Genomic DNA, 144179 nt, shown 5'->3' with positions numbered 1-144179 from the left:
TTATGACCTTTAATGTGACTCTTCACTCAGGAAACTCACTCAGGCTTCAATGCTACCTTTATGTATTTGCACAAAGAGAATTTTCTTGACCACCACTTTTTTTTTTCATAGCAATTGTTTATTTGAATAGTTATTTTTCAGATCTGTGTGGTCTTACTAAAGTGCAAGCTCCACAAAGCCAGTGATCTTGTATGTTCTGTTCATCTCTGTACCAGTAGCCCCTGACAATGCTGAGTACAAATAGTATATTTAATGCATGTCAGTCAAAGAAATCAAGATGCAGACACATGCAGTGACATTGGAGAAATTACATTTGACTCCATTGACACTTTGAGGAAATAAACTATTGGAGGAAAAATTTGAAGTCATTTGACTGGGGAAAGCCCAGTAAAGAGTGTGAGTTTACACATTTTTCTTTTTTTGGCAATCATTTGAACTCTAAGATTAGAGTTTTAGTTAAATGTATTTGGCAGTTCTGTGTTAATTGATAAAAGATTAGAGGTATAGAAGTCAGGTACCAGCTTAGCGGCCACGTGAACCAGCTAGAGACCATGTTGGTCCCCTCAGACCACAAACAGAAGAGGTTGAAAGACGACAAAAGAAGAAATGAGTGATTATGGTGACTGATTGGATGTGGGTAAAGAAATAAAGGGAAAAATCAAACATGTTTTTCCATTTTTAAGCCTATCAGGAAAAAGGCAACCATGTTAATCTATAAATTCAGAGGTGGAGCTGATTTGGAGTAAAAGAGACTGAATTTTGTTATAGATATATTTAAGGGATGTCATGGTGAAGTAAGTATATCAGCAGGCTGTAATCAGGGAAATTCCAACATGTCTGTAGCCTTAGAGGAGACTGACCATCTCAGAACAGAGAGAAGAGGTAATTGAAGAAACAGCAAATCAGAAAATGGTTATTTATTTTCCACAGGAATCAGGACATATGGGATCAAGAATTCAAATAGAAGAGTTCAGTAAAATGCAGTCTTCTGTTTTTACTCCTAGGACTTCCCTGGTGACTCAGATGGTAAAGAATCCACCAGCAGTGAAGGAGACCTGAGTTCAATCACTGGGTCGGGAAGATCCCCAGGAGAAGGAAATGGCTACCCACTCTAGTATTCCTGCCTGGAGAATTTCATGGACAGAGGAGCCTGGTGGGCTAGATTCCATAGGGTTGCAAAGAGTTGGACACAACTGATCGATTAACACTTTCATTCATTTTTTACTGTTACTCCTGGATATATGAAACACTTATCCGCTGTGTGAATACAAATAAGTGACTTTGTATTTTAATCTGTAACATTTTAAATAGGTATAGTAACTATCTGATCATTTATTTAAAATTAGTAATCAATGTGTTAATGCTGAAGACAGTAGAAGACTCAGTACGTAATACATATTCAGTAAAGATTTTATGATTAAGCCTTCAATAATAGTAGCATTCCTTTGCAACAAACCCGATTTACTTCAGGCAGTTTAAGTATGTCACTGATCTATATAATAAATATTTTTAAGGCACTGACATAAGTATTACCAAATTCCCATTAAGAATGATTACAGAGTAAAATTAAAATTCTCTCCAGAGGCGAATGAGTGTACTCATTCCTCAGTACATGGTCAGCCTCCTGTATAACTTTTATGCTAAAAGTTTTATCGCTTCAGTTTTACATGTAAGGATATTATTCAGTTCATTTCAGTCACTCAGTCATGTCTGACTCTTTGCAACCCCATGGACTTCAGCACACCAGACCTCCCTGTCTATCACTAACTCCTAGAGTTTACTCAAACTCATGTCCATCGCGTCAGTGATGCCATCCAACCATCTCATCCTCTGTCTCCCCCTTCTCCTCCCACCTTCAATCTTTCCCAGCATCAGGATCTTTCCAAATGAGTCAGTTCTTCACATCAGGTGACCAAAGTATTGGAGTTTCAACTTCAACATCAGTCTTTCCAGTGACTATTCAGTACTGGTTTTCTTTAGGATGGACTGGTTGGATCTCCTTACAGTCCAAGGGACTCTCAAGAGTCTTCTCCAACACAGTGGTTCAAAACCATCAATTCTTCTGCCCTCAGCTTTCTTAAAATCCAACTCTCACATCCATACATGACTACTGGAAAAACCATAGCTTTGACTAGATGGACCTTTGTGGGCAAAGTAATGTCTCTGCTTTTTAATATGCTGTCTAGGTTGGTCATAAATTTCCTTCCAAGGAGCAAATGTTTTTTAATTCCATGGCTGCAGTCACCATCTGCAGTGATTTTAGAGCCCCAAAGAATAATGTCTGCCGCTGTTTCCACTGTTTCCCCATCTATTTGCCATGAAGTGATGGGACCAGATGCCATGATCTTAGTTTTTTGAATGGTAAGTTTTAAGCCAACTTTTTCACTCTCCTCTTTCACTTTCATCAAGAGGCTCTTTAGTTCTTCTTCACTTTCTGCCATAAGGGTGGTGTCACCCTGCATATCTGAGGTTATTGATATTTCTCCCAGTAATCTTGATTCCAGCTTGTGCTTCATCCAGCCCAGCATTTCTTATGATGTACTCTGCATAGAAGTTAAATAAGCAGGGTGACAATATACAGCCTTGACATACTACTTCCCCTATACTTTCCCTATTTGGAACCAGTCTGTTGTTCCATGTCCAGTTCTAACTGTTGCTTCTTGACCTGTATACGGGTTTCTCAACAGGCAGGTCAGGTGGTCTGGTATTCCCACCTCTTTAAGAATTTTCCACAGTTTGTTGTGATCCACACAGTCAAAGGCTTTGTCATAGTCAATAAAGCAGAAGTAGATGTTTTTCTGGAACTCTCTTGCTTTTTTGATGATCCAGCAGATGTTGGCAATTTGATCTCTGGTTCCTCTGCCTTTTCTAAATCCAACTTGACATCTGGAAGTTCATGGTTCATGTACTGTTGAAGCCTGGTTTGGAGAATTTTGAGCATTACTTTGCTAACATGTGAGATGAGTGCAATTGTGTGGTAGTTTGAACATTCTTTGGCATTGCCTTTCTTTGGAATTGGAATGAAAACTGACCTTTTCCAGTCCTGTGGCCACTGCTGAGTTTTCCAAATTTGCTGGCATATTGAGTGCAGCACTTTCACAGCATCATCTTTTAGGAATTCAAACAGCTCACTTTGAGTTAATTGTTGCATTAGGTGCAAAAGTTTGGTTGAGGTTTTTTTGTTGCCTCTGAATGTCTGGCTGTTGTAACATTGTTTGTTACCAGGCCATCTCGCCTTTGTTGAGTTGCTTATGCAGCTTTGTCAGACATTAGTTGGGCATATTGTTAGCTTCTATTTCTTTGTTCTCTATTACATGCAGTTGATATTTGTGTCTATTTCTTTGTGAATACACACAATCTTGATTTTGTGATTAAATAAGTCTTGAAATTGGGTATATAAACTCTCTCATCCTATTCTTTTCTGCCAAAATTATTTCAGCTTTTCTAGTTCTCTGCCTTTCCATGTAAATTTTAGAATAATCTTGTCTATATCTACAAAATTTCTTGCCAGAATTTTGGTAAGAATTCTATTAAACTTGTGTTTCAATTTGGAAATTACTGATATATTTATTATGTTGTGTCTTCCAAACTATGAACATAGTATGTTTCTCCATTTGTTTATGTGTTTTTAGTTTTGAGCACACAAATCATGCATATGTTTTAACTGGATTTATGCCTAAGTATTTTTTCATTTTTGACTGATGTGAATGTTATTTTAGTTTTAATTTGGTATACATATGGTCATTGCTATATATGCAATTGATTTTTGTATGTTTATCTTGTATCTTGCAACCTTGCAAAACTCACTTATTACTTTTAAGTTATTTTAAATCTTTGGAATTTTCTAAATAGACAATTATAGCATCAACAAATAGAAGAAGTTACCTTGACTTCTTTCTGATCAGAATGACTTCTATTACCTCCTTGCAATGGATAGAACTTCTAGCACCATGTGGAATAGCAGTTGGGAGAATGAGCATTCCTGACTTGTTCTCAGTTGTAGGGCAAAGTAGTAAATCTCTTACCATAAGTATAACATTAGCTGTAGATGTTCTATAGATGTTCTCTACCAAATTGGTGAAATTCTTCCTCTATTCCTATTTTTCTGAGAGTTGTTTTTTACCACAAATGGATGTTGAATTTTGTCAAAAGCTTTTAGTGCATCAATTAACATGATCAGATGATTTTACTTGTAAATTTGAGTTATACACTCTTAGGTAATAGGAAAAACATGTACACACACAGACAAAAAAACCCCATCATAGTATTTCTTTTAAAATACTGATAAATATTATTTACAATTGTTTTAAGACATGCAATATATTGGGTTCATTTTCACACGCCAATCAAAAGTCCCTTACAAATGATTTTCAATGGCTACATAATTGTTCATCATAACTATAGTAAAAAAAATTTAATTAGACTTTTAGATGATTCAGAGTTTTATTTGTTTTAAATAATGCTTGGATGTGTGTATATGTATATATGTTAGCATATATTATATATATATTTAATATCTCTGATTATGTACCTAAGATGAATTTCCGGAAGTGGAATTCTTCTGTAAAAACTTTCATATTTTTAAAATTTATGGTGCTCATTAACATATTTGCATATCTTAAGTCAACAAGTCACAATTCTGTTAATGAAACAATCACTACATTATTTTTGTGCATGAAATATCAAATTGTTTTATGCTCAGTGATCATAGAAATAAGAGAGTTACTATACCCACTTTGTATGTCTATTTATAAGTTTGTAAATCCCATGTATCTCCTTATTTTACATCTGTGTTTTCTCTACTAGACAGTGAAGTCATGAAGCAGCTATTATGGTACATCAGTCTTTGTATCTTTAGCAGATAATATGGTACTTAAAACAAATAGTTTTTTGTTTAAACTATGTCTGTTAAGTGAACCAATACTTTTCAATAATTATAAAACTAATAAGTATTAAAAATATGAAACAGTTCATTAAAAATTAATCTTTACCTGAAAGAACACTGAAGGTACTTGAGACTCACAACTAAGTAGTAGACACTAAAAACTGCATAATATATTTTCTTTCATGATACCTTTTTGATATGTGTGTTGAATAATGATCAATAAAGACAGAGAAGTTTTTAAAAAGAGACCAAAACATTCATGTATACTTTGGGAGTACACCTGTCAAATAAACCAGATTCTAAAAGAGCCCTGGTCAGGATCCTTTCTTATCAGAACACTTTGGGAAACAAACTCAAAAACAGTCCTTTGATAATCTCCATTCTAGAAATAGTTCCTTCATGTGGTTTATGTACATATTTAGCTTTTTATATATTTTCAGGGTACATATTAGTGAATAAACATGGAAACATTTACAAGTATTTCTCAAGAGCTGATAGGAGAGAACCCCATCCAAGAAGGCTAACAATATGGTGAATGTACTAATTGGTGAAGCCAATAGATTATCTTGCAGTGATATGGAAAGTAGACAGAAAGGCTTAAGGTGACTGGGTCTCTGAGGAGATTGACCTTAAATTCAAGGGTCAAGTGGTAAGGCTTGAGTTAGGACAATAGAGAATTAAAAACTATATACATGTAAAGTTTAATGAAGAATGGTTTGTATTGCACTTTCTTGCAAGGAAATAGGTATATAAGGAAACATGTTGGCAAAATGACTCAGGCATGGGAAGAAAATAAGCACATCTCAGACTCTTGCCCTCGGAAGTTCTCAAGAATGATTTAAATCCATGTCACCAATTCTGAATGTTTATAGCAAATTCTTAGGATTAGCTTCTGTCCATCAGAAGGCATCATCACTGGCTGTTTTTCCTTTTCTTCTTGGAGCTTCCTAGGAAAGAAGGAACAGACAGCCCAACGGTCTATATGGTGTGTGTCAGGCTGTCCCCGTGACTTCTGCCCTGCTTCCAATAGATAAACAGTCTATAAATCTCTAGCTACTTAGTCCTTACATTAATCCATTCTCAAGAGAAAACGATGGATCTTTTCCCATTAGAACATATTTCAAAAACTAGTGCAGCAATGTCCACGATCCATACGTGCCCATTCCCTCGGGTTCACTGTGTGAAAGGGGAATTGATTTTTACTTTTTAGGGTGGATTTGCTCTTTAAATTAGCCTTTTCGGGAGTTGCATTTGATTCTATGAAGTTGAAGGAATGAGGAATAGGGAAAATCAACAACAATATTAACGAGATGAAACAAACTTGCCTCACCCACCATGACTCTCATCCCAGGCTCACAAGGGAACAGGATGAAAGTTACTCTTCCTGGACCTGGCAGGAAGTGGAAAACCATTCCAAAAGCTCAACAGCATTAAAATACCTGCTTCCTGCTCCCAACTGTAGGGGTCTCCTATCTCACTCTACTGTTTGCTTTTTTCCCGTGACACTTCACATTCCTGGAACTGTATCATCTTATTTAGTATGTTGCTTGCTCTGCCCTCCTTTGCACATGGTAGGTACTCAATAATTACTGCATGAATAAATGAATGAATAAAGAATCCTGGGCTGATTGCAATATTTGCTATTTTTTCCCACTTTCCCAGTGAAAATCTTTCAATCCCCCATAAGGAAAAATCATTAACCCCTACGGATGCCCAGGGGAGAGTGTGCAGCATGGGACAGAGCCACGGGCCATGCTGAGGGCAAGAAAGGCACATCTCTGCACAGGGAGTGAGCTTCCATTAGCAGCTGGCCAGGCTCCAAGAAAAGCAACTCCTGCTCCGGCTTAAGGCACAAGAGAACTATTATTCATATGTGTTTACAGAAACAGCTGTAAAGGAAGACAAGAGTTTACAGCGGGTGTCAAGCACACGTGTTGGCTGTCACGCTTGGCTGCTACTGTGCTGTCACTGACAGGAACAGGAACTCAAGGGCTCAGTCATTATGCACTTAGTTTTGTTGTTTTTTCATCCTGAGTGTGTGTGTGTGTGTGCACGCATGTGTGTGTTTTAATTTATCCCAAGCAACCCCAAAGTGAGCGTGAATGATGGGCCGCCTGAGAGAAGGCACAACCGTATAAAACCGGGAGCCCAGGTTTTCTTTCTTTTTATTTATTTTTTTCGTTTAAATAGATGAACAAAAGGTTTGGGGTTTTAATTAAAACCACAGGAAGCGGTGGAAAAACAATAAGCTTCTTTCTGGATGACATTTGAGAGGCTCCTCTCCCCCCCACCCACACACCGAGGACGTGAGGAAATGAGCAGCCCCTGCTCCTCTCACAGTTTGGGGTCCCTGCATCCCTAGCTCCATCACTCGGGGCTGACAGGCGGCCACCAGCGGCTCAAAAGGACCTTCAGACCCATTGAACCCTTTCACGTCTTAAATCTTTCAATTAAAATGTAAATACCAAACCTGATATCAAGAGACCCTACAGATAATATGCAAAGACACAAATCATTGCCATTAGTAACATTTCAGTACTTCTGTAACAGCTGATGTCTTTTACCCTTCAACATGTGTGTGCTCAGTCACTCCGTTGTGCAATCTCTTTGCGACTACGTGGACTGTAGCCCACCAGGCTCCTCAGTCCATGGGATTCTCCAGGCAGGAATACTGGCTTGGGTTGCCATTTCCTCCTCCAGAGGATCTTCCTGACCCAGGGATCGAACCTGTATCTCCTTCATCTCCTGCTTTGGCAGGCAGGTTTTTACTACTGTGCCGCCTCGGAAGCCCCCCTTCTAAATTGCAGTGGAGGCTCATGGAATCATAGTCTAAGGCTTATGGACGGGCCCCCAGCAGCTTCATCCTTTACTCTAATTCCACTCATGAGAGGGGGCAGGGTGCTGATCAGATCTCACCTGCTGGAAATCCAAGAATCACAGGTGTGCATCTGTCTGGATGGGGAGTGAGGGGTCAGACCTGGTGTCAGACACAGTGGAGCCACCATCCTGCCCAGGGATGAAGAGATGAGAAAAACAATGAGAGGATGTCTGGGTGGGGTGCAGAACCCCATGCCCATGGCATCTCATTTCACCCCATACTTCTTTGGTCACACAGTTCAGTTCAGTCGCTCAGTCGTGTCCGACTCCTTGCAACCCCATGGATTGCAGGATGCCAGGCCTCCCTGTCCATCACCAACTCCCGGAGCTTACTCAAACTCATGTCTATTGAGTCGGTGATGCCATCCAGTCATCTCATCCTCTGTCACCCCCTTCTCCTCCCACCTTCAATCTTTCCCAGCATCAGGGTCTTTTACAGTGAGTCAGTTCTTCGCATCAGGTGGCCAAAGTATTGGAGTTTCAGCTTCAGCATCCATCCTTCAAACGAATATTCAGGACTGATTTCCTTTAGGATGAACTGGTTTGATTTCTTTGCAGTCCAAGGGACTCTCTGTTGGTGTCGATCTCCAACACCACAGTTCAAAAGCATTGATTCTTCAGCACTCAGCTTTCTTTATAGTCCAACTCTCACGTCCATACATGACTGCACAAGCCTTAGACTAAGAGGTGATAAGGCATGTGTAATGGTATCCAACATGCAGGAGTTGTTCTTTACTTGTATAACTCAAAACAACTTTGATTCTGAGTCTACTCAGCAAGACCTAGGAGAAGCACAGCTGTCTCCCAGGGATCCAAAGCCAGGGGCTCAGCCACTGCAGCGAATGATGAAAGGCCTTCAGGTTGTCTAGGATGCATCACTGAATCCCATGTCCAAGCCCTCTTCATGCTAAATGGAAGGCAGAAATCTCTGCCAATGATGCCAACATCCTCTGTGCAGAATTCAGCATCTTCCCTTGGGTACCAAAGTGGAAGGTTCAGGGCTCACTATTCGGAAAGCAACTCCCTCTCTCTTCTCAGGGTCTTGTGGGGTTGATCCCCTGCCACTACAACAACCCTCCTATCCGCCTGGTTCTTTAAAAGAGGAAGTCTGTGAGGAGTAGGGGTGTCTTCAGGATGGGCCACTCCACCTGAACAGAAACCCCCAGTTACCAAGGAGGGCACCGAGGACTCAGCAGAACAGGGATCCAGCTGAGTCCCCATGAGGAGCAATGAGGTCATCGCTTCTTCACTATCTTTCTGATGAGGTCAGCATCATAAGTCCAAATAATGTATCGATGATCCTAGACACATATAATCAAGATGTTTTTGTATTTTAGTTGTTGAAATGCCAAATCCCATCAAAAGTCCAGGAGTATCTGAAATCCTACTAGTTCATAGGCAAAGTGCAGGCATAGGCTTTCATTTCTGAGCCATGAATTGATAGAGAGGATTCTGTCCTTTGCCAGATGCCACCTCCAAGAGATTCTGATTTAATTGTCTGGGAGGGAGTGGGCTCGGCATCACTCAGTTGGCCTCGCAGGTGCCTCTCCCGTGTGACTGTGCAGGAACCGCAGATCAAGAAAACACCACGAGATAAAGGAACATAAAGAGGACATTTCTCCAGGGCCCCTGCCCCTCTCCTTCAACTTTTAACCAAAATTGTCAGGGGAGCACACTTTACGAACCCACTATGTTATGCACACCTACAAAATGAATTTAATAGGGAATGACAGGCAAAGCTGGAAGATTTGCTTCATTTGATAGAGTAAAAAGAAATTTCCACTGGAGCTCCTTTAATAGTAGGCACCTGGGTAATTAGCACCCTGTCTCAGCAGAGGTAAGAACACCCCACGCTGGGAGTGAAAGTGGCTCAAAGCCAGGGCGAGTGGAGTTAAAGCTGTGAGGAGCCAGGGGCAGGCAGATGAAGAGATGTGGGCTGAGCCTCCTTAAAAGGGGCGAGGCAGACACAGTCCAACGCCAGTACCCTGAATCAGACAGGAGGGAAATACTCAGTACCTGCCCAAAACCCACAGAAAAGAACAAGGTAAGCAACTTGGCTTCCTAAGGGGTAATTGTAGCTGGGAGCAGGGGAGGGAGGTGGCAGGATAAAACACAGCAGGTTTCTGACATCATCAAGCTTGCAGAGAAGCAGGTGGGATCACTTTCATATCTTCCAAGTTCTTGATGCTGCAAGTATTTCCATCACGTGTAGCTATAGCTGGATACTTTTGGTCCCTGTTGTAAATGAGACTGAGTTTGCTATTAAAGAGAGGTTCATCCTGAAAGGCTGGGTTGGAAGAAACACAGGTAGGAACAGACCTGGGCAATGGTTAAACCATAATGCAAACATATTCTATTCCCTGTGTCCCAGGCTGGTTGGTGCAGAAGCTGTCACCTGGAAAGTCCAAAAAGTGCAAAAAAATTTTTAAATGAGTAAATAAATAAATCTATGGCCAAAGGACCAGGGAAGAGGGAACACAGCCAGACAGAAGCCATTTAGATAATAATGGTTCCATGGCAACCAATGCCACAGGAAAACTGAAACCTGAGCTGCCAGGCTGAGGGGCAACCCAGACGTCCACCTCCTGGGCAGTAACAGGGTACCCGGCTCCTTTTGCAGTGTTGTCAGGGAAGGCCAAGGGCTGAGTTGCAACCTACACCCCTGCCAGGCTACGACAACTTGGGTGACATGGACCAATGTCTCTCACGATACAAGCAACCCCAACTCACCCAATGTGAAATAGATCATTTGTTTCTTGTTGTTCAGTCACTCAGTCATGCCTGACTCTTTGCCACCCCGTGGACTGCAGCACACCAGGCTTCCCCTGTCCTTCACTATCTCCTGGAGCTTGTTCAATCTCATGTCCATCGAGTCAGTGATGCCATTCAACCATTTCATCCTCTGTCATCCCCTTCTACTCCTGCCTTCAATCTTGCCCAGCATCAGGGTCTTTTCAAATGAGTCAGTTCTTTGCATCAGGTGGCCAAGTATTGGAGTTTTAGCTTCAGCATCAGTCTTTCCAATGAATATTCAGGACTGATTTCCTTTAGGATGAACTGGTTGGATCTCCTGTAGTCCAAGGGACTCAGGAGTCTTCCCCAACACCATAGTGCAAAAACATCAATTCTTTGGTGTTGAGCCTTCTTTATGGTCCAACTCTCACATCCATTCATAGCTACAAAAAACCATAGGTTTGACTATATGGACCTTTGTTGGCAAAGTAAAGTCTCTGCTTTTTAATGCACAGTCTAGGTTTTTTATAGCTTTTCTTTCAAGGAGCAAGTGTCTTTTAATTTCATGGCTGCAGTCACCATCTGCAGTGATTTTGGAACCCAAAAAAATAAAGTCTGTCACTGTTTCCATTGCTTCCCCATCTATTTGCCATGAAGTAATGGGACCAGATGTCATGATCTTAGTTTTCTGAATGCTGAGCTTTAAGCCAGCTTTTTCACTCTCCTCTTTCACTTTCATCAAGAGGCTCTTTAGTTCTTTATCGTTTTCTGCCATAGGGGTGGTGTCATCTGCATATCTGAGGTTATTGATATTTCTCCCGGCAATCTTGATTCCAGCTTGTGCTTCATCCAGCCCAGCATTTCACATGATGTACTCTGTATATAAGTTAAATAAATGGGAGTAACAATATACAGCCTTGACATACACCTTTCCTGATTTGGAATCAGTCTGTTGTTCCATGTCCAGTTCTAACTATTGCTTCTTGACCTACATAAAGATTTCTCAGGAGGCAGGTCAGGTGGTCTGGTATTCCCATCTCTTTTAGAATTTTCCACAGTTTGTTGTGATCCACACAGTCAAAGACCTAGTGTAGTCAGTGAAGATCATCTAAGTAGGCTTATATTTATTAAGAGAAAGGAATTCAAAATTTACAAGTTCCCAAGAAAGAAATCTTCTGACCAAGAAGACACCACAAGAGAATTTTAACACCAGTTCTACACAATCTCTTCCAAGAACCGGAAGAGGTCATGAAAGTTGTTCAGTCATGTTTGACTCTTTGCAACCCCATGGACTATACAGTCCATGGAATTCTCCAAGCCAGAATACTGGAGCGGGTAGCCATTTTCTTCTCCAGGGGATCTTCCCAACCCAGGGAAGAAACCCAGGTCTCCTGCATTGCAGGCAGATTCTTTACCAGCTGAGCCACATGGGAAGCCCAAGCTCCTCACCAGGGAAGAGGTAGGGGAGATCCAAATTCATTTCATGATGCTGCTGTTACCCTGATACCAAAAGACAGTGAAGCAAAGGAAGGGAGGAACAGAGAGAAGGAAGAAGAAAGGAGACAGAGGAAGAGACAGAGTGAGATAAACAAAAGAAAATTGCAATTATCATAGATTAAAAAAAACCATTGAAAAACACTATCAAAAAGAATTCAGCAATACATTAAAAAGAATTACATACCCTGAATGTGTGTGTCAAGAAATGCAAGGTAGATCCAGTGTTTGGAAATATATAATCAATATAATCCACCATATTAAAAGAAAGAAAAATCAGGTTAAACAAGAAAAATCAAATATTGAAGAAAAAAAAAGAATGTGACAAAATGAAACACCTATTCACAATAGAAACTATTTGAAAAAATGGAATAGATGCATAGGAGGTGATGGGGCAAGATCTAAGCCTCCTTTTTTCACTGCTTCTGCTTATATATGGAGTTTGGTTTTGATTTTTGGACATTTATGACCATTTGATTGAGCTGCCTTTCTGATTTTTTCCTATTTTCTGCATGTTTTTTCAAAGAAACCCTTCTTTTCAAGCTTTATTTGTAGCTACCTTGGAACCAATTTTCATCTCCTACAACCCACAGTAACTCACTCAATCTCCCTTTCGGTGTGCTGGATAGATTCAGGACTACATTTACGACAGATGAAATTGCCCAATGCACGTGTGTTCTTTTCAGTTTGGCTCTGGTCTTGGCGTGGTTAGCTGGCATAATCTTACAGCTGGTAACACTTTAACTTGTCAAGTTCCACCCAAATTAATTTATAGGCAGGGGAAATAGAGAGTCCCAATTAGGTTGGAGCGCAGGAGCAATTCAGCGGCAGACACCTATTCAATTATCTAGGTGTGCTGAAGAACACTGGCTTACCAAGTGCAATGCAAATTTTGAGGCTGTTTTCTTTTTTCAGTTTTAATAGTCCTTGTAGTTTTGCAGAGAAAATCATGTGCTGTGTGAAGTCCAAAATTTCAAAACCATAGTTTTCTCAAAGCCACAGTCTCTGAAGAGGAGTTTGAGGTGTTGATCTGTACTGAACTGAAAGGCTCATGTGAACTTCATCACATAACTCTAAAGACCCAATGAATTGGGGGCAAACTATTATTTTCATAATCTAAGATAAAAGATGAATATCAGTTTGTTTGCCAAATTTGAGGATACAAAAATTTTAATAAGTATTGGATGACTCCCAAAACTTTGGGAAACTGAACTCAGACTAAAAGGGGGAAAAGTCAGAATATGAAATGTACCTAAATGTTTCCTTTTAGTTCAATAAAATTCATAAGAGAGATAATTCTTGGAGAAACTCTCACCCACATGCTTATCACTTAGTTTTTACTCTTTATTTTTATTTAGAGGTGACTTAAGTTCCTTCTCCCTGTCTCTCTGCTGGCCATATATTCATCTGCTTGGAATAGCCCATGAAATCCGGCAGCCTGAATAGTTAGTAGGTTCTGCAATCACATGTCAACATGAAAAAGAAACTTTTTTCATTCAGGTTTGGGACTCAAAGAGATCAGCTAGTCTTTTTGAATATCCAGTATTCTTGAAATTTTCCATAGTCTCAAATCTGCCAAACCGACATTTAATCTTGCATCAATATTAGCTGCTAATAAACATAGCTTCAGGGGCTCTAACCTTGGACTTTATTTTTCTCCCCTTTAGCTCTTCAGGTCAATGGAGCCTGGATGTCCTCTGTTTCTACCTTCAAGAATAACTTTTTCATTTTAAAACAAAGTCAGTACACTTCGACAAGTTCTTGTAGATTTCAGGCTAAAACCAACAGTTTTCCAGCAACAAGGCCATCACACTGACCCCTAAACATGCATGGTGCCATGCCATGACGTCCAGAGAAGCTAATGGGGAATTTGAACCTGTTGAACCTGTTGCCCCAGGTACCACTTGTCCCATCCATCAGGTTAGACTTACTAGCCCACAAGTCTTGGGGCAAGTTGTATGGTTATCAAAATAAGATAAAAATAGCATTTTTATTGTTCAGTCCCTCAGTCGTGTCTGACCATTTGTGACCCCATTGACTGCAGCATGCCAGACTTCCCTGTTTTTCACTGTCTCCTGGAGTTTGCTCAAATTCATGTCCATTGAGTCTCTGATGTCATCCAACCATTTCATCCTCTGTTGCTCCCTTTTGCTCTCAATCTTTCCCAGTATCAGGGTCTTTTCCGGTGAGTCAGCTCTTCACATCAGGTGGTCAAAGTACTGGAGCTTCAGATTCAGCATAAGTCCTTCCAGTGAATATTCAGGACTGATTTCCTTTAGGATTAACTGGCTTGATCTTGCAGTCCAAGGGACTCTCAAGAGTCTTCTCCAACACCACAGTTTGAAAGCATCAAAAAATAATGTGGTGAAGCTTAACTTGCCTTGAAAATGGAAAATGAAATCTCTGGAAAATGAAATGGCAGTTGTGAGAGCTGTCAGACTACTCAAAGCAAGTGCTAAATGATCCCGTCCCCTAAATATTGTTTATCAGCATCATGACCAGTTAGGCTCACTGCAGAAGTATTGGCTTTGTTTTGATCCCAATAACTCTGCCGCTGATTAACTTTTACTTAGTGGTACATGTTGATTTTTGACATCCAGCCGTGAAAATTTCATGGTGGTTTCAGCTTTATTGCTTCATATCATTATTTTTTGATCAGTTGCCCTTGAGACTCTAAAAGGCAGTTACTTTTAACTAGCATAATATGAAAAGATTAAGTTTCCTACAAAAGAGAACCGCACCCCTGTGTCAGAGGTGAGTGTGCAAGCTCTGGTGGACATTCGGCTCCCCAGAGCCCCAGCCTCCGCTCCAGGGTCTCCACGCTGCAATTCTGGCTTCTCTAGTTGGCTTGGACGGACCAGCCAGCGGAGCTGGGCTGCTGTCCTTGCCTTGGGTTCACTCCCTTGCACACTACAGCAGAGAACAGAGAGCTTCAGCATTCTGAGCTCACCCTCCTCTCTGAAGCTGGGCCCTTTACAAGGTGTTAAAGGCTTGTTAACTTCTGATACAAAACACGAAACAGAACAGAATCTCAGGATGAAGGAAGAGCATCCCAAATTTTAAGGCGAGAAGCGTCTAAGTTCTGAGACAAGAGGGCACAGATTCATCCTTCTCTAAATACTATGAGTACCTTTGGAATAAATCATCAGAAAATCCTGCAAGGAGGGAGAAGATAGACTGGCAGAGGCCTCAAGACTTGAGGACGGACAGGGAAGGAACATTCCTGGATGTTGTCTTCTGGAGTGTGTGTTGGAGAGGACTCCAACAGAGAATCACGAACTGATACAGAAAACCATCACACAGCAAAACCAGGGAAGACCTGCTCTCTCTAGCCAAGGGTCGGGGAAGGGTCAGCCCAACAGAAGTCTGATGCCCACCCGGGCAGCGGTGACACAGCAAGCCTCCTTCCCCCCGCCCTCCATCACAGGGGATCACCAGGAGAGTTAGTGGAGCCCAGCCTGGGACCCAGAGCTGCCCAAACGCCCAGGCCCAGCGTTGGCAGAGTCCAGGGGAGACCCAGCCCCCACCCCCGGGCTACAGGGGCTTCATCTGCTGGGACTGACCCAGGAGATCCTGGTCCTCCACCCAGTGACTGAGAGCCACCCAGGCCTGTTATGCCGTCAGACCCATTGGCACCAGCATCCAGGCTGCACTGGCAGGGTTTCCGGAGCTTCAGAGTCACCAGGACAATGAAGCTGACCTGAACAACACTGAAAGGGCTCTAAAAATAATCCTAAACTCTCATTGGAACTGCAGATCACAGAAATAATCCAAGGCCCAAATAGAGTACTGTAAAACAGAAGACTTAAATAGAATCAGACATCTCCTAATATATCTAAAATATTTAACATATTGAAGAATGACTAGTGATACAAACAAACAAGAAAAATACAACTCAAATGGGACAAGAAAATTAAATGAGCCCAACATTGAGGTGAGTCACATGCTGGCATCATCCAACAATAATTTAAACAGTCATCATAAAATTGTTACACACATAATTACAACTATCTTCAATCATATTAAAACATAAAAATTAATATGCCAAATATTAATAAATATAATTTGAAAGAGGACCCATAAGGAAATTATGGAATTGAAAAATATATTGATCAAAATTGAAGCTCAGTAAATGGTCTAAATAGTGTAGTAGAGTTGGAAAAGTGAGGAATCACAGAGCATCACAGAATATGATAAAGATAAAAATAAATATTAATAAAATTAAAAACAGAAAGAATAGAGAATCAATTTAAACAAAAAGCTGGTTCCTTTATAAAAATAAAATATCAGTGAAACCAATCTTTAGGAAGGCTGACCAAAATAAAAAGAGATAAGACACAAATTATTGATATCAGGAATGAAGTAAAAGATAATTGCTAGGATTACTATGAACAACCTTATGCTCATAAGTTCAACAACACAGAAGAAAATGATCAATTCTTCCTCAACCATAGATCACCAAAGCTTACCCAGAAAGAAATATTAACCAGAATAGACCTATAACCAAGCAAGCAGGCAAGCGTCAATCGCTCAGTCATGTCCAACTCTTTGCGAGCCCATGGACTGTAGCCCACCAGGCTCCTCTGTCCATGGGATTCTTCAGGCAAGAATACTGGAGAGGGTTGCCATTTCCTACTCCAGGGGATTCCTGACCCAGGGGTTGAACTCAGGTCTCTTTCATTGCAGACAGATTCTTTACCATCTGAGCCACCAGCGAAACCCTTCTAAATGTAACTAAAAGCCTTTTGAAAAGAAAACTCCACGTCCATTCAGTTATACTGGAGATCTTTACTAAATAAAGAATTAACAGCAATTTTATCCAATCTACCAAAAACAGAATGGAAGGGGATTTTCCAACTCACGTTGTAAGGCAGTATCTTCTTGATAGAAAAACTGTACATATATAGTGCAAACATGCCCAACTGATTCTTGACAAAGATCAAAAAGTGATTTGAAGGCGAGAGGATAGCCTCTAAATAAATGGTGTTGGAGCAATTTGATGGCCACAGGCAAAAATATGAACCTTGACCTAAATCTGTACTAATACAGAAGTAACTCAAACCAGACTATAACATCCAGAAAATATACTGAATATTTATTTTCTCTCTACTCCACCAGTATCACCTAGACAGTGCGAAAAGAATGATGCTGATCCCTCTGTTTGCTATACTCTTTCAGTTTCTGGAATGTACATCATTTCCCTTTTATCTACAACATTCCTCCTCAGCGCTCTCTCCCCCTGCCCCTTGCTGGTCCCAGGGGCCTGAGGAAAGAAAGACAGCTCCCATCTCACCAGGACGGGGCGGCCGTTGCGTCCCTCTAGCCCTCAGCTCCCTGGAATCCTGCCATGATGACCCCTTCCCGGAAGTGGCCTCCTCCCCTCTGACCTCAGGACTGGGCACCTTGCCTCACCACTCCTTCCCTTCTGCACCTAGGAGAGTACCTGATATACAGTAAGTGTTCAATCCCTTTGGCTGCATTGATTTCTACAATCAATTTGCACACAGATTTAAATGAACTCTCTGTGGTTTGCTTTGATTTGAACTATTTGATTGTGTGTTGAATTAAGATAAAGTCAGAGACTAAGACTGAGTGGAAACAGAGATTTCCCAAACCTAATAACTTATAAACACTAGTTGTTAACAGTAGACTTTTGAACTAGAAACACATGAATTTCAACTTTATCTCCACTACCTACTGCCTGTGTGATCTTAAATTACTGAAGTTCTCTTATCCTCAGGGGCTTCCATCTTTAAAATCGGGGTAGTAACAGTGACTACTTTATAGTGTAAAATTCAGTAAAATTGTCCATTGATTTAATTGTGATTATTACCATATTATTCCATCATTTGAAAGATTGGATCTCTTTATACTGTGGCAATATAAAATGATACAATTGGATTTGTATTGAACATCTGTATTTGTACAAATGATAAGTTTTACCATAAAGTTTATCTCATTTTGTCTCAACATTGTCCAGTATATTTTTTAGAAATGTATATTGTGTGTGGGGTTTTGTGGTCTTAAAAAGAGATAAACCAACATCCATTTATTTATGAAGCTGACTATCGACTCTTTAACAAAGATATCTCTGGAAAAAAAGCTAATATGAAAATCATGGTATTCTCTTCAATGACTCATGTGAAACACATCCTTTAGTTAGTACCTTACAGCATGTCAGATTTCCTTGCTACTTGTTACAATGATGGCACCTAGCTCATGGTCATCATCAGCATAACAGTAACACCCATGACAGGAGTGCAAACTCTCAGGATGCTCTGGATTCAAGTACTCAATTTTGGCAAAAATCTCTTTTCCATGTTCCTTTCACTAGACAACAGCTACAAAGTTTTCCTCTCCTTTCTCTTCATTGCCTAAAATGAATCCACTTGCCAGAGCTAATAGACTGCCTTCAGGTAGAATTTTCTATTAGTAATCATGTCTTATCACTTATTCTCTAGTACATTAGACTCTAGAAGGAAGATGAGGTCCCTGGATTATCCCACTTCTCTCCTTATATTATACCAGAAGATTAGAAACTATGATTGTCTATTTTTTATAGACTTCAAGAAATACCTTGGGACTTGATTGCAAGATTTTCCTCTAGGAAGGACAAAGGCTCTTTCTCATCCTCCTAAGACAAGCAACATTCTATGCATTTCATTCACCAATGTGTCTCTCAGGCTGATGTTCATAGGGTTATGTTTATTGGAATTCCTGATTATTTTAATAACATATATAATGATAACGTGATTCTTATTGTTATTGATACTAGAGATGACTCATTGTTGCTCAATATAAATTAAAACTAAAACATCCCATTCCATCCATGACATAATTTGATACCTGTGTGAAGATAGTCAAAGTTGCTCAGTCATGTCCAATTCTTTGCAACCCCATGGACTATACAGTCCATGGAATTCTTCAGGCCAGAATAGTGGAGTGGGTAGCCTTTCCCTTCTCCAGGGGATCTTTCCAACCCAGGGATCGAAGCCAGGCGGATTCTTTACCAACTGAGCTATCAGGGAAGAAAAGTTAATGCTCTCTGATCCTAAAGCCTACTTGATGAACAGAATTAGTGTTCATTTCTCCCTTTTTATGAACTTTACAGAACAAGACTAAGAAATTTCTTATCTCTGAAGACAGCTATGAAATCACATATGATTTCTCTCTCTCTCTCTCTCTCTTTTTTTTTTTCAGTTACTGACACCATGTTGTTACATTTGGATAGGACCAAGTAGGACCATATTCTATAGTCACATAAGCACTGATAGGAACCAAATGAATTACCATTCTCTTAGGAAGCCTGAGCCAGTGCCAAGACTGACTTGGTACCACGCGGGAGCATCTGGTTTGTAGACTCAGTCTTCAGCACCTGAGCTCTTCCTCCTGGAGCTGGGGCAGGGCTTCCCCACACAGACAGTACTGAGTCATGACCTCCTTCCCGTGGGTCTGGAGGTTGTGGCTGAGCAAACTGGCAGAGCTGGAGGAGAACAAGGCTCTTCTGTGAGACATCTTCACAAGTGAGGCCACCCTGGAGTCCATGGGAAAGGGACATAGCTCTAGGCTGGAGATGGGCTTTCTGGAACACCACCATGGAGGCCTCTGGCTTCCGTAGAGTCTGAGTGTCATTGGGCTCCTTTGAGCCTCTCATTTCCATTTGCTGAGACATTCAAAGGCCATCCATTACACAGTCCTTGATCCAGGAATTAACAGTGATCCATCCCATGCAAGAACCACAGCTACCACATGACCAAGCACCTCACCTTCTGGTGTTTTATCCTGACTTGCCGTGGGAGCACCCTTAGAACTGGTTCTACAACACTGTTATGGAAGGTGCCACCACCTGCTTACCACCACCAACAGGTTCTTCATCCCTGCTGGATGAGGGTCAGAGCTGTGTGCTCTGGGTTCTGCTTTCCAATGTCACACACTGTTTTTGTCAGGGTTCCCCAGAAACCACATCAAAGGCCTCCTCTGAAACTTCTTCAGGGCTGCAATCCTGGGGGACAGGAGGAAGGGATGGCAATAAGACCGGGAAAGAGGAAAGGTGATGGAAGAGCTCTTCACCCAGCTGCTCCCTGCTGGGTGCTGTCACTACTTCCGCTGATTTGCTTGGCCATCTCCTGGAGATATGGAGAAGGTGTGTCCTCTTCAGAAGGAGTAAGAAGAGAGAAGAATCTGACCCACTGCCGTCAGAGCTTTGCCACCTGTGCCGTAAATTCCCTGGCTCTTCTGGGCTTCGTGTGCCTTGGTGGCCCACCTCACGCCTCTATGTCAGCCAAGCTTCCTGGAGGCAAGCGGTGTGAGCACCGGCAGATCTGAGCTCAGGGGAAGGGTCGTGGGCCCGGTGGGGCCGTCTGCTGCTGGCCATCTGCGGGCCAGGGACGGCCTGGAGCCGGCGGGCGGGCGGGGCCCGGGGTGTGTGTGGAGGCGTCCATGGAGCCGGTGTGGACACCCTTGGCGTCCCTCTTCCACGTGAACCGCCCAGCACAGGGGTTGGGCCTCGAGCCCCTGCCCATCTTATCTTCAAGTCGACTGACACATAGGTGATTATAAGAAGGGAGCCAAGTGTTCACAAATGCCTCGTTTCAAGGCCACCCATCCCACTGTAATTTTTCTATACAGACAGTCACGGGGCTCAGACCCCAGACTTTATTCAGATTCATCGAGATGACGAGCAGTGCCAGGGGTGCCATGGGATTCTTCTCGCCGATCCCATTTTCCCATCAATAAAGTGTATAAGTCGTCTGTGTGTTTGGCATGAGGGAGAAAGGCCACCTTTGTATTGCAGGGGCTGGGAATCTAATTTGTGAGGCCAAAGAATGGTCTCTGTGATCTAATTCTCAATCTACTACAGGACTGAGATGAAGACCAAATCATCTTAGAGGATCTAATAATCTCGTTTCGATCGATCGGTTTCTGAGGCGGTATCCTTTGGTTGAGACTTTTCAGATAAGTAAAGAAAATTAGGTTGAAAGCAAAATGCATCTCTCTGAAATGCGGCTTGCATGTGGAGGCTCTGCCCCGGGGGGCAGCAGGGCAGCCTCTCCTGGGGGGCGTTTGGGGCGCACAGAGGGGCAGTTACTGCACTCGGCCAAGACCACCGCTCCACCGCTCGGTGGAGAGAACGCTGCGGTTCCTGCCATTGACTGCCTGAAATAAAATAATCTATGATGCATGAACAAGTCTAAATGAAATAATAATATCCTTAGCAGTGAAAAACGGATTGGTAATACAGTAATTGAGCAGATTTATTGCCATCTCCTTGAGCTAGTCTGCTGAAACAGCCGGCTATTTTATTTAATCTCATATCAAAGGAATTACTGGCTGGTAATCCATTGTTAAACATCATTTAGAATGATGGATGAAAATGTCAGCTTTTCCAACATAATCAATTCATATCTCATTAGCACATATTATTTATGATTCTCATAATGGGACCTGCAGGGGTCTCCAGGGGGAGATGGAGACCTCAGCTGTTGTCGAAATGAGATGAGATATACTGTAGCTTATGAGTTAATAACTGCATATAAAAAAATACTTCTCCACGGTATTGATTGTTCTTCCCATTTTACGAATGAATTGAGTGACTGGGTTGCCTGGTGCTGTGTGTGGCTGTAGATGGCGTGTCCCGCTGCACTCCCACCGACGCTTCGGAGGGCTAATCATTGAGCTTCAATATTTTCAAAAGAAGGATCTGCTCAAACACTTTTTAAAATGATAAAATGGTTTAGAAGAAGTTTCCCCTCTGCTAGGAAAGCCAACCAGCCCTTGAATGTCAAGTACGAGAAAACCTCGGGGGCTGCTGCTAAGGATGGGGCGCTGGCTTCCCCCCGAACCACCTATGAAGATAAATCGACATATTTCTGCAGCTCCAGCCCAGTTGCTTTTTAAGGATATTTTCGCCCCTGCGCTGCCTCCAAGACCAATGAAAAGCAAACCTTGATTCATGGACTTCATGCCTCCGACGGCGCATCGGTAATCACGGTTACCGTGTCAACTGCCGCCTCAATTAAACTACATTTGAGAATCATTTTATGCTTCAGCTCATAAACATCAATAAAGGAAAATGAGTAATAAATGACTGTCTAGAGTACAAAGGACCAGCTCATATTTCAGATGAAAATGAAGACAAAATGTAGCTTTTATTTGCCTGTGGAATTCCCATTAACTGCATCACTGACAAGAAAGAGCTGGATCAATAGCTGGCCGGCCGCAGAAAACCGTTTCTGGCTGTTCAGCAGGCAATGCAAAAGGAAACCTGTCATATTGTGATCTTTATCAGGTAATCTTCATTACCCCAGACCAATGATATATGTATATACTGGCCAGCTAGGGGCACTTCTAATTCCTGGTCTTATTTGTGGTTCGAGTGCAGAGCGATCACAAATTATTTGTTTACGGTGATGAAAAATCTTCCATGTTCGTCCCTTTTATTCTTTTTATAGGTAATCCATATCTGGGAACTTTCTCTCAAGACTCCTTTCTTCACTCAGGATTTTTAAGAAAGTATTATATCAAACGTTACTTTCTTGTCTCCTCCAAAGGGAGGAGCACTGCCAGGGCAGTGCTGAGCTGTAGAGAGCGATGAGCAAGGTCCTTCTCCACGCTCCTGAAAAGAATCCTGCTTCCTTTGTGAGCTGCGGTTCTCTGTTTAATGGCACCAAAAGTGCTGTGGGCCATCCAGGAGGAAGAGGAACAAATGCCTCCAGCACCATCCAGGAGGAAGAGGAACAAATGCCTCCAGCGGCAGGCAAATAGAGCAGAACTTGTTCCCTTTGGCATTCTGGGTGCCCACAAGAAAAACAGAAGAAGCAAATGCATTCTATTCAGTGAGAAACAGGGTCAGCCATTTCAGGAAGAACTCTTTTGCAAGATAATCCTTGCCAGTGTGAAGGAATTCAATGTTGTTTACCAACATCAGTTCAGTTAAATGGCATCCCAGGAAGCACGGCATGGAAAGATGAGTTAAAGAGGGAAACAGGTTGGGGGGAAAGGCAAGACGGTCAGTAGGAAAGTGAAGATGGAAGGCGGGAGCAGTGTTGCTAACAGATACATGGAGAGCAAGTCTAACGTTTCCCATTGACGAAAACCTTTGATCCTGATGGCTCCTGATGTGCTTTTCAAATGTTGTTACACCCTTAAGAATGTTTCCAGGGCAAATTGAACTGGATGACCACCGTTTAGGTTTCTTGCCAGTATGGATTTCATGAATCCAATGGAGCAACCTATCAGGTCCTATAGACCCATCTCAAGGATGTTTGCATGTCTGCCTCTTTTATTCCTTGAGATGACTTCTTCTCAGTAAAAAAAAAAAAAAAAAAAAGCCTTTATTATACACATTTTTTTTTTAACAATCAATGGCTAAATTTCATCCCTCTGAACCAATATAAATTTGACACCACTGTCAAATTTCTCCTGCAGTGTAAAATGTATTCACTTCCTCTTGAACCTGAAACTCTGAAAGTTAAGAATATAGGGGGGAGATTACCTTAAAATGTGATTTATAGCTGATGGTCTTTTAAATCATATTTATACTAAGATATCTGCCAACAAGGGGTTCTATTGTGGAATCCCTGGGAGGTTTTCTTTTCATACCCTGCAGTTTGGTCCCACTGTCCTTTTTTTATTTTTCTGATGCCAGTGATGTAATGATGGTGGCAGGTGTGAGGTCTAGGTGCAGTGTCACTTCCTCTGTGTTCTTAGGGAAGTAATTCTGTAATTAACAAGGGCAGTTTAATCAGGTTTCAAATGTAGTATCTAGAACCTTAAAAGACCCACAAGAATGACTCTCACTCTTGGATTTTTTTTTTTTTTTTTCAGGAAAAGAAACCACTAAATAAATCTTCTTGCAATCAGACTCCCATATGCCACCTGCCATATGAATTACTTCACAAGCCTAAGATAACTGCATTCAGAATTAGAACAGAACAGCCAGGTGGACAGGTGGATTTTGAAGGTTCTCTTACTGTTGTTCATGCATTTACCCCACAGTCTTAAGATAAATGAACAAATCCAATCATTTATCAGCTGAATACTCAACAATTAAAACATTTGATTGCCAAAAGAAGTCAGCAAAACTGAAGAAAAAAGTGACTGAAGACCCTTATACGTTGCTGACGGGAATGTAGAACTGTAGAAAAGTGCAGCTGCTTTGAAAAGTGGTTTGGCAGTTTCTCAAAATATTAAACAGAGTTAACATGTGACCCAGCAATCCCACTCCTATGTATCTACCCAAGAGAAATGAAGACATACATTTACACAAATCTTGTACACAGATATTCACAGTAGCATTATTTATAGTGGCCTCAAAGTAGAAACCCAAGTGTCCACCCACTAATGGACAGATAAAGAGAATGTGGCTTCAGCATACAATTGGATGTGTTTTCAGTAATAAAGAGGAATGAAATACTGACACATGTTACAATGTGATGAACTTTGAAAACATTATACTGAATGAGAAAAACTGGACAAAAGTCACATGTAGTACGGTTCCGCTTGCATGTAGTGTCCAGAATAGGCAAATCCTGAAGACAGAGAGTAGGATTATGGTTGCCTGGGACAACAGGAGGTGAGAACAGAGACTAAGAATTCACAGATAAAGTGGCTTCTTATGGGGGGAGTAGTGGTGACAATGTCTTGGAATTAGATAGTCAAGGCTGTGGTTTTTCCAGTGGTCATGTATGGATGTGAGAGTTGGACTGTGAAGAAAGCTGAGTGCCGAAAAACTGATGCTTTTGAACTGTGGTGTTGGAGAAGACTCTTGAGAGTCCCTTGGACTGCAAGGAGATCCAATCAGTGCATCCTAAAGGAGCTCAGTCCTGGGTGTTCATTGGAAAGACTGATGTTGAAGCTGAAACTCCAATACTTTGGCCACCTGATGCAAAGAGTTGACTCATTGGAAAAGACCCTGATGCTGGGAGGGATTGGGGGCAGGAGGAGAAGGGGACAACAGAGGATGAGACGGCTGGATGGTATCACCGACTCGATGGACATGAGTTTGAGTAAACTCCGGGAGTTGGTGACGGACAGGGAGGCCTGGCTTGCTGCGATTCATGGGGTCACAAAGAGTCAGACCTGACTGAGCGACTGAACTGAACTGAATGATTGAAAAACTCTGAATATACTATTACTGAACTGTACACTTCAAATGGGTGAATTTTACAGTATATGTACTATATTTTAATGAAGTAATAAATTAAAAAAAACTAAGGACAAAATAAAACACTTCAGTGGCATGAATAGGCACATCAGTGAGCATGTGTGCTCATTGAGCTCCAGCATTTAGTGCTGGCATAGGCATCTCTCAGTTTCTTTTCTATCATCACAGGGAAAAGGTCCTCGTGGCCCTGGAACTCAGGAGACAGTCAGTCAGCCAGCTGGTCAGTCTATCAGCCAATAGGTTAATAGTTACTGAGTGACCACGGAGCATGTGTCATTCAGAGGAATCCACGAGACTGCACTGATTAGAATGAATCTATGTAGTTCATAGAGTGTGGAAGCAGGTAGAAGGAAGTCACCAAACCTTGGGCCCTTCACTACTGGGAATAGAACAACTTCGTGAAAATCCAAAGCAAACCTTTTCTGGGGGAAGTTTGGGAGCAGTTCCATCAGGAAGGAGAGAATCAAGGTCCAGTCTGCACAGGCAGGGGTCGGGCAACCCAGTCCTAGACTCACATTGGGTAGAGTTGATAAAAATCCTCTGTGGAGCTATTTGCATCTAATTAAATTCACTTTCTTTCATGTTATTTCAGTAAATGAACACCTAATCAACATCTGTTCTGGGCAGAGCCCCATACTGAACATGAGGAGAAATGAGCTTGTTTAGACCAAGCCTTTCAGGAGTTCAAGATTTGGCTCAGACTCCAAAATGTGTGCAAGAGCGCAGAACGAAGGCTCCGGTTCTGGACTGAACTCTCTCTGTGCCCCTCGTTGGTTGCACCAATAAGATTTAGTGACAACTTCTGTGAGCGCTAATTTTCTCATTATTTACAAAGTGGAGCTAATGTTATCTATCCGCTTATCCACGTAGAATCAGTCTCATGGTCAAATGAGATAATGCATAAGGATTAATTTTATTGGAGAAACAACATATGCAGTCAAAGGTATTTTCTCTGGCTTCTGGTGATAAAACGCCTTTCAGGAGGGTGATAAGAGGTGTGATCTGTACATGAAGGATGGTAAGATTTTTTTAGCTGAAAAGTCTCCTGCGCACAGAAGAGGTGTCTGTACGTCGGGGCTGCTAAAAAAAATGCTGTAACCTGGATTGCTCATCGACAGCCTCACGGTTGTGGAGGCTGGGAACTCTAAGATCAAGGTGCTCTCATTGGTTAGAGCCTGCTTCCTGGCTCATGGGTGACCCCCATTTGCTCCAAGGCTCCTTTATAAGAGCACTAATTCCATTCACAGGGGCTTCTCCCTTGTGACCTGAGCACCTGCCAGGGGCACAAGCTCCAGTACCGTTCCGCTGGGGTTGGGATTTCAGCATGTGAGTTTGGGGGCACAAACATTCAGACCACACGGGAGGGTGAGGATGTCACAAGCAAGAAAAAACATGAAGGAAGGTACTTAAAGTGTTTTCAGTGGATTAGACAGTTTTGCTAGGAAGCAAGCAAATTTCAGCAGCATGCACTTCTAAGAATTATTCCTTGTTCACCCTGGGGTGGCTCTCTTCACAAGTCTGACCCTGGACCCTGTGTTTAGAGGGGTTGGCTGTGGCAGCTCAAGGATTTCCTTCTCATTGCAAATGCAGAAGTTCGAGAAGGCAGCCAACCATGGAGACACATTCCAAGCTTCCACTTGTGCAGTTAAATCCACCAGTGTGTGTGTATGTGTGTGTATGAGTCACGTCTGACTCTGTGACTGTAATCTGCCAGGCTCCTCTGTCCATGGGATTTTCCAGACAAGAATACTGGAGTGGTTGCCACTCCCTCTCCAGAAACCCACCAATCCCAAGGGTCAATCGAGTCACATGGCCAAGGCTGAAATGCATTCTGCCATCACAGGACCAAGGCAATCATGTCAACCCACAGTGCAATAGAGAGGAGTAAAGAATCAGAAACAAGTTCTATCTACCACATCTGCCTCGGCCAGGGGAAGGTCAACACAGGAAATGGTAAATATACTGTCCCTGAGATAGTTTAAAAGCAGGTATTGAAAAATCTCCAGTATTTGAATAAATAATAAAAACAGGATTTGGTGAAGTGGAGTCAGTGAAGATTTTCAGGTGTCAGTTGGCTTTAGGAGAGTGAGCTAATTAAATCAGAAAGATGACCTGAATTCCACTAAAACGGGTGCCAGCCATCCTGGGATGTCCAGGTCCTTCACCTTCCCAGATGACCTTACCCTTCTTTGCTACACAATCCAGGCCACAGGCTGGGCATCCTTACCTCACTCAGCTGCTCTTTCAGATGATCTGAACCTGCTTATTTGCTGGGAAAAGAAAGTGAAAGTCTCTTGGTCGTGTCTGAGTCTTTGCGATCCCATGGACTCTACAGTCCATGGAATTCTCCAGGCCAGGCTACCTACTGGAGTAGGTAGCCTTTCCCTTCTCCAGGGGACCTTCCCAACCCAGGGATCAAACCCAGGACTCCCACATTCCAGGTAGATTCTTTACCAGCTGAGCCACAAGGGAAGCCCAATATGGGAAAGCAAAATTCATTCAGTCATGTCAGACTCTTTGAGACCCCTGGACTCTACTGAACCTGCCCCTTAAAACTCCACCATAAGATTAACATAATAGTCACAAATCTCCACAAAAGGCAGGTATTAGTTGTCTGTTGCTGCTATAACAAGTCAGCACAAGCAGAGTCATGCAGAACCACATCTCTTCTTGATAATCCTATAGTTTCTCTATGTCCACAGTCCAGGGTGAAGAGGCAGAGTCTCTGCTCAGGGTCTCATGGACACAGAGTTGCAGTGATGGCCAGGAGCCTGGGGTCTCTAGAGAAGAATCTGTTCCCAGGCTCAGGCTGTGGGCAGTGTTTGTGTCTATATGGTTGTGGACTCAGGTCCACTGGGCTCAACTATAGCTTCTAGAGATTCCTGCATTCTTTGGTCTGTGGTCTCTACCATCTTGAAATCAGTGTCAAATCTGCCTCCTACTTCAAATTGCTCTGACTTTATTTTCTATCTTGACTTTATGGGTTTGTGTGGCTCCATTCAGCCCATCCACATAATCCAGGAAAATCTCCTATTTTCAGGTTAACTAGTAACCACCTCGATGGTGTCTTCAGAATCCCTTTTGTCTCAGAAGATGACATATTCACAGGCGTAGTTTCTCTTCACATGGGGAAATAGGGCGTGACCTCCTCTAGAGGGACACAAATCTGTCCCCACAATGGAATAGCCTTCTGCTGGATGTTGTCTGGAGCCACAGGCAATTTGCACCAACTGTGACTGGCTCACCCACGTCCATGAGCTTTCAATTTTAGGCTAGTTCTTTCAGGATTACTTGCTTGGCAAGCTTGCTCAGTTTCTCTCAGGACTAATCCAAAATTCTCCAGAAACCCATACGCTACCCACCCATCACTCATTTTTAGAAAATTATTTGCCACTTATTGAATTGAGGGAAGTGAAGGCGTTAGGCAACCATGCATTCAGACTCCCACCCACAAAGGCACCCACATCTAGAATGTCCCCTCTTTGTATCACTCTCACAGCAAGGCTGACCCTTTTCCTGTGTCCTTTATCCCATCTCTTCCAAACCTGGGTCCTAAAAGAGAACTCTCTAGAACCCCCATGGTGCCTTCCCCTGGGTCCTTAATTTCAGCCTGTATGTTCAGATCTCTCTCCAAGGAAAACCACCCCATGCCTGGTACTCTGCCTGCCAACCTCTCTCCTCCTTTGCCATCCGACCTTCACCAGCTCTCCAGGCTGCTCATTCACTTCTCAGCATCCTGTAACTGACTTTCAGTTCCACCATGTGACTAAGGTAATTAGTCCTTAATTGACCACATGGTGGTCAATTATCCTCAACCCCAACACTTGCTCTGAAATATCATTTCCCACGACATCTGTGGTCTGATGATATTGGTCACCTTTCATTGCAGTTCCACTTTCTTGACCTTGATTGGGTCTGCCATGGTCCCCTGGTTGTCCACTCATCAGCTCTCCTGTCCCTTGACCCACTCCTACTGGATGTTCTTCTTTGGGGTCTGTCTCTCAGGGTCTGTTGTCTCCAATTCAGTGACTGCCCACAGAGTCAGCTGGGACCCTCCTCCAAGCATCAGGCTCCTCCTCCTGTTTCTTGGGTTGTCACTGTCATCTGGATTTTTCAACTACTTCAAGCTCAAGGAATTCAATTTCAACCTGCTTTTCCTTGCATGAGTTGGTTTTCCCCTCCACTGGTCTTCTCTGCTCCACTCTTCTTGGTTGAAATCTGCAACCAACCTGTTCTCTCATACTTGAAAACTGACGTTAATCATTGAGCTTCCATTACTTGGAGACAATTAATAAGTCAATCCTTTAGGTGTTACTTCCTGAATTTTTAACCTGTCTGCCTTGTTCTTTCTTTCCCTGGCACCATCCCAACTTAAACCATGATTAACTTGGGGATTCCTGAAACAGCCCACAAATAGCCAGGAGAATCCATGCAGGCGAGAACACACCAACTGTCCAAATGTCCTACATGAGTCAAGCACACACTCATGATCAAAACCATACATGACCAGTCCAGCTACTCTCCACCCTCAAATCTTTGACTGTTGGCTCATCACATTTACAGCCTCCATAACTTCTTTGCAATTTTTTTGATACATCAGGCTTTTACTCACTTCCTTGTGTATAATTTGGATACTCTGAGGTTACCTGTCTGCTTCAACTATCTTCCCCTCCATCTCCCATCTTCGAGTAATTCATTCACAGTTTTCCTTGAGGACCTTGCACCATCTCCACCTCCTTCATTCAGGTTTCAAGCTGGAAGCATTGTCATCCATTGGATTCTCATGGACTAGGTGGTGTCCCTGGATTCACCATGTTCCAACTTGTGTGTCTGTTTTTATACTTCATTCAGTCTTCCACCCCCCAAAGAGGCAGTGAGTTCTTTGAAAACAGTACTTGCATCATTGGTGAGGTCATTAGTGAGGTAAGTGATGTGAATTAAAATGCAGGCTGCAGGGCAACGTGGAAGCCTTGTGGCATCGGGCAGCAGTGTGGATAGAACTGTGGATGTGCAGGCAGAGGGCATCTAACGGGCCATGAGCTGCGGGTCAGTGAGGGGAGGGGGGATGCACCCTGACGCCAGCAAGCTGCCTGGCTGAGCAAGTGCAGCTTGTTTCCTGCCTTCCTGTTGCTGGAGTTCACAAGCCATCCAGATTCTCCCTTCCTGAAACAGGAGCCTTTTCTTCGGTCAGTTTTTGGGATCACATTGTGGTTAACCAGGAATGGGGAATGCAGACAGACACGTTGGTGATCATTGAAATTGAAAGCAAAAAAACAAGCAAACAAAAACCTAACTCAAAGATGAAGATTTAAGCCATTATCTAGGACAGAAATAATTTCATGAGAATATATAATAAAATGATATTGAATCTCATGAAATAATAAAACAGTAAAAATGAATAATAGAAAAATGTCTGCATACATGGGAATTTAATTAAAAAGTTCACAAAATTTATCAAGTGCTCTGTATTAACTTCTCTGGTGGCTCAGAGGGTAAAGCGTCTGCCTGCAATGCAGGTGACCCGGGTTCAATCCCTGGGTCAGGAAGATCTCCTGGAGAAGGAAATGGCAACCCATTCCAGTATTCCTGCCTGGAAAATCCCATGGACGGAGGAGCCTAGTAGGCTATAGTCCATGGGGTCGCAAAGAGTTAGACATGACTAAGCGACTTCATTTTCACTTTCACTGTGTCAACGTTAACTTCACTATTAAAACAAGGATATATTTATGAATACAGATAGAGATCTGGATGGCCTTCCCTGATGGCTCAGATGGTAAAGAATCTGCCTGCAATGTGGGAGACCTCAGTTTGCTCCCTGGGTTGGGAAGATCTCCTGGAGAAGGGAAAGACTACCCACTCCAGTATCCTCGCCTGGAGAATCCCATGGACAGAGGAGTCTGGTGGGCTACATACAGTCCATGGGGTCACAAAGAGTCGGACATGACTGAGCAACGAAGCACAGAGATCTAGACATATAGATACACTGAGTATGGATACAGATAGAGATGTTGATGCAGATCTGTAATGTCTAGGAGTTGTCTTGGGGTCTAGGTCTTGGATTAAATCTGTATGGAATTAATCTGTACAGAAGTTTTCTTATCTAATTTTCTTTTTTGTTGTTGATCTATATATTTTTAATGCTTTTTATTGTGGTAAAAGTCACATAATATAAAACATACTATTTCAATCACACTTAACTGTACAGTTTGGTGACACCAAGTGCATTCCCATTATTGTGCAAGTCCTATCTCATTTTCATTGATCAAAGCAGTAGGAAATGACAAGGGAAAGAAAAGAGATAAATAAACTGACATAAAACAAGGACTCACCAAAGGTACAACTCATAAGAATTTGAAATGGAAATATACCTTGTGAAGCAGAAAGCAGGTGTAGCTAGGGTCTAATATCCTATATTATTATTAACAGACCCTGTCATTTGCTCTGAAGTTTACATGACAAAATGGAGAGTTGTGGTCCTGGTATTTTTAAATTCAGACCTCTATGCAGAAGAAAGAAAACGCTCACTTTCGCTGTGAAAGGGGCCTTTTGTGGGAAGAGCCAGCCAAAGCAGGAAGCTGGCCAGCAAGCCCAGCGCCAGCTCCACTGGTGCGGGAGAGGGAGCCACCGCGCAGTCCCGCTCTGGGAAGGCCACGCACCAGGGAAGGCCACGTGCCGGTGCCATCTATTCTGCAGAGGACTTGACTCAGAGCAGTCAGTGAGACGCTCACTTTTCCTTTAGGAAGGAGACCTGGGTCTTTAATGCTCACTCCCAGTTCCTGCAGTCCCATGTGAACACCGAAATGGATACAGCCTGGGCTGTGTTCCCTGCCGTTGACTACAAGACAGTCATCAACGCGGAATCTCAGGGGCTCATTCAGAGCGAATGATGCTGCATTTAAGTAGCTAATTATAAGCGGAATGAGCAAAGCTTGTCCAACTAGTTCTAGTAAGTCCAATGGGAAGGAAGAATGAACATTTCAGAAGCTTTGGCATTTGGATCTCAAGGGTAGACATATTAGTGACCAATGACGGTGTGAAGTCCAAGATTTCCAGGGGTAGGAAGACCTGATCCAATCAGAGATCAATAGCAGTCCTGAAGATGGTAACCAGCCAAACCACACATTTCAGCTACTTAGAGATTAACATACCCTCATTCTCCTCCCTGTCCAGTTAGAGTAGCTGTCTATCCCTTTGTTTTTTAAGAGATCAGAATAGTTTCCACAGCCAAAACTAGCAAGGAAACCTCAGTTCAGTTCAGTTGCTCAGTCGTGTCGGACTCTGTGACCCCATGCACTGCAGTACCCCAGGCATCCCTGTCCATCATCAGCTCCCTGTCCATTGTTCAGACTCATGTCCATTGAGTCAGTGATGCCATCCAGCTATCTCATCCTCTGTTGTCACCTACTCCTTTCCCAGTACCAGGGTCTTTCCAAATGAGTCAGTTCTTCACATCAGGTGGCCAAGGTATTGGAGTTTTAGCTTCAGCATCAGTCCTTTCAATGAATATTCAGGACTGATTTCCTTTAGGATGGACTGGTTGGATCTCCTTGCAGCTGAAGGGATTCTCAAGAGTCTTCTCCAAAACCACAGTTCAAAAGCATCAATTCTTTGATGCTCAGCCTTCTTTATGGTACAACTCTCATATCCATACATGACTACTGGAAAAACCATAGCTTTGACTAGATGGACCTTTGCTGGCAGAATAATGTCTCTGCTTTTTAATATGCTGTCTAGGGTGGTCATAACTTTTCTTCCAAGGAGTAAGCGTCGTTTAATTTCATGGCTGCAGTCACCATCTGCAGTGATTTTGGAGCCCAGAAAAATAAAGTCTCTCACTGTTTCCATTGCTTCCCCATCTATGTGCCGTGAAGTGATGGGACCAGATGCCATGATCTTAGTTTTCTGAATGTTGAGTTTTAAGCCAAATTTTCCACTCTCCTCTTTCACTTTAATCAAGAGGCTCTTTAGTTCTTTTTCACTTTCTCCCATAAGGGTGGTGTCATCTGCATATCTGAGGTTATTGATATTTTTCCCAGCAATCTTGATTCCAGCTTGTGCTTCATCCAGCCCAGCATTTCACATGATGTACTCTGTTAAATAAGCAGGATGACAATACACAGCCTTGACATACTCCTTTCCCAACTTGGAACCAGTCTATTGTTTCATGTCCAGTTCTAACTGTTACTTCCTGATCTGCATACAGATTTCTTAGGAGGCAGGTCATGTGGTCAGGTATACCCATCTCTTTAAGGATTTTCCAAGTTTATTGTGATCCACACAGTCAAAGGCTTTGGCATAGTCAATAAAGCAGAAGTAGATGTTTTTCTGGAACTCCTTTGCTTTCTCAAGGATCCAGAAGATGTTGGCAATTTGATCTCTGTTCCTCTGCGTTTTCTAAATGCAGCTTGAACATCTGGAAGTTCAGGATTCATGTACTGTTGAAGCCTGGCTTGGAGAATTTTGAGCATTACTTTCCTAGCTTGTGAGATGAGTGCAATTGTGCAGTAGTTTGAGCATTCTTTGGCATTGCCTTTCCTTGGATTGGAATGAAAACTGACCTTTTCCAGTCCTGTGGCCATTGCTGAGTGTTCCAGATTTGCTGGCATATTGAGTGCAACACTTTAACAGCATCATCTTTTAGGATTTGAAATAGCTCAACTGGAATTCTATCACCTCCACTAGCTTTGTTCATAGTGATACTTCCTAAGGCCCACTTGACTTCACATTCCAGGATGTCTGGCTCTAGGTGAGTGATCACACAATTGTGATTATCTGGGTTGTGAAGACCTTTTTTGTACAGTTCTTCTGTGTATTCTTGCCACCTCTTCTTAATATCTTCTGCTTCTGTTAGGTCCATACCATTTCTGTCCTTTATTGTGCCCATCTTTGCATGAAATATTCCCTTGGTATCTCTAATTTTCTTTAAGAAATCTCTAGTCTTTCCCATTCTGTTGTTTTCCTCTATTTCTTTGCATTGATCACTGAGGAAGGCTCTCTTATCTCTCCTTGCTATTCTTTGGAACCTGCATTCAAGTGGGTATATCTTTCCTTTTCTCCTTTGCCTTTTGCTTCTCTTCTTTTCTCAGCTATTTGTAAGGCCTCCTCAGACAAGCATTTTGCCTTTTTGCATTTCTTTTTCTTGGGGTTGATCTTGATCCCTGCCTCCTGTACAGTCGTGAACCACCATCCATAGTTCTTCAGGCATTCTATCATATCTAATCCCTTGAATCTGTTTGTCACTTCCACTGTAAAATCATAAGGATTTGATTTAGGTCATACCTGAATGGCTTAGTGGTTCTCCCTACTTTCTTCAATTTAAGTCTGAATTTGGCAATAAGGAAACCTCACTAATGAGGTGTGTGTGTGTGTGTGTGTGTGTGTGTGTGTGTATACACACACACTTCCATCTGTTTCTAGCTTTCAAAATCAAAAATAAATTATAAATTTATAAGGAATTCCTTCCCTTTTCTTTCTTTCTTTCTTTTTTTTTTTTTTTTTTGGCCACACCATGTGGCTTGTGGGATCTTAGTTCCCTGACCAGGAATGGAACTTGTGTTCCTCGCAGTGGAAGCACAGAGTCCTAACCATGGATTGCCAGGGAATTCCTGAGTGTTTTCTTTATATAGACATATAAGATATAATCTAGTTCTAGAAACAAAAGAAGTACCCAATAGCATAGCTCTTGAATGAATGTCTGAAAAAATAAGAAAATAGGTACTTCTTAAGAAAATACATTCAAAAAATATATATTCTAACATTCAAATAGAAATGGAGAGTCAACCTGCTAGTCATGGCTTTCAGGAATCAAACCCACATTTCCTGCATTTGGCAGGTGGATTCTTTACCACTGTGCCACTGAGAAGTCCTATACATATTTACACCCACAACGATTTCAATCTCTTGATATTACTGGAATCAATGGAATAAGAGGTAAAATTCTAGAAAAAACTATTCAGTTGGAGGCTGGCAGTCAGCAGCAGGGGGTATCATTAAGTTCATAATGTAAACACTCACCCTGAGAAATGCCACTGCGTTCTGAAGGTCCTTGTCCATTACAAAAGTGTGTGACATCCCTTCAACGATGAATTGTATCAGTTATTCTACAGAGGTCCTAAGGAAAACTGAGGGAGAGCACTGTCAGTATTGACCGATGCTCTGAAATCCCCTGTCCATTGTTTACTGAGCTCGTCAATTATCATCGAAGTTTTCATCTTGAGTTGAAATGGAAAATTAACCCAAATCAAGAAATTTTGTAGAACATCTTACTTATGAAGTAAAGAGGACATGTTTTAATATTACAAACACTGCACATTCATTGCTTATTTTATATGAACATATCTTTTAAAGAATCAATGTTATCATTACCATTTCAATTAATCAAAATTAATTGCCCCTTTTTATCAAGAAATAGAATAGGAACAACACAAATTTGTCTGTCTTAAAATCCTAATTGCCTCTTCCATAGTTAGAATGCTGATTACTATTAAATGTTAATATTCTAACTCTGAATTCATAAGCCAGATTTTAAAGTACCTATTGAAAAAAGTACATGCAATCATTTCAAATTTTCAAAACTGAAGTAACCTTTTTAAAAACAAAATACATATATTGGTCTCAAAATAAAAAATTCACAAAATGGATTGTTTTTCTGATAGGTAACAATGTGAAGTAAAATCTCCTATTGGATATATACTAGTGATGGAAATAACAAACTTTACAACATACATAGCCTAGAAATCCAAGATATAATAGAAAAAATGTAGGCAATCCAGAAAGAGCAGGTGTCACCTGACTGTCAAGGTGAAGAGAGGCTGCGTTTTAGGATGTGGGAGCAACCAAACTGTGTTCGCCACGCACGCGGGAAATCCTTCTGGTGTTTTCCAGTCTAGCAGAGTGCCCTGTAACAACATAGATCAGAGGGGTGTTAGATAATTTGTCATGATCTGCAAAGTTACGAGCCCACGTGTGAGCAGTTGTCAGTTTCAGGTCCTGAATTTGTGTCTATCACAACAGGTCTGTGTAAGGCGCTCGTGGAAGACAGTGCAACACGGGAATAGAAACAATAAATGCGCCCAGGGTTTTCCAGTGGCCATAAAATTTGCTTTTGAGACCTAATGTTTGAAGAAACAAACCAAGGCTCTATGATGGATAGATAGTGGTCTGTGTGGGAGGTGAATGCCAGGCAGTGACAGGACAGTGTCCACCCCATCCAGGCTGTCGGGAAGGCAGAGGTCTCTAAGCCCTTTAGGAAACATAAGCACAGGTGTAGTAAGGGCTTCACTTCTGCTCCATCCTCTTTATAAAAGGCAAGAAGTCAGGAGTACAATAGTTGAAATCTCAGTTGAGAATATTACTTATTTCCTATGTCAAGTCACCAAAATCCAAGATGTGTGCATCTCTGAATCTTGGAACTTCTTTTATTTCACCATTGCTTGTTTTTTGTCAACACATTTTTTTCCTCATTGCCTACTGCGACCAAAAGGATTCAACAAAAAGAGCAATTTTATTCACTTTAGAGGACTCCAGTGGAGTTGTAATTTGCCTTATAAACCACATCACTGAGCCCCAGATTTACAACAACGCGTGATCTTTAAATATACCGTATATCACTCTCCTGATGGTCATGCAATTAAGGATCTGGACACAAGGAACAACACACCACCGAAAAAATAGTTCTCAAAAGGGAATTTGGTGTGTCAGGAAAGATAACAGTAATTTAGAATTCGGGTCAACATGATTTTAACACTAAGAACCTGTGAAAATTAAGCCCTTAAATGTCCTACCTCTGCATAAGATCTTGCCTCTGGTCAACACAGGTAAGAAGGAAGTAAAGAAGAAAATAGGAAAAGATCTTAGTAAGTGAGAAAAAAGGGACATTGTAGGTTTACCAAAATATTATTTTTAAAATTGTTTTCTAAATAATCAATTTTAATAATATAATGTCAAACACCCACAAAACAGAACATTCCAATCATGACACTACTTCTTAAGCTCTAGTCCACCCAATATTATTGAAATATGTCTGAAATTTTAGAAGTTTATCTGGATGCTGTATAATATAAACAGAAAAATTAAAATTTAATTAAAAATTAAAATCATGTAGTTTTATTGCAAATTTTTTTTAACTGAGCTAATCTAAGTACTTCTTCTTAAAAGTGTAGTGCAAAGTATTTAATAAAGAAAGCAAATTGCATATAAGTGTTTGTGTTTCCAATATGATACTGATCAGAAAGGATTCTTATCTATACATTGTATATATTGCTGTTGTTTAGTCGCTCAGTTGTGTCCAACTCTTTTGGGACCCCATGGACTGTAGCCTACCAGGCTCCTATGTCCGTGGGATTTCCCAAGCAAGAATACTGGAGTGGTTGCCATTTTCTTCTCTAGGGGATCTTCCCAAACCAGGGATCAAACCTGTGTCTCTTGTATTGCAGGTGGATTCTTTATCACTGAGCTACCAGGGAAGCCCACAGATATATTGTGCTAATTATCAAAAATATAAATTATATTTAAATATTCTTTGTGAACTTATTTGATAATTGTTTCTCTAAGGTTTCAAGTCCATGAGTTCAGGGACCATTTTGTTTATTACTTTATCTCTAGTTTCTAACACAAGGACCAGAAATATATATATGCATATATGGGTACATAATCTATAATATATTGTACATGCCTGTATACATAGCATATTCTCTTTATGTAAACATGACTGATTTTTATTTATCTATAGCTTTACTTACTTTTTACACAAGCTAACAAATGTGCATTTGCAAAACTGACAGGTAAGGAGTTTTTATGCAGCCAAAAGAATATGAAAAATTATCAAGCATGATAATACATAGCCAGTAATTTTTTTCTTCAGACCACTCAAGAGAGAAGTAATTCGTAGCTGCAAAAAAAAATGAAGTAATGCCATTTGAAGCAATACACATGGACCTATAGATGATTATACCAAGTGAAGTAAGTCAAAGACAAATACCATATGATGTCATGCATATGTTGAATCTAAAATACAACACAAGTGAATTTATCTATAAAACAAACAAGCTCATAGACTAGAGAACAGACTTGGTTGCCAGGGCAGGGGTGAGAGTGGGGGAGGAAGGAGAGAGAGTTTGGGGTTAGCAAATGCAAACTGGTATATATAGAAGAGATAAACGACAAGGCCGTGCTGCATAACACAGATACTGTATTCAGTGTCTTATAAACCATCAGGGAAAGAATACGAAAATGTGTGTGTGTGTGTGTGTGTGTGTGTGTGTGTAACTGAGTCACTTTGCTCTTCAGCAGAAATTAACACAACACTATAAATCAACTGTACTTCAATAACATTAAAAAAAAGATGGAAATCATTTACACACAAACATACAAACAATCTAAATATATCAGGGGGCTATTTAGACCATTGAGGGCCTCCACAGCCAAAAGAAAAATGCAAAGTTCACATGAAATTTAGAAAATGTCAAAGGCTTCTGTGTTTCCTGAAAAATAATGCTGCACTAGTTAACTCTGCAGTTACTGTGAGAGCCTGACTGACTTCTTAGCTCATCTAATTCTACCGAACAAACAGCCAGCTGGAGTCAAAAGTCCCCTGAGCAAGGATGCCATGGTGTGAGGACCCCGATGAGGCGATGGGGCAGGGTCACAGGGGGGCGGGGTCACGTGCATGGCCCAGGTGAGGCCCTGACCTCGGGCAGCACCCCAAATCCCACCCCTCCTCCATGGGCATCGCCCCTGCCTGTCTGCCAGCTACCCTGTAGAACAACAGAGACTAAAACAACAAGAACAAAAATGTTTCTGCACTTGCTCTGATTTTCTGCACTCTTAACCAGCACTTTGTCCCTATGGCTAAAAGGGCTTGCATTTTTATACAGATCAATCCCACAAAAATTCACTGTAAGTTACTATTAAAATTATTTGACTTAGTTATAAACCACAGTAAGTGGATCAAGGACTTGGAATTTGTAAAAGTATTTTTTATATCAGATGCTAATTCAAAATGCTTCTTTTTTCCTTCCAATTATGTTTATACTTTATATCATTTTAATATTCAAAACATGACAATATTCCCTTGAAACAAAAATCTGTTACTTTTCAAAGGAACCAAACTTTCTCCCTTTTGACTGGAATTATATCTGGTTAAAATATGGTAACCAGTATGTGTTTTTGAAAGAAATAGTGAGTCAATCTGTGAATAAATGTCCCTTTCAGATGAAATCACTGAGACAGAGTGAAAATGCAAGATATTCTAGAGACCGAAAGACGGAAAGATTTTGAAAGTCTGGATCACTTTTCTCCTGTACAATGCTTCTCACTGTCATCAGGCTTATTCAAGACAAGGCATTGTTTGAAGAATTTTGCTTTGAAGCATTTTCTGTTTCTCTATTCTCCTTTTACCGAGAAACTGGAAAAGCTGGTGAACGTGTAGAGAGAGAAGGAGACTGCAGCTGAGGGGAACGTCAGACCTGCTGCAGGTAGGTGCTGTGATTCTGGCCCCACCAGCATCTCGATCCCTGTCTCTCAGGTGGCAGAGGTGTGCTCCGAAGCAGAACTGAAATAGCCTCAGAGGCTCCACCCTTAGTGTTAACCCGGGCTGCTTGCGTGTCCTGTGCGGATCTCATCACTGGACTAGTCAGTTTGCCTTAGGTGAAAAATAGTTTCCATCAGGGTTTAACTATTTATAAGGGGCAATTATAACTGACACTGAGAAAATGTTTTTATGACAATAGATTATGTACAGTCAAGATAACTTCATAATATTGTACTTACTATTTTAGTAATAACTATTTTTCCTTCAATTCTGCCTAAGGAACAGAAATCATACCCTGAGGAAAACTCTTAAGAGACACTTTTTGTCAAGTTATATCATGAAGCGTTTGTGCTCACTCAGTCATGTCTGACTCTGGAGCCCCATGGACTGTAGCTCACCAGGCTCCTCTGTCCACAGAATTCTCCAAGCAAGAACACTGGAGTGGGTTCCCATCTCCCTTTCCAGGGGGTCTTCCCAACCCGAGCATCCTTAACCAAAAGTCTCTATTTCAAGAGGGAATTTAGCATTGCAATTTAGGTAACAAAACTTCACTTTTACTTGTAAGATGTGCACGTTTAAGTTGTTATAAATAGTCTTTATTCTTTAATATAAATCTAATTCCCAGTCAATATATATTATTCCTGATAAGCAGCAAAACTGAGGTCGAGGATTTCTAAAATGCAAATTTGATATTATTGAATCTCTATGTTGGTTATACGACTTTAGTCCTTAGAATAAACAAAATGATAAGGATGGGAGAACTGTTATATTTTTATCCTGTTTGTGCATCAGTAAGATATTCAAATTATAAAAAATAATTTATGAGTAAGAAGAGATGAATATGAATAAAATTGTGATCTTTTTGTTAATAGTATAGCTCATGCTAAATTTTTTTTTTTTTTTAGTGATTAGGAATAGACTCCTAAGTTAATCATGTTTTGATGACTAAATTTATGTTGTAAAAACACTATGGATTTAGCTCTGCACATGTTTTATGGCATTGTCCTGTGTGTACCAGTGATGCTTTCTGAGAAATCCTAGCTGACTTCCATCTCTGCCATTTCAAAAGCAAGTCATAGCCCAGCCTTCTGCACCAGTGCAATGCTGCCACCACATGGGAGAGATCAGAGATCACTACACAGAGCAGTTAGTAACGTGTGTTCAAAGAGATTAATTTCTTATATGAAAGGGATATTTCAGGTCCAAAGATATAGATGCATACACCCACAAGCACATGTTTTGTCTTCTGCAGGAAGAAGACCATCATGTTAGTGAGAGCACTTCCCCTGTGTGTATGAGCTGCCAGGAAAGGCAGTATCTGAACAGGTTAAGCTATTTCTTGTGTATGCACATATAATGTTAACATTTTCTCAAATGATTGCAGAGTAAGCCAAAATTGAGCAAATATCAGTTGCTACTAAGTTTGCACTAAAAGAGATTTCTAGGGGAATTGTACTCAAAGTTCTGCCCTCCACGGCTTTGGGCAGAAACTTAGTATAGAAGCTGTGAGTCAAGACAACAATAGCAATAATGTCCTTAATGAGGACAGAAATAAATCATTGCTTGTAAGGTAAAATATGCTTGAAAAATGATTTTAGCGATTTTCTTCATCATCAACAGCCAAGTTAGTTAAAATGTGCTTTGGGCTTGTAAAATAGTTAAGCATAGGTACTTGCATTTTATCAGTAGTGCTGGAACCTTTTGTGTTTCAAAAGGTGGTTTACATTGTGACAGTGAGACTCATTTGTGACAACAGATCAAATGACGCTGATTATTCTGTTTATATTCTCAAAAGTAAAGTTTTTTAAGTAATCTTTAACAAAAGTGAACAATAACTTATTTTATTATGTAGAAAAGATAACCTAAACCTGCTTTAAAAAAACAGTGATACATTTTATTACTGAAACTGCTGTCTCTTCACATTGTAGAATTTATTTTGTTACAGAACTCTCAACTGTGGAGTCAAAAACCTTATTAATTAACTTTTTTTAAGTGAAGCGCAATTAGTGACAAGTTCAAAACTATATCAGTTATTGATAACTTAGATTTGGGACTCTTAAGAAATAGGATGGATGTAAATGGTATTAGCACAGAAAATATATCTTTCGGTGACCATATAGATTTACATAGAAATGCATATATTAGTTCTAAAATATATCCTCTTACATGTGGCCTACATTTTTAAACATAAATATGTTTAATTTTCCAGTCAAAAATACAATATATAAGGGATAAAAATCAGTGGTAGTATATTTATAAAATATTTTGTCTTATACTGAATATTTATACAAACTTCAAGACTACTTTTAAAATTCACAAAATAATAATGTTCACCATGTTTGTGCATAATTATATGTGTCTATTTCTTCTTACAGAAGAATTACTGAATTGTTTTGATAAATGGTATGTCTCTCAGTCTATCATTAGATATCAGATATTATAATTGTTCTATTGAAGAACAGCATCAGTTAGTAAGGAAGTGTCCTCTTTCTCCAGAGCTACAGTGTCAATCAGGGTGGGCAACAGAGTAAGTATTTTTCTGCAACAAAAAGGGACGATAAATCAAATTATTCTCAGCCTGTGATTTGATCTGTCCTTCATTCTAAATTTCCTTTTTCATGTGGATTTGAGTCAGCCCATAATGTTATTTTAATTTAGTTTTTTGTATGTAATACATGCTGCCGTCAGGTAAATGTACTTGTCATGATTGAATTCAATAGATTGTAATGACCTTTTATCTTTATTGCAAAGCTTTAGATCATAGTAGGCAGGGCTGGCTTGAGCGGCTCCAGATTGGGAATGGGGCCTAATTGAAAGTTCTCATCAATCTTTAATGACAGCATGATTATCATTGTTGAATGCTGTCTTCCATTTGCCTTTCCCCTTTCAGAGCAATTTTTACCACTTCACTGATGCTGGTTGGTGTGAAGGTTAAAGAAAGGCAAGATGTGAGTTTCCTATTGAAACAGGTACAAGCAACACACAGCCACCCTGAGCCCAGCTTCTCTGATGGTGCCACGTGGGGCAGACTCAGGGCCGGTCCCCAAGGAGACTTAGTAATTCGGCCGGGGGGGAGGGCGCTGAGCAAGGTAGAGCTCAACGCGACACAAGTGACACTTCACAAAATGGTGACCAGACGCAACAAGTTTGCAAAAAAATGCAAACATAACAACAATAAGATTCAGATTCAGAAAAGGCAATTAGTTCATTTTGACATTTTCGATTCTCATTTTTGGTAGAGCATGCAGACTTCATAATGGAAGTAATTAATAAATGGGAAGTCACTGCTACAATCATGCCCTTGTGTATTTGTATATGTGAATGCACAAATCTACATACTTATGGCTGACTAGATGGTTTTTTAATTTATTTCTTTGATTTTTTAAAAGTGAAGTCTAAAGGAAATTGATCAAATTTTTTTATAAGTCCATCAGGGATCAGAAATATTTGTACAGCATATGCCTATCAATGATCACATGATATATATTCCAATCCTTATGCTAAAATGGCCACTTTGTATTTACAAGTTAAAACACATTTTTTATCTTTATCAGGTTGAATTTCACTATTTCTGCATTTAGCTGCAATAAATATTTCCCGAAGACCTACGACAGTGTGCACTATGGTGAATAATGCATGCAACAAGAAGGCAGAGATTTTAATTGATAGCGATTCGTGAACTTTCTAAATCTGTAAAACTGCAACAGGCTTACCCTCTCAGTGCCAGCGCCTATTTTTACACTCCAGCCTCTACTTAACAGAAAGCCAAGTGCATCAGCCTGCAGCTGCTGAGGCTGCAAACGCCAAAAAGGGGCTTTTGTTCCACCTACGGAGCCATGGGAGGGCCATTCTGTTCTGTCATTTCCAGCTTGCTGTTTCCATTTTCTCTCTGATATTCTTACAATGGGGAGGAAGGGCTGGTGTTTGACAGAAGGATGTCCTGTCAGGTCCTTCTTAGGGGGCTGGTGCCTGGATGGGGAGGAGGGGGACAGGGAGTCAGGAGGGAACAGTGTTGTGTCCATGTAATGTACGCGCTCAAACAACACGCTTGAGATTTCATAATTAACAGCAGACCATGGGGGAACATTTCCATACAGTGAGCTATACTCCATGGAAGCAAAGGGGCTGAGCCATGCTAGGTCCCACAGAGCTTTCTCAGGCAACAGTTTGCCCTATATTTTAAAACTGTATTTCACAATTCAAGCATGCATATGTTTGAGTTTAAAATCCCTCTAGTGGAAATTGGCAAGCATTTTTATAGGCAGAAATTAATCTGATAAAATGATTAATATTATAAAAAAATTAGGAAAATGACAGGGCCGCATAACATGTGAGGAAGTCATTTTCATATTGTAAACCCACATTCTTAAATTTTGATTAAAAATAAAAATAAATAGAATGAGTAAACTTTAATTTAAAATACATATATTTAACAAGATAACCCAGAATGAGATTCCTAATGAGAAGAGGAAGTGCCCTTCTTTTGCTCTTACACAGGAGCAGGGAAGGGTGCAATCAGGAATCATGGATTATATTTTTATGGTCATTAATTTGGATAAAAATATTCATGGATTTGGAAAATCAGTGACCATCAGTTGGAGAGCCGACCCCAAGGACAGGGATGGATGCGTGAGATCCCACCCACTCTAGGCCGAGCCTTTTAGACACTGAGGTGGAGGCTTCCGGAGCAGGCTTTCTGTTTTCCACGTCTGTTCTCACCATTTCTTCTCTGCTCCTCTAACATGATCATTATTTAAAATGACTTGGGGGTTCCCCTGTGGCTCAGTGGTAAAGAATCTGCCCGCCCATGTGAAACACACGGATTTGGTCCCTGATCCAGGGAGACCCCACATGCCCTGGGATCCGGCAACTAAGCCGGAGCGCCGCAACTACTGAGACGGTGCCCTAGGGCCCTGGAGCCGGACTGCTGAACCCGCGGGCCCCGGAGCACCTGCTGTGTACCGAGAAGCCCCGCAAGGAGAAGCCCAAGCGCCGCAGCCAGAGAGCACCCCCCGCACCCCCACCCCACCGCATGTCACAACTAGGAGCCATGCTGCACAGTAAGGAAGACCCACACAGCCAAAAATAAAAGTAAATTAAACTTTTACAACATAAAATGATTTGGAGGAGCACTACAGCGCTTCTCAGTTCAGACCACAGATGTGGGCAAGAGTGAAATAAAAGGCTGAAGCACACGTTTCAGCCAGTAACCAGACTTTGATGGCTTTTGGTTTGGCGTCGTGCATCATGAGGTCACGGTCCGTGCAAAGGCCCTGCCGCCACCTCCACCGCTCCAGGGTCCCTGGGGGGTCCCAGCACCCGCCCCGTTCCTCATCCCCGGGTGGCCGCTCCTACCGGGGGTCACCGTGGGGACGGCCCTCAGCGGCCACCCGCTCCCGGCTCAGGGCAGAGACTGGGAGAGACGAGCACCCGGCAGGTGCTCCGGGGTCCCTGCTCTGGCCCTGAGGGGTGCCGGGCAGGGAGGGGGGCTCCAGCTGGACTCTCCCTGACGGCCCCGCCCATCCACCTGGCGGATTCTCCATCAGCCTGGCTTCACAGTCGCACCCACCCTCAGGGCCAGGCCCGAGGAGGTCGGGCTGACCCTCACACCCTTCCCTGCCCACACTCCAGAAGGCACTTGCCCGCGGCTGGCCGGTGATCCCTTCCTCAGCCGCGGGCAGGCGCCCTACAGCAGGGCCCCGGGGACTCCAGCTTGGCCGGTTCACCCGCTGCGCGCTGAACTGGGCTCATCAGCCCGCCGGCACCGCAAACCAACGCTTCCCACCTCCGACCACAGCCTGAGCCAGCTTGTCTTGGGAATCGTCTGTTTTCCTGGAATCTCAGATGACCTAACCCGGCTCACTTCACCCAGCCTATTAGCCTCTCTGTAGGTACTTTTGACTTTCCAAGATAAAGGATATTATAAGTGCTCTATACTCTCAAGCACTCACTAGAAGTAATAGATTCTCCACCAGTCAGATGCTGTAATCAACTACTTAAATAATATCCTAGATAACGGCCCGGCCCTGGGGCCCACTGGACTTTTGTCCTGTTGACTAAATCAGTGCCCGCAACAACCGCCCAGCGTTTCGCCTCCGCGGCTCCTCTCCGCCTGGGACCGTAGTGCAAGTGGCTGCGTCCCGCAGCACAGCCCTGCAGCCCCCCACCCCGCGGCGAGACCTCTCCCCTGCACAGTAGATCTGCGCTCGTCGGGGAACGCAGTTCCTCCAAGCCCCCCTCAGGCCAGCCCTGTCTCCTCGCTGGACCGGAAGCCAGGCTGAGGCCCACGGATGTGCCAGCTTCTGTGAAAGTCACCCCAGACAGCACCCGGGTCACCCCACGCTCTATCAGCCTCAGTGGAGCGGTGGTCCCTGTTAGGCTGAGAAACTCACGAGCTTGCGGTCTCCCTGCATCCCTGCGTGCTTCCGCTCTCTCCTCCTCCGCACGCGCTGACAGCTGTCTGCAGTGCGCTCCTCGCCTTCTCCCTCCAGGCTTGCCTTTGCAGCTCTGTGTCCTGCGGACCAGACGGTGGGGACACACACCGCCAGTCCTCACTGCCGCTGCTGCTACCAGCTGCCCGCCCTCTGGTAACAGTCGTCTTCGAAGGGCTGCGTGTCTTGCTTTTATTTGCACACCAGCCAACGGTCCTTAACCTCAGGCCGACCGACTCTTGGTCTTTCTCTTCAAGTCTCCTGCCGAGGCCTCCAGAAATCTCATCCTGACCACAGTAACAGTCCTCGATGACTCCCGGTGGCTCCTTGGAGCCCTCCACACGCCTTCTGCCACTCCCTGCCCCTCAGGTCCCTCTGTCCCATCCCAGACACTCTTTTTGTTTTTTTTTTCCATTTATTTTTATTAGTTGGAGGCTAATTACTTTACATCATTACAGTAGTTTTTGTCATACATTGAAATGAATTAGCCATGGATTTACATGTATTCCCCATCCCAGTCCCCCCTCCCACCTCCCTCTCCATCCGATCCCTCTGGGTCTTCCCAGTGCACCAGGCCCGAGCACTTGTCTCATGCACCCAACCTGGGCTGGTAATCTGTTTCACCCTAGATAATATACATGTTTCAATGCTGTTCTCTTGAAACATCCCACCCTCGCCTTCTCCCAGAGTCCACAAGTCTGTTCTATACATCTGAGTCTCTTTTTCTGTTTTGCATAAAGGGTTCTCGTTACCATCTTTCTAAAGTCCATATATATGTGTTAGTATACTGTAATGGTCTTTATCTTTCTGGCTTACTTCGCTCTGTATAATGGGCTCCAGTTTCATCCATCTCATTAGAACTGATTCAAATGAATTCTTTTTAATGGCTGAGTAATATTCCATGGTGTATATGTACCACAGCTTCCTCATCCATTCGTCTGCTGATGGGCATCTGGGTTGCTTCCATGTCCTGGCTATTATAAACAGTGCTGCGATGAACATTGGGGTGCACGTGTCTCTTTCAGATCTGGTTTCCTTGGTGTGTATGCCCAGAAGTGGGATTGCTGGGTCATATGGCAGTTCTATCTCCAGCTTTTTAAGAAATCTCCACACTGTTCTCCATAGTGGCTGTACTAATTTGCATTCCCACCAACAGTGTAAGAGGGTTCCCTTTTCTCCACACCCTCTCCAGCATTTTTTGCTTGTAGACTTTTGGATAGCAGCCATCCTGACTGGCGTATAATGGTACCTCATTGTGGTTTTGATTTGCATTTCTCTGATAATGAGTGATGTTGAGCATCTTTTCATGTGTTTGTTAGCCATCTGTATGTCTTCCTTGGAGAAATGTCTGTTGAGTTCTTTGGCCCATTTTTTGATTGGGTCATTTATTTTTCTGGAGTTGAGCTGGAGGAGTTGCTTGTATATTTTTGAGATTAATCCTTTGTCTGTTGCTTCGTTTGCTATTATTTTCTCCCAATCTGAGGGCTGTCTTTTCACCTTGCTTATAGTTTCCTAGAGGAGAACATAGGCAAAACACTCTCCGACATAAATCACAGCAGGATCCTCTATGACCCACATCCCAGAATTTTAGAAATAAAAGCAAAAATAAACAAATGGGACCTAATGAAACTTAAAAGCTTTTGCACAACAAAGGAAACCATCCCAGACACTCTTGCGCTCAGGGTCTCTGGGTCCAGGCTCCCAAGCTGCCTTCCCTTCCTCTTATTCTCCAGCAACTGCATTCCTCAAAATTCATTCATTCATGTTCTTCTCTCTCACTTTGTAGGAGACAATGGTTTACCCTGAAGGTTGAAACCATCATCTCAGTGCAGATGAGCAATAACAGCAGCAATTAATATTGCTACCTAATATAATATTATCCAAATTTCTTTTATTCATGTGAATATCAAGACAGCATGAAATTTAGAGATAAATTTTATTTCTAGTAAAAACATTAATAATAAACATATTAGAAGAAGTTTTCTAAAACAACCAAAAGTAAAATATATTTAAAAAATGGAGAATTTCATCTAAGGGTAAAATTTCATGATGATTTTTAAAAACTCAAAGCTAATTTAGTAACGCATCAGTTGAATCCATATTCCTGAGGAAACTTAATAAATATATTCCTCCAAATTAATAGCATTTCTCAAATAGCTATTAATTATATGCAGATTTGATATCTTCATTTTAAGCTAATATGGCTGTTTTTTTTCATCTTTCTTACAAAAACCTCAAAGGTCACTGAAGATGCTAGTAGCCCCACGCAGGTATGTTTAAAAGCAGTTCCCAGGGCACCTGCTTGCCAGTGAGGAATCTCATTGTGAGCAAACTAATCTGGACCACATTTTATCCAGATGATAATTTTCATTAACATTGTATTTTTAAATAACCCACTCCTGAACTAGCACACACAGACTCTCTGTCCATCATGTAACAGGGTTATGGTGCAAATACTGTTCCGTGCCCCAGTGGGACTCAGGCCACCAGAAGCATGCCCGCCCAGCAGCCACCCTCCCTGCTCCTCTCTGTGGAGGCCTTGGGTCATCTCTTCACCATCAATTATTTCTGCTCATGGACACTGATCACGACTTGGTTTTTTTGCTTTTGCACATTTGTATAATTTTATCAGCATCAGAAGAGGCCTTTTAAGTAACTTTACAGAGGAGAAGACAGAAACCTAGTCAAGTCTAACATCTTGTCTGAGAAAATCCATCACTAGTTGCTGTTTTCCTATAGACATTTCATCTTCTCTCCCGATATAGTTACCTGAGGGCAGATACCCCCACAGGACCTCGGGAAAGCCTTTTCAATTCCACAAAACATTTTCAGTCGAGGTGGGAGAATTTAAAAGAGCAAATCAAATATCATTACATCACACCATGGCAATGAATGACAGACAGGTTTGGGAAAATCATGTCTATCCAGCTCATGTTATTAGTCAAAATGCTGTGTGCTCAGTCCTGTCTCTTTGTGACCCCATGAAGCCCGACAGGTTCCTCTGTCCATGGGATTTTCCAGACAAGAATACTGGAGTGGGTTGCCATTTCCTACTCCAGGGTATCTTCACAACCCACGGATGGAACCCACATCTTTTGCATCTCCTGCATTGGCAGGTGGATTCTTTACCACCAGCGCCACCTGAGAAGCCTGTGGTTGTCAAAGTATCTAGATATAATTAACACGGTGAACTTCAGCCAAAGGAAAGTTCCTAAGCTGTGTTTCTTTGGTCCTTAAAAAGTGTGTGGATTAATTTTAGCATTTCTATAAATCCTCTGAAATTAGACTTGAATTTTCTATTTAAGTGTGTCTTTTCTGAAGGAAGGTTGTTTGCTATCATCACGTTTGAAAGGGTGTGTGAACCAAAGATAACTCAGAGTCCATTGATTATTAACATGTCTTAAAAGGAAGAAAGCCCCCTTTAAGACAAGTAGGGCCATTTCCCTCTCCAGGACACCCTCTGGCACAGCCTCAGGATTTTCACTCACCTCTGCCTTTGTAAAGCCACAGAGGAGGACTGTTTGGGGTCACCGAGGCAGGGGGATGAGAAAAACAATTGAAATCAAAAGATAAAGAAAGTGTGACAAATTCCAGAGGAAGAAATCTGATAAAATTAAAGTGTAATAGACACTTCAAACTGTGTGATCTGACCTAATAAGTTATTAATAGGGAACCATTACTTCTCATGCATTTTTTATCAGGAAGGCATTGCCTTTTTGTCAAGATTAGTGGATTATAAAATATTTGTGCTACACAATATAAATGACCCTACCTATTAATAAGTCTCTAGAAAGATATGCTTAAATTGAATTACATTAGGAAGAGAAGTGCCAACAGAAAATTAGGCATAATTAATGGGAACCCATAAATAAACCAGAGATGGAGGAAAGGACATCCTTCCCATTGATCATTTTGAGAATTAATTGCCGATATGCTCTAATGACACACCAACTATTACTGTTTGCATAAGGGCTGCTCCATAGAAGGTGAAATTCACGTAGCTATGAATATGGATTAAAATTTATAGCTGGAAGATAACTCACTGGTCACATGCCTCTAATTAGCAGGCATAATTTTGAAGAGCTAAAAGCTGCCTCTTCAAACACAGCTTGTATTTTGTTCCACTAAAGCAGGATGGTGGATTCCCTTGAATGGAACACAGGCAGCTCCCCACCAAGTTTGGAGGAAGGCTACGGAGGTGTCTGTCCAGTGGGTCGTGTGGGCGCTATCACTTTATAATTTTCCGTGGGTCAGAGCCAGCAGTGCACTTAGAACTGCAATCCTGAGAGGTACAGGAAATTATCCTTCATGTAATAGGTGCTGTGAACTGAGTTACATGGAGGATGAGCATCCTGGACCATCTCCATTGCAAACATACATAAGGTTTCCTGATGTCCTGGACCATGTCCACCATTCCTCCAAGCGAACAGTTCCATATTCCTGATTCAGACACAAAGTAGCCACTCTCTTGGCTCATTTAGATATGAGTCTTTGAGGCTGTAGCATGCTGATTTTATCCTTGCCTCTATTATTATTATTATTTGTTTAAAGTAGTCAGCATCCCATGGTGCATCTTTCCTTTTGCTCACAGTAAGCAAGGCTAATTAAAAAATGCCCAACATTCAATTTAAAATATTTGCCAATGCAAAACGAATAAAGCTAATCAACCTCTTCCTTGTGAGTCCACATTATTAGTGCAAAGCAGATGCATTAAAGCAAAGATCAGGGTCAGATAGAGGAGAAGATGAGCCAAGCAGCTCCAGAGCCCCGACACACAGTGAGGTGGTCCCTGGGGAGCTGGGCCCTACAGGAGGCCGAGCATCGCAGGCTCAGAATCCTCCAAATGGGCAGAGATGGGAGCCTCGGGGAATGGTCACAGGCACGTCTGTATCAAAGTTCTTGAAAACTCACCTTAAGAAAACATATCTCCACTGTTCCTAATATCCTAAAAATGCACTCAAGCTATTAAGAGAAAAAAACCAAAACCATTTAAAACTCATACCTAAATTGTTATTAAACCATTTCTTCCAGCAATCCTCAAAATTCTCGCAGAGGAGAACTTATTAATATCTGTCTGTATCATCTTAGGTATTGTAGGTCATCAAGAAATAAATATCATTTATTTTTATTCTTTACTTGCTATTTCTGTTTCTCCATTTACTCTTTTACTTAAATCTCTTAAATAAAATATCCAGTTTTCCCTCTCAAAAACAGTTTTATTAATGCAATCTCACCTACTAATTTTAGAGAGAAATTTCTGTGTCTCTAGGCTTCCAGGCATGGCTCCATCTTTCCACGACCATAGAACTAAAGAACACACTCTCATTTTTTTAACATTTTTGTAGAATGAAGGGATTTAATTAGGTACTTACTTTTAATGCTCATACTGAAGCTTTAAAACACAGCTAGTTATCAGCTACCCAGGTGTTTTCTTCTGTCTTTCCTAATTATAAGAAAGCATGCACTGTTGCATTTCAGAAGGATTGTACGTTATTCTCTACTCACAGGTAAGAAGACTCAAGTAATAGCAGCCACGTGGGTGAGGGTGTGTGGGGAGGACGCAGAATAAGGACGGAGGGGTCGCTTCTCAGCCGTGACCTCTGCTGTCCTCCCCTCCTTATCCATGAGGAGCTCCTCTGAGCCCAACTCTCTAGATGCTACTCTTTCAACTACAGTCTGAACACAAGGGGGGAAGCTTCCTTTTTCTTAGTATAGCAGAGCCAAGATGCCATTTCCAAAATAACTTTATTACAAAGAATAAAAGAGCAAAAGTGACTTAACTACAGGATATGCTGTTATACTGAGTTACTGTTCAGTCACTAAGTTGTGTCCGACTCTTTGTGACCCCGTGGACTGCAGCACGCCGGCCTCCCCTTTCTTTCACTATCTCCCGGAGTTTGCTCAAACTCATGTCCATGGAGTCACTGACGCCATCCAACCATCTCATCTGTCATTCCCTTCTCCTCCTGCCTTCAATCTTTCCCAGCATCAGGGTCTTTTCCAATGAGTCAGCTCTTCGCATCAGGTGGCCAAAGTATTGGAGCTTCAGCTTCAGCATCAGTCCTTCCAATGAGTATTCAGGACGGATTTCCTTTGGGATGCACTGGTTGGATCTCCTTGCAGTCCAAGGGACTCTCAAAGAGTCTTCTCCAGTACCACAGCTCAAAAGCTTCAATTCTTCAGCACTCAGCCTTGTTTATGGCCCAACTCTCACATCCATACTTGACTACTGGAAAAACATGTCATATGGTCAACATCATCATTCCTCAACCAAAGTCAAGAGGGCTCCACTTCACATGTGTCAGGAGAACATGGCAGCACCTCTCAGGATAGAGTCCAGGGACACAAAAATGACTCTATTTACCCACAAAGAAACATTAGACCCCACTGGCTTCCTTACTCCCAGTTTCTTTGCTGTTCTCCTCCACCAGAGCACATTTGCTCTGAGAGATCTGGGAATCTGTCCACATCGACTTCTCCAGAAATTCCTATCACCCAGTTTGCTGGCTGTTATCAAGAAGCTGTTGGCTACAGAGGGGTAACTTTGAAATGCTTTTCAAACATCATTCAGCTGCTGACAACTGTTTCAGCATCCTCTACAGGGAAGACACTGAATTCATCTTCTCCGGTTCCAGAGGTTAACGAGCAACCTGGTACCTCAGGTGTAGACAGACTCTCTCCCTGGGAGACTAGCAGCAGCATCCATGGTGGATTCCCATGGCTGTCTAGCAAATCCACATACCGAGTGGCTTACAACATCCATCCTCCACAAACATAAAGCCATCCTCATGGATCCAGAGGCCAAAAGACACTTCAAGGTGTCCACGGGCTGGTTCCCTTCAGAGACTCTGAGGGCCACTGGTCCCCTGTCTCTTCACCTCCTCGGCGTGTGGATGAACCTGCAGATCCTGCCCACATGCCCTGGCCTGCATCCTGCTCCCTGCGCGTCCTCTCCCATCGTGTCCGGTCATGAGGACACCAGCCATCGGATCAGAGCCCACCACAATCCACGGTGACCTCATCTTAACTCAGTCGCATCTGCAAAGACCCTGTTTCCACATAAGCTCACAGGGCTCTGGGGGGACGTGAACCTGGGGTGACATTGTTCACCCCAAAACAGGAGTCCTAAACCTCCTTTCCAGCTCTCACAGCCTCGGCTTTCTCATGTGTCCAGTGTTCATGCTGACATGCATGCTTGCTTCTTCCACTTGTGTGGGTTTGTGGATTTCTCTTCTCTTGTGCTTTTAGGGTCTTGTCCAGTAGAACGAATGAAGCATCAACTCAAAAGGGCATCCTGGCCAGCACCCCACAAAGTGTGTACCATTTCCATAGGGTGACCTTGCTTGTATTCCTGGTGGCTCAGATGGTAACGAATCTGCCTGCAATGCAAGAGGCTCAGGATAGATCCCTGGGTCGGAAAGATCCCCTGGAGAAGGGAATGGCAACCCACTCCAGAATTGCCTGGGAAATCCCATGGACGGGGGAGCCTGGTGGGCCACGGTCCATGGGTCGTAAACTCTCAGACACGACTGATCGACTAATGCTTTCACTTGACCTTGCTTGAAATTCTTTAGCAGGAGCCCTGTTGGCTGTTACATATTGCAGATAAAATGTCCCCAAAGAGCCCATTAAAACCAGTTAATGAATAATGTTACTAGCACTGCAGACTGTCCTTTTTCCATTCTTGCGCTGTATTAGCAAGTTTTAACCTCAAGTACATCAAGAAAACTCCTCCCCTATATGTCCACTGTGAAAAAAAAAATATTTATGACATAGATTTCATTTATTAGAAAGGCATTTTTTTCAAATAGAAAGACAAAGAAAGACATTTGCATTTTACTTTATATGTTACGTCTGAATTTTACCTTGTATTCCCCATAGGAAGAAATATAATATCTGAGTTCAGTGATAACGTGTATAAACAAGCTGTTGCTGCACTTTACATCAGCTGTGCCTCAACCCATTCAGAGGCACTGTTGGGAATTCTCCCAGTGGCCCAGTTGTCAGGACTCAACACTTTAACTCCTGTGGCCTGGGTTCAATCCCTGACTGGGGAACAAGATCCTGAAGCCATCAAGTACAGCCAAAAAAAGAAAAAGCACTTTGATATGGAAATAACTCATCTCCTCTCTGCAAAGAAACAGCATTAAAAAGCTCAGCACCTCGAGCGAGGGGACAGAGTTACTGACCAGGGAGGCCAGGTTTCAGAACCTGCTCTTCAGGGCTGAAACTCCCTCCTCCAGGTCAGACCTCTGCCTTCTGTCTACAGTATTTGTTTGGAGAACAGGGATTTTTTTCCACCGGTGCCTGACTGCCATGAAACTGTCATCCATATTGTTAGATATTGAACTCAAATATTAATTTTAAACATCTGAGGAATAGAAGAATTTAGAAGATATTTTAGGAGGGTTATCTCTGAGGGCTGAAGTCATTCATGACTTTTATTTTCTTCTTTTGGCTTATCTCTGTGTTCCAAATCTTTCATCAGGAGTAAGCATTGCTTTCAATAAGGAAAAAAAAATGTCCAATTAAAAGCCCCTCTAGCAATTTCCCTGCCTGATTTGGCTTCCATGTGGCACTGGGGCTTCTCCTTGTCTGGTCTCCCTCCCCTCTGAGTTAATGCCGTCTTTGGTCCATTTTCCGGGCTTTTGCTCAGCCTCACTGGGGAAGATGCTTGGGAAACAGGCTCCCTGAGTGCAGAGCCACCAGCCCAGCCACCTCCAGAGCGCTGCAGTGACAGACCCGCCTCCCGCGTTCTGCGTTCCGGCCAGCGCCGCACAGCTGGGCCCAGGAGGGCCGCTGCACGTCCAGCTCTTTCTGCAGGGCTCGACAATTGCAGACACACCAGCGATAAATATTAAATAATAACTTAGTGCCAGACCACTGGGAAAATGAAGTGAGCATTCATCAGCGTTCCTAATTCCCCTTCACCCCTGCTGTGAGTGGTCCAGCGGCCCAGCCCCAAACAGCAGAGGGAAGGAGCAGGCACAAAGGTGCCAGGGCCCTTGCCGAGCCATTTGTGCGCTGATTGCAAGGTACACGTGGGCTGCTTTATTTAGGCCTGTGCATTCCTTTGTTTCCTTCTGCATTTCTATTTAGGTGATTCAAGAGTAGGAAAACAACATTTATAAGCCTCCATCAACACACGCGTACAACCGTTCCTGGGAAGACACAGTTTGTGTGTTTTTTTTCTCTTTATAGGAATCAGTGCATACAAAAATAACTTTGTGTCTAAAAAGGCACATGTATACACCCTAATATATTTAAAATGGATAAGCAACCAGGACCTTCTGCAGAGCGCAGGAACTCTGTTCAGTGCTCTGTGCCAGCCTGGAGGGGAGGGGAGGGACAGGGGGCATGGGTACATGTACATGTATGGCTGAGTCCCTGAAACTATCACAACATGTTAATCGGCTATACCTCAATACAAAATGAAAAGGTAATGTTTGACAAAAATAAATAATTCTAGAAATAGTAAAAAATTAAAACGCACATGTAGCTGCCCACTCCCTCAAATGCAATCATCTAAAAAAATCAAACTGGTATTTAGTGGTCCCTCTTCAAGAATTTTGAAAAAAGAATAAAGAAATTATTTGCGGTAATTTTTATCTTTTTAAATAGTAGATTTGCTCCCTGATAAAGATCAGTATAAATGATCCTACGCATTTACACGTGTCCTGGTCTGAAACCCTGTCTTCTCTGATCTTGGGTCCACTGCCCTCTGGTGGATGTTCCTTGAGGTGCAGCGCGGGGTTCCCTACATTCAGGTCAGAAAGAGCCTTGGCCTGGTCTTCTCCGCCTGGCTTTTCCTCTGAGATCTTTCTATGTCTACTCTATAGAAGTTGACTTCATCTTCCTTTCTCTTACATGTAGATTTGGACACTTGCACAGAGAATACTGTCTTTCAGCTGAGAAGTCTCAAGAATGATATTAATACCACAATTGTATTGAGGTATTAATGCTTTCTGCAAAAGAATTATTCTTGTATGTTGCGTAACTATGTTTAATTGTCAGGTTTAACTCCATAAACTATGCTGGGGAAAATATTAAAAATGCAGTTCGTGTTGATCCATGAAAAATTTTGCAAAATGACAAAAGAAAGAAGTTAGTAGTGACTAGACTATGATACATTTCAAATGGATTTCTGTTCCAAACTTTGACTAATCATTACGTTTCTGTAAAAACATTGCTGTCCTCTGTAACTCATATGAAATGACATACAAAGACAGCTGCTTCAAGACGAGAAGTGAGGGTTTCTCAGGCCACCAGAATGCTGGGCACGTTGTTGCTAACAGGAGATGAGATGGACGACTTAATTCAGGATTTGGCCCAGAAAATGAGAAGAAAACATTAGCAATGATGTATATTTGAAGAAACTTGGGTTCAAATTTGCACCGACAGAATTTAGGGAATTACTTGCCAGAATCTATGTCAATAAATATTATCTAAATGAGCAAATGAACCCACCCAATCTTTTGAAGCTCTGCTTAAAAATGTGGAATTTCTTAACCTCCGTATTCAGCCCTGAGCACTGTTTAGGTACCTCTAGCGCAGGGACGCCCCCTCGTCCATGATCGGGCCCAGAGGCACGACCATTGCTGATGGGCATGAGATGGATCTGACGCACGGAACAAGCCCACCCAGGGCTGCACAGCGCTGCCCAGCGTCCGAGGCAGGCTCTCGTCTCCGGCTCCTGAGATAGGCCCGCTGTAACCCAGGCGGAAGCTACATGAACGCCTTGCCTGACAGAGAGGGGACCCTCCATGCCTGCTGCATGACGTCTGCTGCGGAAGACTGTTTGCAGGGGAACGGTGCTCGTTCCCCTGATGAGTCCATCACGGTTTGCAACCTGAGAGCCTGACGGAGCCCAGGAAACGGAGAGAGAGCTCTCGGTCCGTCAGTCCCGGTTCCTCTTTTTCCCCAGTCCACTGCGCCCTCCCTGCACTCTTTTCCGTCAGCGTGGCCCCTCCCCGTTCCGGCAGTGTCCTTCCTCCTGCCTTAGACGTTTGCTGTTGTCTGCTCAGAGCTGACAGCTCAGCTCAGGGCGCCCTCCCCTGGGGAGCACTCCCCCTCTGCTCCTCCATCCTGATGCAGCTCTTCTGGCCCCAGCCCCCGGGCTCCCCGGAAGCATCCTCACGCTCTCCTAAAACCACTCACCTCTCTCACCGGCCTGCGGTTCTTTAAGGCCAGTGTTTCCGTTCCTGCTGCTGCTGCTGCTAAGTCGCTTCAGTCGTGTCCGACTCTGTGCGACCCCATAGACGGCATCCCACCAGGCTCCACCGTCCCTGGGATTCTCCAGGCAAGAACACTGGAGTGGGTTGCCATTTCCTTCTCCAATGCATGAGTGAAAAGAGAAAGTGAAGTCGCTCAGTCGTGTCTGACTCTTTGCGACCCCATGGACTGCAGCTCACCAGGCTCCCCCATCCATGGGATTTTCCAGGCAAGAGAACTGGAGTGGGGTGCCATGGCCTTCTCCATGTTCCTGCTGGTTCTATACAAATACCAAGGTATTTAATTCTCCACCAGCACCTCCCCATGTAAGAAGTGTGTTTAAAACACACGTTAAGTGTGTGATCAATGGGCAAGTTGATGTCATCCTGCTAGTAGTTTAGGAAAGCATTGATGAAAAGTACACCTAAGTAATAATCTCCCCCACAGTGAATAATTGCTCATTGAGATTGGTGCTCTGAAGCAAAGGACCGAGTCCTGGCGGTGGGGGGCGTGGCCCCACCCTCCATGCAGGAAAGACCAGGCTGTGGTCAGGACAGGGCAATGAGGGGCTCCGGAGGCTGGCAGTGGTCCAGTCCTGGCATGAACCTACACGGATGCTCACGCTCAGTCTTCCTGGGGACTAGACTAGGGGACTAGACTTCCTGGGGACTAGACTAGTCACTGTTCTCAATACACATTGTCCTCTCTTATACTGGAGAATCTCCCTTGTTCCCAAGTCTACACTGACATTGAAGTCCCCACTCCCACCTTTGCTAATGTCCACACAGCCCATCTTCCCTCATCCTCCAACTTTTAAACTATTTCTTTCCTTGAATCTCAAGTGAGTTTCCTGTGGAAGCTGATAGCCAGGTTTTGCCTTTTAACACAAGCTGATGATTTCAGTTATGATGAGATATTCACTCTGGTGTAATTGATGACACAGTTTGAGTAAAATCTACCATCTTACTGGCATTTCTGTTCCATCCATCATGTGTTTCTCTTTCTCTTTTTCTGCCTGCACTTGGGTTAACTAATTGTTATGTTTCTATTTTATCTCCAATCCTGACATTATTTATACTTCTTTCTTTTAAAGATTCAAAAATTGGTTAGATGTTACAGTATGCATCTTTAATTAATCAGAGTCCCTCTATATCAGCATTGCTCCACAGATGATGCAAGGGTCTCAGTACAATGATTCTTGCTCAGTTCACTTCAGTCGCTCAGTCGTGTCCTACTCTTTGCAACCCCATGAAGTGCAGCACACCAGGCCTCCCTGTCCATCACCAACTCCCAGAGCTTGTTCAAACTCATGCCCATTGAGTGGGTGATGCCATCCAACCACTTCATCCTCTGTCATCCCCTTCCCCTCCTGCCTCCAATCTTTCCCAGCATCAGGGTCTTTTCTAGTGAGTCAGTTCTTCACATCAGGTGGCCAAAGTCTTGCCGTTTCAGCTTCAGCATCTGTCCTTACAGTGAATATTCAGGACTGATTTCCTTAGGTCCTTGTTGTGGTGGTGGTTTAGTCGCTAAGTTATGTCTGACTCTGCGACCCCAAGGACTGTAGCCTGCCAGGTTCCTCTGTTCATGACATTCTCCAGTTAAGAACACTGGAGTGGGCTGCCATTTCCTTCTCCAGGAAGGAGCACGAACCTGGGAGGGAACCTGGGTCTCCTGCATTGCAGGCAGACCCTTTGCCATCCGAGCCACCGGCGCTCTGCTCAGTCGCTCAGTCGTGTCCGACTCTTTGCGACCCCATGGACTGTGGCCCACCAGGCTCCTCTGTCCATGGGTTTCTCCAGGCAAGAACACTGGAGTGGATTGCCATGCCCTTCTCCAGGGGATCTTCCCCACCCAGGGATCCAACCCAGGTATTCCCACATTGCAGGTGGATTCTATGTGGTCTGAGCCACCAGGGAAGCTTCTAAGTGCCACTTCTAAGATGTAATTCCCTCTTATCCACGGAGGGCGCGCTCTAAGATTCCCCAGTGGACACTTGAAACCTCGGGTAGTACCACGCCCTGTGCACACCAAGTTTTGTCCTATACTGATAGGAGGGCCGGAGGCCCAAGTGGGGAAACAATGACTTCTGACCCAGGTGGGACAGAGCAGGGCTGTGTGAGATTTTATCATGCAACTTGGAACATCCTACAACTTAAGGTTTAAGAATAGTTTATTTCTGGAATTCTCCATTTCATATTTTTGGACTGTTGTTGACCGCGGGTGACCTCAGGTAACCAAGGCCATGCAAAACAAAACTGTGGATAAGGGGGCTTCTGTACTCTTCGATTTAAAAATTTCTGCTACCCTCATTAATGTAGCAGGGTGTTTGTGTGTTTTAAGAGAACAAGATGATCCGTTTCCTGGAGCAGGGTGTGGCACCCCACTCCAGTACTCTTGCCTGGAGAATCCCATGGACAGAGGAGCCTGGCAGGTTACAGTCCATGTGGTCACAGAGAGCTGGACAAGACTGAAGCAGCTGAGCATGCAGGCATGATCCCTTTATATATACCTTGCCCACAAACCCCAAATATTCAGCTTTGCCTTTGATGTTAAATCCAGAAACAATGTTGCAGCTCTTGAATTCTTTCACGTGGAAGGCACATGCATGCTTTTGGACCTAAAGGAGACACTGGTGAACATCTCATTACCCTCCAGGATTACTGAACCTTACCTTGTGTAGAATAAGTGTTGTAATATGTTATGCTTATTGCAGGATTTTGTTTTCTTCTGAAGATACATTCAAGAATTAAATTTTTAACCAGTCACTTGCAGAAAGACAGCTCCCCAGTGTTCCTGCCGTCTCTCCTGCCCTGATGTGCCCAGACGTTGATGGCACCGGTCCAGGCTGTAGGATGAGGTGATGCTGAAGTCCCAGGCTTTCCTCCACCACTGCTGGGTCCTCCGCCACAAAGGCAGAGCCCAGCTTCAAGAGCTGGCTGGGAGGATGTAGATACCTACCCGGTTCAGATCAGATTGAACTGATCTGATGGAATAATTTTTGTCAAGAAGTCAATTGTCTTTCACCCACAAGATCTCAGTGATAAGGTCAAGGAAGCGTGTTTACGAGTTTCTGCGACCTCTGAAACGTATGTATCAGTGGACTTCTGCTTCCGCGAGCATAGGAGAAGCAGGTGCCTCTTTCCTTTCCATGTGTGTGAGCCCTCCTTGCATGAGAAGCAAAAGGCAAAATTATCTCCCCAAACAAAGTGGCTTCTGGATGGTGTGCAATTTAGAGTGACTTAACTCTTTGACAGTTAAACATCAGTGTTAAAGTGTTCCTCTCTCAGGACCCGTCCTCCTGCCTCCAGGCTTCATTTATGGTCAATTTGGTAATTTGGGGCCAGTTCATCTTTTCTTAGCTGTTGCTACTTCTGTGTTTTGTTTATGCTAATTTCCTTGTTCACTTTAATGGCACTTGCTAAAATTCCAGAGCCACTGATAGAATAAAACGGTTGTCCAATTCTTATCATTTTCAATATTTACAACTCCTCTTACATATGCAAACGCCTTTTCCATGCTCACCATCTTTATAAGCTGTCACTAATTATTTTTCTGCCAGCTCTTTAAGTCATACTCCTATTTACATGATGAATTTTAAAAAATGGAAAACTTTGAACTAAATTAGTTCTTAGGAAGAGAACAAGAGGGATGACTCCGGCAGGGCCCTCTCAGTCTCCTCTTCACTAGGAGATTCTGTGTTTGAGTTACAGTATCTGGATTTTACTGGTTTATACAGGCACAGTCGGTACCTTCACGGAGTTAATGAACCAGGCAGAGAGTGTGCCAGAGGGAGTCTTCTTTGTTTCCATTTTCCAAATTTTTGTTTATATTAATGAGGATTTCAACCAAGTGTACATTATCATTATTTTAGTTTTGCTTAATTTGGACTTCCTTAATAGCTCAGTTGGTAAAGAATCCACCTGCAATGCAAGAGACCCTGGTTCTATTCCTGGGTCTGGAAGATCCACTGCAGAAGGGATAGGCTACCCACTCCAGTACTCTTGGGCTTCCCTTGTGGCTCAGCTGGTAAAGAATCTGCTTGCAATGCAAGAGACCTGGGTTTGATCCCTGGGTTGGGAAAGTCTCCTGGAGAAAGGAAAGGCTACCCACTCCAGTATTCTGGCCTGGAGAATTCCCGGGTTGCAAAGAGTCAGACACGACTGAATGACTTTCACTTTCAACTTACTTTTTAAATTTGGTTTAGGTCTCTGTTATTCAATGACTTTTCCCCCAAACAACAAAGATCAGCTTCAAAATTTATGTCCCTTTAAAGATACTGTGACTCTATTCCCTAAGCTTTTCCCCTAAATTTAGTGAGCCCTACTTCCTCTGAAGAAAAGTATTCTCATACATTGCTTTTAATAATCTGGAAGAAAACAATTCAGGTCATGTTTACAGAAAAATCGGTAAAGGGTTAAAGACACAAGGGAAAACTCCCACATCGTGAAAATACAGGTGTAAGGTCTGAGCTGGCACTCCATGGATTAGGAGTACGGAGAGTGTTCCTACAGTTGCATCAGTCACTTCCCAACTGATTTTAAGAAAGCTGAGAGTCAGCTATGTAATGAAGATAATGTTTATGAGAAGATAAAACCTTTCTTAGAGGGGACAGACACTACCAAAAGCTATCTTTACTTCAGTTTTTTATTAGGAAAATCATTGCATTTTTACTGCTAAAAATGGAAGCCATTTATGATGAGCTCTTTTAGCTATCTTGGGGACAACACAGTTCCTTTTTTATTAATTTTTTTCAACTTGTTGACAAGAAAAAATGGTGTAACAATCCAATATTCATAAGTCCGAGACAACAATACAGTTTTACATGATACGCTACCTAATTGTGTGAAAAGGCATGTTCCCGCTAGCTAAATAAAAACTGTTTTAAATAGCATATTGGATCGGTCAGGCACTTCACTGTATCTGAGTGCTCCCTGCTGATTAGCTTAATGGGATCTGATATGTTCTCATACCCATCAATCACATTTTATCCATGTCAAGATCTATGTTCCAGATTAATGGTACAGACCTATCTATGGTTGGTCAGTTATCCTAGGAACAATCCATTTCTCATGCTGAAATTCATGTCCTAAGTTTGCTATATTGAAATTGTGACTTTAAAAATTCTGTTGACAACGTCTTCCTTGGGACAAAGGAACGCCTGCTTCACTTTCCTCATGAAGTATTAATACCATGAGTTTCAGGTGCCTCTAACAAGAGGATGAAATAACATTAATGCATATTTAATGCATAGTTAGATAATACTAATATTTAGAGTCTGATGTCTCTGATTGTGACTTGACAGTTTCCATTTAACTAAATGCATGTTTTCATCATCTCGCCGCCCTTCATAGGCTATTTGTTTTCAAGTAAAATGAAACTTCTTCCCGGCGATTCCTACAGCATCCTCCACTGACCTTCTCTGGGGCTGTCAGTCTTAGCTGTGTTTGGGGGACATGGCCCTATTAATGTGCACTTTATGCAAGCGTTAGATGAGTCTGTCCTTAATTGCACTATGTCAGATCCTGGTGCTGCCATCTGTAATTATGGAGGTCTTTCCTTACGACTGGGCACCACGTTGGTGTCCTTCCATTCTTGAGAAGCAGCTTCTATTCTTGGAGATGCACATTCACTTCCTTCAATTCCTGCTCCATCAGGACACTTGGATGACTTCTTCCTCAGCCTTGTAATTTAATGCCCTTAATTTACACCAAAATACACACTTTAGAACTTTTCATTTCTTAAGTCAACCAAAACACGCTAATTGACAGGTGAGAACTAACTCTGGAAGTGATTTGTTGATGTGGTTAAAATCATTCACCAAGTCATTGACAATTCAGTCCATGAAAGTCATCACCTTTTTTTGAGGAGTTTCTTTTCATTTTATTTTATTTTAGTTCCATGGGAATCAGGGGCCTCATATCTTTCCCAGAAAATGCAGTGTAATATAGGAAGTTCTTAACTCAAATAACATTGTTTATTTTTCCCCTTTCAATTCAAACTATACTTTTTAAATCGACTTATGTAGAAATGGGAAAAAAAAAAGTTAGCTATCATCAGCTTCCTATACCTTGCCCAAAGTGTTGTTATATGATAATCATCCCCAAAATGTTGCTATATGGTAATCATCTTCCATTATGCAATGCTTATTAGATTTAAATAAGTTAATTTCCAAAAATACCTTAAAATTCTTTAAATTCCGTGTTCGCCTTTGAGAATGGTCTTACAAGTGTCCTCATTTCTAACTTCAAGGGATGAAAGATTTTTAAATCCCTTTAATTTACACAACAGAAGCCACAGTTAGTTAATTTTACAAATCTTTTAAAGAGATACATTTGACTACTCCACACAATGTATTAATACCTTTTTATTATTATATGATGAAACTTGAAGCATATTTATTGAAGAAAAGCATATGATGAAAGATTTCAGGGTGCTATTTCATTTTTTAATATATTTTTAAATAAAAATGTCTTTTCTTTATCATTTATTTATTGTTTTACCTTCTTTCTTTGCAAATGATGTTTTTCTTAGGAGACTGTGCCAATGCTGAAATAAAATAGAAAAATATTCCAAAGTTATCTGAAGAGTTCATTATCTTCCTGTTATGGATAGATTTATTAATGATCTCAATTTCCATATACTTTTTCAAAGTTAAAATCAAATAATTTGCCACTTGTAAAAATCAGTATCTTTAAAAACCACTTTGATTTTATTCAATTAATTAAATGGAGGTTAGTCTGGAAGAAAAATAATAAATTTACTCAATATGCTACACTAAATGCACAGCTTTCACTAACATGTCAAATTTATTTTTTCATTTTTTCCAGTTTTGCCTTTTTCAATGTGTTTTATTGTCTCTGTTGAGATGAAAATGTTCACAAAACACAAACATTTTTTAAGAATCCTGAACTACTCATGCAATGTGTGGTGATACCGGTGGCTATAAATGTTTGACAACATTCTAATTTTTTCCTGTACATCAGTCTCTGTGAAAATGACATTGACTTTTTATATATAAAATTTTCTAGAACATTCAGTTGTTTCCTAGACACTAATGTTACCTCTATGTTAGTTTATTCATGACACAAGCTCTTCATGGAATATGCAAGAATATGCCTTCTTCTTCGCTTTAAAGATTATTCTCCAGGGATCATAAATGGTATTACACCTCACACTAGACAAAATATCTTGAATTAGCACTTATCTTCCGAAAGCTCCAGCTGCAAAACACAGCTGGCCATTTGTGCTCTCAGCAGGGCTTTGAGAAGCTTTACTACTGAGAAGCTAGAGGCTAAGAGGCTTGGTCACTTTTCAAAGGCACTCACAGAATTAAACTTTCCACTGGAACATTTTAAGAGTGAAACAGAAGAATTTAAACCTGTGAGAATTCAAGCCATGCAGGCATTCACACACACATGTAAACATGGACACACATGGAGGAAGAAATGCCCCCCCTTCCTGTTTGTATTGTATCTGATGAAAGAGCTCCACCATAAAAGGATGAGCAATCAAGTATATTTCCTTGGCAAAATGGAGCACCATTCATTTGGAACTTACTCACCCCTTAACTAAGCAAAGCTGATACTCATTTATAATGCCTGCTGGTATTTTAAACTATATTATTACATTTTTGGCCACCTGAGGCGAAGAACTGACTCACTGGAAGAGACCCTGATGCTGGGAAAGATTGAGGGCAGGCGGAGAAGGGGACGACGGAGGATGAGATGGCTGGACGGCATCACCAACTCAATGGATGTGAGTCTGAGCAAGCTTCAGGAGTTGGTGATGGACAGGGAGGCCTGGGGTGCTGCAGTCCATGGGATCACAAAGAGTCGGACACGACTGAGTGACTGAACTGATTACATTTTTTAAAATTTTTAATTGGGGATAACTGCTTTACAATGTTGTGTCGATTTCTGCCATATGACCATGTGTCTCAGCTGTGAGCACACACATACATCCTCCTCCCTGCCCCCACGTCGCACCCCTCTAGCTTATCACAGGGCAGGAACAGAGACACAGACACAGAGAAAGGACTTGCGGACACAGTGGGGAAGGAGAGGGGGGATGAACTGAGACAGAAGCATTGAAATATATACATTTTCATGTGCAAAATAGACAACTAATGGGAAACCGCTGTAACACAGGGAGCTCCGCCTGGCACTGTGCTGTTATAGTACAAGAACGTACTTTTATTTAACACACGGGAAAGTACTTTGTTTTCAGGTACTCCAAAGAGCTTTAGAAACAGAGTGAATAAAAGTGTGTAAATTAATGTTTGAATATTCACTACTGTGTGTGTTAGTTGCTCAGTCGTGTCTGACTCCTGTGACCCCATGGATTGTAGCCTGCCAGGCTCCTCTGTCCATGGAATTTTCCAGAATTTTCCAAACATCCTGGAGTGTGTTGCCATTCCTTTCTCCAGGGGATCTTCCCCACCCAGGGATTGAACCTGGGTCTCCCACATTGTAGGCAGATTCTTTACTGTCTGAGCCACCAGCTACCAAGTTGCAAGTAGTTAGCATGATTTCTGTTTATACTGGAAAACAATACACAGCTATTGTTGAAACCTTCCTATTACTTAGACCTCCTAATTCGAGACCATTTTTCTTCACATTTTGTTTTGAAGATGAATTTAATTCACCATGCTTTCTCCATTCTCAATTAAATATTCATCCTCACCCAGTGACCACTGGGTGACCACTGACCTCACAGCAGTTTTCTGGATCTTATCTTTTCAGTATCCTGGCCCTTTTCTCATCAACTATTACAGCCAGGAGGCTATCCAGGTGATTTACAAAGTCTCCCTGAATTCTGAGAAGTTGCATAGTCAGTTTTCACACCATCCTGGTATGTCCCAGCCACATATCTGGTTTCCTCAATTCTTTTATGTGACAAGAAGAAAGGCTACAGAGACCCAAAGTCAGAGAAGACAGAGGAGACTTGCGCTGACTTTGAGACTTTCTTTCAAAGGAGTAGGACAGAAGGTAAAGAGAAATGGATGCAGAATGGGGAATGAGGTGCCCAGAAGCAAAGGGTCTGGCTGCCTGCATTCCAGGCCTGCAAGTCACTGAGCTTCTTCTTCGGGGTCCCGGACACCGACCGCCCAACCCCCCCAACCCCCAGTGCATTGCTCTGCTCATTCCAGCTTTAAACACTAGCTGAGGGGGACTGCTTTCTGCATCTTACAACCAACAAACTGTGATAAGAACAGATGGAAAGTACAATAAAGGTTATCACAATAATGAACACAAAGTGCTTTCAGTGCTTCACACCTGTATGTACTCTTTGATTACATGTGTACACCTATGGCCAATTCATGTTGATCTTTGGCTGAAGAAAACAAAATTCTGTAAAGCAATTATCCTTCAATCAAAAAATAAATAAATTTTTAAAAAGAAATCTAAAAAATAAATAAAAAGTCAAGTTAAAATGTCCCAAGTATCAACAAAACTGTCGGCTATTTTTGTATTTCATGAAATTTAAGTAACACTTGAGTATAAGATATGTCATTAAATGAATAATAGGGGTTGTTGTAGGAGGAAATATTACAACCATTGTGACCTTGATTATCAGACAAATCCAGGTTTCAGAATCTGAAATGTGTAGAAGGGTGTCTTAGGATGGAGTAAGGTCGATTTGTTGCTTGCTGTAACAGTAGGAATGAGAATTTTGAGAGCACCAGTAGGAATGAGAATTTTGAGAGCACCTCTTTGATGTCTTTATTCCTTGAAATGACTTTTTGAAAATTGAAGTAAACATGTTTAAATTGATTCATACGATTGACAAAACTGCATTGTCATCTGAGACTCTAAACCCTCTAGTTTTGTGTTTTTCATATTGTTTTCTCATTTCCTCCAAACAACACTAAATTGAATTCTCTGAGCTTTACAGCTGGCTATTAAACCAACCAAGAACTGCTATCAATAAACTCTCCTCTTTGGATAAGAGTTTCTTTCCTTCTGGAACTATTGCTTCTCTCCCTGACCTTGACCTCTGCACAGACCTTGGCATCTCAGGACACCTGCGGTCTGCAGTTGTGCTCGCCACGGAATCCGATCCCTTGAGTGGTTTAAGCCACATTTCTCCAGAGCTAATGGCTTGCTTGGAATCATAACGGATATGCATTACACAGTCATTCGCTTTGCATTTTTGTTAATGTGAATAAGAAAAAGTGAGTAGAGGATATCGAACTATGATGTCAAAGGGGCTTCATTCTAGTATTCAGATGCGTATGATCCCCAATTTGTGATACATGGAAAGGTTCAGCTTAAAACATGGTGAAAATGCCATTAAGGAATGACACAAAGAAAGACTGTTGCTTTAAGATAATTTCATCTCTTGCTTTCAGTTATTCAGAGTTGACTATCTGAAATAAAACCTCTTTTTTTAATATTAAGATTTGACTAACACAGCTTTATTATTGCATGGAGAACAAAATTGCTGTTACAATCTTGGTGAAACTGGTAGCCATAGACAGTTGACTCAGTAATCACAGCTACCCACGCTATAGCAAGAGTCTTACATGAAAACCTAACAAGGCTTACAATTTCACTGGGGTGAAGTCCCCAAGCTTGGTGGTGGATTTCCAAGAGGGACTAAATGCCCACAGGAATTATTCTTTGGCTCCTTGGGTGGAATAAGAAGATGATTAACAAGACTCCAAATATCCTGCAAAAAAAAAATAATAACTTCTGACATGTATTTGGGGGGTTTTTTTGGTGGTTTTTTTTTTTAAAGGTAGCTGAAATTAAGTCGTTTTGTATTTTAACACTGAATATGTACACATCAGTGACTTTTGAAGCAATATTCAGAGACATTGCTGGGACACACGTTAAGAAATGGTTCAAGAACAGCATACATGGTGAATGTTAGATGGAAAACATGGAATTAATCAGAGAAGAATCATTGAGGACATGCTCATTTAATTGGCTTATGTTTTCCAATATACGTACACCTGAGCATGATATATTACTGAATTTTAAAAATCTATCTGAATAAGTCTAAGATCTTTCAATAAATAAGCAGATAGATAAATTCAATCAATTAAAAGCCTAAAATGAAAAGACTGCATTTTATTTTAATTACTAGCATTTTCTACTCATTATGATGACTTTATCTCTTCCTGTTGCATTTTGTCCTTGCAACTGAAACAGTAGCATCTAATTGTGTGGTTGTCATTGATTGTGTATTTGTGTATTGTGTATTTGTTGTCAAGGGCACTGTGACACATTGAGTGCATATAAAGAAGATGCTGGGTGAATGCCTGGGCGGAGGGACGAATGAAGAAGCTGGGGGAAGTTACTGCGATAGACAATCTAGATTTCAAGCTTTGTAAGCACACATGTTGCTGGGAATGTGACCTGGTTCAGTCACTGTGGGAACAAATGAAGAACAGAGCTACCCTGTGACCCAGCAGCTCCCCTTCTGTGCATTCAGCTAAATGAAGCAGAGTCCCTGTCTCCAAGGAATCTGTGTATCCCCAGTGATCATTGCAACACTACTTCTAATACCCAAGGCATGGAAATAACTTGAAGAGTCCATCCATAAATGAAAAGAATTTTAAAATGTAGAATGGATAGATCTAGATCTCATTATTAGAGCTATCCAGTGGAAGTGAAGTCGCTCAGTCCTGTCTGACTCTTTGCAACCCCATGGACTGTAGCCCACCAGGCTCCTCCGTCCATGGGATTTTCCAGGCAAGAATACTGGATTGGGTTGCCATTTCCTTCTCCGGGAGATCTTCCCAACCCAGGGATTGAACCCGGGTCTCCCGCATTGTAGGCAGACGCTTTACCTTCTGAGCTACCAGAGCTATCCAATAGATTTACATATTAAAATAGCTTAAGATATAGACATAGATACTACAATGTTATTTAGCCATAAAAAAGAAGGAAATTTTGCAATTTGCAACAACATAGATGGGCTTCCCTGGTGACTCAGATGGTACAGAATCTGCCTGCAATTCGGGAGACCAGGGTTCAATCCCTGGGTTGGGAAGATTCCCTGGAGAAGGAAATGACAACTCACTCCAATATCCTTACCTGGAGAATCCCATGGACAGAGGAGCCTGGTGGGCTACAGTCCCTGGGGTTGCAAAAAGTCAGATGCAACTGAGCAAGTAACACACTAGATGGAACTTGAGGGTCTTATACTAAGTGAAATCAAACAGAGAAAGGCAAATACTGTATGTTCTCACCTGTATGTGGAATCTAAACTTTTTTAAACAAATGAAGTCCTAGAAACAGAGAAGAAATAGGAGCCTGTGAGAGGCAGGTAGGGGTCCGATGGGCCGGGCAGGTGAAGCCGGTCAAAAGGCAGAATCTTCCAGTTATGAGAAGAGTTAGTCCTGGAGATATGATGTAGAGCATTTGACCGTCGTTCATAGTAACCTGTTGTATATTTAGAAGTAGGCAGAAAGTAGATCTTGCAAGTTCTCACCAAAAGAAAAAAATAATTGTGACTATGAAAGCTGGTGGATTTTAAGGAAATATTGTGGCAATCGTTTCACAAAATATACATATATCAAATCATTATGTTGATGAATAAATTGTTATATGCCAGTTTTATCCCGGTTAAACTGGAGAGAATGGGGGGAAAGGCTGTGTAAACATAGTCAATCAAACAGCTGCCCTTGTGATAGACACACTAGCCTACTTTTTGTTTAGCTAATTAACAAGAAAGAAAAATCTCTAAATATGAGCTTCAGCACCATGCCATGAGTTAATTGTGCTAACTGCTACTTCCTTATTAAGTCAAAAGGGGACGCTTTGCTGGTGATTCTTTCTCCTGAAATCACGTTCTCTATTTTCATCAGATATTTTTAACTAGGAGCTGTTCAAATTAAAAAAAAAAAAAAATTTAAAGTCTCTTCTGCATAAATTTTGAATCATGTTTCCCCAAATAAGAATTCTTAGGTTGATATTAATTTTCAGAAAAAAATACTTTCAAACTAATAGTTGTAATAGACAAGGAAAGTAAAACTTTTACCAGGTGAAAAGTAACTGAAGTGAAGGAATGTAGGAATGAAATCCACAACAAACAGAAAACAGGCTTGAAAGTGACCATCCTTTAAAGGCATATTTAAATAATTGATGATGAGCTAATTAATAGTGAATTTTGTGTCTCTTATAATTACTAACATTGGTTAAACTGAACCCTAATAAATATCACATTAGCTACTGAAAAGTTCATTTTTGTCAGTAACACTAATTCTGCCCTCAAACATCCCTAGATAAATTATTTCTCTGAAGCTAAAATATTCTTGTTCTTTCCTTCTTTAAAAAAGGAAATTCATTGGTTCCTTGGGCCAATAGTTTTTACATGCTTATATAAACAACAAAATATTATTCTCAATATTTGGGGTTACATAGTTTAGTTATAATTATATGAATCAAGTTATACTGATAATAAATTTTAAATGACACTTCAAATTTAAAAGAAAATCTGTATTTTTTCATAATACCATAACTTAAACAAAAACAACTAGGCAAAATTTTTCCTTTAAATTAATTTATAGATAGTATTATAATATCAATCATCTGTTAAAACATTTGCTACCTAATTTTGTCAGGAGATTTATTATTAATAACAGAAACAGATATTTTTTAAGTTCTGACAAATCTCATTCAGAAAAACTAATTCCAACAGCATATAGTTAAAAACCTCACATATGTGACATGTTTCTGCCTTATTAAGTTGTTTAGATTCTATTTTCAGGATGAAGGAGAATAAAGTTGGGTGTGGCTAATATATCTTAAACCAAATTATTCTTTAGAAATTAATGTTAGGATTATAAGAAAATAAATGCTGTCTTTACAATTTTCCTTGGTGATTTCTATACAAATCACCTTTTTTAAATATTTCAGAACCATAATCAGTATGATTCGATTCATTTAATCGAATGGTAATAACAGAACTTCACCCTTGTGATATTTTAAATAAATGTGTGAGTTTTAAATGAATTGTATAAGCTCATAACTAAAGGGATATTGATAGAACATTTTGAAGAGTCTTAGATGCTACCATAGTTTTCTTGGGCTACTTCTTTATCCATTATGCAAATATTTCAACCAATTAATAATTAAAATAGCAACACATTAATAATTAGGATCTCCATTACAAATCTGACCTTTCATTGAATTCTAGAGACTGAAAAATGAGCCTCTTGATTTATGCTAAGAATAAAGGTTAAAAACCATTTTGCTGGCGAATCCGATTTTTCTCATTCTTGCTACACAGATATCCTGGAGAAAGATGCTCTTCTGGGCATTTCTTCTCCCGGTTCTGCTCCAGTCTCACCCGTGAGCTAACAGTTCAGAACGCAGGACCCTGTTCCCCGTGCGTCCTATGCTCTCAGTTTTCTCCAACAGTTAAGGAGCCCCAACCTCCCCAAAGGGTAAAACACACAACTGTGCCCAGATGGTGCCTACACAGAACCCTCAGTGCAGCCTCTTAAACGAATTCAGTCAATTCAGACACAGGCCCGGGGACGCCAATCAATCAATTGACTGCGTTTTTTTCTCATGTAATTAGTCATTGAAATACAGTGACTGACTCCATCCCTGGTACAGACACAGCTTCTGGTACACACACAGGTCCTGCAGCTGACCTTGCTGGGGAATACGGTTACCATCTGAATGTGCCCCTGTTCCCAGTTTGGGAGTGGCGTGGAGACCTCATACCTGTAGGACTTGGAGGGGTCTGGAATTCCTTTGTGCTCCACGCGTGGCGCCCGTAAGAGCCCCTCCTCCCCAGCATCCTTGGTGGTTGGCAGAGGCTGGGGATGGGGGAAACGGGCAAAAGTGGTGAAAAGGTACAAACTTCAGTTATAAGATGACTAAGTAACCATATGAGGCGATGGATGTTTAACTGACCTTATTGTGGGGGTCAATTACTGTATAAGGTCATTATCTGCAAGGCTTACACGTTCCATGTCAGTTATATCTCAGTAACACTGGGAGCAATATTTTAAAAAGACAAGGAAGACACAGGACAATTTGGATTCCTGTATTCTTTACAAAATACCAGGTAATTTAGCAACATTAGACCCTTATTTCTGCAAGTCACAGTTGCTCTGCAGAGTTGAATATCATGTAATATCACTTATATGTGGAATCTAAAGAAGTGACATACAAGTGAACTTATTTACAGGATAGAATTAGACTAACAGACATAGAAAACAAACTTATAGTTATCAAAGGGGAAGAAGGGAAAGGATGAACAGGAGTTTGGGGTTAACATATATGCCCGACTAGATATGAAATAGATAACCAACAAGGACCCAGTGTATATATAGTACAGGGAACGCTACTCAACATCCTGCAATAAGCTATAATGGAAAAGAATTTGGAAAATAATATATGTGTGTGTAACTGAGTCACTGTACTATACCCCTGAAAGTAACACAGCACTGTAAATTAACCATAATTCAAACAGTAAAAAGCTGAGTAGCAGTATCGCTCCTCTAGAAGGTTCCTGTCTCACTTTATTCTCTGCCTGATTTCTGTAGACATTTGGATCTGAAAAAAGAAAAAATCTACTCTTAAGCCCTCCATGCTGCTCACGAGGACCCACCCGAACCGCGCAGTGCACCCAGCTGCTAGTTGCTCTTATGCAGCAGATCAGTTTTCCACCTGCTTGGTGTAGAGCTGGAAGGAGGTCTCTAGGAGCCTGGTGAATGACGGCAGCACCCTCAGCTCGCGCTCGGAGCTGATTCCGAGTCACTCTTGGATGGCTCCTCGCTGCTGCTCTTCTAGGCTCTTAGGGAGGTTTACAAACTGCTCGTCACTTCCTGTATTGCTCCTTCTCAGGGCAATTACAGTCAGGATCAGTCTTGCTCCCAGGTCTTTCCCATCCTTGTCAAGACCATTTAAAAATGAGTATGCCTTCATTCTCATGCATTCTATGAATACCGCATTACTATGAAGTTATTAATATTAACGTGGCATTTACTGCACATAATCAACTTTGGACAAGGCCACTTATCTGTTGTCTCAAACGAATAATAATTTGCACAGAACAAGTAGATAAGACTGGTAATTTATTTAAATGGATGGTTTCATTAATGTTACTCCCATGAGGGAGGGAATGCTAAATTAAATCAGAAAGTCAGAAGGTGTTGCTCTGACGCTTTTCCCCTATGTTTCAATACAGCTGCAGTGGCCTGGGTGCCAAGGTGGGCAGAGGACGTTGTCACTCCCAGCACTCAGGCCCCATTTGGAGATGGTCAGAGCATCTCTTCCCTTATCCCTACACCGGGGGCTCTTCTTTATCCCTACACTCTACTCGGGTCTAGATGCTGCTGGCATGTGGTTCCTGTGCAGATTGGGCAGTCGGCACCTAATGCCCAGGGTTCCGAGCCTATGTTGCCCTGCAGAGGCCACAGGATCTTAGTGGTGGGAGAGGGGGCAGTGGTCATAGGACTTTAGTGATGGGAGAGGGGGCAGTGGTCACAGGACTTTAGTGAGGGGAGCGGGGGCAGTGGTCACAGGACCTTAGTGAGGGGAGAGGGGGCAGTGGTCACAGGACCTTAGTGATGCAAGAGGGGGCAGTGGTCACAGGACTTTAGTGATGCGAGAGGGGGCAGTGGTCACAGGACTTTAGTGATGGGAGAGGGGGCAGTGGTCACAGGACCTTAGTGATGCAAGAGGGGGCAGTGGTCACAGGACCTTAGTGATGCGAGAGGGGGCAGTGGTCACAGGACTTTAGTGATGGGAGAGAGGGCAGTGGTCACAGGACCTTAGTGATGCGAGAGGGGGCAGTGGTCACAGGACCTTAGTGATGCGAGAGGGGGCAGTGGTCACAGGACTTTAGTGATGGGAGAGAGGGCAGTGGTCACAGGACCTTAGTAAGGGGGATGGAGGGAGAACCATACCACCACAACGCTTTGTAATTTCACATTGGTGAACAGGAACAATGATCAACCCTCTGCCCTGAGGTTGTTCAAAGCTGATGTGAGTAACGTCTGTGAAAATTACAAAATGCTAAGCAAATGCTTGTGCTGACGGGCCAGCAGCCCCATGGCTAATTTTCATGACTAGCTTATTCATCTCCGTATCTCAAATATCGTGCAGACAGCACTACAGTATAAGAGCATGTGCGTGTGTGCAAGGGAGCGTAAGAGCGTGTGCGTGCGTGCGAGGGAGCGTAAGAGCGTGTGCGTGCGTGCGAGGGAGCGTAAGAGCGTGTGCGTGCATGCGAGGGAGCGTAAGAGCGTGTGTGTGCGTGCGAGGGAGCGTAAGAGTGTGTGTGTGTGTGTGCGTGCGAGGGAGCGTAAGAGCGTGTGTGTGCGTGCGAGGGAGCGTAAGAGTGTGTGTGTGTGTGTGCGTGCGAGGGAGCGTAAGAGCGTGTGTGTGCGTGCGAGGGAGCGTAAGAGTGTGTGTGTGTGTGTGCGTGCGAGGGAGCGTAAGAGCGTGTGCGTGCGTGCGAGGGAGCGTAAGAGCGTGTGCGTGCGTGCGAGGGAGCGTAAGAGCGTGTGCGTGCATGCGAGGGAGCGTAAGAGCGTGTGTGTGCGTGCGAGGGAGCGTAAGAGTGTGTGTGTGTGTGCGTGCGAGGGAGCGTAAGAGCATGTGTGTGCGTGCGAGGGAGCGTAAGAGTGTGTGTGTGTGTGTGTGTGCGAGGGAGCGTAAGAGTGTGTGTGTGTGCGAGGGAGCGTAAGAGAGTGTGCGTGTGTGTGCGAGGGAGCGTAAGAGCGTGTGCGTGTGTGCGAGGGAGCGTAAGAGCGTGTGCGTGTGTGCGAGGGAGCGTAAGAGTGTGTGTGTGTGTGTGTGTGCGAGGGAGCGTAAGAGTGTGTGTGTGTGCGAGGGAGCGTAAGAGAGTGTGCGTGTGTGTGCGAGGGAGCGTAAGAGTGTGTGCGTGTGTGCGAGGGAGCGTAAGAGTGTGTGCGTGTGTGCGAGGGAGCGTAAGTGTGTGTGTGTGTGTGTGCGAGGGAGCGTAAGAGTGTGCGTGTGTGCGAGGGAGCGTAAGAGTGTGTGTGTGTGTGCGAGGGAGTATAATAGACTTCAAGAGAGTATAAAAATGTTTGCGTGCGTGTGAGGGAGTGCTAGAGTTTTGTGTGAGGGAATGTAAGCGTGTGTGTGCACATGTGAGAGTGCAAGAATGTGTGCACGTGTGCAAGTGGTGTAAGGGTGTGCATGAAAGTGTGAGGGTATAATGGTGTGCGTGTGTGTGTGTGAGGGAGTGTAAGAGTGTGTGTGTGAGTGCAGGTGTGTGTGTGTGTGAGAGGGAGTATAAGAGTGTGCGTGTGAGGGAGAGAAAGAGAACTATGTGGATCAACTCCTTCTATCAAACAGTAGCCGTGTGTCCCCAAGCTTTCTCAAAATATGTGGTAGGACACTGGGAAAATACATGAAAACTTTTTTTGAAAAGTCTGTTATAGAAACTGAGAAGTTTACAAACAAGATCTCACTTTGAGAAGGAGTAAACCCACCCTCCTGTAGTGCCATCCACAACGTAGATGAGATGCCGTGAGTCACGAGGCTGTTATGAAAGTCAGTAATGAGCTATTTACTGAAGCTTCCATTCCCTGTTTCCAGGTTCAGAGAGATTGGGTCCTAAAACATCTCTGCTTACTCTGACTTTAAAAATCAGCTAACTCTAAGGTTCCATCTTCACCCTACACACGGCTACTGTTTGATAGAAGGAGTTGATCCACATAGTTCTCTTTCTCTCCCTCACACGCACACTCTTATACTCCCTCTCACACACACACACACTTGCACTCACACACACACTCTTACACTCCCTCACACACACACACACGCACACCATTATACCCTCACACTTTCATGCACACCCTTACACCACTTGCACACGTGCACACATTCTTGCACTCTCACATGTGCACACACACGCTTACATTCCCTCACACACACAAAAGAAGATATGGTAGATATACATACATACATACATACATACATACATATATACACACACACACATATACATATATGTATATATATATATACAATAGAATATTACTCAGCCATAAAAAGAATGAAATAATGCCATTTGCAGCAAAATGGAGGGACCTAAACATTATCATATTAAGTAAGTCAGAAAGATAAATATCATATGATATCACCTATATGTGGAATCCAAAAAATGATAGAAATGCACTTATTCACAAAACACAAGCAGAGTCATAGAGATAGAAAACAAACTCACAATTTTCAAAGGAGGAAAGGGAGGGGGATAGATTAGGAGTTTGAGATTAATATAAAATAAACATACACACTACTATATATAAAACAGATAATCAACAAGGACCTACTGTATAGTGCAATATTCTCAATATTCTCCTCAATATTCTATAATAACCTAAATGGGAAAAGAATCTGAAAAAGAATAGATATATGTAGAGGTATAACTGAACCACCATGGTACACACTTAAGACTAACACAACATTTTGTAAATATGTAGAGGTATAACTGAACCACCATGGTACACACTTAAGACTAACACAACATTTTGTAAATCAACTATATTTCAATATAAAATGTAATAATTTTAAGAGTTAAATGGACAGATGGAGAGTGTGCTCTGATACGTCCGTTCCTTGGCTGTGTAGATGTTTGGCTGTTTGGTACAACGTGCCCAGTGAAGCATCTGTAACTGGTGCCCTCTGGGTTTAACTTTAGCTTATACACACACTTTTATTGACCAATGGAGAACTGGCTGCCACAATGACGATCTTTTCTGGTTTTAAAGGAAACATTTCTTTTGTTTCCATCAAGACTGTGGACAAGGTAAACCAGTGCCAAAAAATCACCATGACAACCAGCTTTGGTTTAAATCAGCGAAATTCCATGTGGAAAGTTAGTGACTATGTCAACAATACAGTTTAAACTTCTGATTTTTCACTAATACCATGAATGTTTTTACTTACTAAAGGGATACTTAACTGCTTAAGTTCTTAGACAACATTTTAAGATACAGTCTTGCTTCACTGTCATTATATATTTTGGTCATAAATTTCCATATTCTTCAAAATCTGTGAAAGGGATATTGAAAGAAAAACCCATTATTCATACTGTGTTATAAACTTCAAACTTGCTAAGAGATTAGATCTTGTTGCTATTACAAAAAAGAAATGGTAATTAAGTGATGTGGTAGACATATCAGCTAACGCTAAAGTGGTGATCATATTGTTACATATTAAAGCATCGAATCTGCACACTGTACAAGTTAAATGCACAAGTTGATATAATTGTCTGTCTGTGTGTTAGTCGCTCAGTCATGTCCAACTCTTTGCGACCGCTTGGAGAGTAACCCGCCAGCCTCCTCTGTCCACGGGATTCTCCAGGCAAGAACACCAGAGTAGGGTGTCATTTTCTTCTCCAGGGGCTCTTCCTGACCCAGGGATCGAACCTGGGTCTCCTGCTTTGCAAGCAGATTCTTGACCATTGAGCCACCAGAGAAGCTCGTAATTGTCTGTAATTATGTTCAATAAAAGAAAGAAAGGGGGAGGAAGAAAGAAAGGAAAAGAAAAGACCCTTTTCAAAGATAACCTGGTTTTTGCTGTTTGTTTTTTGTTTGGGTAACTTTCCTACCAGAGGGTCTTTTCAAAGAATGTTCTAATACGGTATATTAGAGAATGTGGTGGTGGTTTAGTAGCTAAGGTGTGACTGACTCTTTGCAACCCCATGGACTGTAGCCTGCCAGGTTCCTCTGTCCATGCGATTCTCCAGACAAGAACACTGAAGTGGGTTGCCTTTTCCTTCTCCAGGGGAACTTCCTGATCCAGAGATGGAACTGGCATCTCCTGCTTTGGCAGGAGAATTCTTTACCACTGAGTCACCAGGGAAGCCCATATTAAAGGACGCTTGCAGGCAAATACAAGTTTACCTGTAAAATATGATGCTTATATTTGATAATAAAACATCTTCAAAATATAAGGTAGCTTTGAAAGTGTGATCTCTAGCAATTTCTAATTTAACACTGTTCGTAAATCAACTGACAGCAATTTTAAGATTTATACAGACTTGTTTTTTTCTTTCTTAAACAGGCATTCTTTTCTACTTTTATTTTAAAAATATAGGAGATTGTTCTCCTATCTATTGGATGCAGTGAAGTTGAGATATGCAGACTCTTGCTTAAATGAGGGACACTCAACTTACCTGAAGTGTCAAGTCACCAGTTTAGGAAGCCCCAGAGATAAGAGTCATTTTGCTTTATCATTAATGGGCTTTATTTTTTAGAGCAGCTCATTTTTTAAAAATTTTATTTTTAAAGTTTGGGCTGTCAAGTGAGTGGAACCGGGCTCAGCTGTGACGGAGCGGCTCCTGGAGCAGGAAGAGGGGACTGGAAGCACCACGTCCCGGGGAGCCAGGCGTCCCTGGGGCCCTGACTCCAGCCCACACAGGGCTGCTCCCCTGCGACCCCAGGAGACTTGGCAAAGGGTGCAGAAGGTAGCAGATGTCATAGAAAAATACGATTATCTGCCACAGGAACTGGGATTGTGTTGACGACCGCTGTCCCATGCTGCTGGGCTCATGATAAGGTCGGGTGAGAAGACTGGAAAAAGTTACTTCCCACACTTCTCGCACCCTGAACAATTTCACAGCGTTTGGGATGGAGATTAGTTTTATTTGTGTTTTTAGCAAAAATGGATGATGTTCTGTGAAAGAGTAGGAAAAGCAACTATATTTTAATATACACTATTGGTAGTATATTTTAATATATCCTATTTATATTGTGCTTTTGCTTGTGAAAATGATAAATGAACAAGTCCACAAGTCCAATTATAAACGGGTTTTTAAAAGACCTATTGAAAAATATTTTTCCACTGAATCGACAAGTATCATACACACATGACAATCCAGATTTTCAAAGTTGCAAAAAAAAACACATGTATTCTAGGCCTGGGTTGGGAAAATCCCTTGGAGGACGGCATGGCAATCCACTCCCGTATTCCTGCCTGGAAAAACCCCCATGGACAGAGGAACCTGGTGGGCTACAGTCCATGGAGTCACAAAGAGTCAGACAAAACTGAGCGACTAAGCTCATTCTAGGCCTTCAAGACCTCTGTCTCCTAACTTGACAGCCCACGGTGTGGTCAGGACCGTACCGGGTCATAAATCAGCTGCCATAAAATAGAACAAAGATGAAAACATTCTAGGAGTTTGGGATTAACATACACACACTCCTATATATAAGACAGATAAAAAACAAGACCTACTGTATAGCACAGGGAACTCTACCCAATACTCTGTAATAACTATATGAGAAAAGAATCTGAAAAAGAACAGGTGTTATGTATGTATACATAACTGAATTACTTCGCTCCACACCTGAAACGAAGGCAACATTGTAAACCAACTATACCTCAACATAAAATAAAAATTAAATTTAGAAAAGAAATATGTAAAGAGAAAGATAAAATGCTAAGAGTCATGATACCCCAGTGGTTTTACATTTTGAAAATTATTCAACTGATTTTCAAACCTAAGCCTTCCTGTGTATGAATTATTTTCTCATATACAAATTGAATGCATTAGACAGCTCTAAAGTACGTAGGTCTCACAGAGGTTGTCTAAAGGCTAAGGAACTCAGTGCGTCCAGAACAGCAGGTGGCTTTCCTGTGTCGAGGACCGGGGGCATCACTTGTTCTTTGAAATTTGAGTTTCCTGGGTCAATTAATAGAGCTTTTAATATCATTCACACAATTTGAGTGAATAATAACTAGATCAACACTCGTACGTCGATTACCTTTACCATGCTCGTTAATGAGAACATTGATGAATGAAATTAATAAACAATTGAAATGATGAATGCGGGCTGTCAGTATCTCTATTTCTAGTGTTGTTCCTCTCTCCATACCAAATGGCCTGTGAGGGAAGGGGCGACACTGCAAGCTACCCTCTACCGGCCAGGGCACCCCTCTAGCCCGGGACACCTGACACTCTGCTGGCTGATGCCTTTGGGCTCCAGGCCCTGACTGTACCTCAGAGAAGATCCCCAAGTGTAGCTCTAGCATCTGTGCCTCACAGGTCTCCATGACAACTGTGGATCAGGGCATCCAAGACAGGCCAGTGGGTCCCATTCATTCTCATCCCCCACTACATCTTAACTTCCTAACTTTGGAGACTCAGTGAGTCAGTGACTTCTCAGACTGATGGAAACATCTTCCAAGTACAAAATAATTAACTAAAACACAGTTTGTGTATTTGTAAACCTCTGCTATCTGTAATTATTGACAAATCAGACATTCACCAGATGTGTATGGATGCTACATGATGAAAGTGAGTTTGATGGAGTAGGAAGCAGGCTGTCTCCCAAGTGTCATCCTTGAAGATGACATTGTCTCAAAATCCCCTCCTACTGTATCCTATTGAAGATTGAAATTCTATAAAAAGAGGCTTTAATAGGACATGCATTCTGCTGAAATTGGCACGCTATTGTAAAAAATCACACATTGAGTCTATCAGACATTTTCAGAATGAAAATAGAACAGAACATGGAAACTGCAAGGAATCTAGGTGAGGGGGGTAAGGAAATTACAAGAAGGGTAAATGAACACACAAAAAAGAACTTAGTATATTCTAAAGTGGGATTCCCAGGTGGCACTAGTGGTAGAATTTAGGACCTGCTAGGACCTACCAGTACACAGCAGTTTTCCAGCATTCTCAATATCAGATTATCTAAAACCCTCCTCCTCCTCCAAAAAATGATGTGGTCACCAGAACTGTTGTGCTCTATTCTTGTTGCTGCAGCTGTTAGTCACTCAGTCATGTCTGACTCTTTGTGACCCCAAGGATTGTAGCACGTCAAACTCCTCTGTCCATGGAATTCTCCAGGCAAGAATACTGGAGTGGGGTGCCATTTCCTCCTCCAGGGGATTTTCCTGACCCAGGAGGGTTCTGTACCACTTGGGAAGCCTGTGCACTATTCTACAAAGTATTCTAAAACTGTACTGAAGGATTTTTTGGTTTGTTTTTATTATGTAGAGAATTTGACTTTTTTAACCTTTTATCCAGTTGGAACTACTGTTTACTTAAATTTATAGTAAGAAAGGCAGACAGTATCATTTAGATGGAAATCTAATTTCTAATGTTATAAATGGACAGTACTTTAATTGTGTGAAAGAAGAGTTAACATTTGAAACTTTATTATCAAAGGTATCAGATATAATTCTGAGTTATTTGCTTCTAAGTTGCCCAACTGAAGCTTGTTTTTGTATCTAAAAATAATACCTAGTTTTAAGGAATACATTTTGATTACAAATATTTGGACTATTCAATCTAAAGAAAATATTTAAATCTTGATACCAATATAAAAGCTGAAGAGAAAATATACTACTGCCATAAAATTATTCCTACTGACAATGTTTAAACATCAACTTATGAAAATATCAATCAACGTTTGTTTCCTAAGTGCAATGCCTTTTTCTCTCCACACTTAGGAAATCATTTACTTTATTATTTCGATAAGAAAGAAAGGTTGTTATGGTTACCATGCAATGAAAATTAGTGTTATTTTTAAAGTGAACAAGCTATAGTGCTTTTCTCTAGAGTTTTGGTTATAGTTTCAGAACACCTGATCCATAATTAAAAGTCATTGTGTTTGATAGGTTACTAACCCATCATGTTAGTAAAACAATTTCAAATTACATGCTGTCGTTTTCCCAAAAGATTATCTTGGTGTGCTAATTATACCTTTCTACCTTTAAAATGATTATGGGCTTCTGCAGCAATGGATTATTCTAGAATATAATTTTACATAAGTGTATTTCTTTCAGTAGGAATGATGCAAGTTAATATTTTGATGAAGCTTCATACAGTGATGAATATTGACTCAGAGCATCACACAAGGTGAAAGCGTTTCTAGGAGAGTAGAAAGCAGCTCAAGACGAGATCTGTCTACCCGGCTGGAAATCTCAAGCATTTTCAATTTTCTTTAAAATATTATGTTGTGTTCTTTCTCCTACAAAGCTTAGTGAAATGGATAGATTCAAAGGGAAGAATGACTAAATTCGCTTCTCCAAATTATGCATGGAGATGAGGCTATTTTAAATAAACGTTTATGATGACTGATATTTACCATGTGTCCATATCCCGTGTGACTTCTCTGATAACTCAGTTGGTAAAGAATCCACCTGCAATGCAGGAGACCCGAGTTTGATTCCTGGGTGGGAAAGATCCGCTGAAGAAGAGATAGGCTACCCACTCCAGTATTCTTGGGCTTCCCTTGTGGCTCAACTGGTAAAGAATCTGCCTGCAATGTGGGAGACCTGGGTTCAATCCCTGGGTTTCAAAGATCCCCTGGAGAAGGGAAAGGCTACCTGGAGAATTCCATTCCTTGTACAGTCCATGGGGTTGCAAAGATTTGGATGCAACTTTACTTTCATATCCCATGTATCCTCCCAAACCCAAAATATAATCAAATATTTATTTTCAATAGTAACTAAAGTGGTCATAATTGAAGTTTGAAGTCTTTTTTTTTTCTTTTTAAAGCTGTTACTTTCTTTTGTTTAGCAAGTTGTTTTTTACATAGTGTCTGCTCTAGAATTAAAATTGCATATCCTCTAAGTGGGATCAAGAGTCTGGAAATTGACAAATGCCTATTCTTTTCCTTTGTATAAGTTGATTTCGTATGATTATAAGTATACTTATAACTATAATCAACTTTGTATAAGTATGGATACTTTCTGGGGAATGTGTTATGTTGAGATGGTTACCAGTCTTCAATAACTTTGAATAATGGTATTTGTCATGGAAAAGTATTCCATGTGCAGAGAGAGAGAGAGCCCTGTGATCCAACAGCAAGAAGGCCGGATGAGCACCTTGAAAACACGGCGCTCATCGGCCGAGGAGGACAGAGCAGCGCCGAGCAGCGCCGAGCGGCGCCGAGCGGCTTGCACACGTGCAGATCCATCACCCGCTCACAGCCACAAATGCAGCGAACGCGTCCTGAGTGAGCGGACGTGCGGGGAAGAACTCTTCAGAGAATCATAAATATCTGCTGTATGAAGCTGAATAAGTAGGAAGACTTTGGTTTAGTTGTTTCATATATTCTTTTTTCTTTACTTTTTAAAATCCTAAATACAGATGGTGGTGGCTGTGGCCACAGATCATTTTAGAAAGAAATAAGGATTTAAGTTGCTTATTTAAATGTTTGAGCATTTTTTTCTACCCTCTCTGGGAAGATGTTCACTTAAAAAGAACTTAAATGATGTGTAGTGGTTTATTGATTATTGACGAAAGTAAGAGAGATTGAAGTAAGATCTGATGTATATCAGGGGGATAGGTAGTGGACGGTTTGCTGCCCCTTCTAAGTGAGATCAAACAAATATTTGTTCTTCTATTTTTAATACTATTAGTATTTCTTCTATGTTTAATATTAAAATTGTAAGAATTATTTGAGGAAATATCACTTTAAAAGTGTAATTCCCATACAAAATGTGAAACACTATCCTTTGGCTGGCGATTTGAGTCATGCACAGTGTGTGTTAAATTATAACTTGGAGAAACAAATTTAGTTATTCTTCCCTCTGATCTATCAATTTCACTAAGCTTTGTAGCAGAGAGAATGCAAAATAATATTTTAAGGAAATTTGATTCTTGAAGCTGTTGTGCTTCCTTATACATAAATTACCCTTAAACTGCAGTGGTTATTGAAATAAAGAATCCATCTCTCTTATGCCGACAGTTCTTTCAGGGGGCAGGGAGTCTCCTTCACCGAGCTGGAGAAGAGAAATTGCCTGTGACACCAATGTGATTATTACAGTCGTGCTTTTTATTTTTAATATTTTCCTCTTGACAGATTTATTTCTTCTCAAATCAGAAATATTTCTCCTCAGAAAAAAACATATAGCCTCCTTATATTTTCTGATACTGAAAATTACCAGATGCCAAGCTGTGAACATAAGGAAATTGAAGACCTTTGAGGGTGACCTTAAGAACCACAAAGGTGGAGAATTGTGATGTAGTGGTTTAGGCAATTTCATCGGAGCTGCTTGGTTCGTGAAAAATGAGAAATAGGTTTTCTATTACTAAATATAATGAATTTCCCTTCTATCCTGTCACAAATTGTCAAACTTCATTAAACAGAAAAAGATCGGGACCAAACATTCTTAGAGGGTGGTATGAATATCCGTGCCGTACACTGGGTAAAAGCTACATGATCTTAGATAACGATTTTACTTATTTATTTAATTTTTTAATTTGGGCTTAAATTTCAAGTAACGCAGTTGGCCCATGAGAGCCAATTGGACAAACTCTGACCTACAAATAAAATACTTTTAGACATGAATTAAAGTTATACATGTATATATTATGTATATATTAAATACCACATTCAGGTGGTTCCATGAAGAAGTTAATCATCTTTTAGGAAACCAAAGTGCTTTTATTGAGTACCTGTCATGAGAGAACACAGCAATTTCATGGGTAATTACTTGAGATCTGATGATCTATAATACCCACCACAAGGAGGGAAGAAATGACAATGCTAAGTACCTGGTCACCAGATGATATGTGCCACCTTACTTAGAGGTCAGTAATGTCCAGTACATTAAAATATTTATATCATCTTTGTGTTCCATATACTCTAAAGGATTGCATATGACCTTACTGAAGATAAGTGTCTATATTTACCTGTGGTCACTTTTTACTGTCAGAAATATTACATTTTCCTGCCAACTTTCCATCTCTTGTGTGAACACCTCCTAAGAGGGAAAGAGCCTTCCTGTAATCAGATGACCAGACTCCTGTCTTGGTCCATGACCACACCCATGAAAGTTGCCAAGATACTCAGAGCCCCAGCGTCATCCTCAGAATCATATGGGAATGACTGTAACTTTTTCTCTTTTGAAGGAAAAATGAAATATTAGGCATAGTCTTTCAATAGAGTCCCCATCACATAAGAAATGTTCAAGTGTTTGCTAGATAAACATTTTAATTGAAATCAGAAGGAATGGAAGAATAATTTTCAAACAGTACTGAAAAGTAGATGTAATGGTGCAGAGAAGATAATCGGTGATTTTCAAAAAACAGTAACACAGAAGATAATTGTTGCTATCGAACAAAAAATAACTAGGCGGTGTTTGGTTATATGATAGTCCCTAGAGGTTTGAAAGAAATTGACTCTGTCTCCCAGTCATTGCTTATGCAATGGATGTAACATGAGTGTGTGGACATTAGAATTTTCTAAAGACGGATGGTAAGAGGATGATGCTTTTTGGAGAAAATAACTAGTTGGCACTCAGTCCAAAGACTGAAAGAGAAGACAACCTATAAGAGAAAGAGAAGGAAAGACTATGAAGGAGATAGAGAATGAGAAAGAGACAGGGAGAGAATTATAAAAATTAAATGTCAACATGCAAACCGAAATGATGAAAAGTAGGAGAAGTTTGAAGAAATTAACGTGGCAATAGAAGGACATTTCTATTTGCTTTATATGCGGACAGCCTATTTCACAAGCATCATTTCATCCAGTGAGCAAAGAGACATCATAAATATTTTCAGTGTCTTACAAACAAGATCACAGGAATTCAGAGAAACTGAAGTCATTTGCACAGATGAGTCATAGTTAGAACAGACTATAATACATTCATCTGACACCAGACCCAATTTACATACTTTTACATTGTGCATTCATGAACAAAATCATTGCAGCTATAGTTACTTTTGCCTGCTCACACTGATCATGGGGTTTTCATGGCAGGAATACTGGAGTGGTTTGCCATTCCCACCTCCAATAGACCACATTTTGTCAGAACTCTTCACAATGACGTGTTTATCTTAGATGGCCCTGCATGGTATGACTCATAGCTTCATTGAGTTATGCCATCCCCTTCACCATGACAAGGCTGTGATCCATGAAGGGGACCATAATGAAGGCTGAGTGCCAAAGAATTGATGCTTTTGAATGGTATTTGTGCTGGAGAAGACTCTTGAGAGTTTCTTGGACTGCAGTCAATCCTAAAGGAAACCAGTCTTGAATATTCATTAGGACTGATGCTAAAACTGAAACTCCAACACTTTGGCTACCTGATGTGAAGAACTAACTCACTGGAAAAGACCCTGATGCTGGGAAAGATTGAAGATGGGAGGAGAAGGGGATGACAGAGGATGAGATTGTTGGATGGCATCACCAGCTCTATGGACATAAGTTTGAGCAAGTTCCAGGAGTTGGTGATGGACAGGGAGGCCTGGCATGCTGCAGTCCATGGGGGTGCAAAATGTGGGACACGGCTTACCAACTGAACAACAATGAACATAGTTACTTTTCGTACGTTCACTGTTTAACCTTTATAGTAGAGATAAATGATTAACATGCCACCATATTACAGTTTTCAAATATTCTAAATTTGACCATGTACTATTTTCATCACTGCATTTTATATTTAATGTGCTTCCATGTTACTGTTAAGCATCTTTTCATTTCAGCGCAAAGAACCACTCAGAATTTCTTGTAAGGCAGGTCCAGCAATGAGGAACTCCCTCAGGATAAGTCTCCAAGGGAAAATGTTCTTGACTGAGGGCTATTATTTTTTTTTCTTTCAGCACTTTGAACATAGCCTGCATGATTTCTGTCAAGAAATCCATCAATATTGTTACGGTGGTTCCCTTGGGGGTGAGAAATTTATTTTTCTCTTGTTGATTTTTAAGTGACTTTTTCTTTTTAATTTTAGACAGTTTCACTACAATGTGTCTTAGAGAAGTACATCTTTTGGGATTGGAACTTTTTGAGGTCCTAGAAACTTCATAAGCTTGGATATCTAAATCTCACCATGATTATTTCTGGACAATTATTTCTTTAAATAAGCTTTCTGCCCTTGTCTCTCCTCTTCTCCTTCTGGGACCCCAGGTTCTTTCATTCGTGTCCTGTAATTCACTTAGGCTGTCTTCATTCTTTTTCATTCTTTTTGCTTCTCCAACAACTTGAAATGAGCTGCCTTTGGCTTCCCGGATTCTCTCTGTGCAGTCCAGTCTGCCGTTCGGTTTTCTGCTGTTTCTTGGCTCAGTCATGGTGGGTCTCAGCCCTAGGATTCTGCTGGACTCCTTTCCAGGATTTCTCAAAAGCTGGGCGGGCCTGCAGCCTGCTTACTTGTCCTGGTGGCCGTGGGGTGTGCTCCGTGGCCGCCCGGCGCGTCTGGCCAGGCTCTCTGGAGGGGCAGCGCTGGAAGACGGGCTCAGCAGTCAGGTGGGAGCAGGACCGCCTGCCCAGATCTCCGGCGAGACAGGCACCGGGGAGCCCAGCCCCTGACTGAGAGTCCTCCCCGCGGGCACATTTGCCCCCGGGAACATGGTCTGCAAGGATCTGAGCCCTCACCACCATGACCGCACCCTTCCGCCAGTTCTAACCGATTCCCCAGGGACTCAGTGAGGCGCAATGGAAGAGGGCTTCCTGGCAAGTGTCCTGCACCACTGGGGACTCTGGAAGTCCAAGTTAGACCTTCTTTCCCAGTGGAGAATTGCAGGCCGGGATGCTCCCCCGGATGGCCGTGCATGTCCTGTGGGAGGGGTGATGCGCTCAAAGCAGATCTGCTCCCCTTACCCTCTTCACCTGGCTTTCTCCGTTTCTGTTCCAGGGGAACCTCCTCCTCCCCACTCCATTCTGGGATCTTTGCAAAGGCTTCTTGTCTACCGAGAAGGACTAGTTGCTCTGTCTCGGGTGGGGGAGCTGTTGTTGTTGTTCAGTCACTCAATTGTGTCCGTCTTTGCGACCCCATGGACTGCAGCACACCAGGCTTCCCTGTCCTTCACTATCTCCCAGAGCTTGCTCAAACTCATGTCCATTGAGTCAATGATGCCATCCAGCCAGTTTATCTTCTATCACCCGCTTCTCCGCCTGCCCCAAACTTTCCCAGCATCAGGGTCTTTTCCAGTGAGTCAGCTCTTCACATCAGGTGGCCAAATTATTGGAGCTTCAGCTTCAGCATTAGTCCTTCCAATGAATATTCAGGCTTGATTTCCTTTAGGACTGAGGGTAAGGGAGTGGGGACCAAAGTTAGGAACTTCCTATTCTACCATCTTCCCAGCTTACTGCTTCCTGACCTCTAACGTTTCTTAATCGTCTCCAGGTTCCTTTGTATGACAAATCATTTTTCTTTTGCTTCTTTCAAGATTTTGTCTTTGTGTTTGACTTTCAGTGTTTTACACAGATATGTCTATGTAAAGCTCATTCACCTTCCTTAATGCATGGGTTAATGTTTTTCATCAAATCAAGAAGCTTTCAGCCACACTTTTGAACTTTTTCCTACTCCCGCTCCTCTCCTCCAGCCCCTGTCACACATGATGGGGTGTGTAATGGGCCCACATTCTCTGGGGCGCTGCTCATGTTTCCTCTCTGTTCTCTGGATTGACCTCTCTTCAAGTTTGCTGATTCTTTTTCTAAGTCAAATTAAATCATTAAATCCTTTAGTGAAATTTTAATTTTAGCTACAGTGCTTTTGAAATCCAGTATTTTCATCTGTTTGTATTTTATATCATTTCTCTCTCTATATGCTGATATTCTCCACTTGATTGTCAGCTTGAGATCACACCTTCTGTGTTTACTTCTTTCACCATGGATTCCTTTAACTCTGAGTACATTTACAAGTCCTGCTGTGAAGTCTTTGTTCTCAAATCTGAAATCAGGTTGCTCTCAGTGTCTATTACTTGTATATTTGCTACGTCTAGGTTACACCCCGCTGTTTCTTTGCACATCTCATACTTTTTTAACTGAAACTTGATGTTTTAGATAATGTATGTGGTCACACTGGATACTGACTGTCCTTCCTCTCTCTATGGAACTGTAAGTCCACAAGTAAAAACTGTAAATCCTGATTGTTTCAGATGCATGGATGTTTATAAAGACATGCTGACGTTTATGTAAAGGAAGTGGTCAAACAGGAGATGGCAAGAGTGAATGTCGACATTCTAGGAATCAGCGAACTAAAATGGACTGGAATGGGTGAATTTAACTCAGATGACCATTATAGCTACTACTGTGGGCAGGAATCCCTTAGAAGAAATGGAGTAGCCATCATAGTCAACAAAAGAGTCCGAAATGCAGTACTTGGATGCAATCTCAAAAATAACAGAATGATCTCTGTTCGTTTCCAAGGCAAACCATTCAGTATCATGGTACTCCAAGCCTATGCCCCAACCAGTAACACTGAAGAAGCTGAAGTTGAACGGTTCTGTGAATACCTACAAGACCTTTTAGAACTAACACCCAAAAGAGATGTCCTTTTCATTATATGGGACTGGAAGGCAAAAGTAGGAAGTCAAGAAACACCTGAGGTAACAGGCCAATTTGGCCTTGGAGTACGGAATGAAGCAGGGCAAAGGCTAATAGAGTTTTGCCAAGAGAATGCACTGGTCATAGCAAACACCCTCTTCCAACAACACAGTAGAACACTCTACACATGGACATCACCAGATGGTCAACACTGAAATCAGATTGATTATATTCTTTGCAGCCAAAGATGGAGAAGCTCTATACAGTCAGCAAAATCAAGACCTGGAGCTGATTGTGGCTCAGATCATGAACTGCTTATTGCCAAATTCAGACTTAAACTGAAGAGAGTAAGGATAACCACTAGAGCATTCAGGTATGACCTAAATCAAATCCCTTACGAATATACAGTGGAAGTGAGAAATAGATTTAAGGGACTAGATCTGATAGCCAGAGAGCCTGATGAACTATGGACGGAGGTTCATGACATTGTATAGGAGACAGGGATCAAGACCATCCCCATGGAAAAGAAATGCAAAAAGGCAAAATGATTGTCTGAGGAGGCCTTAAAAATAGCTGTAAAAAGAAGACAAGTGAAAAGCAAAGGAGAAAAGGAAAGATATTCCCATTTGAATGCAGTGTTCCAAAGAATAGCCAGGAGAGATAAGAAAGCCTACCTCAGTGATCAATGCAAACAAATAGAGGAAAACAACAGAATGGGAAAGACTAGAGATCTCTTCAAGAAAATTAGAGATACCAAGGGAACATTTCATGCAAAGATGGGCTCGATAAAGGACAGAAATGGTTTGGACCTAACAGAAGCAGAAGATATTAAGAAGAGGTAGCAAGAATACACAGAACTGTACAAAAAAGATCTTCACAACCCAGATAATCACAGTGGTGTGATCACTCATCTAGAGCCAGACATCCTGGAATGTGAAGTCAAGCGGGCCTTAAGAAGCATCACTACGAACAAAGCTAGTGGAGGCGATGGAATTCCAGTTGAACTATTTCAAATCCGAAAGATGATGCTGTGAAAGTGCTGTACTCAATATGCCAGCAAATTTGGAAAACTCAGCAGTGGCCACAGGACTGGAAAAGATCTGTTTTCATTTCAATCCCTAAGAAAGGCAATCCCAAGGAATGTTCAAACTACCGCACAATTGCACTCATCTCACACGCTAGTAAAGTAATGCTCAAAATTCTCCAAGCCAGGCTTCATCAATACGTGAACCATGAACTTCCAGATATTCAAGCTGGTTTTAGAAAAGGCAGAGGAACCAGAGATCAAATTGCCAATATCCACTGGATCATCAAAAAAGCAAGAGAGTTCCAGAAAAACATCTATTTCTGCTCTATTGACTATGCCAAAGCCTTCGACTGTGTGGATCACAATAAACTGTGGAAAATTCTGAAGGAGATGAACCAGACCACCTGACCTGCCTCTTGAGAAACCTGTATGCAGGTCAGGAAGCAACAGTTAGAACTGGATATGGAACAACAGACTGGTTCCAAATAGGAAAAGGAATATGTCAAGGCTGTATATTGTCACCCTGCTTATTTAACTTATATGCAGTGTACATCATGAGAAATGCTGGGCTAGAAAAAGCACAAGCTGGAATTAAGATTGCCGGGAGAAATATCAATAACCTCAAATATGCAGATGACACCACCCTTATGGCAGAAAGTAAAGAGGAACTGAAAAGCCTCTTGATGAAAGTGAAAGAGGAGAGTGAAAAAGTTGGCTGAAAGCTCAACACTCAGAAAACTAAGATCATGGCATCTGGTCCCATCGCCTCATGGGAAATAGATGCGGAGACAGTGGAAACAGTGTCAGACTTTATTTTTGGGGGCTCCAAAATCACTGCAGATGGTGACTGCAGCCATGAAATTAAAAGACACTTACTACTTGGAAGGAAAGTTATGACCAACCTAGATAGCATTTTAAAAAGCAGAGACATTACTTTGCCAACAAAGGTCTGTCTGGTCAAGGTTATGGTTTTTCCAGTGGTCATGTATAGATGTGAGAGTTGGACTGGAAGAAAGCTGAGCACTGAAAAATTGATGCTTTTGAACTGTGGTGTTGGAGAAGACTCTTGAGAGTCCCTCGGACTGCAAGGAGATCCAGCCAGTCCATCCTAAAGATCAGTCCTGGGTGTTCATTGGAAGGACGGATGCTGAAGCTGAAACTCCAATACTTTGGCCACCTCATGCAAAGAGTTGACTCATTGGAAAAGACTCTGATGCTGGGAGGGATTGAGGGCAGGAGGAGAAGGGGACGACAGAGGATGAGATGGCTGGATGGCATCACCGACTTGATGGGCATGAGTTTGAGTAAACTCCGGGAGTTTGTGATGGACAGGGAAGCCTGGTGTGCTGCAATTCATGGGGTCGCAGAGTCGGACAAGACTGAGGGACTGAACTGAACTGAACTGAGTATCTATTAACCTCAAAATTGCCTTTTAAAATTAGATGAAAAGTAAACATTACAACTGTTGAAATTTGTCTAATTGAGATCCCATCTAAAACTTATACCCTTTTGTGTTATGATACTGTTAGAAATGATTTTTACTTTTTCAAAATAACCTTGGAGAATTAAATTATGAGATGGCAGACTTCTGAATTACAAACTAGACCACTGGGCTAATCAGAGAACTTCACATCCAGAAATGATTAGTGCCAACTCTGTGCTATGCTTGGTCACTCAGTCGTGTCCAACTGTTTACAACCCCATGGACTATAGCCTGCCAGGTTCCTCTGTCCGTGGGGATTGTCCAGGCAAGAATACTGGAAGGGGTGCCCTTCTCCAGGGGATCTTCCCAACGCAGGATCAAACTCAGGTCTTCCACATTGTAAGTGGATTCTTACCATGTGAGCCACCAGGGAAGCCCTGGTGCCAACTATAACTCCTAATAAAATAGAAATCAAGAAGGATTTATGTAGTATGAATATTTCTCAGAGCAACTATAGACACAGGCAAATAATCAAAGAAAAATAATGTCTGAAGGTATTCATTTTATACTACCTCATAGTTCTATTCAAATAAGTTATCTCTGCATAATAGGCCAAAATTACCAAGAGATCATGACTGATAAAATGACATACATTTTAAACGGCTTCAAAAGCTATGATTTAAATGTTTTTCTCTTATCCACAGAGCCCTCTAGTGGAAACAAAGATATCAAAACTGAATCTGCAGGAAAAAAATTACCAGACTTTAGAAATCTCCATTTTACTTCTTCTGAACATAAAATCTGGGCTTGGGAGACCTCCCCAGGGTCTTCCTTACCAAAAATATATTTGCTCAGCAAAGAATTTGATGCCAGTCTGGGTAAATGACATAGAAATGGGTTTAATTTTGAATGAGATACTGTGGATGTAGCACATGGATATAAATGACAAAGGTCTTTTAAAAACTATTAAGTTTACATCTTCAGTTTTCTTATATGTTTTTAAGCTGTTAAGTTGCCTGTTGATGGTGCTTTCTATCTTAGGGTAAAGATGTGAATGACACTGGGAGCACATAAGGCACGTCTCCTGTGTTACTGGCTGATACTCATTTGTTGTTATAAGTGTCCGACTCTTGACAACTTCACGGACTGCAGCACTCCAAGCCCCCCTGCCCTTGGCTGTCTCGAGAGTTCACCAGAGTTCACGTCCACTGAGTCAGTGATGCCATCCAACCATCTCATCCTGTCACCCCCTTCTCCCTTTGCCTTCAGCCTTTCCCAGCATCAAGGTCTTCGCATCAGGAAGCCAAAATATTGGAGCTTCAGCTTCAGCTCATATGCATTCTAACCCTTTAAAAATTATTTAACAAATATTTGAATTTCCTGCTTAAAGCTTTGCCCTATTTTTTTTTTTCATGTATTTATTTTTGACCCATTATCATGGAAAATTTCCAATGTACACCCAAATTCTTTGGATCCGTTCCCTAGCTTCAACAGTTAACAGCTCACAGGCTAACTGCTACATCTAAGCCTCCACCCACTTCTCATTCTATGTTAATTTGCAGTCCTGCTGAAGTTTCTCAGAAATTCACTACTGAAAACATCTCCTCTCCTCCCTCCTCCATCCTCTGCCATCTGAAACACAGGGAAAATTAGATATTATTGTAATTGTTGGAAGTAAGGTTTAAGTATAGTGGGTTTTAGAAATATTTTGCTAAGAGTTTCTAGAAGCAATGTCAACACTGACACCAACTGAACAAGCTGAGGAATGGCGGCCCCCGAGGGCCCAATAAATAAGAGCTCCTGTTGGTGGCCGGGTCAGTGCAGAGGCAATCAGAGCAAAATTACTTTCCAAAGATCCACCCAGGAGTTCTCACGCCAAGCATACATTTCTCTCCAACTTGCCTGCTTTCTGTGTTCCAGCTGTCACTCACCTGCGTCGTCAGGTATTAGTCAAAGAGAAGCACTGAGCATCAGCTCACTTCTCACCCTCCCTCACTTTCACACGCACTAAGTCCTATTTTATTTCCCCAGATTCTTTCCAAACTGCCCCACCTTCTCCCCCGCTTCCCTGTCACTGTCTTAGTTTAAGTTCAGAACTCTCCTCGGGGTTGTCAAAAAAAAAAGATGTTACTTGATGGCCCAGCCTCTGGCAGTGCCCTATTTTATTTACCCTCTTTGATGCGGGTGGAATTATTTTTCTCACTAAAGTTATCTCCTCCTGTTCTCATCAGGACGCCCACGGTTCTCATCATTCCGTCCACGTGTCACAGCACCGAGCCTGTGAGGCTCCAGGGTCGGCCCAGCTGCTTCTCCAAACTCGCCCTCTGTCCGTCCAGCAGCCACCTGCCCCCGACAAAGGCCGACTCTTACTCCCGGTCACACGACGTCCTCCCGAGGAAGATGCGAAATCACCAAGTACAATGTAAAGTGAAAACGTACTGGGAAAGACCCTGATGCTGGGGAAGATTGAAGGCAAAAGGAGAAAGGCAGGACAGAGGAAGAGATGGTTAGATGGCATCACTGACTCCGTGCACTGGAGTTTGAGCAAACCCCGGGAGAGGCTGAAGGACAGGGCAGCCTGGGGTCTGCAGTCCATGGGGTCACCAAGAGTCGAACACGACTTTGCAACGGAGCAACAGCAGAGTGACAGCAGTGGGCTGTTCCAGGGGAGGGACACATTCTGACCTCGCGGGGGACACCAGGTCCGGCACCCTCGGGAACCGGGTCCTCAGAGCTCCGCTCTGGAAGCAGCCCCAGCGGAAGAAGGTTCCTCGGACGGGGACCCAGAGAGAAGCACAGGCATGTGTGAGCGGGGTTGGGGCACAGGTAAGCCAGGTCACCGGGGCCGTCCAAGCAAGCGCTCTGGTCGGGGTCACCAGAATATCCCCTGGTCTTTGCTAGGAGGTGGGGAGTTATTCTGAGCAGCAAATAGCTTGCTCTGGGTCATGTCTGTGGCGGTCACCATCCTCTTCCTCTTCCCTCCATGTTCTCCTCTGAGGTCAGAACCAAGAAGTCACGTTTCCTTGTCTAACCTGTTAGCCAGGGGTTCGGGGACACATGCGTGTGGGGCTGCGGAGGTCAGCTCTTGCAGAGACCAGACCCCAGGCTCCAGCTGCCGGGCACTTCCTGCAGCTCTCAGCTCAGGGGGCCTGACTCTGGTCCCTGCGGGTTGTCAGGGGCGGGGGGCAGCTGCTTTCCGACATCTGGGTCACAGCTGTGGTGGAATGGCCCAAGTGTCTGCAACATTCTTAAAAGCTCTTAATCTCTGTATTACGGGGGTTTTGTAGGTTTTGTTTTCTGTTTTTTTTTTTTTTTTTTTTTAGCTTAGATGTTTACATTTCCTCCAACGGATGCTGGCTAATACAGTCAATTAGATTTCATTTTATAATGATCAGTACAGCTGCAGAATGCAAAGCAGATTGGAGGTAAGTAGGAAGGGAGAGACCAGGTCAGAGACCAGGTCAGGACAACTAAAAGGGGGTTACAGCCCGTGTCCATCAGGTGTGGTGAGAAGAGAGGCAGCGGATGGATTCTGAGCTCTTGGAGGCAAAAATTAGCCCAAATCAGGGCTGAGCGGGTGTGACGGTGGGGACAGGTCAGGTCTCAAGGATGCTCGCTAACTCCCCAGACCAAGCAACTGGACAGGGGACGCACTGGTCACTGAAATAAGGTGGAAAGACGGTGAATTCAGCTTCAGGAGTGTTGAATCCAAGGTCACTTAGAGTCTTGAAAGTGGAAATGTGACCAAGGCAGTACAACACGCCCGTTTCCGCAGCTCTGAGACAAGATCACAATGTATTAATATTAGGAACCTGAGAATTAGCACCCGTTGAAGGCTGGCGTTGGGAGGGAGGAAACGCGGACAGACACAGTGGCCAGCGGGCTACTGAGTCGCCCATCCAGGCCCATTGCTTTGCGTTTCTCTGCCTTCGCCTCCGTCTGCAGCAACTGTGCTGTCACCAGTATAGCTGCTGAAATGTTTCCTTCCTCTTGTCCCTCGTAAGCATTCACACCCACTAAACTGAGTCCGGTATTTCCCCACTCACCACCAAAACTCTGGGGCCTCAGGGAGCTGCAGGCCCGGGCCCTCCGCCTGGTCTCACTTGGAACGACCGCTGCACCCGCACACAGCTGGCCCTCGAGGTGTGGTCACTGACTTATTGTCACGAGGGGCGAGTGCACCCTGAGAACATGAGGGGCCCCAGTAAGACCGGCACGGGGGTGCATCACAGGGTTGGCATCGGGTGGCTTGCGGTGGGGCTCAAAGAAGGCCCTGGCTCGAGGGCTGCCTGGCCAGGGCACGCCCACGGCTGCCGCCTGCCTGATCCCATCCGTGAGCACGGTTCCAACAAATGAGCAGGCAAGGCTGTTTCGCAGGTTCTCCCTTGAGCACTCCAGGGTGCTGTCAGGGCCTGGGCCCTGTCTGGAGCGCATTCCCCCGGCCCCTGCTCCGTCTCCACCACCGTGTCCAGCTCCCGCCCCCATCAGGGTCCCCAGCGTCCCCAGCTGAACCCGGTGAGGCCTCTCTGGGCCTTGTGCCCGCTCTGCTCCTGGGCTGTCCTGTAGCTGATCTATCACAGCTCTGCCCGGGGAGGTGAGCCCCAGAGGGCAGCGGAGGCCACTTACTCCTTCTCTTTCCTTCCACCGAGAACATCACCTCGCTTGTGGAAATTGCTGAACGCAATGGCAAAAATCTTCCCGACTGACCAGGCTGCCTCCCCACGACGTTCAGTTTGTGACCCTGCTCCTCTGTGTCCCAGTGAATGCCCATCTCACCCCAGAAGCTTCCAGCAGCCTGAACACCCCGGGGGCTTCTCGGGCTCCTCTCTGCTTTACCCCACCCCGCCTACCTGGTGTTACTCCCAGCAACTTCCCTACCTGCACCCAGGCGGAGCCTCTCCACGCGCTAACCCTCCGGGCTTCTCCGCTGCCCTCCTGGCGTCTTCCCCCGACGTGCACTGACACCAGCCCTTGACCCCGAGACCAAGGCCCAGGTCCCATGCCCCACTCTCCTGAACCCCGCTGGGCCCGCCCCTGCTGTGGCCGAGACCCCTCCAGAGGATGCCGGGTGCCCCGCCTGAGCATCTCGGTCTCGGGCTGAGCCCCAGCTCCCAGCCCTCTTCTCCAAACAACAAGGACGTGGACTGTGCTTGACGAGTCCTATTATACTTCACAATATTTAACCATAGGGTTTACATCATGCTGGGGCCGGGGGTACTTCCCTGGCCATCCAACGGTTAAGACTTTGAGTTCCAATCCAGGGCCTGTGGGTCTGATCAGGGAGTCACATGCCTTGCTGCCAAAAAATAAACAAACAAAGGAACAAACATAAAACAGGAGCAATATTGTAACAAATTCAATAAATACTCTAAAAATGGTTCACATAAAAAAAAAAAACCTTTAAAATTTTTTAAAAAATAAAACATTAAGCACTCAATGAGCTGAATACTTTATATTAAAGACATTTCAATATATTGCATCAAATGTCATTTCTTTTAATACATTTCAGGATGTTTTGTGATAATAGGGGTTTCAAAATGGTGATCTTGAGTCCACAGAAACATCCTAAATACCTTCTCCATCATCAATAAATTGCAGGTATAGTCAATATATGTGTGATTTTTAGGATATCCTCTGATACATTATAAGTTCACATTCTTGGAAAAGTAAACTGAGGCCACCCACTTTGGGACTGTGGTTCAATTTTTCTGGAAGCTCAGTAAAACCTGAAAGTGGCTGTTTCAACTGTTTTGAGCCACCAGATGGCAGAAGTTTCATACAATTCTAGAGCAAAGGCGGCCACTTCCACTTGCGATCAGATCTGAACTGAGGCTGCCTTCTCCCAGAAAGCTTCAGTATTTATACTGCAGTGCATTCTCCTAACGTATTCATTTAGTGATACATTCTAGACAAGCCACCAATCAAACTGCATGGTAGTCTGTTTTTTCTTCATTTTCCATTATCTGGGAACAAAATTAAATGATTAAAAACCACTAATCTAACTTTGCAGTATTTTCCATGAGAGTCTGCATGAAATCACATTACTATCAAAACAGGCCATTGCACTTGTGCACTCTCCGCCTGCTGGGCTGGCATTCAGCGCTGAGTGTGCCTACCATGGAACCGGGCTCTGTGAGGCACAGCGGGACAGGTGAGAGGGAGGACTGGTCGATACAGGGCAGAGGTGCAGGGTTGACCGGAAAAAAAAAAAAAAAATGCCACAACCTAAAACTTGAGAGCTATGTTTCACTTGGTGGGAATTTTTAGGGCTTCAAGCCCAGACTCTGCATCTCAACTGACCCTGAGAGAACTGCCCTGCGGAAGTATGGGGAGAAGAAGGGCCAGATTTCATAGAAGTTTTACAGCAAAGGGCTGGTAGTCTGACCATCAAAAGATTACTCTAAATTAAAGAGAACCAGACCTCCCAAGCTAAGGAATTTGGAGAGCTTTTCTCTGTAGTGGAGATGCAAGGGTCCGGGCTCTCTGAAACCATTCCTTCGAGAGGCCAGCATCCTGTGTCCTGAGCTCCGGCTGGGCTCACTTAGGGAGCGACTGCAGCCTAGTGGCTGCTAGACAGCTGGTGCTCCTTCCTTCCTGAGCTCCCTCAGAGCTCACCGACTCACCTGGGAGGGCTTTGAGGCTTCCCGGTTATGTCTCCAATGATCAACCTTTAATCTTTCCTCAGATTTAAATAATAAAATGTAAAAGAAACTTAGAATTTGCACTGGATCTTTCCAACTAGCTGAGCTATGCCATTGGCTAACAAGGAGGAGGTGACTCAGAACCGACAGGACTTCAGCGCCTCAGAGACCTGGGTCTGCTGACTGAATGCTGAGAACGGTCTTCCTGAGAAGGGGAGGTCACTCGTGGCGCAGCAGAAAGAGCCAGGGTCCCTCAGAGCAGGAAAGAGACGCGTCTACACAGCAAACACAAGACGCACAGGCTGCTTGGGAGCTTCTGATTGGTCGCCAAGTCTCAGCCTCTGGAAGAGACCCCACCCGAGACGGGGGAATGCCTTTTCCCCATTCTGGGGTTCTTGACAATGATCATAATTTTCAGGAAGGAGGTGATCATGCCTCAGGTTTGTTCTAAGTTGCAACCCTACATGTAGTGTTTACAACAATCCGAGAAGAAGTTACACCCAATCTCTAGTCTACAGACGGAAGAGGAAGGATAACAAATTCCAGTCTGGGTAGTCAACACTGAGAGGGGGTTCAGATTCAGACAGGTGGGTTCCAGAAAGGTAAACACGGGGCACTTGCTGCCCCGACGGTGCATCCATCTTACCTCACAGATCGTCCACAGGGGAAACGTGCCCTCATGCAGCAGGGATTTTGACACGCTCAACCAAAGGAGGGGCTTTCAGCAGAAGGTTCCAGGACACACTCAGTAAAAGGGACATGACCTGCAGCCCTCCAGGGCTGACCAGCCCTGATGCCTATGAAGTGGGCGTGATACCTGGATCGGTCATGGACTGCCACAACGTCAGAGACCACAGAAGGTGCACGGACAGGACGGGCTCCTGAGAAGGGGCTGGGCCCACACAGGTCTTCTCTTCAGCTGCTCTTGCATCACCTGAGGTTCTGTGTTTGTGTCCCTTCACCGGGTGACCCTGGGGCCACAGTGGGGCAGAAGACACAGCAGGCTCTGTCACTGTAGCACGTCTTCAGTCACTCCTTCTCCGTGGTTACCTGCTTGCTGTAGTCATGGGCGTGAGTCCCTGGGGGTCTTTGTACACAGCCACATGCTTCGACGAGGCAGGTGTTTTCAGAGAACTGGCTCAGCTTGTGGACGCCGCCAGGGAAGGAGGTGGGGCCAGAGCAGCCCTGGGGGGCAGGAGAGCCTGGCACTCAGGAGGGTGTGCCCGACACCGAGGCCCCGCCCACACCTGAGAGGCGGTCAGTGCGTTTTCCCGCTGACTCTGAGGATGGTTTGGGGAGAAAGTGACAGAAGTCAGCAATCCTAAAGCACAACCACCAGGGGAGACATGAAGTTTGCGTTTTATTTGTTCTGAATGGTCCTTTCTTTTCCGTCTTTGATGCTGCTTAGTGTAATGGTGCCTTGCAGCCAAGCAGTCATTTGTGTGCAGATGTGAGGAAACAGAGCATTATCATTTTACAGAGAAGAAATACATGGTAGAAAAAAATGCAACTTGCCTGAGGTCACAAATCAATGCAGTGGCACTCACGAGCTGGTTTGCTCCTCAGAGAACCAGTGCTGTTGTGGAAAATGGGAGAACCACATTAGGGCTCCTTGAATTGGTTTGAGGACACATTCTCATCGCCACGCATCCTCGGGTCTGTAGCTTGGGGAAATGGGTGGTGATTTGCAGGATGCAGCGCTCCGAGAGTAATGAGCTTGAATATCATTTTCCTCCTGGTATTAGTCTTCCCCCTGTCAAGTTGCTCAACCATTTGGGTGATAATCATCTCAAAACATTCTTCATTTAGGAAGGAATTTAAACTTCAGATGAGAAGAAAAACAAGATTATAATGTCTAATGCTTTAGGCATGTTCGCTTTCCCCTTCAAAATGTAGCAAAACTCTGCCATGTTGTTGATACTTTGGAATCAGAGGGCAGGCTGAAACTGCTCACCACAATCAGTGTTCAGTTATCAGACGTGAGTGGAGAAAATACTAGTGTCACCACTTTCAGATGAACGTGCACTTGAAACCCAGCTGTCTCATCTTCCAGTCCTTCAAGTCCATCCTACCCACACCCTCACACCCACGTCAACAAGGGCTCCTTGCATGTCAGTCCCGAGGGGACCATGTGCCAAAGGCAGCCTCCAGTTTCTATTTTGCCTCTGACTTTGACTCCTGCAAAGAGTGTAATTCCCGGGGCTGGAGCCAGGAGGATGCTGAGTAGGCAGAGGAGGAAGTAACCCAACACTAAAAACCGGGTTCACGGTATATGTCTAGGGGGCCGGGTGGGCTTCCCTGTTGTTGTTCCATTACTCTGTCGTGTCTGACTCTTTGTGACCCCATGGACTGCAGCATGTCAGGCTTCCCCATCCTTCACCATCTCCCAGAGCTTGCTCAAACTCATGTCCATTGAGTCGGTGATGCCATCCAACCTTCTCATCCTCTGTCGTCCCCTTCTCCTCCTGCCTTCAATCTTTCCCAGGATCAGGGTCTTTTCTAATGAGTGGGCTTCCCTGGTGGCTCCGTGGGGAAGATCCCGTGGACAAGGGCATCGCAGCCCACTCCAGTGACCTTGCCTGGAGCATTCCTGGACAGAGGAGCCTGGCGGGCTGCAGTCCATGGGGTCACAAAGAGTCAGACAAGACTGAGAGACTAACTTCCCAAGCACAGAACCCACTTATATGTGAACAGCAATATCAAGACTACAGGGTTACCTCATACACTTGAGGATTAATAAGATCAAAGTCATTTCTAAACACATTTAATGGAATAAAAAATTTATCATTTCCTTGTATTTTCCAATTATGATCCAAAACTGATAAAATGGACAAATGTAATTCGCCTTACCTAGAGTGTTTATGAGTGTTACTTTGTGTTTCCAGCCTCATTAGGATGTTGTGTTCTAAATTTATAGATAAAACTGTCTTCATAAGGCTTTCTTTGAGATCTGAAGAAAAACCACCCAAGATATAATTAAGATTTTAAAGGAAATCATATCACAAACTGCTATGTTAAACTATTTGAAGGACAACTCAGATTGAAGGAGGAAACAGAACAGACTCTATCTTGAAAGCAGGACTCCATCCTGGGCCGGGCGGTGGACTTTGAGCTCTATGCCCTGTGTCTATGGAAACGAGACACCAACTGGAAAACCAGGCCCCCGGGAGGAAGAGCCCCAGGGCTCCTACCTAGACTCTCCCTCCCCTAAAAGAACACCCTAACTATCTGTGTAACCGAACAGAACCATACATTCTATTATGCTTATTGGGGTATGACCACAGGCCTATTGATAATTGTCCGCTGTTACCTACCTAGGCTTAAGGCATATGAATCACGGGTTAACTTTGATTGTATCTTTCTTTTCCTTTGTTCAGACTAGTTTCAGGGAATTTGGGGAGGTGGGTTTGGGCACATACGCTTAGGGTATATAAGGTTTTCACAAAAACTGGTTGGGGTCCTTGGCTAAGAGGAGACTCTGCCTTGGGCCCACCTACAAGATCATTTAGAATCTTCAGGCCTGTCTGCCAGCACTTCATGCAGTTTTGGAAGTTTGCTGGGCTTAGAGTTATACTTTTTTATTAGGAGATTTTATTTGTTCTGCCCCATAAACCAAATTGAGTAGGAGCAAATGTTATCAGGAAAACTGAAGCAATGCTTTTTCAGAATTAAATATGGATTTTCAGCAGTGATGAGAAAATCAGCAAGCCGTAAGCAAAGTCAGGTATAGATGTTTGCAGATTAAACAAAATCAGTTACAAGTCTAAATTGATTCAAAGCGTGCACACGAGGCTCTCGGAATGGCCGGCTTGGCCCCTTGATGCTGGTGTGGGTGGCAACATCACAGTACTTAGGAGGGCTGAACATGGGTGTCCAGTACCATGTCGATCTCCTCCAGGAAAGAAAAGCTCCTGAGTGCTACACCGGTGCCTGAAGATGCCTCCTCTGGCCAGTTCGCTCCCATTATTATTTCCAGTGAACCTCTCTGAAAACCCCAATCAATCACCCCTTTTTCCTCTAAACAGCCTAGAACAGCTGTGAACCTCTCCCTTCCTCTCTTCATTTACTTGTTAAACAGCACTGAACTCTTGCTCTTGCGGACATGTCACTAAGCAAAGACTAAATTAATGTAGCTTGAAAACACTTATATCTCTCCCACGCTGACATCAGGTACAGAATCTTGCCAGGGAATGCACCCACAAAATTAAAGCAAAATTAACACAATAAAAATGTCTAAAGGATATAGAAATGCAGGAAAATATAAGGATATTCATGTCAATTGATAAATATTTTTAAATGCCTTGTCTGTGCCAATGATAATGTTCTGTTGTGGATGGAATATTTGAAGTTATAGAAAAGTCCTTTCTATGAATAATATTTTAACAAAATAAGTATATGTTTATTTCCAGAAATTTAGAAAAGCAGAAAGAAGAAAAATACTTGACCAAAAATTTCACTTCTGTTAATAACCATTATTAACATTTTCATTTCTTCCAATCCCTATTTTTCTGTGCAAATATATATGTATCTTAATGATATTGTGATTCTGAGATACAAGAGTAAATTAATTGTATGCTTTTATTTCACACATCATGAATATTTTGCACTATTACTAGAAAGCATTTTTATTTTTATTTTTTCATTTATTTTTATTAGCTGGAAGCTAATCACTTTACAATATTGTAGTGGTTTTTGCCATACATTGACATGAATCAGCCATGGATCCACACGTGTTCCCCATCCCAATCTCCCCTCCTGGCTCCCTCCCCACCCCATCCCTCTGGGTCTTCCCAGTGCACCAGCCCTGAGCACTTGTCTCATGTATCCAACCTGGGCTGGTAATCTGTTTCACCCTTGATAGTATATTTGTTTCAATGCTATTCTCTCAGAACATCCCACCCTCGCCTTCTCCCACAGAGTCCAAAAGTCTGTTCTATACATCTGTGTCTCTTTTTCTGTTTTGCATATAGGGTTATCATTACCATCTTTTTAAATTCCATATATATGTGTTAGTATACTGTATTGGTCTTTATCTTTCTAGTTTACTTCACTCTGTATAATGGGTTCCAGTTTCATCCATCTCATTAGCAACTGATTCAAATGAATTCTTTTTAATGGCTGAGTAATATTCCATTGTGTATATGTACCATAGCTTCCTTATCCATTCGTCTGCTGATGGGCATCTAGGTTGCTTCCATGTCCTGGCTATTATAAACAGTGCTGCGATGAACATTGGGGTGCACGTGTCTCTTTCAGATCTGGTTTCCTCGGTGTGTATGCCCAGGAGTGGGATTGCTGGGTCATATGGCAGTTCTATTTCCAGTTTTTTAAGGAATCTCCACACTGTTCTCCATAGTGGCTGTACTAGTTTGCATTCCCACCAACAGTGTAAGAGGGTTCCCTTTTCTCCACACCCTCTCCAGCATTTATTGTTTGTAGACTTTTGGATAGCAGCCATTCTGACTGGTGTGTAATGGTACCTCATTGTGGTTTTGATTTGCATTTCTCTGATAATGAGTGATGTTGAGCATCTTTTCATGTGTTTGTTAGCCATCTGTATGTCTTCTTTGGAGAAATGTCAGTTTAGTTCTTTGGCTCATTTTTTGATTGGGTCATTTATTTTTCTGGAATTGAGCTGCAGGAGTTGCTTGTATGTTTTTGAGATTAATCCTTTGTCTGTTGCTTTGTTTGCTATTATTTTCTCCCATTCTGAAGGCTGTCTTTTCACCTTGCTTATAGTTACCTTTGTTGTGCAAAAGCTTTTAATTTTAATTAGGTCCCATTTGTTTATTTTTGCTTTTGTTTACAATATTCTGGGAGGTGGGTCATAGAGGATCCTGCTGCGATTTATGTCAGAGGGTATTTTGCCTATGTTCTCCTCTAGGAGTTTTATAGTTTTTGGTCTTACATTTAGATCTTTAATCCATTTTGAATTTATTTTTGTGTATGGTGTTAGAAAGTTCTAAAGTTCTAATTTCTAGAACTAGTTCATACTAGTTCTAAAGTTCTAGTTTCATTCTTTTACAAGTGGTTGACCAGTTTTCCCAGCACCACTTGTTAAAGAGGTTCTTTTTTCCATTGTATATTCTTGCCTCCTTTGTCGAAGATAAGGTATCCGTAGGTACGTGGATTTATCTCTGGGCTTTCTATTCTGTTCCATTGATCTATATTTCTGTTTTTGTGCCAGTACCATACTGTCTTGATGACTGTGGCTTTGTAGTAGAGCCTGAAGTCAGGCAGGTTGATTCCTCCAGTTCCATTCTTCTTTCTCAAGACTGCTTTGGCTATCCAAGATTTTTTGTATTTCCATACAAACTGTGAAATTACTTGTTCTAGTTCTGTGAAAAATACTGTTGGTAGCCTGATAGGGATTGCATTGAATCTATAGATTGCTTTGGGTTGTATAGTCATTTTCACAGTAATGATTCTTCCAATCCATGAACACTTTATATTTCTCCATCTATTTGTGTCCTCTTTGATTTCTTTCATCAGTGTTTTATACTTTTCTATATATAGGTCTTTCATTTCTTTAGATAGATATACTCCTAGGTATTTTATTCTTTTTGTTGCAATGGTGAATGGTATTGTTTCCTTAATTTCTCTTTCTGTTTTCTCATTGTTAGTTTATAGGAATGCAAGGGATTTCTCTGTGTTAATTTTAAATCCTGCAACATTACTGTATTCATTGATTAGCTCTAATAATTTTCTGGTAGAGTCTTTAGGGTTTTCCATGTAGAGGATCATGTCGTCTGCAAACAGTGAGAATTTTACTTCTTCTTTTCCTATCTGGATTCCTTTTATTTCTTTTTCTGCTCTGACTGCTGTGGCCAACACTTCCAAAACTATGTTGAATAGTAGTGGTGAGAGTGGGCATCCTTGTCTTGTCCTGACTTTAAGGGAAATGCTTTCAGTTTTTCACCATTGAGGATAATGTTTGCTGTGGGTTTGTCATATATAGCTTTTATTATGTTGAGGTATGTTCCTTCTATTTCTGCTTTCTGGAGAGTTTTTTTTTTTTTTATCATAAATGGATGTTAAATTTTGTCAAAGGCTTTTTCTGCATCTATTGAGATAATCATATGGTTTTTATCTTTCAATTTGTTAATGTGGTGTATTACATTGATTGATTTGCAGATATTAAAGAATCCTTGCATTCCTAGGATAAAGCCCACTTGGTCATGATGTATGATCTTTTTAATATGTTGTTGGATTCTGTTTGCTAGAATTTTGTTAAGGATTTTTGCATCTATGTTCATCAGTGATATTGGCCTGTAGTTTTCCTTTTTTGTGGCATCTTTGTCTGGTTTTGGTACTAGGGTGATGGTGGCCTCATAGAATGATTTTGGAAGTTTGCCTTCTGAGATTTTCTGGAAGAATTTGAGAAAGACAGGTGTTAGCTCTTCTCTAAATTTTTGGTAGAATTCAGCTGTGAAGCCATCTGGTCCTGGGCTTTTGTTTGCTGGAAGATTTCTGATTAGAGCTTTGATTTCCGTGCTTGTGATGGGTCTGTTAAGATCTTCTATTTCTTCCTGGTTCAGTTTTGGAAAGCTATACTTTTCTAAGAATTTGTCCATTTCTTCCAAGTTGTCCATTTTATTGGCAGAGAGCTGCTGGTAGTAGTCTCCTTTGTATTTCAGTGTTGTCTGTTGTGATCTCTCCATTTTCATTTCTAATTCTGTTGATTTGGTTCTTCTCCCTTTGTTTCTTGATGAGTCTGGCTAACGGTTTGTCAATTTTATTTACCTTTTCAAAAAACCAGCTTTTAGCTTTGTTGATTTTTGCTATTTCTTTTGCATTTATTTCTGCCCTAATTTTTAAGATTTCTTTCCTTCTACTAACCCTGGGGTTCTTCATTTCTTCCTTCTCTGGTTGCTTTAGGTGTAGAGTTAGGTTATTTATTTGACTTTTTTCTTGTTTCTTGAGGTAAGCCTGTATTGCTATGAACCTTCCCCTTAGCACTGCTTTTACAGAGTCCCATAGGTTTTGGGTTGTTGTGTTTTCATTTTCATTTGTTTCTATGCATATTTTGTAGAAAGCATGTTTAAATGATTCTCCAGTATCTCCATATAAAAGATTTGCCTGTTTTACTTTGATAGGTAAAATGATGGTGGAGGGTTCAACTCTGAAAGTTCTTATTGTTGTAGACATGCGTTCTGGGAAACAAGCTCACTCAGAAGGACAATGCAGATAGTGGAGTGCAGTTTATGACACTGGCAGGCCCAAAGCAGAGTCTCCTCTTAGCCAAGGACCCCAACCAGTTTTTGTGAAAACCTTACATACCCTAAGTATATGTGCCCAAACCCACCTCCCCAAATCCCCGAAACTAGTCTGAACAAAGGAAAAGAAAGATACAATCAAAGTTAACCCGTGATTCATATGCCTTAAGCCTAGGTAGTTAACAGCGGACAATTATCAATAGGCCTGTGGTCATACGCCAATAAGCATAATAAATGTTGCACAGATAATTAAGGTATTCTTCTAGGCGACGGAGAGTCTAGGTATGGTGTACGTATGGGCCTTTTCCTCCCAGGAGCCTGGTTTTCCATTGGTGTGTCGTTTCCATAGGTACAGGGCATAGAGCTCAAAGTCCACAGTCTGGCCCAAGATGGAGTCCTGCTTTCAAGGTGGAGCCTGTTCTGTTTCCTCCTTCGTTATCAGTTAGAGATGCACACTGGAGACGTAGTTAGGGGTGAAAATCGCATGACAGATTTGCTGGAAAAAACACAATACACAAGTGAGGGGCTAGATAACCAAGCTTGCCCAAATGGCTGTTGATTGTTGAAGTTGGAAGATTAAGCTGCATCTCTTTGCAGATCTGTGATCTTAGTGTTTCTATGGGAGTGAGAATCCAGCCTCGGCCAGGAGTGCACTCTCTGTGTCTACTCTCTGCAGTCCCATTGACTGTAGCCCTCCGGGCACCTCTGTCCATGGGACTTTCCAGGCAAGAACGCTGGAGTGGGCTGCTGTTTCCTTTTCCAAGGGGTTTTCCCAACCCAGGAATTGAACCCATCTCTTGCTTCTCCTGCATTGGCAGGCAATTCTTTACTATGGGCGTCACCAGGGAATCCCAACCTTATCCGTAAATATAGTCAATTATATCCCTTCTTGAAAAGGTAATATCCGATCTTTCATGTCTGTGTCTCCTTAATAAGGCAATAAATCCTTCTGTACTCTGAGATTAATTTCTGGTTCTCTAATTGGCTCCATTGAACGAAGTTTGCATCAATACTACACTCTTTTAATGATTACAGATTTTAATTACAGATTTTAATCTGATGGAAATGAGCACCACGTCTTCAACCACCATTTGCTGTCTTATTTCATCTCCATGAACCATCTCTGGTCCTACCTCTTGGCTTTCCTCTCAGCCTCCTGATGAGCCGTATCGGGTTCCATTCGACAGAGGGTTAGTGAGTGCAGTCAGTCATCTCCTGGGCTTTCTTGGCCTAAGGTGGTGCTAACTTTACTTCCTGGCAGTAAGATTGGCTGAATGTGCTTTTCTTCAGTCCGCTCATAAGTGAACAAGGAGCCTGGCAGATGAGATCTATGCTAGGTGCTTCCGTCAACCCTTGGAACACTAGCCCCCTAGGGGTGTGTTTCTACCCATCGCTGGCATCCTGTAGACCTGAGATGGTCTCCAACAAGACCCGCATGCATCGCCAGAGTGCCTTCAAGGGCAATACTCCTGAACCCAGAAGAGAGTCTCTGCTCCCCACCCCCTGGTCTCTGCCGCTGTGAGGCTATGAACTACATCTGTGAATAATCAAATCCCCCAAACTGAGAACCCTTTTTGCTCTGTTGCAGAGCTTTGTTCAAGAAGATCAGGGTCCCCGACAGCCAGAGAATCTCAGGCCTCCATCACACGCCTTCCTCCCAGTGGTTTCCAGCAGTTGCCATGTGCAGTGGGATTGCATCGGTTTTCTTTTGTTTTGTAACAAATTGTCACCCACTAAGACTTTCCCCAGTGGCTCAGCAGTAAACAAAGTACCTGCAACGGAGGAGACGTAGGTTCAATCCCCAGGTCTGGAAGATCCACTGAAGAAGGAAATGGCAACCTACTGCAGTATTCTTGCCTGGGAAATCTCATGGACAGAGGAGCCTGGTGGGCCAGAGACCATGGGGTGGCAAAGAGACAGATATGACTGAACAACAAATGACCCACAAAGCAGTTTGCAACCACAGCACTGAAGAGCTCACAGTTCAGTGGGATGTACATCGAGCTAGGTTCTCTGAGCACCACTGCAAGGTTGAGAGAAGAATTCACCCAGGCCACATCTCACCCACAGCTACAGCTCTGTCCTAACCCTCACAACTGTTGCAAGAATTCATTCTTTATGGCTTTAAGATCCATGTCCCCATTCCCTGACTGACTGTCAGGGAGAAGGGGTTCCCACGCACCTTACCACCCAACTCCTCCATCTTCAAGCCTGGCACATGGGTCCCGCCCACACTTTGCATCTCTGGTTTCCCCTTCTGCAATCAGCCAGAGAAAACTTCTCCTAAGAGGTTCCTGCAACAAGGTCAGGCCTACCCAGTTCCTCTCCTTGTTTTACAGCCAACTGTGCCTTTCAATAAACTTGAACTTGGGGATAACATCTAAGCACAGTACCAACCCCAGCAACTGCAGGCAGGATGTGTATGCCGCACATGGGGATGCATATTTGAGGGAGCTTTCCAGAATGCTGCCTACGATAGGAATGGAGAAGAAAAAGTTATGAGAGGGTATTAGCTGCCTCAGTAAGCTGTTATGATTAGTTTTGCTGTTTTTATTACATCTGCATAATGAGTTAGTGGAAAGCCATATCAAGTGTATGAATGCAAATTGTACAAGAAATACTTTAAAAACTGTATTTCTAGATGACTGCGAATTCACATGCAGTTACAAGGAATACTATAGAGAGACCCCACGCCTGCCCCACACTGGTGAAGTCTTGCAAAGCTGTGGTCAACATCACAACGGAAGACTGACACTAGTTTAGGCAAAATCCAGAACGTCATCGTGCCTACAAGGGCAGCCTTCTGTAGCCATTCCGACTTTCCTCCCCTCTCCCCATTCTGGAACCTCTGAAATGCACGTGTTCCCATGTGTATAACGTGGTCATCTCAAGATACTGTGTGAGCAGAATCATACAGAGTGTCAACTTCTATGAGTGGCTTTTTTCACTTAGTGCACTTCCCTGGAGATTCATCCACCATTTGTTCATGTTTGCTGCTGAGCGGTTTGCAATGAATATTTATTTTTGTAAGTCAAATTTTTTCACTTAAATGCCACCACAAGCTGTCTGGGAGTAAACATCACATCATTCATTCAGTCTCAGTGAAACTGTCATCTCTTTCAAACTCTTGACCAGGGAATTTAGTGATGCTTTTTAATCTCCTTATTCTAGATGGAAGTTTTTGGAGAACAAATACCAAAAACCTTGCTCTTTCTGTTTTGCAACCTGCCGCATATTTAACTGCAGCAGGAGCTCAGAGTCAACATAGATGCAGGTGAGGAGAAAGGCAAATATAAGCCAAGAAATAGACCCTCAAGTAAGACCTTGCCCAGCTGCCCTGGGGGAGCTGCGAAGTGTCAGTTTAAAGGAGAAGCCCCACAAAGTTCATCATCACAACAGATGTGCAGTTGTCATCGGTCCCAAGGCTCTGGGTACTGCCCATGAAGGCTGTTAAACAGGGTGAGTGAGTATACTCGTGTGCGTGACAAGGGTGAGTGTGAGCAGCACTGTAGCGCCCAAGGCACCACCACAGAGCATCTTGCTGAGACTCACAGCCACCTTCTGAAAGATAGTATGAGATCGTGCTTTCTCATTGTAAAGATGATAGCAGTTCGATTCACTGATTTTCCTTGTAAGTTTGTGCGAGCGAAGACACAGAATAAAAACAGAAATAAAGCAGATAAGTGTTCTGATACGTGGCTCAGTCTTTATTGCTGCATTGTAACTATTTACCTGCCAAAAATGGGCTGTCCCACTGTATTCAGAGAGCTAACAATTGCCTTTTCCATGGGAAATTAGAGAAAAATTGCAAGAGGTGGTACTTGGGATGGAAAATAAACAGAGTCCTTTGAAATACAAACGGGTACAGCTGTAAGCAAAACACCTGATTAAGCACAATCACTGACGTTTACCCCATGGGTGCAGGAACTCTCTCTCCTTTTTCACTGCAATATGGTTAGTGCCTATCACAGTGTATTCTGAGGTATATAGGGGTGTGTGTGTGTATAATATATATATTACGAGCTATATAGAGGTGTGTGTGTGTGTGCATAGTGAATTGTAAAAGAAATAAAAATTTTTTGAGAAAAATGTATTATAGCAACATATAAAAGACCTAATTAAAATGCCAGATGAGTGCCTACAATTCTCTCAATAAGATACACAGATGTTTAACAATATCACATTCCACCACTATGGTGCAGAATTTCATTTTGTTATTTTTTTAATTAATAATTGTTTAAATGAATAAAACCCAACCTAGGAAGTATATTAAAAATCTGTCATGGGCAAATGTAGTATACTCAGGGAAGGGCTTATTCTTTTACATGTTTGTCAATCCTTTGGATACAAAGTCCAGTAGATACTTAATTATTAATCGGTTTGAAATTCCACCCTCCAGTTTGGATTGGGTCTCCCTCTGAAAGCTTATCGAGTGATGGTCTCACCCGTCTGGCACGTCAGGCCGCTCACAATGGGTATTGATCACCATTGACATGGCCAGTGTGGACAGCCAGACTCTCATGGGCTGTTTGCTGGGGGCTTGTAGCAATGACCTTCAAGTAAACTTGGGAGACTGACAGTTTACTTAACAATTGCTATTCTCCAGAGGAATTCAAAACACACCTCTGTCAGTTCCCATGGAAACAGCCGTGTGATTTTCTTCCTCTGAATACCCCTTGCTGTCACACTCTGCAGATGCAGTCTCAAGAAAACTCTGTTTTCAAAACTGTGTAACATACACCTTTTTCAGAAGGCACGAAGCCTCTCCAGAGAAGTTCGGGAAACCTTGGCCATCTCCCTACTCTGATCTAAAAATCATGTTTCACTTACGCTTAGGTGACCCCATGTGGGCACATGGCACATTTACGAGAGGCAGAAGGTGGAGAATGGGCTTCCCAGGTGGCGCTAGTGGTAAAGCACCACCTGCCAATGCAGGAGACGCGGGTTCAGCCCTGGGTCTGGAAGATCCCCTGGAGAAGGGCATGGATGGCAGACAACAGCCGTGTCCTTGCCTGGAGCATCCCATGGACAGAGAGCCCAGTGGGCTCGTCCATGGGGTCACAAAGAGTCGGACACCATTGGAGCGACTTAGCGCATGCACAAGAAAGTGGAGAAAATACTGCCACCAAGACAATTAAAACACAGATGACTTGAGACTGATTTTTCTCCTCAAGAATCCTGTCAACGACAGAAAGGATCTCTTCATCACTGGCTACATGCTACAGATCTATTTCGAGTGATTGCAGCGCTAGCCCATATGAAATAAACACAAAGTAAATAAACATATCTCATTCTTATTCACTGTATTGATTGGATATAATGTTTCTCAGCCCAATTATAATATATTCCTGAAAATGTCTGAACTCTCTCAAAGAAAGCAACCCCCCAGGCCAACAAGGTTGATTATTTATTTACGTGCTGTGCATTTATTAAATGGTGCCAGGTGTTTAATACACTGCAAGGCACTGAGACATAAGCTTCAGACTGGAGAGGCCCTTCCCCGTGGAGAACTTAGGAACCACTTTGGGGGATGCAGAATGACAGTAAACAAATCAACAGTAAATAGCAATATAAGTTAACATGTGAGCCCCCTTAGATGCTGTGGAGAAAGTGAACAGTGTGACCGGTCAGTGGTGTGGAAGTTATCTTACATTGTATGGTTAGCACCCTCCCTCTGACAAAAAAAAAAAAAAAAAAAAGATGGCATAAAAGCCTTGATATTGAAGCAGGAAGGAAGCACAGAGCCCTGGGGAGACCAGCATCACCGCCTGGACCAGGCAGGAGCTGAGTCCTTTTGGACCAGCAAGAGCCGGGCGACTGAGTCAGTGAGAAGCGGGAGGTGGTCCACAATGACGCCAGCTAGAAGGAGGGGCCACGTCGCGGGGACTTTGAAATGTGGAATTGTTTGGAGTTTGTTCTAAGAGGGATGAAAAGCGCTGAAGTTTCTGGTAAGGTCCCAGTGGACAAAGGAAGAGTTTTCCTATAAAACAAGCTCTGGCTGCTGAGTGGAGGTGAGGATGCACAGAACAAGGTCGGAGGTCACTGGGTCACTGTGGTTTGGACCTGGGGAGGGGGGCTTGAACAAGGATGGAAGGAGGAGGAGATGGAGGCACCTCAATGGCTTTGATGCATCTGGGGTGAAGGTTGATAGAAATTGTTGGTGGATTAGATAGAGTGCGGGTGAAAAAAGAGAAGAACAAATTGGCTCCTGGTTCTTCCAGTAGGGTGGGGAGGTGTCAAGAGCGTATGTCAAGATCTGGATAATGTCCGTTTAGGGACCTGGGTCCTGTCCAACCTCAGTGCCCCGGACCCTCGCCTCCATCCAGGAGGGGAGAAATGCCAGGGACAGCAGACGCTCCATGACTGATTCCTCTTCAAACCTCACCCCTGTACTTCAAGCGGTGAGGACCAGACCTTCAGTGTGAGAGGGTATTTGTCAGAATAGAGCACGTTCCCCCCAAGCTCTGTTAGGTGGATATTAAACACATCTGAATAACCTAAGATAAAAACACACGCTAAGCCACAGTAAAAGCCTCTCAACTTGTTAGAGAAGGTGATTAAAAACCAATATTCCTCGTAAAGTGGAACACACCCATGAAGAGCGTTACGCTGGGTGGTTTTGGAGCAAAAGTTAATGGAAGCATTTCTTTTATGTGTGAGTTTCCAGAAACACTTGGACAGTGCTTGACAGTCTGACTATGATCGTTTCTTCGATGACAGGCGCAAAGCATATTATTAATCTGGGCGATGTTTCTGCTTTCTTTCTGTTCATACTCTGCAGGAATATATTTCAGGATTTTAGACAGTTCAGTATCAATAATATTCACAGATTAAATTATATTCTGATCAGTGAAGAGAGACGAGCTGTCCAGCAGGAACACCCATCAGTTAGGGTGGAAGGGAAGCACAGGTAGACAGACGTGCCTGAGCATCCTGCCTTACTCAGCCGAGCTGCAGGATCCACGGGGTCTGTGTGTCTGGCTGGCTTCTCTTTTCACTGTGATTCTCTTCCTGGCAAAGCTGCCACCAGCCACAGTCACTCCAGTGGGCGCTCAGCAGAATCCTGATAGCTGGAAGATGTTCTAGCGGTCCCTTCCCTTCTTCTCAAAGGACTCCTTCCCTGGTCCTTGAACCTGTCTCAGCGTCTGCAGTGGCCAGTCTTCCGAGGGGACATAACAGAACAAGTGTCCAGGGGACCTGCGTCTCCATCTCCTGCTTACCAGCATCCCAGCATCGCCCCTGGAACATGCAAGCAGGCAATTCACAGACGACTGTCTAATGGGCAGTGAGCACAGGAAGGATGCTGGAAATCAGCCCTAACCAGATCCACAGTACGCCGCAGCAACAGCCCTGGTTTGACAAGGATGGCACGTTTTTAAAAGTTCAATAGTATGCAGCCTTAGTGAGAGTGTGTGTCAGACAATCATTCATTTCAACGCCCGTTGACAGGACGTGAGCGTAATAATGAAAATACCTAGAGAGCAATTAGATAGCATGTGTATCAGGCCAGACAGGCTCTGTGCTGTTAAAATAATTTCCTGGTTCTCAATGGCAAAACACAACACAATTCTGATTTCTAGTTCATATCCATCCAGCACTGATAGTGGGAAGGGGAGAAGAGGGGCCATTCTCCTCCATCCAGCCACTCCAGGTGACCCCACCTAGTGACCCCAAGCTGCTCACTTAGTGACCCCACCTCCACTGGGTCACCCCAAGTCCTCCCACGGGCCTTTGCATCCAGCAGGTCAGGAAACAGCGCGCAGAGGAGGTGAGGGAGGTTCCAGCAGCCTCGGGGCCAGACTTCCCTAGTCTAGAGCTGAGTGACACGGCAAGGGGTCAGCTCTGTGCTCTGTGTCAGGGGCAGGAGGCCCTGACCAAGCAGAGCAGCTCCGTGTCCGGAGCTCTAAGTCTATAAACAAAGAAGATGCCTCAGTGGTGGTGGAGCCACGTCTCTCTCACCCTCGCAGGTGACCCGAGGCTTAGTCCTTATACTTCGTTCCCTCCTGTTGTTCTGAGTGCTTTGCTGGCTGACTGCATGCCCACACCGAGGCTTCAGTCCACACAGATGCAGACACTGCCTTGTCTACATCTGCAATAAAATGAGTCTATACATGTGCCGTTATTGGGACACCCTCAAAGTGTCCCCAAGACTTCACAGCATGTAAGTCAGGGCGGCAGGTAATGCCCTAGGGCAGAGGTGTGCTGTTTATAGGAAAAAGATATGCCATTATTATGCGCTCCAAATGTGCTCCAAATGACCCATCTTATCCAACAAGCTTTCTTTTATAAACAAGTTCTTTTCCTTCATGTTTATTCCATTTCAGCAAATAAAACATTTGTCACTTTAATCATTCAGTTGACCAACCTCTGCTCTGCTCAGTTTTTTTGTCCATTGTGATGCAAATTACATGGGCAAAAGTAATGGGTACTTTTAAATTAATAAGGTATTGAAAAATATCATGATATTTATGATTAAATTTATGATAGCTGACATAGCAAATAAAGATCCATTATACAAATCAAGTCTTCAAAAGTTAAGGGATTTTCCTAGGCTATTTATGCTTTTACATTATATTACCTTAAACGATCAGAACATTAGAAAAAAAAAAAGCAAAGGAAACCCTTCAAATAACACACAAATAAACACTTAAAAAATAAAAATGTTTATAAGAAAGTATTATATGCTTGTTCCTTGTCTCTTCTCTTAAAGATGAACTAATCTAAGTGGCTATAAATACCATTTAAGTCACTTCTTGTGCCACTGATTGGAGGAGGTTATTTATAATGCAGCTATTTAAAGGTGGTAATTGAAAAGCTGATTGGGTTTATCACTTTGTCCTCCAGGTAATAGCATTGTCTTAGAGTTTAGGGACTGCTGAAATAGGGTTACTCTTTCTCTTTTCTTTCGGTTTTAATGGAGTCTTGACTCTCTGTTCAAGTATTTCTTCTGAAACTTTGTAAGGATGGGGAGTAAGGACAGGAGATAAAGTTTAAAGAATGTGTCTCCAAACGCCCAATTATTGTGTCTGGTGAAATGGATTGATATTCGTGGGGTACATTATTCTTACTTAAACAAGAGGCCATTACAATTTTCTTTAGAACAGGATACTGTATGGTCATCTTCTTTTGTCATGAAAACACCCAAATAAACATGAAGGGGATGACTTTTTCATTTACTCCCAGGAGAAATGTGCTAAACCCTTTCCTTTACTATTTATTTAATGCACATGCTACACTCTTTGTCACTAAAAAAGTCCATTTACTTAATCTTTAAGAACAGCTGCTGTGATTTATGTGAGAGACAACTTTTAATTCTATCTTTTCAGGACCTGCAAGATGCTTTTCAAGGGTAAGAGGTTTTGATTGTTCCAATCCTTATGCCATAGTTGAAGGAGATTTCTGTCTATTAGCTGGCATTTGGCAGTAATTTGTGGGGGGTGGGGCGGGAATGCTCCCTGCCTGTCAGCAGCCAGCTATGGCCATGCACTTTCTCTGCTACCCACTTTGAGTTTTAAAAGACGGCAAGCACGGGGCTTTCCTCATAACTCAGATGGTAAAGAATCCACACGCCAATGTGGGGGACTCGAATCCACCTGCCAATGCAGGAGACTCGGGTTCGACCCCTGGGTCAGGAAGAGGGAGGAGGGCATGGCAGCCCCCTCCAGTATTGTTGCCTGGAGAATCTTACGCACAGAGGAGCCTGGCAGGTTTCAGTCCATAGGGCCGCAAAGAGCCGGACACGGCTGATTTAGAGCACACACATGGACTTTTGTGCAGGTCTCAAGTTTATAAGTTACAACTACATGGCCTGAGGGAGACATTGGACCTCACTCTGTGTATTTTCTCATTTTCATAACCAGGATAGTTACTTGAGTTCTGAATGAGCAGCCTTCTCTTGCTCTCTCTTGAAAGGCCTTTGTTGATTTCGCAAGATGAAGCCTCCCTTTGTTTTCTTAGCCCGGATGAACATGCATTGCTGCCTGCTTACTTCTGGTTAATAGTTTGCTCTATGATGAATAGATGACTCCATAGATACATTGACATTAGTTTGCCATACCTATCAATCTGTCTACTTGTGGGTACAATAGAAACCTTGCTGTAAATTTATAACATGGGCCAAATCAGGTTTTCTTGGGATTTCTCACTGCAGCTAGTTTTGACTTTGCTTTCTTGAAACTCTCCCAGGAAAAATTCATTTTACAATTGTTCCTTTGTTTGGTTTCTTGAGGGCTTTCATGGTGGGATAATGTTTGGCGATGAGATCTGGGGAGGGTAGAGGTGTGGCTTTCTTTTGCAAAGCCAGAGAAGAGTGAATTTAAGAGCAACAGGGACAGAGGTGGGAAAGCAGAGGACACACTCAGGTGACCACGAAGAAAGAGCAACTTCTGTGAAGCTGAGCGCTCACAGCCCATCCCTGCACGTGCTCCATGGCCTTCTCTGCCCCCACCCTGCTGAAGGAGGGGGCTCTGGAAGGACCCCAGGGAGGCAGGGAGAAGCATCATGAGGCTGCTCTAGAGGAGTAAGGAGCAAGCTCGGCGTGGCTTCGTTTGCAGTCGAGGTGATAAACATCAGTGGGAACCAGGATATATGGTGAAGTCAGAGCTAAAAGAAATTACCTACAGACTGGATGGGAGGTAAGATAAGAGGAGATCAGAAGTTGTTTATGGTTCGAGCAAGGGCATGCACAGCGCTGCCCCTCACTGGACAGGAAAGGGGACACGTGGACAGGGAGCTGAAGACATCGATAGTTGTGTTGGCCACATTGAGACCCAGGACTTCACTTGAGGTCCAAGCATTAGGGCCGTTGGATATGTGAGCCCAGAACTCCGGGAAATGGCGACCTTTCCGGATACAGACATTTCAGAGTCAATTAATGCACAGATGATGCTTAAAATCAAGTGACTGAAGGACCTGGTTAAGAAAAGAGAGAGAGAAGCAGGGTCCCAAGCCCTTGATCCCCTCAGCAGGGACTGGTCGGAAAGAAGAGGACACAATAAAGGCAGAAGGGCAGGGGGCCCTGGGGCAGATGGGACCGGGGGGGCTGCTCCCTGGGAACTGAGAGAAGGCACGTGGACAGTGATGCCCATGCGAACTGAAAAGTGGCTGAACAGTGGTAGACATGTGCGAGAAAGCACCACGCCATGGACGCGGTTTCCATGAAGGTGCAGGACCGTGTCTGGTCTGTTCCTACCCTTCCAGGACTCGAAGCCTTGCAGAGAAATGGACAACCATGTAATTAAGCCCCACGTTCCTGACCCCGTGGGAGTGGTCAGTGAGGGGAAACTCAGCTCCCACTCTCTGTGGCAGTTAATGGCAACGTGGGTCTGAGCTAGGCTTGGAAAGCCCAGTCAAAATCTTATTGGGCTGATTTTCAGAGCAGCGTGTTTATGAAGAAAGAGCAGAAACACAAGAACGCAGACACGGGAGGCTCAGTACAGAAGACCCCGGGCCGTGCAGTGATGGCGACGGGGAAACAGAGCCTGCGGTGGGGCTGCAAACGGAGCAAGGCCTTTTGCAACCGGGGAAGACGCCGACGGAGACAGCACCCCTCCCCGCCCTGTGATCTGCGGCTCGGTCTCAGCACTGACAGCGCCAGAGTCCGTCTGACTCTCACCTCACCGAGGTGACCTCACCAAGGATTCCTGCGCACTCACCTTCTCACCCGTCGACGACCCACAAGACGCGCCCGGGCCACTCTGAGTGGTGCTCGGAGGCTGACTGCAGGCGGAGGACAGGCGGGAAACACAAAGACAAGCGCAGCGTTAGCTACACGGCGGGAGCACTCTGGGTGAAGTTTCCGGAGGCTTCAGGTAACTTAGGCCTCGCAGTTTTCCTCTTGTTGTTAAGGCACTAAGTCGTGTCCGACTCTTTGTGACCTCATGAACTGCAGCACACCAAACACCCCTGTCTTTCACCATCTCCTGGAATTTGCTCAAACTCATGTCCGTTGAGTCGGTGATGCCATCCATTCAGCTTGTTCTCTCTCATCCCCTTCTCCTCTTGTCCTCAATCTTTCCCAGGATTTCTTCCAATGAATCAGTTCTTTGAATCAGGTGGACAAAGTACTGGAGCTTCAGCATCAGTCCTTCCAATGAATATTCAGGACTGATTTCCTTTAGGATGGACTAGTTTGATCAGTGCTCAGCTTTCTTTATGGTCCAACTCTCACATCCATACATGACTACAGGAAAAACCATAGCTTTGACTAGACAAAATTTGTTGGCAAAGTAACCTCTCTGCTTTTTAATATGCTGTCTAGGTTGGTCTTAGCTTTTTTCCCAAGGAGAAATGTCTTTCTGTTTCATGGCTACAGTCACCATCTGCAGTGATTTTGGAGCCCAAGAAAATAAAGTCTGACACTATTTCCATTGCTTCCCCATCTATTTGCCATGAAGTGATAGGACTGGATGCCATGATCTTAGTTTTTGAAGGTTGAGTTTTAAACCAGCTTTTTCATGCTCCTCTTTTACCTTCATCAAGAGGCTCTTTAGTTCACCATTTCAATGAAAACCAGGAAATATGTAACATATGATGCTATCATTAGGTCTTAGTTAAATCTAGACGTTAAATGATTTTTATCATTATTCAATGGTTGAGCCCGTGAGTAAAAATTTGTGCTAACTAAACACTTGAAACAATGAAAGTAACAACGAACTTGTCTTTAACATGAAGCCCTTCAGGTCCAGTTTTGAACCGTGCATGTTAGGACAGATCCTTACTGTTGTGAAATCATGATGCACAGGTGAACGTTCTCAGGCTTCTCAGAAGGAACCAGTTAATTTGTTTTGATCATAACAGGTGTTTCAACATGAATCCAGGAATAACTTTGGCTTATAACTGTTTCAGAGAAATATAGGGAGAGATGCATGAACAAGAGAGAATCGGTGAATGTCAAATGACCCAGTGGTGAAGCAGGTCCTCGTGTAGACCAGGGTGTTGCCCATGACCTTGTGGACACCAGCTCTTTGGGGAAGGACTGGCTTTCTGCTCCTGGTGGACAGGATGCACGTAAGTGAGTCACTGCGGCTGATGAGTTTGCGGCTCCAATTTTCCACGTCCCCCAGTGTTCATGCTCCCTGACGTGTGACCTTGCAATTCCTCCCACTGAAGAAAAGCAATGTGCTTCCCCATTTCTTAGCTTTGAGCTTGACCCGTGCTCTGCTCTGGCAAATTTCTGGGAGAGACAAGACCTCACGCCTGGAGAAGCACGAGTCATGGACTCTGCTCTCTGACCTTCATCTTCATCTGGAGGACAGGATGCTGTGCTGGCCTCTGGGGCCCCCAGGACCCTCATCTGACCCCCGGATGCTTGAGCTGGAGCAAACGTCAGAGTCCAGCCTGGTTCTGAGCCCCATGGGGTGATGGCTGATGAAGCCACTGAGTGTCTGAGGATGCTCATAACAAAGATGTCTATTACGTGATGTTTGCAGCTGTGGGTACCGGATACAGTGGCCAAGCATCAGAACATCCTTTTAGACATGAAGACAAAGCCAGCCAGGAGATGCAGCCAAGAATCACATATTGTATATTTATGTCAATTTAATTATAAAAATTTGTAATTCTTGCAGTTTACGATGATACATCTTAATGCCCAAAGGCTTCAGAAACAATGGATTTTTGCTTTGATGTAAGCTCTGTGGGTGTCAGAGGACATTCATTTTGACACTCATCAATATTTATGGATGTGTAATAGGATTTACATCAGCAGTGCAGAAAACCTTGATAAACGCAACTGCCTCACAGTAAAATACAAACATCGGTCAGATCTCACGTGCAAATAGGCATGAATGTGAACCTGGGCACCTAGAATGTCTCTCATCTACCATCAGGGTACAGATTTACGTAACTGCATACGACTGTCATCACGATTGCCGGGAACAATAGCAAGCCCTGTCTTTCCTACTACTCACAGGGTTGTTAACCTGAGCTCTGAATTCTCAGAAGCATCCATGGGTGGGCTTTGTTGTTGTTCAGTCACTCAGTCATGTCAAACTCGTTGCGACCCCAAGGACTGCCACATGCCAGTCTTCCCTGTCCTTCACCATCTCCCAGAGCTTGCTCAAACTCATGTCCATTGAGTCTGTGATGCCATCCAGCCATCTCATCCTCTGTCATCCCCTTCTCCTCCTGCCCTCAATCTTTCCCAGCATCACGGTCTTTTCCAATGAGTCAGCTCTTCACATGAGGTGGCCAAAGTATTGGAGTTTCAGCTTTAGCATCAGTCCTTCCAATGAACACCCAGGACTGATCTCCTTTAGGATGGACTGGTTGGATCTCCTCCCAGTCCAAGGGACTCTCAAGAGTCTTCTCTAACACCACAGTTCAAAAACATCAATTCTTCAGTGCTCAGCTTTCTTCACAATCCAACTCTCACATCCATACATGACCACTGGAAAAACCATAGCCTTGACCAGACTGACCTTTGTTGGCAAAGTAATGTCTCTGCTTTTTAATATGCTGTCTAGGTTGGTCATAACTTTCCTTCCAAGGAGTAAGAGTCTTTTAATTTCATGGCTGCAGTCACCATCTGCAGTGATTTTGGAGCCCGAAAAAATAAATCCTGACACTGTTTCCACTGTTTCCCCATCTATTTCCCATGAAGTGATGGGCCCAGATGCTATGATCTTAGTTTTCTGAGTGTTGAGCTTTAAGCCAACTTTTTCACTCTCCTCTTTCACTTTCATCAAGAGGCTCTTTAGTTCCTCTTCACTTTCTGCCATAAAGGTGGTGTCATCTGCATATCTGAGGTTATTGATATTTCTCCCGGCAATCTTGATTCCACCTTGTGCTTCATTCAGCCCAGTGTTTCTTATGATGTACTCTGCGTATAAGTTAAATAAGCAGGGTGACAATATACAACCTTGACGTACTCCTTTTCCTATTTGGAACCAGTCTGTTGGTCCATGTCCAGTTCTAACTGTTGCTTCCTGACCTGCATACAGGTTTCTCAAGAGGTGGGTCAGGTGGTCTCATATTCCCATCTCTTTCAGAATTTTCCACAGTTTATTGTGATCCACACAGTCAAAGGCTTTGGCATAGTCAATAAAGCAGAAGTAGATGTTTTTGTGGAACTCTCTTGCTTTTTCCATGATCCAGTGGATATTGGCAATTTGATCTCTGGTTCTTCTGCCTTTTCTAAAACCAGCTTGAACATCTGGAAGTTCATGGTTCACGTATTGCTGAAGCCTGGCTTGGAGAATTTTGAGCATTACTTTACTAGTGTGTGAGATGAGTTCAATCATGCGGTAGTTTGAGCATTCTTTGGGATTGCCTTTCTTAGGGATTGGAATGAAAACGGACCTTTTCCAGTCCTGTGGCCACTGCTGAGTTTTCCAAATTTGCTGGCATATTGAGTGCAGCACTTTAACAGCATCATCTTTCAGGATTTGAAATAGCTCAACTGGAATTCCATCACCTCCACTAGCTTTGTTCGTAGTGATGCCCCCTAAGACCCACTTGACTTCACATTGCACGATGTCTGGCTCTAGGTGAGTGATCACACCATTGTGATTATCTGGGTCGTGAAGATCTTTTTTGTACAGTTTTTCTGTGTGTTCTTGCCACCTCTTAATATCTTCTGCTTCTGTTAGGTCCAAACCATTTCTGTCCTTTATCGAGCCCATCTTTGCATGAAATGTTCCCTTGGTATCTCTAATTTTCTTGACGAGATCTCTAGTCTTTCCCATTCTGTTGTTTTCCTCTATTTCTTTGCATTGATCACTGAGGAAGGTTTTCTTATCTCTCCTTGCTATTCTTTGGAACTCTGCATTCAAATGGGAATATCTTTCCTTTTCTCCTTGCTTTTCACTTCTCATCTTTTCACAGCTATTTGTAAGGCCTCATCAGACAGCCATTTTGCTTTTTTGCATTTCTTTTCCATGGGAGTGGTCTTGATCCCTGTCTCCTGTACAATGTCACGAACCTCTGTCCATAGTTCATCAGGCACTCTATCAGATCTAGTCCCTTAAATCTATTTCTCACTTCCACTGTATAATCATAAGGGATTTGATTTAGGTCATACCTGAATGGTCTAGTGGTTTTCCCTACTTTTTTCCATAGAAAGTACATTTTCTGAAATGATGGGTTTGCAGGGATGCGCAGCAGAGCCCACAATTAGAATAATCTGAGCCACTCCACCCTGTTCTGAGCGCCGTCTCCAGCCCTGCAGGAGGAAGGGAACACGGGTCTGGGTGGACCAGCATGGCGGGGACGCGCGCCCTGAACTCAGCGTGTGTCCTCCCGTTAGGAGCCCGGCGGCCACTGCTGCTCTGTCTGAGGGGCCAGTGCTTCCTGCAAGTAAGAAAAGCTGCTGAGGATGAAGGGAGGCTCCTCAGCGTGCTTCTGTAGGGTTTTCATGTCCCTACATGAAAGTAAAGTGCCCCAAGCCCGGCTCGCTCAGAGGCCGATGGAAAGGGAACTGGGGACGTGAACTGTCCCCACCTGTGGCTCTGTTTAGACAACCGCTCCCTGTTAGCGACCTTGGCAGTGCTCACAAGACGAATGCTGAAAAACTAAACCGTTCCGAATTTGTGCCTTGATAAATGCCAACTTCTCCAAACCTCGATAAAGTGGACTGCGTAACATTAAAACAAATGAGAACAGGCTCTGCAAACTACAGCACCATCGCACCCCCAAAGCAGAGTGAGCCTCAGGAGTGGAAGGCAACGGTAGCCCCCAGACCCTCCTCATTGCAGAGCTGCAGGGAGGTGGCCCATGACAGCCGGGGCCGCTGTCCCCGCTGCCTGTGTTGGCCTCGGTTACATTTCTCACACACAGGCCAGTCTGAGGACGCCCTGGGTGACGAATGCTGTCATCTCTGGACCGCAACGGGAAGAAAGCTGGACCTTTACTAGAGGGAACTCATCTGATCCTGAGGACTAGGAATGGCTCACTCATCAAGCAGATTTTTGATCCTAAAGGTCTGGGTCCCGGGTATTCATTTTAAACCAGAAAACATTAATATACTTTGTAAAAATACTGAAAAGAGAAGATTATTATTAATAGCTCCACGACTGAATTCACTTCTTTATTACCCTTCTTTATGTGATTTTACATTGGTGAAATCTTATTATATATAGTATATAAATTTTATTAGATGTAACACATATATTATGTAAATGTAATATATAAAAAAGTAATCCTTACAAGCATCAGTTTACTGGCTCCATGATGTCCTCCTGGTGCTCTGGTGGCTGGAAGTAAATATTGTTATCTCTAATTTACTGATGAAGGATCTCAAAGAGGCCACGGAGTGGTCAAAGGCCACATGGCCAGACCATAACTGGCCAGGACCTGTCTCCAAAGCTTGGGTACTTTCCCACCCTGTTCTCCTCCCCGGTTCTGGGGTCCTGACCTTCCATGGATCGTGTCAATCACTTAAAACCATTCCTTGAGGTTCCCTTCCTCATCCCCTTGTGCTGAGACTGTTTAGGGGTAAATCAATCTAAATTTGGCATCCTCTGTGGAGAGTCCTATTATCTTTTCAGAGGAAGAAAATCATGAGCTATTCCTAGCAAACTGGTCACAATCAAGTTCTGATAACACGCGCACCACACTCTGCGTGTTCCGGGGGTGATGCTTAGGCAGGAGGAGCTGGACAAGGAGCTAGGTCAATCTTTGTTTTAAGCAGCCAATCAGAGCCTCTTTTGTGAGCAGGTGTCACACCCCTCACAGGGTACCACTTGTTGATGGACCTCATCCCTTCCATGTGTGAGGACCCTGGGGGGCGCTGCTTGCGCGGGAGGAATCCCAGCGGGGCAGGACAGGGTGGGCGGCATCTGCAGACAGCCCAAAGACTCTGCTGGCTTCACCTCTGTCATCGCTATGTCATGACTCATCTTTCTGCACTCCCCAGACCACACGGATGGTTGGCTTTCTGAGGAAGAGCCGTGTGTCACCCCGCCCAGGCCACCTGGCTGGAAGGTGCTCACACATCCCCATCTGTCCCTGCTCGCGGGCTGCACCACACCCATGCACACTCACACAACCACACTCGAGTGGGTCCACGGCCTTGGGGCAGGACTGGTGGGATCCCTGCCTGCCCAACCGCCTCACCTGACCACATGGTGACGACTTCAACTCCCAACAGACAATCACAAATAGTAGCTAAAATTTATACTTTTCTTAAAAAAAAACTTTTGTTTTAATGTTTATTCTTCATGTCCAGGCTGGTTATATTAAATGCATATATTAAATGCACAGAAACCCTGAAGTTTTCTCATTCTTGTCTCCAGTTTACAGGCAGGACAGCAAGGCCCGGAGGGGTCATGTGTCTTCTCTAAGTTCCAGGGGTGGGGGGACCAGGCAGGAGTGTGTGGGAATCCATGTTTCCAACAACGGTGTTATTTGCCTTTTGCAGCTAGTTCCTATGCAACTTCTCTTATTAAAGAGGGAAAGAATCAAATATAAGCCAAGCCATAGTCCATATTCCTTATTAAAAAGCAAAACAAAAGCCTCAAATCCCCACTCATTCCCCAGTTCTCACTAAACTGTGTTGCTGTAGATCAGGAACAAGGATCTCTGTGGTCTAGCCCTCGGGGAAATGTGAAGGCTGAGCCTCCTGGCGGCTGCCTCCAGCTGCAGTGTGCCTGGGATGCTTCCAGGAAGGAGCAGCAGGGGGCAGAGCCAGCCTGGGTACGACCAGCTTCCTTTGATGCTTCGCAAACAGAATCCCTCAGGTTCTGCTGTTGTTTCAACTTTCTATTTTGTATTGAGATAAGTGGATTAACAATGTTGTGAGTTGCAGGTAAACAGAGAAGGGACTCAGCCATACATACATATGTACATCTATTCTTTCCCCTCCAATCCCTGCCCCAATCCAGGCTGCCACACAGCCCTGAGCAGGGCTCCCTGCTCTGTACAGTGGGGACTGGCCGTCCATTTCAAATACAGCAGCGTGTACCTGTCCGTCCCAGACTCCCCACCATCCCTCCTTCCCGCTGCCACAACCGAAAGCTTGTTTCTCTCTTTGTAAGAAAGTTCATTTGTATCACTTCTTTTTAGATTCCAAATATAAGGGATATCAACCATATTTCTCCTTCTCTGTTTCCTGCAGCTTTCTGTTACAGGAAGTCTGTGATCTCCACACAAGTGACTGGGAAATTCGGTATACTAATTTGCCAAAAGAGTTTCTCTTTGTACATGCAGAGACATATTGGTATTTATACAGATCTATACACATTTATATGCATATATATTGATGTGCATGTCTTTCTATACAAATAGTGGTGTAGGTTTGGTTGCTAAGTGGTGTGCAACTCTTGAGATCCCATGGTTTGCAGCCCTCCAGGCCCCTCTGTCCATGGGAATTCTCCAGGCAGGAATACTGGAATGGGCTTCCATTTCCTTCTCCAGGGGATCTTCCTGACCCACGGATCGAACCTGCATCTCTTGCGTTGCAGGCAGATTCTTTATCACGGAGCTGCCGGGGAAGACTTCTGTACAAATAGATATAGATTAATACAGATAACTAGAACCATAACAGATGGAATCATCGCTAAATTAGGGGAGTGTTTGGAGAGTTCTTTTAAATAGAGTAATTTAAATCAGTGTTTTAAATCAGTTTAGGAACTTCTGAGTTGTGTTGCATAATTAATTGCTTGACTCATCTTTTCTTAATGTCCCAGTGGAGTTCTCATGAACATGCAGAGAGCATGTAAAATCTAATTCTGCTGGAAATCGAGCGTCAGTTCTTGATTGTCCAGAAGCAGGGAACAATCCCGCCAAAGCCAAGGTAACGCCCCGGGGCGGCACCGCAAGCCTGAGAGTCCTGGGGACCACCCTCCCCGAGAACCGCCGCCTCAGGGCCGAGGCCTCGCTCCCGGCCCCGCCCTGCCCAGATCCCCCTCTCTCAGAGATTCCCAGGGACACGCCAACAGTCAGACCTCCCACCCCAGAGTCGGAGCCCCGGGGCTGGGAGCGGCACCCGCGGCTGCGCGCCCAGCCTCCCTGCCTTTAACCCGACCGCGGGTTCCGACGGGGCGGGCGGGAGGCCTGCGGTCAGCGCTGCCGGCTCCTCCTCCTGGGGCAGCCGGGGAAAGGACGGAGCGATCAGAGTGGGGGCAGGAGTTTGATAAAGCAACTGGAGTAGAGACGGACGGAACACCGGTGAAACTACCTTCTAAGAAAAACACAGTTCTGTTTAATTGGTAAAATTCACTTCAACCTATGTTGCTTGAGGAACAACCCCGGGCCAGTCCTATTCAGGACGCGGATAAAGAGATCCCGGGAAATGAAGTCCCAGCTTCTGTGGACCCCGTGTTCCTGCAGGAGCTCAGATTGTTTCTGACTCCATCTCCCTCTCTCTGTCTGGATCTCTCCCTCTCCGCTCCCTCTCTCCGTGTCTGTGTCTCTCACCATCTCTAACCGTATCTCCCTGCTGACTCTGTCTCTCTCTGCCTCTCTCTCACTATCTTCATCTCTCTCTCCCCCTCTCCATCTCTCTCTCCCCCTCTCCATCTCTCTCTCCCCCTCTCCATCTCTCTCTCCCCCTCTCCATCTCTCTCTCCCCCTCTCCATCTCTATCTCACTGTCTCTCTGTCTTTCGCCCTCTCCATCTGTCTCTCCCCCTCTCCATCTGTCTTTCCCTCTCTCACTGTCTCTCTCCCCCTCTCCATCTCTATCTCACTGTCTCTCTCTCTGTCTTTCCCCCTCTCCATCTCTCTCTCCCCTCTCCATCTCTCTCTCCCCATCTCCATCTCTCTCTCCCCCTCTCCATCTGTCTCTCCCCCTCTCACTGTCTCTCTCCCCCTCTCCATCTGTCTCTCCCCCTCTCACTGTCTCTCTCTCCCTCTCCATCTGTATCTTACTGTCTCTCTCTGTCTTTCGCCCTCTCCATCTCTCTCTCCCCCTCTCCATCTGTATCTCACTGTCTCTCTCACTGTCTCTCCCCCTCTCCATCTCTCTCTCCCCCTCTCCATCTCTCTCTCCCCCTCTCCATCTCTATCTCACTGTCTCTCTGTCTTTCGCCCTCTCCATCTGTCTCTCCCCCTCTCCATCTGTCTTTCCCTCTCTCACTGTCTCTCTCCCCCTCTCCATCTCTATCTCACTGTCTCTCTCTCTGTCTTTCCCCCTCTCCATCTCTCTCTCCCCCTCTCCATCTCTATCTCACTGTCTCTCTCTCTGTCTTTCCCCCTCTCCATCTCTCTCTCCCCCTCTCCATCTGTATCTCACTGTCTCTCTCTGTCTTTCGCCCTCTCCATCTCTCTCTCCCCCTCTCCATCTGTCTCTCCCCCTCTCCATCTGTCTCTCCCCCTCTCACTGTCTCTCTCCCCCTCTCCATCTCTATCTCACTGTCTCTCTCTCTGTCTTTCGCCCTCTCCATCTCTCTCTCCCCCTCTCCATCTGTATCTCACTGTCTCTCTCTGTCTTTCGCCCTCTCCATCTCTCTCTCCCCCTCTCCATCTGTATCTCACTGTCTCTCTCTGTCTCTCCCCTCTCCCCCTCACTCTCTCCCTCTCCATCTGTATCTCACTGTGTTCCCATCTGGTCCTGCCACAGGATGGCGTCGTGGTCCGCAGCTTCTTATCAGGCATCCAAGGCCCTGCAGCAAGTGTCCAGAGTCCTCCAGGGCTGGTGACCTGACGGAGCCTCCCGGGAAGGCAGGGTTGCTCTGACCTCACCTCCAAGGAAAGTGTCACTTTCTGCGAAATGCCAGCCCCGGCCGCCCAGGCTAGAGCCCACCAGGATCAGGGAGCATCTCAGAAGGACCGCACTTAAGTCAGGGCTTCAGGGCTGGGATGGACTGGAGGTGCCTTAGAGAGTGAGGGCGATGCCCTGACAACCCCAGGTAGCTCTGGTCCCCAGCTTGATGGCACAGGCCCCAGAGTGCCCACATTTCACCTGATCTTCTACCCACCAAACTCCTCCGAGCCAACCTAAATGCAGCAGGAAGCATGATAATAAATACATCTGACATAAAGTGTTCTAGTATAACATGAATATTTGAGACTCAAAATGAATTAAACATCAGACAGTGTAAGTAAACATTGTAACTCTGAGTACAACACAAATATAAATACACTGATCAAAAGGAGAAATACAGAACAAACATAACAATCTAACTGCTACAACTTGAGTCCCGCATCCTAATACAGGAAAACTAGGTCAGGTTTTTTTTTTTTTCTTCCCATTTATTTTTATTAGTTGGAGGCTAATTACTTTACATCATTACAGTAGTTTTTGTCATACATTGAAATGAATTAGCCATGGATTTACATGTATTCCCCATCCCGGTCCCCCCTCCCACCTCCCTCTCCACCCGATCCCTCTGGGTCTTCCCAGTGCACCAGGCCCAAGCACTTGTCTCATGCACCCAACCTGGGCTGGTGATCTGTTTCACCCTAGATAATATACATGTTTCAATGCTGTTCTCTTGAAACATCCCACCCTCGCCTTCTCCCAGAGTCCACAAGACTGTTCTATACATCTGAGTCTCTTTTTCTGTTTTGCATATAGGGTTATCGTTACCATCTTTCTAAATTCCGTATATATGTGTTAGTATACTGTAATGGTCTTTATCTTTCTGGCTTACTTCGCTCTGTATAATGGGCTCCAGTTTCATCCATCTCATTAGAGCTGATTCAAAGGATTTATCTCAAAAATATACAAGCAACTCCTCCAGCTCAACTCCAGAAAAATAAATGACCCAATCAAAAAATGGGCCAAAGAACTAAACAGACATCTCTCCAAGGAAGACATACAGATGGCTAACAAACACATGAAAAAATGCTCAACATCACTCATTATCAGAGAAATGCAAATCAAAACCACAATGAGGTACCATTATACGCCAGTCAGGATGGCTGCTATCCAAAAGTCTACAAGCAATAAATGCTGGAGAGGGTGTGGAGAAAAGGGAACCCTCTTACACTGTTGGTGGGAATGCAAATTAGTACAGCCACTATGGAAAACAGTGTGGAGATTTCTTAAAAAGCTGGAAATAGAACTGCCATATGACCCAGCAATCCCACTTCTGGGCACACACACCAAGGAAACCAGATGTGAAAGAGACACGTGCACCCCAATGTTCATCGCAGCACTGTTTATAATAGCCAGGTCATGGAAGCAACCTAGATGCCATCAGCAGACGAATGGATGAGGAAGCTGTGGTACATATACACCATGGAATATTACTCAGCCATTAGGTCAGGTTTTTATCTGACGTGGATGGTATGGGGAAGTTACGGAGTCACTTTGAAGTTGATCAGAACCGTGCGCTAGAGCTCCTGTCCAGCCGTGGGGACACCTGCTGGTGGGAGAGAGGGCGGCGGGCCAGGCGGGAAGGCCCCGCAGGGCTGTGTCACAGGACAGTGAGTGGCCCACGTGGTGGGGGAAGGGTCCTGAGCGTGTGACTTTATTGCTCCTTGCTCCAGTGTTTACATGACTGAGTGACAATAATACAAATGTAGAACTTGGTACAGTATAGTCTCACGGTGAAAGCAAGGTTCTTGCTGAAATAAAACCCATGAATTCAAGTTCTATTTGACATTGTTGTGGGGCATACAATTCATAGACATGTCCCAAAGAGTTACAGTTGTCAGAATTCACAGTCACACACACATACACACACACAGGAACTGGTTCAGAGCCAACAAGTGACTTTAATAAGAAGCACTGCGGCTCAGCCCTGGCACTTTCTGTCTGCAGCTCATCATCAAACAGGCTGCAGAAATGTTTGAGCTTCGGAAGACTTGACTCTGTAAGTCAACACAGGGCCCTGCAGTGATCTTGAACATTCGGGAAGTAGGTCCTATGAATGCTGCTGTAGTTAGGAACCTTTAGTCCAGAATTCAAGAGAAGAGATGCCAAAGGATTTCTCCATGGAAACTGGACAACACATAAGGCAGGACATCTGTGCAATAACCCTGTGGAGATGCGGCTTCAACTGGATGAGATGTAATCCAGCATTCCACAATTATGCTTCATAACAGGCCAATCTAGAAAGCATCTTTTGCTAGAATTCTCATTTTTAATTGGAAAAATTAAATTTTACATATGGCTATTCTATACTAGGTGGAATAAAATTGAAAAGATCTATGACATTGAAATATCTAGATTTAATAAAACACTAAAAATTATAATTAGAGACAAGTTATTGAATGCATTTTGCTTCATACAAATCAGTGCCAAAAAAAGGTATTTTTCACGGGGACAAAATATCTGCCAACACAATATTCAAGCTAAAATATTTACAATTTCAATACGAAAAAACACAAAATTGAAAAAAGTTCTACTGTAGCATGTTTGGCTTTAAAGAAACTTGGTATTTCTGACCCTATCACAAGTTTTTTTCCTTATGGTCAATTAAAAGTGTAGAAAATATCAAAACATATAACCACAATACATAACTTTAAAAAGGAAACAGATATCTTATGCAGACATAAATTATAAGATGAAATTATAAAATGCATATATTTTTAGAAAGTATGAGTGATATAGGATCAGCAAGGATACAGCCAACAATTTTTAAAATTGTTACTATGTAATAAGAATAATAATTCTGCTTAAGTGTTTTTTAGTATTCAGATAATATAAACAAGCCTTTTCTATTTTGCTTCAATGTACATGAATATATAATATTTTCTTTCTTAAACAAATACTTCAAATTACATAATTTTAATACTTTTAGCACCTTTTAAGTCTCAGCTTATCTACTTCTGTTTAGATGACAAATTACATAGTTACCTTGGTTACAGGGCATTAACCCAGAAACAAATGAAGTGGTGTCTTTGATGTTTATATTTCTACCCTCAGGTTGAAGCCGCGACTGGGCTGAGGCCCAATTTGGATGCTCTTGGTCCTTTTCCATAATCCTCTTAGAACCTCAATTCAATTGAAAGGATAGAAATGTGAAAATGAAATTAAAAAAGAAATGAGGAGGATTTTCCTTCTGGGAAGATGGAATAGACATACTTTTTCTCTCTTCCTTCCTTAAGCAAAACTAATAACCTTGACCATAATACATAAAACAAGCAGGAGCAGGCTCAGAAAGGAGGCTTCCCCAGGGGCCTCTGGACCGAAGGAAAGACACATGGTCACGTCCCTGTGCTTCCCAGGCTTAGGGAAAGAGAGACAGGCAACCACAGGTGCCATCAGGAGACCCCAGCGGAAGCCCTCTCTCTCGTGAAAGGGCCAGGACAGGAGGAGCCCCAAGACAGAGTCCTTTCAGACAGGAACCTCTGCTCCAGCCACACCACACCAAGTCCCTACCCGCCATCCCAGGCGAGTGGGCACCCTTCTGCCCCCTGGCCTCCCAGCTGCAGGACAGCGGCCCCTCCACCGCCCAGTGAGTGCCAGGGACGTCAGCTGGGACAGGCCAGCAACACCCAGTTCTTACTCCATGATGCTCAAAACACCCAGTTTCCAGTCAGTACCCATTCTTCATAGCAAGAAGCAAGAAGATCTCAAAGTGCATGAAAAGAGACAGAATGGAGATGCTTCAGTCGTCTGACAAAGACTTAACAGCCACCGTCACAAACATGCCATCATTAGCAAGCAACACAGTGGACAGGAATGCAGAGAACAGGAGCCCCGGCAAAGGAATTAAGGTCTCCAAGAAAGAAACAGAAGATGAAAGGAACCCAGTAGAAATGTCAGAGCCAACAATTTGAACAACAGAGCAAGTTAGGACAGTAATAGTCATGGACTGAGAAGTCAGTTACCTCTATTCTGTGCTTCTAAGGTCCAAAAAAAGAAAGGAAGAAAATGCATAAGCCCACTCATCTCTAGATTCTTCTAATATATTTTTATTGAAGTATAGTTGGTTTACAATGTTGTGTCATTTCAGATGTGCAGCAAAATGATTCAATTATACATACATATGTATCTTTATTTTCAGATTCTTTACACTTACAGATTATTACAAAATATTGAGTGTAGTTCCCTGTGCTATACACTAGGTTCTTGTGGATTATGTTTTAAATATAGTTGGGTGTATATGTTAATCCCAAACTCCTAATTTATTCTTCCCCCTTCACCTTTCTTATTTGGTAACTGTATTTTTAAATCACCTATCCCCCCCCACAACCCCCGCCACACTAGGGAGAATTATTCTAGGTTTTCCTCCCTGTAGGGAGTGTGTTATTGGGTGGCCTTGGAGCAGGCCTGCCAGTTCTGTTTGATGCTACATCTCATTTGTACACATGCCAAGACGCATAAACATGTAATCAGAAGCCTTTCAAACTGTTTTCACACTTCCCCATGGTAATATTTCACCCAATAACTTCATTTCCACATCTTTGATTCTTGCAATGACACATTTAACACTGTGAATATCCAACACCAGGCTGAAAAAGATGTTTGCCTCCTGTGATGTGTTACTGAATATCAGAAGGGCTTCCAAACTCCTTTCTGCCTTTCCAAAAGGAATCCAAGTGTATTTACCCAGCACTGGTTTAAACACAAAGTCCTCCTGTTTAAATATTATTGATATCTCAGTTTATAGATGATAAATAATTATGTGTGCCAACTTCTGGTTTTTAAAGTATCTTTCACAGGCACTGTCTCATTTCAGAGTCACAAACCCTGGGGAGGAGACATGATAGGTAGGTGGGTGTCATCACAGACACACCGTCTGGGGGAAGAGATTAAGAATAAACATTAGCATCTGCCACTGGTCACCTACAGTGGCTTCCCTGATGGCTCAGTGATAAAGAATCTGCTTGCAATGCAAGAGATGCAGGTTCGATCCCTGGGTCAGGAAGATTTCCTGGAGAAGGAAACGACCACCCACTCCAGTATTCTTGCCTAGAGAATCCCATGGTCAGAGGAGCATGATTGTCTATAGGCCATGGGGCCACAAAGAGTCTGATACAACTGAGCAAGCAAGCAAGCTTCCCCAGTTGCATATTGGCCCCCTCTGACCTTGGGGTCTCATCTTCTTCTTCCAGGTTACCCACCTGTTTAAGCATCAGATCCCACCCAGAAAGTCACTATTTTGCATTCTTAGGTACTTACTCTAGATTTCCACACTTCCTTCCAGTTCCTTCTGCTAGCAAGTGAGTCATTTTTCTGCCCCTTGTCTGATCCTAATGCTGTTTATTTTCTTCCCTATAAATGCACCTGAATCTTCCTCACCTCTGCCCATGCCCACTTGCCAGGTCACCTGCCTGGGATGCTCTTCTGACTTCTGACTCCTTGAACTGCCTCCCAAAATGTAGTTCAAATCCCACCTCCTCCTAGAGTCCTTCCACAGGCATTGCTAAAGCAATTAATGTCAAAGTAATTCATCTGGCAGTGAGTCTAAAAAAGAATCATGTGATATATTGTTTTTACTCATCATGGATTTATATCTTGTTTCTTAGACTCAATTATAATGTTTTTATCAGCAGGAAGGTTCTTAAATATTCTTTGTATTTTTATAATGACTGTGTGTGTGTGCTTAGTCACTCAGTCATATCTGATTCTCTGCTGCCCCATGGACAGGCTGCCAGGCTCCTCTGTCCACGGGATTTCCCAGGCAAGAATACTGGAATATATAACAAATCACAGAAAAGGTGTTCATAGGTCTCTGTTTTGTTTCATTTGACCTGGAAATAAAATTTTCTCACTAGAAATACCATTTCCTAAAAAAAAAAAAAGAAAGAAAGAAATACCATTTCCTAATAGAATGTTATCATGCTTTGATTTTAAAAAATGTCTCTTCTAAAACTGTCTCATGAAAAGTAACTCAACACAATTATCTAGAAGAGGAAAAAATGCATTACTTTTCAACAATGTAACAGTTTTAAAATGTCAGTAAAAGGAAATCTTTGTACCCAAAATGCCACAATTAGAAATGGAATGGTTGAGAATCTTATCTGTGGTTATCATGGGGTGAAAGCTTGCAGCAGATGGTCACAGTGAATGGAGAAGACAAAACGAAGGCATATGGGGGTCAGATGGTACCTTCATCTCACACAGAGGCTACTCGAGAGGATGGAGCCTAGCCTGAGAGCTAGCGGGGGTCTGGTGAGAGCCCTTGCACAGTCTGGACCCTCCAGGAGTCCTGGGAACGCTGGACGGGAGGGGGATGCACCAGGAGGCCTGCCCACACCCGGCCTGGAAGTGGGGCGGCAGCTCCAGCTTCCCATCGGAGGGGCTGCAGCCCCGAGCCTGCATGCCTGGATTAGAGTCCACGCCACGTGAATGGGACGCACTGGAGAGATTTAAGGACAAGGGCAGCTTAATGGGTTTTATACTACCTTTTAAATAATCACCTTTGCTCTTGTGGAGAGAATAGGCAGGTCAGGAGTGAGCAGAAAATGTAGAGATGAGTTAGGAGACAGTTGTGAGAGTCTAAACAAGAAATGATGGTAGCTTGAGTTGGATTTAACAGGCATCTGTGGAGAAAAGATTTGATGCAAGATGTGGATTCAAGATAAGAGATGGATGGAAGAGATATATGGGTTGGAGATGTGTTTTATTCCAGATCATTTCTAAGTTTGGGGCTTAAATAATCATGTGGATGATACACTAGCTAACTGAACTATGCGTAACATATAATCTAGGGCAAAATATATCCCAGGAAGTGTCCTCATGGACCAGGCAGGAATCTTCCCTTTTATAAAAACACACCTGGAAGTAAGGTAAAGAAGCCCTTACTCAGAGCATCACAAAGCCAGAACGAAAACTTAAAACATCTGTAACGCCACAATCTGTACTTTTTAACCCTCTCACGGGGCTTCCCTGGTGGCTCAGTGGTAAAGAATCCACCTGTAGTGTGGAAAACCTGGGTTCCATCCCTGGGTCAGGGAGATCCCCTGCAGGAGGAAATGGCAAGGTACTCCAGTATCCTTGCCTGGAGAATCCCATGGACAGAGGAGCCTGGCGGGCTACAGTCCAGGACTCAAAGAGTGGGACACAAATGAGCGACAACACATACACGCGCGCACGTGGAAAGGTAACTAATACTCAGAAATAGGGAGTTTCCTCAAAGTAAATGAAAACCCCAAGCCCAGGGTGGCGACCCTTAACCCCCCTCGCGGTGGGGGCTCCTTCCTCCTCCAGAGGCAGGTGTGGTGACGTCACTGGGGCGGGGGCCCTGGGGAAGCGCTCCCGACTCCCCACCCGCGCCACTCCTGCCTTCTAAGCTGAGGGGCGCCTCCAGCAGAAGCACTGATGTTCCCCTGGCACAGCCCACCCCCAGCCCCATGCCCATCCCTGAAGGAGTCCAGTCAGTGGGATTCCCAGGCCAACCTCTAACCCCGAAGGCAGCAAGGAAGGAGAGAGGAAAGAGTAAACATTTTCTGTTTAAAAACCTGTTTGATTAGGAGACACTTTGGACCTGGTCAATGAATCCACGTGATAAAGCCAAATCTTGTCAGTTGCACATCTGACTCTGCGCTATTTCATTACACCTATGTTTTTTTTTAGTTTGGGAGGACAGTTTCTTTTGATCATCTCAAATTGTTTCAACTACACAAAGGAGAAAAAGAGAAGTTTGAGGTGGGGTCCAGGAACCCCCTGTCTAGGACAGTGATGAGACTCCAAGTGAGACAGCAAGGGCCATAGATTTGCGAGGAGTGTGAATTCCAGGGCAGCCCCCAGGGACACTCACGTCTGCCACCACACTTGCCTCCTCTCCCGAGAATCCTGACTCCTTCCTGCTGTCATGAAGCTTAAAGCCTGGTCTACAAAGAGTTTTCTCCACAGGAGATGAGTACTGAGTTTCAGTAAAGCATTTGGATTTAGCTCCCAAACAGTGAAAAGATGAGGGGACAAATGAAAAATGAGGCAGGAGGAAAGAGAGGAGCCTTCTTTGCAGACAGGACATCCAGGAGTTTTGCAACTGACACAGACTTCAGGACATGAAGGGTCAGTGACTACCTGCCTTCCTCCTTTCTCCACACTCTCCCCTCCTCGGGCTGGTTGCCCTCACGCTTGACTAATAGAAGGGCCACAGGGGCTGCAATAGGAGATACTCTGTGGGCTTGGAGGGTACGCTGTTGCCATGGCAACTCCCGGGAGTCAGAACAAGTCTGAACAGGTTCGAGGTCAGAGGGTGGAAGGCAACCTCGCACGGCTTCATCAGCCCTTCATCAGCTCCTGTGACGTCCCTCCAGGAGACCAGCTGCAGGTCTTGCCAACCGCGCCTGGCCAGGCTCCAATTCTGACTCCTGCTTTGTGAACTGTCACTGGCTGCTTACAGATCCCTTCACAGTAAGAAGGCTCCTCAGAGAGCAGGTAAAGCTATGGTCTTTGAAGCAGGATGCCAGAGTCTGGGTCCTGACTCATAGCTGTGAGTTTGAACCTGCGTTAGTGATCTAATGCCCCTGTGTGCCATCTCAGTTCATCCACAAAGGGGAGGTGACATCAGTCACCTGAAGATATCAGTGCCCCCTTCCTAAGGCTGTGAGCACTCAGGGCTTCTGAGACACTTAGAACACCGCTCAAACCACAGTATGTCAGAGTCAGAATGAACTGAACGTGATCTATGGCCTTATGATCCTAGGGTTGTGTAGAAACAAAATGCATGTGATTTCTACCATGTCATCAGGACCAGCTACAGAACAAGTGACTTGGGTCCACTGCTCACCGGGGCCCAGGCACTGGAGTGAGCGCTTGGCCTGTTCATGTTTTTAGTTCTCACTTGTTTCCTGTCGTTCTAGTTCATTTACAGGAGGAGATGTTCCCCCTGCACCCACACACACACTTCCTGAACTGGGGATCCCAGAACAAACATGGTCCTAATTACAGGGACCACAGACACCCACCTCCATATGGTTTAGCCAAAGTGAGTCTACATGTGTAATCAACAAACACTGTGAGCTGATTATAAGAAATACAAGAGGTGGGAAGTTCAGCATAACCAAGTTCTGAGCATATTTAACAAAGAAATCGATAGCATTGCTGTGAATGCTCTTGAGGCTCATCTTAAGGTTAATTCTTTTTTTTTTTTATGCATTGTGTGGCCTATGGGATCTTAGTTCCTCAATCAAGGATTGAACCCATGCACCCTGAAGTGGAAGCACAGACTGCTAACCACTGGGCTTCCGGGGAAGCCCTTAATTCACTTTTAATAGACTTTGAAATTTCACTGGTTCTACAAGGTCTGAGGAAGAGAATGTGAGGGAAGGACATGGGAAGTTGATAGACTTCATCGCCCGTGAGAATCAATGGTTTTATTATTACCCTCTACCCACATCTACAGTTCTCAACTCTTGGTGAGTTTAAGGAATAGAAGACCCAGATGCACTTTCCCTTAGCCTGGGAAATGTAAGGGGTATTTTAAAAATAATCATAGACTAGAAATGGACTAGCTGGTTCCGGGGAAAAGCTCAGGTGAGAACTCCTGGTCTCATATTATGCTCACAGTTGGCTGCTCTTAGCCTTCATCCCCCTCAGGAAAGTTCCCTCTGCTCCTGTTTTATTTCAGGCTTTTTATTAGAAATGGATGCTGAATTATAGACTATGCTTTCGGCCACCTATAGATAAAATTACAATCTTCCCCCCTTTAATTTGGCAGTCACTAAGCATCATCATATTTTCTTATTCAAAAAAAGAATACTCTTGCCTTCCAGTCAAATCTGCCATCCAATGGGTCCAAAATTTCTGTGATCTCCTCTCCTTTTGTCTGGGACATGCTTCCTCCATCGTGAAATCAGATGAGTCAGGAGTGAATCCCAGCTCCAATGGGACAGCCGGAATGTTACTCATTGATGAGATGCAATGTCGGGTATATGGAATGTGGGCAGTGCCTGGCATACAGCTGGACCATGGTAAAGGATGGTGCCGTCAGCATCTCTGTCGGGGGTGTGCTTCTCCAGGATACCCTGGTCCCCGCATCAGGACCACCTCCCTCTCCCCGGTGCCTCCTCTGAGGCCCCCATCCGCCCCCACTCCCACCCCCGACCTTGGCACAGCAGGGGGCTGGGGCTGCCCTGGGGCTCAGCACAAACCCTGCTGGTGCAGACAGGCTCCTGTCCAGCCCCGGAGAGCAGGCCAAGCAGGTAGATGAGAGCCACCAGCCCTGGGCTGAAGAACGGCAAGCCGGTCACCAGGCAGAGGAATTTGCTGGAAATAGAACCTAAGATTGAATATGCCCTGGAGTGGACAAGGCTGCAAAGAGACTGCAGTTTCTCAGACAAGCTGAGAAAAGCAGCACTTCAGTGTGGAAAGGGCTCTGTTCGCAACGTACCCACAGGAAACTGGGGCATGTCATTTCTGAAAATACCAAGTCTTAAGTTCTTACATTTTACCGCAGTTGTTAAGAAGCATATTATTTTCTCCTGACAAGTTCAAAGGACTTTTACAGGCCGTTCAGGAGGGAATTATTCAGCATACTTCTTCACTTGGCTCTCTTCACTCAAAGTCATGCCCATTAGATTCTGAAAAAAAAAAAAAAAAGATAATAACAGCATCATTTTTGTTCTAACACCTTCACTATCACCTGCTTGCTGTATTTATCATTTGCCATGAACTTTCATTAGCACGGTGGGTTAAACCCACAGGCAGCAAATGCATTTTCAGAAGTGGAGTTAGATGTGCAAGGTTTTAGCTATTTATAATTCCTGTGACTTACAGTCTACTTGTAAGAGATTATATCTGTCTTTTTCCATATTAGCCATAATGAGACTTTCATAGAGTAAATAGATATTGTACTTATTGTTGGCAATCACATCACAGATACATAACCAATGGAGAACTGGCTCTCTGTAAGACCTTGATTTCCAATTTGTCCAAAACACCAGAAATTTTGTACAAATTTTTTCATGTACTTTCTGCATTAAAGTTCACTAAAGAACACAATGTATGCATATTCATAAAGGCCAGATGTTACTGGGTGAACCAGATTCCCCAAGCAGTTCTATTTCTGGCAGGCATGAATCGGCTGTCCTCAGATGCTCAGAGCTTCCCAAGGACCCTGAATGTGTTGGTCAGATCTCTCGTCCCAACAATAAAGCAATCACTAATTCTTTGGGCATTTGAGAACTGAAAGCTCAGACACAACTCAGGGGGCTTTATTTTGAGTCTCTAGTCTTTTTTCTTTCGTGCATGCTAAGATCGTTTCTCAGTGACAAGGGGGAGAGAAATTCTCCATCACGTGGGGACCTGGCTGAGGCTCCCGACAGTTTCCATCTCCTCCATGTTCTGTGTTCCCCGAAATCCTGGCTGTAAATCAGGAGGGTCAGCTGGAGACAATCTGGGGAGGAAGTGCGATAAATCCTCTCTCTATTTCACTTGATGTCCGAGTTCTGCCTCGAGAGTCCATCCTCAGAATTCACTACACATTAGTCAGTAGGGCCATTTCTGTTTTGATTCTTAAAACTGCCTTCTTGCTCCACATCTCTGAGGAGCTTCGGGGCTCTGAGAATGGTCCATCCCAAGATGACAATTTCTTTCTTGTATTTATGCATATAAAATGTCAGCTATTTCAGATAAAATGCAATCGTACTTACCCCATGCATTTAGGTAAGCAAACTATGATCTTAACAAGAAAATTTACCTACTTTACTGTACATAATTAGAATTTTTGAGTATGCTCATTTCCAAGGAAAAAATAAACGGTTCTCAAAAAATGGGTGTATTTTAAGTGTTTCAGAAACAGAAGCACCAAGACTAAGATAGGAAAGGAGCAACAAACAGCCTCTTTAAAAGAGGAGGCGGCGGCTGCTCTTTGGTGGGAAGCTCTGAGAGATGCTCCCAGCACAGCCCTCGGGGGGAGTGGCAGATGGGGCTGAGCCTGCACCGTGGCCCAGAGTTTCCCGGGCAGGGCGCCTTCCTGCAGGTTCTTGGTTCACTTTCATAACCTTCCAGAAAATGCCCCTCCATGGTCAAACCTCCTCCCTTGACTCGCTCTCTCATTCCTGGGAAAATTATCCAGAAGCCGGGTGGAGCCTCCTCCAGTGGAATTCGATCCAGCAGTGACCTTCAGCAGCACCTGTTACATGAAGACAGTGGAAGGTGCGGGAGGGACTCGGGGGTCCTGGAGCTGATGTCCCCCCGGGAGGAAGGAGCAGACCCCCGAGTAAATGTCTCGGGCCTCACACACACAACCCCCACCCCTCAGCCAGGGGCCCTCCTGCCGACTCCAGGCTCCACCCTCCCTCTGGCGCAGCTCTGCCTCCTCGTCCGGATTTCTGCAGAGTCCTGCCCCTTCCTATTCTCACAGTGACTTCCTCTAAACGTGTGTTCTGACAGCTCCTGATGCTCTACATGTCAAGACTGGAGAGAAGTCAGTGCAGACGGTACTAGAATGAGCACCCTCCAAAGTGCAGTCAGCCCCCAGCCCTCAGATGGTTGTACCTCTGCCCCGTGAAAATCCAGACACAGCGATTCTCCCCGATTTCTTGCTCTGGGGACCTGTTGTCACTCACATGGAGCAGAACTCCGGGCCCAGGCGATCCATCCGTTATCTTTTTGGCCGAGTTCCCTGACTGGGAAGGACATCCCCGCAAAGCTCGTGGTTCTTGCTAACGCCTGCTCCCCACGCTCCGTGCCCCCATGCTCCCCGCTGGCCACGAGGCCCCTTGCCACCCTCCCAGCTTGTCCTCACCTGCTCTCTGGCCCCTGTACCAGGCGATGCGCTCAGCCTCTTTATTTCAAAATCCAGAGGGGATGAGTCAACAGTGGGTTCTGCACAGAGGCTGGGACGCCCCGCAACTCCCATCCAGATTCCCCAGCTCGCCCAGGAGCTCCCCGCGGCGTCACACACTGCCCTCTGCTGGTCATAGAGTCGTAGCGTCACACGAGAGCGATGTGTTTTACGCTCGCTCTGTTTGGAGGAAGCTATTTTGGAAGCATTTTCATGCTGGTCCCTTTTTACCTTTGTAAACCCATCTTGGTATCGCTGGATCAACAACCGTCTTGTGGCACCTGGCTCACCCTACCTGCGGCATTGCTGGAGACCATGTTTGGTGTAAAGGTGATTCCCCTTTACAGGTGACGCGTTTGTTCCCGGAGGAAGAAGGGTAGTTATCATGAACCATTGGACTAGATGGACTGGCTGTTCTTGTGGAACTGCCTGATGACATAGAGCTACCTCAGATGAGACAATTTTCCTCCAAGCAGGTCTCAGAAGTGTCCCCAGATTTGACTGGGCCATGAGGACTGATGTCTCTGGTCTCAAAAGTGTCCCCTGTCTTTATCTTCATTCCTAGGAAATAGAAATCAGAGTCCCTTGGACTACAAGGAGATCCAACCAGTCCATCCTAAAGGAGATCAGTCCTGGGTGTTCATTGGAAGGGCTGATGCTGAAGCTGAAACTCCAGTACTTTGGCCACCTCATGCGAAGAGTTGACTCATTGGAAAAGACCCTCATGCTGGGAGGGATTGGGGGCAGGAGGAGAAGGGGATGACAGAGGATGAGATGGCTGGAGGGCATCACCGACTCGTTGGGCATGAGTTTTTGTAAACTCCGGGAGTTGGTGATGGACAGGGAGGCCTGGCGTGCTGCAGTCCATGGGGTCACAAAGAATCGGACACGACTGAGCGACTGGACTGAACTGGACTGAACTGAGGAAGTAGAAGGACAAGAGCAGCCTGGAACACTGCTTCTAGCTCCGTGTGCTCTTGGCATGGGGCCTGCCCCTCAGTCACATCTCTGCTGGATGGTGGCTTCCACCCGTGGACACAGGCATTGGCGTGACGGGCCAGCAGGCCGTGAGCTGGACTCTCTCACCAAGCCGACTCTGCAGAAAGTTCTGGTCTCCACAGCACTCCAGCGGTACACCACTCCCACTGGGGGAGTTCTGACCAGTGCACCTACTGAAGGCCCGTCTGTTTTAACTCGTCCTCCAAGGAGGCTTCTGTCCTGCCCTGGGGCTGCTCATCAGTTACAGACCCAGCTCTTCCTTCTTTTTAAGGCAGTTATCTTTTTAACCTTTCTCTTTTTTTCCTTAATAAAAGAGGTTTCTAATTTAAGCCTCTCTCTTCTGGTTATATTTGGAAACACAAAATAGTTTACCAACCAGGATTGCCTTTGTCCTGGGTAAGAGGGAAGCTCTGTGCTTCCACCCGACAGGTGTTGGTAATGTAGCCTGATCCGCACTGCTTCCAAGTTCTCCGGGCTCCTTGGTTCAAGGTCTGACTGTAACGGAGGGTTCTCTTTAACCCCCTGAAACCTGTAAAGGGTGAACTCTTCTTTTTTAAAATATGTTTTCTTTTAGTTGTAAAAAAAAAAAAAAGTGTTTAAGATAAAGCGCAAACTCTTTTTTAGTGCCTAGAATTCATAAACAGGAAACCTGAGACAATTTAGTTGCTCTAAGAAAAAAAGTTGCCTTTTTGTTTTTTGGTATGTTTTGTTTTGTGTTTTTTTTTGGGGGGGGGCGTTTTGTTTGTTCTTATTTTGGGAAGTGAAAGTGAAAGAGTTAGTTGCTCAGTCATGTCTGACTCTTCACAACTGCATGGACTGCAGCCCGCCAGGCTCCTCTGTCCATGGGGTTTCCCAGGCGAGAATACTGGAGTGGGTTGCCATTTCCTCCTCCAGGGGATCTTCTCGACTCAGGGATCCAACTCAGGTCTCCATTGCAGGCACTTTCTTTACTGACTGAGCACCCAAGGTTACTTCCAAGGGGGAATGGGGTTGCAATAAGACTTCTTTGAAAATTGTAACTATTTGTATTTTCCTACACTACTTTTTCTTCTCTTATTTAAAGAATTATATGGTCCATGATTGGGACTCTCAAACCTATACCAAAGTGTCAAGTAGAGGTTAACGTAGCTTCAGCCCTGCACTTGGCCTCAGGAATGCTCCCCTGCCCCACCCGACACTCACTCTGGACTCTGCAGCCCTGGTCTGGCTGCAACGTGACCCTCACCTCCTACTTAAAGCCCCTCTGTGCGTCGAAAGTGAACTCCGGAGTCTGAAATCTTTACAGTGCTGTATGACCACTTGCTGGGCTTCCCTGGCGACTCAGACAGTAAAGGGTCTGCCTGAACGCAGACCTGGGTTCAGTCTCTGGGTCAGGAAGGTCCCCTGGAGGAGGAAGCAGAAACCCACTGGTTTCTTGCCTGGAGAGTCCATGGACAGAGGAGCCCGGCGGTTACAGTCTGTGGGGTGGCAGAGACTCAGACACGACTGCGCAGCTAACAGGATACACAGTATGTCCACCTGTTACACCTGTCCCATTCAGAAACGTTTTAAACAAAGTGAATGTGGTTTATATGGGATGTGAGTTCAGTCCCTCAGTCACGTTCGACTCCTTGTGACCCCATGGACTGCAGCACGCCAGGCCACCCTGTCCATCACCAACTCTCAAAGGTTGCTCAAACTCATGTCCATTGAGTCGGTGATGCCATCCAACCATCTCATCCTCTGTCGTCCCCTTCTCCTCCTGCCCTCAATCTTTCCCAGCATCAAGGTCTTTTCTAAGGAGTCAGTTCTTCACATCAGGTGGCCAAAGTATTGGAGCTTCAGCTTCAGCATCAATCTTTCCAATGAATATTCAGGACTGATT

The sequence above is a fragment of the Odocoileus virginianus genome, chromosome 22 (assembly GCF_023699985.2).
Source record: "Odocoileus virginianus isolate 20LAN1187 ecotype Illinois chromosome 22, Ovbor_1.2, whole genome shotgun sequence".
Lineage (NCBI taxonomy): Eukaryota > Metazoa > Chordata > Mammalia > Artiodactyla > Cervidae > Odocoileus > Odocoileus virginianus.
Note: the sequence above shows the minus strand (reverse complement) of the source record.